We start from the raw sequence: 112,833 nt of genomic DNA, 5'->3' as shown, positions 1-112,833 counted from the left end.
TGATTATGTTCAATCAAGCTAATTTTATTTTGAACTCAACAAAATGAACGATTCTGATTATTGTTGTGGCATGTGGACCCAAGATGAGCCAACAAAGACCAAAACCGGACCAGACTGACTGGCCCATAATAAAACTGGACGGGAGATCGTCTCGAACGTGGAAGCGTAACGGGGACTTTGGCTTGATTTTACCGGTTCCTCACATCAACGGTGATGAGTCATTAGTTTTTCCTTTTTCGTGGTCAACAATTCAAGGAATGAAGGGAAGAAAGAAATCGGATCAAAAAAAAAAAAAAAAGGGAAGAAAGAAATCCTATTCCCCCCTTATTTTTTCCAAATAAAACCACCTTTTTTTTTTTGCACATATGTTATACTCGTTGAGTTCGACATTATGAAAGGCTCGGATCATTATTGTGAACTTGAGACGAGTCCCGCATAAAAAGTACAACTGAAACATCTCTTCCAACTATATGATTCAAAACGACAATAGACCTGGTCTTCAGTCAAAATTTTGTTGTTCCGGATCAAAGACACATGTGAATATATAAGGACAATGATACACCCACCACCACCCATCTACCGTACCAACCACCGCACGCTCGCCGGGTCCACTCCAGCCACCGGACGGCCGATCCGAACCGTTGAAAAACTCTATAAAAAAAACCGAGTGGGCCTACGCAAGAATCAACGGCATCCGACGTGTGTAAGTGCTCGAACCAATCTTTCTATTTTTTAATGGATCGGATCGTCTGATTTTTGGAAGTTCAGATCGAGCACTTACACACGTCGGATGCCGATGATTCTTGCGTAGGCCCACTTGGTTTTTTTTAAAAGAATTTTTGGACGGTTCGGATCAACCGTCCGGTGGCCGGAGTGGACCCGGCCAGCGTGCGGTGGGCGGTGCGGTGGATGAATGGCGGTGGGTGTATCATTGTCCGAATATATAAAAATTCTAAAAAGTATGAGATGTATATGATAGAATGGGAGTATAGTATTATTAATTTGATAGGGAAAAGATATCCTATGAATAATACTTATATCTCTTTACTATTGTTACTATTAAACAACGCTTTTTGTACGATTAATTCAGCTCCTCTCTTTACCCATTCGTCGTATCTGTCCAGAACTTTATTTGTAGGCTCTATTCGAATTCACAATAATGATCGGAATCTTTTTCGTACGACAAACATTGCAGAAAAGAAAAGGATGCATTTGTCACCTGTCGGAAGATCATATGAGATGCATTTTGCTTTCCAGAAAAGGAACAGGAATTCAATTCCTTACAAATGGTCCACTAGTTCGGTATCAAGTCACATTTGTCCCCAGATCACCATTTTAACCGTAAGATTACTAGCATGTTCCGCTGTGTATTTACCCATTTTCAAATTGTTAAGAGCATCTCCAGCCTTGATCCAAATTTTTATCCAATTTAGGGTTAAAATTTGGATAAAAACTCATTTTGGATCAGACTTACCTTGGAACTACCTCACCCCCACGCATAAACATATGAAACGGTTGCGGGAGGGGCTATAGAGATTAGTCTGAAGTACGTGCAAACTAGCTCGGGACGCCCTGCATTACCAAAATAATAATAATAGTAATAAAATAGAAATAATTACAAAAATTAAAAAATAGCAAAAAATACCAGACCAAATATTTAGGGAGAACAGTCGTTCCAGTAAATGATAGTTCAAAAAATATATAAAACAAATAAATAGTCCAACAGATAATTTCATTCCTTTAAATGGTATTCAGAAAAATATACTATAAAGTAGATAAATAGTCCACCATATAAATTTATCTCTATAAAGTGTCGCCAAAAAATATATTTATCTATTTCGGGATTTTTCTTCGTTGTTAGCAAACACGAAGCCAAAAAAAGCATCCCTTCGAAACAGGATTCTTTCTATTCGAAGACAGGAATTGAAGCATGAAAATCTTGAATCAAATCCATAATAGAGTCCAAGAACACAAAGAAAGATCTCAGATCCGTGAAGGGATTTATCCAAGGAAATTGAAGAGAAAATTCCTGCCACTTGTGGTAGAATCGAAGGAGAGAGAAAATTCCCGCCGAAATCACTATGTAACACATCAGTAGGGAAAAAGAGATTTGAGATTTGACCATTTGGTACCCTGCTCTTACAAACAAAATTTCAATTTACCTTGAACACGAGAGATTTCAGTGTCCCAAGCTCTTTTTCCACCACACATTGACGTATCGTCTATACACTAAGTCTTGGACCCCACATCTGCTAGAAAAGGAGCATATAGGGCTTTGAATAAATTTCGTTGAATACGTATAGATAAGGATCCATTACTACACCAAAAAAGAGTGCATTCAAATGCCACGAAACCCAGCTTTTGCCGGATAATCATGCTAAAACAAAACAAGATCCTACATCCCGAAACATTCATAAAGATCTCCACACTTCAAGTACTCCACTCTTCAACCAGATGCCTAATCGCCAATTCAGCTGCGTAAAGAGTACCTTAGCCACCATGCCATAAATCAGAGATGGTCAAAGAGGTGTAATTTCAAGTATTTGGCACGATCAAGAAGACATAAACCGGCTCATTGATTAGCCAGCTCCTGGGGTTCCAAGCTGCCGTTTCTTTGATTCATTTTCACCAAAAGCAGGTGGGTAGTTTCATTTGAAACTAGGAATTGAGCAATCAATCAGCTAGTAACTTGTTCGGTTTCTTGGTTGATCTCTTGGCTTTTTATCCTCGATGACTGAGAAAGCAGCAGCTCATGCACTCTAGCTTTAAGCTGTATAACGTATACATTTGCTCACATAAGATGCAAGAACAATCGGAATAACTTGAGAGAGAGAGAGAGAGAGAGAGAGAGAGAGAGAGAGAGAGAGAGAGAGAGAGTACATTTAACATTTAAAATCTGGAAGCCAATAATTTAGCAACCATGAACAAAGAGAACAATCAACATCCATTAATTTAGGAGAGACGTTCTACTTACTCAAAACTTAGGGAGGGGGAGGAGAATATTTTTAAAAAAATGAAAAAACCCGACTAATCTCTGCGCGCCGATTAATCGGCCTATGTACTAGGTGCCTGCTGCAGCCCGACTAGCACCTAGAGACTTTTAGAACATTGTCCACCGGTAAAATAATCAAGGAATGTCATCACTAAATGAGGCATAAGCTTGTCTGGAATTATAAAAGCAAAGACAAACTCATTGGATGGGGATGGGGATGGGGATGTGGATGGGGATGGGGATGGGGTCTTTATTTCCAATTCCATTAAACACTTTGTTGAGATGACTATATTGGTTTGATATAAATAGTTAGAAAGCTAACCCTATGGTTTATGTTCTGTCATTCGTCTCATCTTTCTCCCTTTTTACTTTAACATCATACCTTCAACACCATTAATGCATTTTCTTTTGTGTTCCTTCCACATTTACTATTGTTTGGCTTTTCAAAAAAGACACGTGGTTTAAGAATAGAACTTGAATGGCCCTTGATTTTTAGTGGTTTATTGGGCAATTGAAAGGACTAGCATCACACCAATGAGGGTCGGTTTAAAGGTTGGAAACTTGGACTCCGTTGCACAAGGCCCAAGTTTAAGTCCCATAGCCCTTGTTGGGGGTAAACATACTCCTAACACCTCCCACAAGAGATGGGACCTTAATTTCAATTCCCACATAGATGCGGTGGGGTCCCCTACAGAAAGTGGAGTGGTGTGGCAGGGCAATACTTCCTGCCAGAGGTAGCTTGGTACCATAACTGTACTTCCATTTTAAACATCAGCGAAAGGACTAGCATCACCTTTGGACACGCAATGTAATAGGTACCACCGTACCACACATTTGGAGTCTTGTACCAGAACCTGACTAGACAGGAAAGCAGAGCATATTCCCTTAGATTCGTGTCATTGTACATGACAGTTGAGCATTTCCCTCGTCCTTGTCAAGATGGAGCACCCACTAATTAGTGCCGCAAGAGCGATTAGTTGCATGATATCCTACATTTACCATTGGTTTTAGAATTCGTGTTTTGGTCTTACACTCACGGGAATGCTGAGAAAGGAAAAGTACAGGGGCACACGGAGGGATTTGTGAAGCTAGGTTTCTCTCTTGTCCCTCCATATACCCCTCCACAAACAAGATCCAAACACATCCAAATGGAAGAACCAGGCAAGAAAGGTTATATTTATGCAGGAGTAGAAAGTCATTCCAGTTCAGAGTAGAAAGGGTCATAGAATGGAAACCTCATTGAGCCCGGTTTCGCTATTTACTGACACATGGATGGCTCCATCAGGTCCCACTTTCCGGTACCTTGCCAGCTCAAGATGATCAGCATCACTATCTTCTGTAACGTAAAGAACAGGAGATTCTTGAAGCAGATCACATTTAGAGACCGCATCCAGCCAAAGATGATTACTGAACCTTTCTTTGATTTCCTTGTATATCACAAACTGCATTATCCATTATCAGAGACCAGGAAAATGTTAATTTAAACAAAAAATATCAATTTAGAATGAAAATTTCATGAGATGAGGAAAAAAAAAAATCTTCTTGCTATCAAGTAGAACCTCTAGAAGCGGGATGAGATTGACCAGCAATTCATTGATTTTTTTTACCAGATTGACTGAGAAACATGGAAACTTTAAGCAGCCATATCCCTGCCCAATTTGTTGGAAGATTCCAGGTCTTCATTTCTATTCATCCATCCTCGCACTCCATAAGGTACCCATAAACCCACTCATAGTTACCAAAAAATACTGAGTCCAACAGTTCACATTTGGAAATGTGCATGGTATTTTTACTTATGAGATATGATTAGTGATATGTTTCATATTCTTTACCCCTGTATAAAATTTTCACATATAGATTCCTTATATAATACATGGATGAAAGTGTATACTTTTTATCATGTCCAAGGCGTGGTGTGCATATTTCTAAAATTGCCACGTCAGTGTGTCTGCTTTGTTTCGTGTGTTTGTGGTTCTTAGCTTCATTGGCTTATCTCATGTCCATGGCTGCGCTACTTAGACATACGAGAATTACATAAAGTCATAAAAACTGCCAAATTGTATTTACTATATTCTATTGAACCACTATAGCACGAAGAAATACCTGATCAGAAGGTGAGGTGCCACATTCTCCAGAGAGGTCATGAACATAAAGTACGGCAGTTGGCAAATGTGAGAGAACAGCAAGAGTTAACTTTTCCAAATTGTTCCTGTCATCTATAGATTCAAAGAAGAAAGAGAGTACTACACGTTACTATAACAAAACGAGAAAAAAATGCAGAACAAGAAAATGAAACAGCCTAGTATAGTACTGCAACTCACATACAATCTAACAATTACATTTGTCACTCCATAATTTATATTTTTTAACATGAGAGTTCATAATTACACCCATTTTTAAGAACATAACTATCATCCAGAATGGAGCTAGCAGATAATGTTAAAATCTTGATACCGAGATAATATGGGATCATTCTAGGAACTCGTACATATGCACTAATTGCCTTATGATCTAGTCAATTATAACATTGGTTACTCTCAAAATAAATTACAAATTGCGGGACTCCGGTCATCATAAATGCCTAAGCTAAGAGACGAAATTCTTCCTTGTCCCTTGTATATTTTTCAAGTTTTTGATCTGCATAGAAGCTCTCCTTGCTAATGCTGTAATCTTCTTCACAGGACATCCAGACTACTTCAATCAACTTCCCTCTACCTCTTAACCAACTTCATTCATCAGGGGTTCTAGATTCTGAAATCGGGACACTAATAATGCAGCACAGCAGCAACACTAACATCTACATAGAACTCATAAGAAGGAACAGTTATTATACACGTGTCTGCGATTTTCAGATAGTGAGACCAACAAAAAGAGCCTGAAACCTTCATGGAAAGATGACCACAACTTGTTCATGCTGGTGTTATTACTACACTATTAGATAGCTTGATATAGATTGTCAGGCCCATTTAACAATGACAACGCTTTTAAGACGTTTGGTAACTTAAAATGGTATCAGAGCTTTGGTTCGTTAGAGGTCATGGTTTCACGTATGAATTCTGTTTCTCTCCTTTGCATTCTGTTTTGCTTTACATATGGATGTTGGCATCTCCACGTGCAAGACGGGGTTGCACATGAAAAAGGGTGTTAGATAACTTGATATGCATTGTTGAGGCTATTTCCTATCATGTTAAGCTTTTGGAAAAATTGGTCACTTATCATAAAGTATAAATTCTCTAATACATCACCCAAAGTATTTTGTTTCTTCTGTCAAGCCAAAATTTTACCAGAAGAAATGGAAAACAAGAAACAGGTAGAGAACTCCTGCAGGAACAAGAAGCGGACAGAATGAGGAATGAATATGACATTTCCAAAAAGTAGCTCAACAAGCTATAGATTGCAATCTGATATGCCTGTTGAGCTACAAATATCATAGCAGATCAAAAATCTAACCCACACTACATACATTAAATCAATCTCAGTCCCTACTATCTTCTGAATGGCCCTACTCCAGCCATCTCACCTACCATCATCCACATTAAGGTCCATCAAGTGACATGAAACTAATTCCTCTAAGTCACCCAAAACAAGTTCGTACTTAACTCACGAAGATTAAGCTGTAAAACATATAGTACACACAATTAAGAGAACCTGTATCCTCAAAAATATCCTACCATCACTTCTTACCTAAAATGCAAAGAGATGTTTCCTTTTACATAACTTCATTTTTTAGAATAACACAAAAGCATTGTATTTACAAAGATGAAACTAAGTCTCACAATTATCTTACCATCATGTCTCCTCAGTAAGCCAGGTGTGTCTGTCACCTGCAATCAATCAGTAAGTGTAAGCAAATCTAAGGAAAAAAAATGGATAGCAGAAAAATCCTCCAGACAGGACATGACTGACCTGGAAATTCTGGTAATTGAAAGCAATATGACCCATTAGAATTCCTCGAGTGGTGAAAGGGTAATTGCAGATCTATGTCAGGCCAAACCGAATCTCAATTAGAAGTAAAAATGGCTATATGACGGCAAAACAACAGTCATTTGTGTGTAAATCAATACAGCTTCATTCCTCAACCCTAAAATTAAGAGCCCTGCCAAACTCAACAGAAATGCTAATGCATAATACCAAGGCGACCATGTTCTCAAGACTTTCAGCCCAAGCTTCTAACTATCACCAAGCAGTAATACAACTTGAAATAACTTATGGCTAGAACCATAAAATAACAAAAAAGCATGTGAAGGCAAGTCCACCACTAGACTTGGTAAGTCTCAAGGTAGTAGTGGCAGAGGCTTGGGATTACCCAGCCTCCATGGGGATGGTGTATTATGGATGTAAATATATATTTCCATCAGTGTAACACTCTCTTTTTGGGTACTCCTAAAAAAAGGTAAATAAAACAATTGTTTATGATGTGCGCGTACCTCAGGCTTCCCCGTCGAAAGTATGCGGACCAAAGTTGACTTCCCCACATTAGGAGCTCCAACAAGGCAAAGTGTTGGTGATTCCAAATCTACAACTGGCATTGCCCTTAAAGTCTATATCCATGTTAACCAAAAGAAAAACACATAAGGGGAATGAAGGAGGGCAAGCAATCACGCAAAAGGAAAAGAAATCCAAACTTAATCTCACTCACAACTCTACTTTATTTTGGTAAATAAAATTTTATTGCCAAAAGCAAAGAAACTAAACAACAAAACACAGAACCACTAGGGCATCCCCCAGATCAGGTCGAAACCATTCAACACAACAGAAAACAAAGAAGACAACACCACAACCCAGACATGAAAAACAAAACAAACAATGCAACCCCTACTATAGCTACCACCTTTACAAATCAAAAACCAAAAGGAACTTTGTTTTTGATGTCATCTCACATGGAATGTCGAATTTAAGGTAAGAGGTCTAATAAAAAACTCCACTCTTCTCTTTTGCCCCTCATTTCAAGTTCATCCTTAACAGATACAATAGCGTTTCAGAAACATTTGTTCTTACGGAAAATGTCTATGCCCCGTAACAGAGCAACCAAAAGAAAAGGACTATTTAACTCGAACAAAAGTATCTTGGTATTTTGTTAATCCTTTTCAATCTCTCAGACCATATCATTTTTCTCATTTTAAATTCTACCCCAACTCTAATCTATTTCTCTTTTTTTCCTAATAATTATCACCCTGTGACTCCATTCCTCTCCCATATATAAGACAGTAACAACAAATGTGAATTCCCTCCAAATATGACCTCAGATATCTGCTATGAAAACTTTGACTACATAAGAATATGTTTATATCTTATGCATTGACATAGAAAAGACATTTGATCTGTCTAACAGCCAAGAAGGACATGGAGATAGAACCCGTGCCTTGGCAGACAATGATACAAATAATGTGAAAGCAGTTATTACTCAAGTAGGAAATATAGTTCGCTAAAGGAGTAGAAATGGTAAAAATAACCTAAAATAAGGCATATTTTGTAGCCATCTAAAAGCAAAATAAATTCTAAAACTGGACCATCAGTCTATAACTCATTCTGCTGGAATGGATATTACAGCTCAATACTTTGTAGCTGTCTAAAAGCAAAATGAATCGTAAAATTGGACTATCCATCTGTCCCTCGACCTAGAATCGTTGCATCTCCAATGGCAATTTACCTTGGCAATGTTTAACAAATTGTCAACAGCTTTTCCTTCTTGAATAAAAATCTTTTCAAGTTTCGCCATTCCCTGCAGATTATCATAATAAGCAAGTAAATAAACCGGCATCAAGGGCCTCAGATATGGGATTTGTTCACACTCAGCCGAGTCATCGTGAAACTGACCTCACTCAACCGCTCCTCTGCTTCTCGCTTCGATGTTGACTGCCAATTTTTATACTAGCATTAGATCTATACATACTGTACCAAGAACAATACTATGCTTACTGTTAATAACGACATAAAGTGTCCTTTGACTTCTGTTTGCTTCTTCAACAAAAAATTCATCAACCAACAAAAAGAAGATAATCAGAACAGTCAACGACAAAACAATACAGATGCCTTTACTAAGACACGTACACACACACATACACACACACACACACACACAGAGCGAGCGCTATCACCAAAAAAATTCAAAACCATTGCCTTCACAGAAAAGATTCAAAACCACTGCCTTCACCTTTAAAGAAAAGAGCCCTCTATTGAATGAACTGAGAATCTATGTCTCCAACAGCCCAAAGGGCTTGGTTTCGCTGCTTTCTTCTTTTGTGAGGTAAAACAGCATAGGGGCATGACTGAAGGGCACTAATTAACAACGCTCCCTGGGCTGAATAGGGGCGTGACTGAAGGGCACTAATTAACAACGCTCCCTGGGCTGAATTTCACTACTTAATTACAACTAATCAGCCACCTTCAACCAGGCTTGGGCCAGAGATCAAAAGTGGCAGCCTCCCAAAAACTTTCATCAATGAAACTGGTCACTGGAGAGTCTGCATCCATGGGAAACCTTAGATTGACTCAAACAACATTACCCATGGTCCCATAAACAACTTTACTAAGAAGTTAGTAGGACTTTTTTTCAGACGAATAAAGAACGTTAAAATAAACCTTTTTGTCAACCAAAAGTAGACTCCACAAACATTAAAATGAGAAAAAATCAACACTAGGAACCTGACAGGGTGGTCCCATACAGAGACCAAAACAACACCTAGTCACTCATCAGTTTCTTTTCCTTTCTTTTAAAATGGAAAGAAACCAAACAAAGGCCTAAACTTTCAGGGGCTCGCTTTCCCTTCCAATTTTCAGCCATGCATCAGGATTTACGAAATTTGTCTAATGGCTAGGTTCCCCTTCCCCACAGCATTTATGTTGTGGTAAAATCTAGGTGCATCTCCTTTGGGTGGCAAACTGGTCCCGGTGCAAAACCAGTTACAACATACCTTGCCAAATGGGCCTCAACAGCAGGATTCTGACAAGGGGGTCTGGGACCCACACTTTCTGCTGTAAGCAAAGGCGACTGCTGTAGCAAGATCAACTTTACGCAGCGATATGAGTGCATATCCACAGTGTGACACCAGAAGGCTTTCCATTCCCGCGATTGAGTCGAAAATATTTCTTCTTACGAACTCATTGTGAGGATAAGGTGAACTTTTCATGTGAAGACTCCACTAATAGCAAATGTGTAGAGCATCAAAGAGGAAAATTCACCAAAACATTTACAAGGCCCATGCACCATTCAACCTCTTAATTGAGCTGGTAGAATCTACCAATCCTAACCCACCCAAAAAAAGTAAAATAAAAAACTTCACAAATCCTCCAAAGTTTTAAAATTTTCATTGGAGCTCCACAGCTATAGCACTACTGTATTTAAACCAAACTCAGTACTCTCTGATGATCAGCATTGGCCCCTGACCCCATATGCTCAGAATAGTTATATGAGAAGATAAAGAAGATCCACTGACCAATTATTCAATGATCTTTCAAAGTGAATACAAACCCTATGATGGCAATTGAAAATCAAGTGAACAGTGTCATTTCTTCAAATGAAATGCATAAGCTATTGACCAGGAGACAAAGTGATACAAATCTGAATGCATGAGGAAATCAGGAGCAGAATCTTTTATCACCAACCATCGCAAGTGGAGCAAATATGTAGGATACCAAAACTTAGCAAGTTCAAAGGACTTTGGAAGACATTTAAGGTGCAAAACATTAAGAATTTTTTTTTCAAATCAAAGCCAGAATAACTTGGATAGCTTTCAGGATGCTTGAATCAAGTCAGATTTCATCAGATTGCTGGCAATGCATATTCGGGCAATATAATTGAAAAACATCATGCAGGTGATAAAAGTGTATAGAATTTTGGAACATACAAAATCCAACCTTGGCACAGAGCGCTGCATGTTCCTTTCCAACACCTGTCACCTTTTTCCTCAAAGCATCAACACGTCCCAAGACCTGTTAAAACATAAGAGAGTCCACAGTTGAGTTGGCTGAAAAATATGTCACATATGCAAGCATCTGAACATCACTTGCAACAGTCTACTACTTGTAATTAGTTGGAACATATCAACATACAAAACAGATAACTTCCAGTTCCAGTTCCAAGTTTCCGAAAGCAAATCCAACGGTCTAGCACACACTACGTTTAACAAATGCTATGGTGATGGTGAAGAAAGAGATACATAGTACTACCTTATTGTAGCACTGTTTCCAGGGAACACTTTTAGTTAAGACGGTCCAATAACTCATATTTATGGAAATCATACGTAATTTTACAAGCTTTGAACTGTCTAAAAGAGGAAAACAAATACTGGTACCACAAGATAACAATTGTCCAGGTCCCAAGGAAGCTACATAAATGAAAGAAAAACTACATAATTAATACCTCTTCATAATTTCCATCTCCAAGAGTCAACTCCACAAGAGACCGTTCGTAAGGGTGCAATTGTTTTCTGTTTGGGAAGTTCTCCTTGTACATCCTTAACGGAACAGCCAGTTCCTAAAGAACGAAACAGAAAGCTACGTCATCAGCTCTAAAAAATCGGACAAGAAAACTAAGAAAAAGGAATATCGACACGAGAAACCAACACAGCGAGATACACAACAATTCTTGGAAAATTATGACAAAGATACAGCTGGGACATGACTTTCAGATAAATAACGAATACAGGAAAACAATGAAAATTACTTCATTTGTAATGAGTCATGTGAATGATGTACAAGAGAAATGGGATAGTAGAAGCACCTCTCCTGGTTCTTTAAATAAAGGTTTTATTACATTGAAAAGACATAAAAGAAAAAGCACTTATTTTCATGTTGATATATGGGAAGATATCGTCCGAATATCCTTTAAGAAGCTATATCCCCAAACAAATCGGAAGTAATAGGTGTATTTCTAGTAAAAATCCTAAAGGAAAGGATGGGTAGTGATAATCCATATTCAATACTGGTCCCCGAAGTTATTTTCTTCAAACTTGTGCCGGAACTTGTATGACATGTGTTCTATACTCCATCTGTACCCAAGGTATAGATAAGTATACCTGTACGTCTGAATTGCATCCTCTTGTGTCCAATATTGTACCCAAAAAAAAGAAGTCATGACATATTGAGATGATTGTTCAGTAAAAGTAGAAACATGTTCAATAGTTGTCACTATCCAAAACGAATAGGGAATTTTTCTAACTACTAAATTGCCTAAAGGAAGGACGATGTAACATACTTAACATTTTCAATTCAATCATTCCCACCCCACCAAAGATAACTCCAAACTTGTCCCATGACCTATATGTCATCTGTTCCATCATCCATGTTTATCCAAGCTCTAGACATGGGTGTCCGGGTTTCCCCTGGACACTGAAGTGCAGCCCGATTTGTGGCCAATATTACAGAACACTATAAGGGAATATGAGATATCTAGACGTTTATCCGACAAGTATCGAGACATGTTCATTGGTTGTCAGTATCCGAATAGACAGCATACCTATCGTAGAAGAGATCGTACTTCTTAACAGAAAGTACGGAATTGAAGATACAGAGACAAATATTAGAACAAACAATTTACCTTCATTAGTGTGTCAAGTTGCTTTGCGCCTTTATTTCTCTCACGCTTCGCTGCGTTCGGAATGCCTATGGAAAGTCCAAACTGTCAACGTTATCCATTGGTTTCATAACCAAGTTCAAATCCAATTCACTCAAGAGCTACACAGATATTATGTTACCTTTCGTAGCTGAGACCTTTCTTGCCTTCCTTAGTGACGAATAAAGAATATCAACTGATGGCATCACCACCGGTAACTTTTGAAATGCTCCAACAGTTTCTTGGGTTCCTAATGCTTTATCCTGGAATAGGACAAAGGAACAACAATTAATCATTTAACATGCCTTACAATCAAGATAAATACGCATTTAGAATGGGGACACAACCAAAACGAATGGAAAATATCCCATCTTTTCACTAATTACGTGAACCATCCCTTCTCAGAAAGGTAAACCAAACATAAAGCATGCATGATTTCAAGTTAGTTAGTTTACAGAAGACATAATTTATTCTTTTCTTCACCAACAGAAACAGAAGAGAAACACACACACACCCCCAACACCCCCAACCAAAAGAAACACACACACACACACACAAACAGAAGAGAAAAGAAAGAAAAAGAGAAAGAAAGGAAGACAAAAGGAGTTACTAAATAGAACAGTATTTCTAGGCATTGGGTTCTGTAAAACTATAAAAGCCTTCAGCCTGGGGACCCCTTTCGCCATGCCATAAACCATTTTCTACTGTATTTTCTTTGATATCACCAGCATCCATATCACCCAAAATGTGTTTAAAGTTTAGGAAACAACCAATCAGGACACTAAACAAAGCCGTGAACTGATATACACATAGAAACAATTTTTAAAAAAATAACGAAAATCCTTGACTCAGCAGAAACAAACCCCAAGGTACACCGAACATTGTCCCAACAGGCAATTATGAGCTAAACTATGAAAGAAAGTTTCTGCGTACCACCCTACAAACGAGTAGCCATGAGCTAGCTGATGAGTACAAACGTAGATTTTGGGCTGCAAGTTTAAACACGTTTCTGAACTAAATAACCTCATCACTCTTTGAGGCTTTATAAAATTAGCTCTCTGGGGCTACATTTTCAAGCTTGACAGGTGAAACTTTATCTTAGACGTCAAGGGCATACATTACAATCCAAATTTTCTTGGCAGGGCTTAAGTAGTTGTACAAACTACAAGGGTCATTTTTTGAGCTTGATGACGTTGGTTTCTAGGTATAACCCCTTGTAGTTTTTGAATTAAAGTATCATGAGGCAATGATCATCCCCAGCAACTATAAAAGTACACATTAGCAATTCAACATTACTCAAACAAAATAAAGAGATGTTAAAACTTAAATCATTGCGGGCAAATTACAACACAAGTAAGTACCTTTACTTTGTTTGGTTTATTTTGGTCGTTCGGTACGTAGCTTCCGTTCACAATTTCATACGTGACAGTTTGCATATCCTTACTGAAGCATAGGGCTGGCACCATATACCGACCTGCAACTGAAGGCAGCATGTCAGTGGAGATTTGGGGTAAAAACATCACAAGACATAGGAAAATTGAAATCAAAGTGGACTTGAAACTAGTAATGTTACCATCACACGACAAAGGGAAATTGAAATCAAAATAGACTTGAAACTAGCAATGTTACTAAATAAAGTACGAAAACAATTAAAATCTATGTTTCGATGGAGGGGTTTCATGAGAAAAGAAATGAAAGGGACAAAGGGTTATGATTTCTCATCAAATCACTCATTTGGATTGAGCATTTTGGGGAGAAATGGAAAGGTAAGTACAAAAAATGAAATTTTTGCATTGGCCCTTCCCATTTCTCACCAAATCTCACCAAAAATGGTGAGATTTCGCAAGAAAGGACTCCCTTTCTTATCTCATCCTTTCTGACCATCCATAGGTCAATCAGAAAGGCAATTTTGAGAGTCCCATGAAATGGATATGTGAATTTCGAAACAAAAGAACATCCTAAGGGATTTTTCATTTAACATGCCAAAATGCATAGGTAAATTTGCATGAAGTGCATCTTGAAAGTTGGAACAAACCCATGTAAAACTTCGACATAAATGTGACGATAGCAACCCTAGAGAAGACATTGGTTGGTGCCTTGGTGGGAGAATAGTTTGAGGGGTTACTCAGTGGATAGCAAGCAAAGTGAGTTTATGCAAATGGATACAGAAACAAGTAAGTACCTTTGGAAAACTTGGAGCGAGCGAAAGATAGTTTGGTGGAAGGAATCTGCCATAATTGTATAAGGCTGGAGGTCCCGCTCATCCCCCTCTCTCTCTCTCTCTCTCTCTCTCTCTCTCTCTCACGAGTGTGGTCGACAGTTGCAGGGGTTTGGGGTTTTCTTTCCAAAACCAGAAACAAAATTCCTAAGGAATGGTTAGAGAGTATTTACAATAGTTATGGAGTAGACACAAAAGAAAGAAAAAGTTAAAAACTTTTGTTTACAATTATTTGTGTTGTTCTACATTAAATTAAAATTTTCAATTAACTCTTTAAATGGTGAAAAATATTTAAAATTTTAATTAAATTCCACGTAAGCTAACCTAAAAAGTGATGGAAAAATTACTCTTACACCCTACAATATTTTAAGGTTTTTTTTTATCAATCAAGCAAGATGCGATCAGGAGTTATAATTTCGGTGTCTCACCAAAATATAGGAAATCTAGACGTCAATCGCATGACTCAAATTTTAGATCTTTTCACCATCCAAACTACGTGGACGATGAATCGTTGTTTACTTCCTTTATTTTTTCCCTTGTGTTTGTATTTTGTAGCCTCAATTGCGAGTTTTAATTCCTTTTAACAGGTTCGAATTATCCGCGGTTTAAGTTCTGGATTGTACAGGAGAATCCAAATTTGGATTATACAGAATATTGATTATTATCCGGATTTGAACTGTCTCATGAATTTAGGGCCGTAAACAAGCCAAAAATTTAGGGCCGTAAACGAGTCGAGCTGAGTTTTGTCGAACTCAAGCTCGGCTCGTTTAGTGAAACGAAACAAGAACTAAAGCTTGAGTCTTCCCTTAACGAGTCGAACTTATTCATTTACTAAATGAGCCTCTTAAATTGAACCGAACTTTTTTAACGAACCGGACTTCAGTCGAACAAGCCGAACGGACAAACTGCTCGGTTGGTTTACCCGCCCACTCATGATCCAATTCCTTGCAAAAAAATCAAGCAGCAGGAAACGGTAAACTCTGGAAACGGACAAAGACAAACCCCATATGGCGAATATCCCGCTGGATTGGAGATACCAAAAGGCCAGCGAACACACCAGCACCTTTCAATTCACCACAGCTGATCTCCCTGACTCAGTGACTCGCTCCCCTGACATCCCGAGTCAATTCAGCCACCAAGCAAAACAAACCATGTCAGCTCTCGGTTCTCTCAATCTCTTCTCTGACTCGGTAACGATGAACGGAATCCACAAAATTAAACCATTTCCCAGAAATAATCTCTCTCATACTCCCCCCAATGTCGCTCCTCGGATTCCCATTGTCTCAAATTCTTGCCCACCACACAGGTGTTTTCCTTTTATTCTCTTCTTCTCTATCTTTCTCCCCTGCTTCATTCAAAAAGTCTACAAACACAACTCCGGATTGCGTCCGGAGTTGTTTGATGCATGTGGACCCATGTGCATCAAACGGGCTTCGGAAGCAGGTTGTGTGCGGAGTCGTGTTTTATTGTTGTATTGGTAGCACTGCTCTTCTTCGTTTCACGTTGATTTTTTTTTTTTTTCCCCTGGAATGGTGACTTGTATTAAGAAACCAAACCAAACATAGGAGTTCATTTTATGTGGATTTCTACCTTTATATTGGCAAATTCTTGATGTGTGCTGTAGCTATGCCTATTTGAAATCTTGATGATGCAAAAGCTCTCTGTGCCATTAATCTATTGTGTGATACATTGCAGTCGGGCATCTCCAATGATTCAGTAGCGAAAGCCCGAACGAAAAATTGATACGCTAGTGAAATGATTAGCTAGATTTATAGTGTTGAATGCATGGTGAAAAATTATCGTATACTGTTTCTTTTTTCTGTCAAGAGGTTGGAGAATTGCATTTAAAGGTTTCGATAACATGACAATACAACGATCATGTGAGGTTCACAACAATTGATGAATATACCATGTTTTCGCAATCAAGTACATTAGTGTTGTATTTGGGGGTAAAGTTCTTTCCCTCCGGCCTCCATAATGAGTTTGCTAAACATTAGGATAAGGTTGTCTTTCTTCACCATTTTTACCTCCAAAACTTGAGATTTCTGCATTAACATTACAGCTAGTCAGCTAGACAGTAACTAATTTGACAGCATATGATATTCCAGACTTTGAATTAGGGATTTGTAACATTCAGAAGCTCCAAAGTTTGACTTGCTAGAACATTTCATAACTTGTCTGGCAGTTTAAATCGAGGTAGGAAAGCGATGGTGCTCATAGGGAGTAGTCCAACACACATCTCTTCGATACCTAAGAAGATAGAATGATTAAAGCTGCAGAGGTTCAAATTTAAAGATTTTGAATTACTTCAACTTGGCTTAAACGTCTTATTGTATTGCCAAGATGAACTCTGTGAATACTGTCAACGCGTAGAGTCATACACTAGTGAAGCTATGTTTTGTTGTTTGTTTTGGTGGCAATAACAAATCGTTCATCCTTGGAAGCAGCAGTTCTTCACTCTCTTTCCTTGCTCCTGTGGAAGCAATACTATTTGATATTGATGGAACTTTATGTGATTCAGATCCTATCCATTACCATGCCTTCCGTGAAATGCTTCAAGAGGTACGTTACATAACATGCCTGTTTTAATGCATATGCGCACACGTACTTCCCTATCATATACTGTGACAGACCAATTGAGAAAGTGTCCCGACAGATTGGTTTCAATGGAGGAGCTCCCATAACTGAGGAATTCTTCATTCAAAGGATTAGTGGCAAACATAATGAGCAACTCTGTGAAGTCCTCTTGCCCGACTGGGATTTCCCTAGAGCCATGAAATTTATGTACAATAAGGAAGCATTCTTCCGTAGGTAACCTCATGCTCCTCCCTCCTTGATTTGAGGTGCCAGTTCACAAAATCTAATGTATTAAGTCATTAGACTATACAACTATTTTATGCCCCATTAGTACCATATGGCTCTTAAGTTTTAGACCTATCAAAAAGCTCATGACAATTGAGTCCCTTGTCTATGACCCGATTAAGGTCAGATTATGCCCTACTTACTCCTAAGGTACTCAACACTGTATCAGTTTAAGGATCTTTGATTGATCATACTACTTTTCCGTTCACATAGGTTCTACTACCAAGGTAGTGTTTCGATCTAGGTTTGTGGAGGGACAAGAAAAGTTGATGGCAAAGATACAAAGATAATAAATTCAAGAAGCTGAAATTATCTTTCAGACAGTGTTTTGGTCATGGATTTGTGTTAGAGAACAATTCCAGTTGTAAAAGGCTAAGTCCATCTTTTTCCTACCACGAAATAATCCTTGAAGCACCCTAGTAAACATCTATGACCATGTAATTGATCACAACTTATTAAATTTTTTGAATCTATATGATGGTTGTTTGTTTAAACTTTCCCATACCAACTTTTAGCATCTTTCTTTTTCGCTATCCATGTCAGCTCTTTTGGCATAGCTTCTGCTTTCACATATGGGGCAAAAACAATTGCTAAAAGCTGAAAATGTTGATCATTTGGAAGCTCCATTTTCATGCTTATAGCTGCTGCTTATACCATTGTCAACTTTTCCCGTATTTAAAGCTGCAACAACAACCACCACCATACAGGTTAGCAGCAGAAAACCTTCAACCTATGAACGGTCTCAACAAGTTATGCAAATGGATTGAAGATCGTGGCTTGAAACGAGCTGCAGTGACTAACGCTCCTAAACCAAATGCCGAGCTCTTGCTCTCAATGCTATGCCTTGAGGATTACTTCAAAACTCTTGTCCTTGCGGAGGAATGTGACAGAGTCAAACCGTTCCCAGATCCCTACTTGAAGGCTCTTGTTACACTTGGAGTATCCAATAAGCACACGTTCGTCTTTGAGGTTTGTTTATCAACCCTCTTATGGCCCTTTTGTTTCCACTGATTTGCATCTCATTCAACTTAAGATTTGAAATGTCATTCTTAAACAGTTGTACGTTGAAAATCTAAGGAGCTTCCACTATTCAGTTTTCAGCTTTAAAAAGCTCAAATAAGCTCAAAAGGCCAAGTTTTCAAAACTTGGGTTCCAGATGATCCTTTTTTAAGCTAAAACAAACCCTTTTTTACCGATGGAAATCAGTGTTCTAAAAGGCGGCCGATTAGTCCCCGCCTAGGCGCTAGGTGGTGGTTCGACGGCTAGATTTGACAACTGACTCGTTGAGCGCCTAGTCCTCGCCCAGGCGCCCCTTTTCTACGCGACTAATGCTTAGCGATTTTTAGAACATTGATGGAAATGTGCTTTGTGATGAACACATACTGGTAAACGTGGTTTGAAAACCTTTTTCTTGTTTTTGTTTTTGCTTCTTAATTTGTTTTTCTTTTTATTGCTTGGAAAGGACTCCGTTTCTGGAATAAAAGCTGGGGTAGGAGCTGGGATGCCTGTAGTCGGATTAGCTACGAGGAACCCTGAGGAATTACTGTTAGAAGCTGGTGCTATTTTCGTTATCAAGGATTTCGATGATCCTAAATTGTGGAGTGCTTTGGAAGAGTTGGAAAAATAAGGCAAAGATAACACCAGGTACCTCTTGAAGCAATAATAGCTTCACATTGCTGTATTTGACTATTTTCAGCTGTGATTTACTGATTATCCATTCCAAAGCCACAAATAGAAAGCCAATCCAAAAAATTTTAAGTTTGGAACCCTTTAAAACCAAGAAATTGATTTTTGCCAATATTGTATATATCAATGGGGGCTTTGCAGGGAACTGGTGTGTTAACCACTAAAGGGGTTCGATGTCTCTACATATATTCAAATTTCGGACCTTCTCCTTGCAAAGCAAGAGGTACAAACCAGATGAGCCAAGAGCCACATGTAACCGAGAAATTGATTACAGTACTTGCAGTGATGTAGCATCAGGGCATGTTTGGTTATTCTTTCTTATTTGATTTTTCTGTGTGCGAATTTAGTCTCAGAATATAACTAAATAATCAATGACAACCAAACAGGCCTTCTAATGCTGCCAAGCTTTATCACTTGATTTGCCGACATTACAAGATGACATTTTGTGAATCCACTAAAGTTCATGGCAATTCCAGTTGCATTCAAGTGCTGTGGGAAACTCAGCCTTGCAGTCTTTCGAGAAACCATAATATACCATGTTAAAAGTTGCTAATTCTTTAAGTCTGGTTGGCTATATGTTGAGAGAGAGAGAGAGAGAGAGGAAACTAGAATTAACTCGTATACAAGAACTCAAGAAGCAGTAGATATAAAAAAATTTACAAGGAATAGATATAAATGGAGTCGCTGCAGCAAATCACCAGTACCCAAAAACCCCACCCCAAATTCGCGGAAACAAAACAAAGAACCTAAGAATCACATCCTCCCAATAATTTCACCAATTAACATTGTCTGTAATTGTCTAGTAGTATATCATTATTATACAAAGCATCTCTAAATAACGGTCGGTCTCATCTGATCCAAGATACGGAATCAATCTCGTCCCTGGCAGACTTGTATAGTTCGAGCCGTTTCGCACATTGTTGCCTCCTCTCCATCAAAGCTGGGTCTTCATCCAACAACAGACCAAGCTGTGCACCCTGCACATGGAGAACACCACATTATAGAAAGTGTCAAACAATTCCCACAGCGTTCCGCTTAAGAAGATACCTTGTTAACGAAGTGACAACTGCTAACGAGTTAATTACTCGTTTTTTTAACAGCATTCCATCAAAATTGCATACTTTCGTTAATCTTTTACCGTTTGCAACTGTCACTCTCTGTTGTGTATTGCATATTACTGCTACAACTATAAAATACCAATAATCTATACAAGCTCATCGTTCATTCCATATCTTTGACAATACGTAAAGGTACTAGTACTACCTTAAGACTAACAAGTTGTGTGCTACAAGATTGAAAAGCTCTATTCCAACTTTTTTCCACACACATCAGAGATAATAACTCTTTCTAAGCATAGACACAGACACACAAGCACGAGAGAGAGAGAGAGAGAGAGAGAGAGAGAGAGAGAGAGAGAGAGAGTACCTCTTTCTTGCCAATTTGTGTGTAGAAGTAATTGAGCAAGTTCTGTTTGGCCTCCTTAACCTGACAATACACCACTGCCTTGGGAATGGTAATCCTGATTGTCTCCGACACCATCCCCACATAGGAAGATACATTCGATGCTATCCTCCTGAAGTGCCCCTCTGAGTAGCGATCGATTGCTGGGGCGGCAGCAGCAGCAGGGGGGCCACCTGGGCGGTTTCCCGCATTCTCTATTTCCTGGGGCAGTTTCCTGAAGAAATCAACTGTCAGGTATGAAGATTCCATGTCCACCAGTCTTACAACTGTCTTCTTACTCTCCTCCCTAAACCTTTCCAAGGCTTCACCAGCAGCAGCAGCTATTTCAGCTTGCAGAGTAGGAAACCGCCTCAACTCCTGTCCCCATTGGGAAACTCAAAAAGTTAATGACAGTCCCAGAACCAAATAACAAGGGCATTAGAAAATTTGCATTGGCTCTGCTGAAAGCCAAATTAGTGTCAGAAGATAGTCATTTTGTTACCTAATCCACAAATTGTTGCTACATTGTATCTTTTAGTGCCACTGTTAGATTGCAGAAGTTAGGATCATAGTCAGTGTCCTCATTAGAAGAAGCTAGCCTTGTATATATATGTAGAGAGAGAGAGAGAGAGAGAGAGAGAGAGAGAGAGAGGATTGAACATTTCTAAACTTTTGTCCACACGTACTCTTAACACATTCAATGAAGCACTCATTTACTACCTAAACAAACAAACCCATTACGAACAATATCAGGTTCCACTTTTATTGTTTTTCCTAATATAACACACGCTTTAATAAAAATAGAAGTATTCCAATGGAAATGTTGTCAGTGCTGCTTTTAACGAGTAAACCGTGAAATGAACTTTGGAAAGTGGTTCACCTTAGTTTCTCCAATTGACTTTCTAACAAGCTCCTTCAGGACAAAGTGAACCTACAATTTAAGAATTTCCTTTTTCAGAATCAAGTTTTGCACACTTGTGGATAAAGATCAAATGGATGAGTGTGGACCAAAACGTTGGAACACTACTACTTACAGCATCCACTGAAGCTTCAGCGGGGCCCCTAAAATAATTTAGTGACCCCTCAATAAGTCTTCGATAACCTTGCTCGGGTGCAATCAAGTGTGGTTGGTAACCATCTGCCTCCGAAACAATTTTCTTTACATTTTGCAGAGAAAGGTGCCGATCAAATGGAAGCTTCCTTAAAGCAGCAGGGAGCTGGTTGTCAAATACTCCATAAATTCGGTCACCTCCAGGTCGGCTGTATTTAAAAATTAAAATATGATGTATTTATAAAAAACATAAAGCTAGATTCAGAGAAACAGAATGAATGAATGATACAAAGACCATCAAGAACTCAGCAAAAAGCAGACAAATAGCTAAGGCTTTGATGATGTATTTGAGATACTGAATCTTTAGCTGTCTGTTTGTATAAAACAGCTTAGCCTAGAACAAGAACTATATGGCAATGAGCAGGACTTAGGCAACTAGGATTGATCGAAATCAAGACTTACCTGCTTCTTTGGGGGACAAGTTGAGACCATCTTATACCAATGGCAATATAGCAAATACATGAGATTTAGTTGCAAAGGGTATTATGCTTTTCGTTCAGACTGAAAAGTGATACAATTTTTATAGTTCACAACTTTATAATTCACAAACTTAACACATTGAGATTAGCCAAAAACTGGGCACTATATTTGCCCTACAGAAATTTTATGCTATTTGTTAAGTACGCAAATAGTGGTTGGCAGAGCATTTGAGGGCAAAATTCTTGTTTTCACCTTTTGGAAGGTAATTTAATGCGGACAAACCATTTCGATAACAAACAACCTTCTATTTACCATTTGCAGTTCATGACAACTAGTCTTCCCTTCAATGATGACTTTCAAACCATTAATTAGGAAACAATAACTGATGCCTTACAATGAACTCTGGTGATGGCTCTCATTCATGAGTGTTCCCTTAGGAAGATGGCTTGGTGTTCAAATACTTTGGGATGTCTACTATCTATGTTTCATGGATTAAAAATGTGAACCCATTTATGCCAACTTTTCTGGTTTCAGGTTTACATTCCTCAAATGTACCAAAGATATTGAGAACTTTCAATGCAAACAATATCCATGGCTAATGGTGTAAAGTAAGAGATCAACTTGTAGGTTGTCAGAAGCTCAAAGAACAAACTCTGCATCATGAGGGAGAAGAAGATCAAGTGCTTACCCTCCATCGAGATGCTCCTTAAATATACGGTCAAAGGCACGGCAAAGTTCCAAGATAGTATAAAGCTGAGCCTGGAAAAAACACATCATCTTGTTCATTAACCACACAATTGTCTCATTCAGGAGTATTGACGAGGTGACAACCGCTTACCCCTGCATCAACAGCAATAGGCCTACCAAGGTGGTCCATCTCGGATTCAAGCTCATCAATGCTTTTGTTAATCAGCGATGTGATACTTGGTATTCTTGCCCTAATTACAGACTCCAAGTGCTGAAAATAAAACACTAATAAAAAATGGTGCCAAGGATTGTCCATAATAATATTGAAAAACGTACAGGATATGGACACATACCTTGGAGAGAAGTTTCGCAAGATACTCTGAACCCATTTTACTCGCTAAGTGTCCATAGTCAGGACTTGTTGCGAAGTATTCGCGCTCCTTCCGCCTTGCACTAACCATATCTACATTTTTATTTATATCTGCTTGAGAACGGTTCACTATTCCAACCCAGGGAAGTTGTAGACGATAGGATCTCCCTTCAAGGACCTTTATGTAGGAAAACATAGAAACAATCCAACAAAAGTAAAGAACAGAAAGAAGTGGGAGAACCAGTGATAAGGACACATATTCACAATGCCCCATGTGCATCTAGAGAAATTAAAAGAGCAGGGAAAGAGTATTCAAAAAAGCAAATGCAAAAATCTTATTCGGCATCACCAATAATAGACTTAGATTCTTGAGATTATTTATATACTAATACATAAGGCGATAAATATCAAAACTAATTAAAGCCTCAACGACCTTTATGACATCAAAACTTCCTAAGATAATTGCGTCGGAGAGAGAGAGAGAGAGAGAGAGAGCCTACATCCAATGCATTAGTTCCTTTATCCATCAAGTCTAACTTTGTCAAAACACCAAATGTCCGATCACCTGATCCATTGGGAAAGGACATTCAGTAAGAAAAAACCAAGCAACTTCATAAAAGTTCAGCAAGAATTTCAGAATTTAGCGGTAATTAAAGAGTGGTCCGCACATACCAGTCGGATCCACCTCCCTTGCAATTTTGATAGCATCTGATGTTGCTATATCTTGATTGGCCGGAGATATTGCCAGTATGACGGAGTTAGGCTGCAGAAACAATACACTGATCAGTTAGCGCTCATAATATGCAACCTAGGAAATCTCAACTGAAACTGGTAATGCATGAGCACACGGATGCCTGTCCATGGCACAACAATATATAAAAATTGACAAAAAAATCACGTGATAAAGGCCTCCGTACTAGTTTTCAATAGATCGACTTATTGATAACCGCCCTAATAAGCAAAAAGTTATCTTGCTAAAGATGGCGTCAAACAACCTTGATGATACTATTGAACATACACAATCAACAATTGACTATTTGGCTGGTCTTATCCCATGGCAATCGTGAGACCTTCGTATAATCATTTCTTCACTATAGAAATTCAGAAATTGCAGCTAATTTGATTTTCCATTCATTCAGTTACTTCCATGTTCCTCTATCATAGCTCAGCTGGCAATCATTTCTTAAACCATAAGCGCAATCAGTCAACCACAAAAGATAAAACAATCCTAATGCTGTCTTTTTAAGAAGAAAAGATGGTCCATCATTACCTTTTCAATATAAGATCGCACCATATTTTCAATGTCTTGAACAATATTTTCAGATTGTCCCTCTGCAAAGAATAAACCTCTTTTGTGAGAAAGAAACCACAAAAAGATAGAATACCAAGTTCTAAAAGACTACAACCAAAAAGATATTATGTAAAACATACCAACAGCAACTTTTGTCAGACCCGGCAAATCAATTAAGGTCAAGTTGACAACTGCCACAGAGAAACCACGAAATGGTGTCAGTGAAGTAATAATGCGTGTACGTATGCATAAATATATACGTAGATGGATATATATTACTGAGAGAGAGAGAGAGAGAGGTTATTGACGAGTAGTGGTAGAAAACGTGAGAAAAAGGCAAGACAACATGCTGTCTACCCTTGAAAGAATTTCTACTTCAAGTTTTTCTCAGAAAACCTTCCACTTAGTTCACAAAAGTGAAATGGGTCATAGTTCCCACAAACCTTAAAACCGAAGTATCAAATTTAATAGTTATCATTTAACTTATCAACATACGTGTCCATGCATAGAGCTTATGTCAGATACAATAGCAAAGATGTAGGCATTTCAACAAAGTAAGGACTTCCAAATCTCGACCTTTCTTTGCCTATTTATCGACCACATTTGAAAAGGAAACCAATTCCTGAATTCTAGAAGATGGCATTGGAAGCCACGTTTGTGGAACTCTAAATGAAACTTAAGTTCAGAAAGTTCTAGATAAACTGGCAAAATAGCAATGTGGGTTGTGTGAAGACAACTTTGAGACGTGTCGAAGGGAGAACAAAAGGAAAATGTTTGCAACAATCCCGGAATTTTTATTTTTTCTACCAGGTCAACTAACAAATGCAAGGAGTAACGCACCATTAGGAGAGTATATACTAAGATGGATTGGAACAGGAGAAATCTGTTTCGACTTTCCAGTCAACCTATCCGTTTCATCCTCAATTTCCTTACGAACCATGGCTGCAAAAAAGAATCAGACGCAAAAGATGGGTTCCAGAGTCAGTATGAAGTCTACACAACCATATTTTCCAAAGAAACAAGAGAATGAGCAAAAATTACAGAAAATGTGGAAACAACAATCCCAAACATGGTACACTTATTTTCAAAGGTGGTGAATTACCAATCAGAAGCAATCCCAAAATGTCCTCTTGTGTAGTTTCTTAGATGACGAATGTAAAAATACTCCCTGACTCGTAATGCTCCCAGAACTGTGCTTTTACAGTATTAACAGTTGTCATTAAATACTCCTATAAGTTTAATTACTACAATAAATTTATCTTCACCAAAGTACAATAATATAGAATGGTACTAATCAGGTAGCACGATCCACATTCAAGAGCAAGTGGGGTTGCATGATCCTATTCCATTCATTGCACTAAAATAACATTCACAGTAACATAAAATTCACTCTGAATACTTCCAAGGATGTATGACCTTCATATTAATGAGCAATAATGTAATTTGCAACATAATATACACACCAAAATCACTGAATTTCCGTCGAGGCAGGTGTGAAAACTCCGCATACTCCTGTCCCTCATCTATCCTATACAGTTGCAATACCAAAGGCCGCCTCGTGACAATCCCTGAAAAACACTCAATGTGAAAATACAAGCTCAAAATACCAACCAAAAAACCAAAACACCAAGTACAAGATGTTATTACTACATGAGTAAGATTAAGAATAAAAATTTGCTAAGGAAGCAAAGTTAATGAAACCTTACCTGATCCTCGAGGAAGGAAATCTCTCCCAACTATGCTTTCTAATACTGAGGATTTTCCAGAACTCTGATCTCAGCTCGAAACAAAACAAAGCATCAGATAAAGGAAATATCTATACCGATTCCAAACCTTAATCAATTTTACAATAGAGGCAAAGATCAAACAATATCACATCAAGCAACAACAATGAAGAACCAATTAATCAACTAATCACTTGATCACTCATTAGTTATCAACTTAATCTTATAGCTCAAATTTCTCATTTCTATCTCCCTCTTTCTCCACTTACTTTATACTTCCCTCTACCACTGCTACAGATTTTCCATGTCTCTATTGCAGACTAGTCAATCGCTCCCTAAATCACCAATAACCTTTACTTTGATAGGAGTGGATATCAAAAGAAGGGATTCACGATAATTCCACAAGAGCAGCTTAAACTTGGACTTGAGAGCCCACATACGGATTTCAGCATGAGTTCGGCGCTTCATCAAGGAGTTTACATGTGGACGTGTGTACTTCAAGTACCTATTAGCGAGGGGTTATTTGAAAACATTCATCTCAATAATTGAAGGTGTACAAGGATCCCTATAAAATACAAATCTTCTACACCTCTAATCTATCTTCCACTCTAGTTTTACGAGTCACCTACAGCTGGTTAAACCTTTTGTTGTTGTCAACATTAGACATTAACAGCCCTTTCAGAAACTTAGAAGAGAAGATAAAAGCAAAGACATGTTTTCCTCCTTTTTGGAGAGGAGAGAAAATAGAGTGATTTCTCTCTCGGCTTGTTCGGATAAACTACATGGGAGAAAAAGAAAGGACGTATTTAACTTCTAATCTTATTTTTTGCAATTATCCCTTATATGTGTCATTACATTTTGTTTTATAACTTTTAGAGCATCTCCAGCCCTTACTCAAACGTGAGTAAAAATTTGAGCAGAAGCTTCATTTGGTAATAAGTACTCCAATGGAATGGACAAACCCAAATATAAGCACATATTTAAAAGCTTCATTAGAGCATCTCCAACCTCTACCCTCTTGTTTAGTAAAACTCAAAAAAAAAAATTGAGTAAAATCCCCCAAAAATCCACTCCACTCCTTCACTCAAAACTCTAACAAATTGAGTTGTACTCAAAATCAAGGGAGACTCAAATTTGCAAGGATATTTCTCCCCCGGACCTCCCAAATTACAATAATACCATTAATGAAGTTTAGATTTGTGCTTCAATTTGAGTTTGCCCATTGGAGTATTTCATACAATGAAGCTCTTACTCAAATTTGAGTGGTTGGAGATACTCGGCGTAGTTAAAATTTCTTTGAGTAGAAGTTTAAGTAGGGGTTGGAGATACTCGGCATAGTTAAAATTTTGAAGAAATAAGCAAGCCTTTAAAAATTTTGAGTCAAAATTCGAGTTTTTCTTGATTTGGAGAGAATTTTGTGTAAAACTCAATTTGGTAGGCGTTTGAGTCAAGGAATGGAGTAAGTATAGAGGATTTTACTCATAATTTGGTTCAAAGTCAATTAAAAGAGTGAGGGCCAGAGATGCTTACGAGGCCAATTTAGACAGGACGAAAACTGAGTATATAAGCCCGTTTCTTTTCTCTCCAACAATTGAGGAAGTACCAAAAACTGGGTATTCATGAAAAAAAAACCATCTATTTCTTTCATCTTTCTCTCCAAAACACCCAGATCCAAACAGACTCATTACCACCATAATCACAACTCAGAGGCTTGCTTCCAGCTCAATTTGAACCAAAATAATATGCTCTCTCTCTCTCTCTCTCTCTCTCTCTCTCTCTCTCTCTCTCTCATGTACATCTATCCACATGTAGGTATTTGTTCACAACAAGAAAAGCTGAAAAGGGAGGAGAAATAGGTATACCTGTCCGCCGACAACAGCGACGGAGGGGAGAGCGTCCCAGAGAGAAGAGAAGGCGGTGTCGCCGCCACCGTAGTCGCCGAGGGCAGTACAGGCCCTCTGGATCCGGTTAACCAGGCCGATCAAACTCTCCATGGTGGCCGCCATCTTCCAAAACCCTAGCAGAAGATATTTCAGCTGAAGAAAAACCCTAGATACTTGGACACGAAGAAAGTTGAAAAATGTTGAAGATGATAGAGAATTTAGTAAAAAGCGGAAATCCAGGAAGAGAGAGAGAGAGAGAGTTGAGACGTGTGGACTTGTAATAAACGCGACCGGTGAGTGAGGAATTGGTCGAGGAGGCGCAATGTCTGTCGTCGTTTTGAATCTCGTGATCGTGTGGCCCTTGCTTTTTCGTGCACCTTGTTATTTCAACGGTTTGAATTTTTGAATTTTGAATATGCTTGAGTAATCTAATGTCCTTTTCCCTAATTTTTTTTTATAAGATTCTTCCCTTTTTTTTATAACAATAATGCGAGAGATGATGTCTAGAACCACAAACACACGTGTGGGTGGGGGCGGATCCGGTCAATCTTCTCCCGACCAATTTTTTCATTTTTTTTTATAACAATAATGCGAGAGATAATGTCTAGAACCACAAACACACGGGTGGGCGGGGGCGGGGGCGGGGGCGGGGGCGGATCAGGTCAATCTTCTCCCGACCAGTTTTGTCTATTTTTTTTGGTGGGGGTCGGATCCGGTCAATTTTCCCCCACCAATTTTGTCCATTTTTTTATCCGGACCTTCCAAAAATATTTTGAACCACCCAGATTTGTTAGGAGTGTTTTGAAAAATTTTTGCTATAATAAAAATTTACCTACAACAAATCTGGGCCGTCCAAAATACTTTTGGACGGGCCGGATTCAAAAATTGGATGAAACTGGTCGGGAGGAGACTTGACCGGATCCGACCCTGTACTTAATGTGAGAGAGTTTGTGTGTTAGTTGGTCAAAAGTGTTTATAGTTATAACATTATTGTTGAAACAAGTAGGTGAAGAACTACTAGTATATAATATAAGGTAAAAAAAATTAAAAGTTCTAGAATCACATATATTTACACAATCAAACACACGTTTACACAAAACATATGGGTCGGACTCACACACTGCACGAGTGAGAACCCGACATATTTGGCCCTGTTCCAGAACGGGTTTTAAGTCCTTATTTTTTAAGAAGGCAATTTCAAGTAAAAAAATTATAGGCTTATTGAAATCTAAAAATATGCAATATGGATCTTGTTTGATAGATCTCATTGAGATCTTTAATACGATGCAAAAAAAATTGAAAAATTATTTTTCATTTACATTATTTTTGAGTTTAAAAATGTAAAATAAGTACTTATTTTTTAAGAAGGTGTTTTGGAACGGGGCCTTATGTCAGTTTTTGTGCATTTTAAGTTTGTATTTTGGGTGTCATCGTAGACCTGTTGGAAAGTTTTCTCCAAAAAGTTGGTAAATAGTAGCAGTACCCAATTTTATAAACTTTGAAGTTTGTGAAGCCAAATAAAGGTGGTATTTTAACAAGGTATTTCAAAAGTAGTTTTATTTTTTGTTCTTTCTGACCATGCCCTAAAAGTACTAGGATTAGGAGACTTATATCCATCTTTCGGAAGTAGTATGTGTTAATGAGGTGAGATTAAAATTTGGTACTAATGTGGTACTAAGAAAATGAATTTTGTAGGCTATCAGAGCATTTTCATTAAATTATAATTCTAGGTCTTAAATTACATACCAAGCAAGAGCGGGTTGAGGTCCTGAAAAGTGTGACCCAACTAAAAGATTATTCACAAACACTCAATTTTCCTTTGTAGGAGAGGCATGACACCCATTTCTGTGTGCTGAGTGGCTAACCACAATTAACAACCTTTCTAGCGCTGGGGTAAACCAAGTAGAGGCATGACACCCATTTCTGTGTGCTGAGTGGCTAACCACAATTAACAACCTTTCTAGCGCTGGGGTAAACCAAGTAGCACATGTATTTGAGCTACCAAAATTGTGAAGACATCCTGAAGTGGAAGACACATTAAGCTGCAAAATATCAGTCTGCCGGGAAGCGAACACCAATAAGCATGCCCATAAAGGAGCATAAAATTGATATAAACTCTGATCTTGTAACTTCGTAAAATTTCCCAAGGAAGGGGAAAAGAGAGATAAATAGTAATTATCTTTCAAGTTCAAATGTGAATTTGACAAATTCTACTATAAATGTTTGGTTCGGTTAAGAATGAGGTATATGATGACAAACTGATTCAATTGCAACTTTTGCCATAAAAACAATATAGGAACTTATTCATTGACCAAAGCAAACAGTGTCAAATCCAATGAGAAATTCCCAAGTAATTCAAATCGAGTCAACTGTACTGAGACCTTTTGATGTAGTAACCATCAGAAGGAGATGGATTTGATATATAACAAGATTTACAAAATCCTGTTTACGCCCTCTCAAGCACAATACAAACTGTAGGCACAAAACTATTAGGATACACAACGAATGATGGATAACTTACAAGCCTAAAACAAAGGCAATGCTACATTGTTCCCCCAACATAAAGATCAAGAAAAGCATCTGGACCCATAGATTATGTAGCCATACATGAGTTCCTCATAAATGGAGATACGCCAGGATATGAACTGCTCAATCCTTCTTGTACACTAACGTTGGGTACTCTGGACTCCACATGTTGTTCTGTACATATGTTTCAATTTCCTCCTGCATGCTCATGGACACACAAACTCAATATGTAATTTTGAGTTCTAGAATCTTAATTTGGTTATGTTTGAGGCTCTGAGCCACTATTCCATCAGTAAACCATTTGAATCAGAAATAGAACGGTTTCAAGGTCAATGCTTTTTAGAGGCAACATTTTCGCACTAAGAAAGGTGTATTTATGAAAGGTATCATATGCCAAAAGCAGAAGCCAAAGTGCCAAAGTGCCAAAGTGCCAAAATATGAAGATTAAAAAAAAAATTTATATTATGCAAGGTATTAATTATTTCATGCATTATAATGCGTCTAATTTATTTTTTTTCCCCACAGGTAAAAAGAATCAACCAAAAGAACCACTGGCAACATTTAACATATTGTTTTGACCTCAAGTAGGAATGGAAAAACATGCTATAAATCTTCAAATCTCTGAGCATTAGTTAACCCCATAGATAACAATCCTATATCCTCAAACACCCATTACTGAAATAGCTTTATTTGATTATTGTGCCCTACATGCATCTTGGGAGTCCAAAAATTTATCATCATCACCCAATATCTGTGGACATGACATTTGGGTCCAGCTGTGCCCACTTTGTTAGTGATCCTTTTGGGGCTTTGGCTTACCCACCTAAAAGCATAAGCCTATCAGTGGTCGATCCATCAACTTATAGCAAGACCAATCACTATATTCACCTCCCAATTGCGACTTCCCTTGTTCACATGCACAAATAACCCAACATTTGCAACTTAAGTGACAGCAAGGGAGTAAAAACCGGTTAATTGCCTCATATTGCTAGGTGTACTCAATAATTCAGCATAGGAAGAGAACTACCACATTTCTATTTGGTATGTTTTCAAGGCCAAATGAAAGTTGTCCCCTACACTAGGCGAGAGGTAATGTTTTAACTGCATGCTTTAATGGATTCTTAACCGGGACAGTATGTGCAAAAAGAAAAATAATACATTATCCATCAAATTGTGCTCATTTCAACCATGGTGTGCCATGGCTTCAAACAACGAAATAAAGGTTCCAAAAGAGGGAGAAGTTGTGAGCAGTTGAAACTCCAAGTGCATGGGTGCCTTACATGTCAACTGCTACTGATGGAAGGGATACTCAGATGTCCTTGTTATGCGGTTTTTTCCATTAATAATGTCGATAGCCTCACCTTAAGTCCAGGAGCTGGTTTGAGCCTTTCCAAAAACAAAGGAAAACCAAACGTTGGCACGACACTTGCCTTCAGCTTAGTTTACTCTCCTAAAAGCAAGTTAGCTGTGATGAAACTAGCCCAAACTAAGCCAAACAACCCAGGTTAACAAGCTACTTTCATTTAGAGGTGAACTCAACATGTTTTGTGCAGTACCCTGTCGGAGAAACTGGCCTATAAACATGAGGAAATATGCTAGGAGAGTCCAATGACTAGTGTTCTTTATCCAACTCTCCTGCCCTCGTCTTGCTCTAATTTGGCCCAACCATTGCAGTGGTATTGCCTCCTTTATTTTTAAGAGCCATCACCATAAATATAACATAGAAGTCAATGGGAAATTTGAATTAAAACAGAAAGTACCTGATTAAGTTTCTGGAGTTCTCGGGCATCCATCTCACGGTATCCTTCTGCCAGATCCTCTTCTATAGCCTCCTTGAGCACAGCTGCAGCTACCTCCTTCGTTATATCACGTATTCTGCATTCACCAAGAAGAGAAAGATACGGGCGCAACGCATGTCAACGGAAGCCATTTAAACCAATGAGAAATTCCTAAGATGAGTACCTGGATATTGGAGGAAATATAATCCCTTTAAGTACTTCCTCCTCTGTCATATATTCAGCCAGGCTGTAAAAATCAATCAATGTCACCAAAGTACAAAACCCAAAATTAGTAGGCAGAGGAAAAGAAGGATTCACTCAGGGCACGCTTGTTAGCTACACTTCCCATCTGACTTGTAAAGAACAAGAACAAGAACGGCCAGCAGTTACAAGACTAAGATGGAAAAAAAAAAAAATGAAAACGTATTTCTTCCAAGTTGCAACATTAGTACTATGAGTTCCACAATGGTGCGACTACAGTTGTATCGCACATATGCAATCATTTAGCATGTAAATCAGTTACCTTCATATCAGTATGTCAAAACTATTGTGAGGTGTGACGTGTATAATTTTCAGACTACCCAAATTGGTTAAGAACAAGAACATATGTTTCTGTTATGGTTCGAGATAACTCAAGTATACTGTATAATTGTAATGCTTATGTAGAAGAAAACACAATTAAAACCTTCCCCTACTCCTTTCCCTGCCTCTGAGATATATCCCCCTTATCTGTCCACGTCCTGCTCTACACTTCTATTCCCCTACCTCTCTCCATACACCTTTTTGCATACCCACTTTACTTGGAACACAATGCCTCTGCCCTTGCCATAACTCAAGGAGGTCAAGGGATCACGTCCTCTGAATTGGGTACCTTCTGGTAGGGTTCTTCTGAAGACGTTGCCGAGGGTGTCATTTGAGCAGTAATATTTTGATTTGGGGAAAGAAAAGACAATAAGGAATTGAGTCCACGGATTCAGGGAATGAACTTGCTTGGGATTTACCACGTCCATTGTTGCCAGAATATGTTGAGGTAAAGAAGAGAGACCCATGGGGGAAACATCAGCTGAGCTCTAGTGAAGTTGTTTGTGATTCATTGGACCAGTAGCGGTACTGTTATACTGTAGTAGGGTAGACTGAGATACAGGAATGGAGATCAAGGACATGGCAAGAACCATCTACCATCTGATGGGAAGAACCCATAGGAATTTGCTTTACGGTAAAAAAATGTGGAGACAAGAATACGATGGGGATGGTTAAGGTCAAGGGTAAGGGAGCACAGAAACCATATCATAAGCTTATATTTGAAGGAGAGGAATGGAGGAAAAGTCAGCTACCCATTTTGCCCAAATATAAAGCAAAACATACTTGCCCGATTAGCATACATATACGGAGCAACCAGCCCAACGCAGAGCAACAAATAAAAAACACTAAAAACAAGATAAAAGGACGGGTGAGGTCCTGTTCAATTTTTTGCACCGTGGCCTACCTGTGAGGCAGTTAGTTCAACAGGTTCCTGAATATGTAAAACATGTGCATGTGACCTTATTTATGTTAATCCATGTCAGTCTTCTAAGGTACACTGGATTACACAGTACCATCAGCTCCAGGTTTGTTCGTAACAATTCTCAAATAAAATGCGATAATAGGAGCCTAATAATTTGCGAATCGTAAAACTACTTTGGAATTGATTTCAAAAGAGTTCCAAATGAGTAGGATGGAAAAGTACCACTCAGCTGCTGCCTGTAACATGCCATCAGATATAATCCTAGAGCCAGAGAGCAGGGTACCAAGTCCAATCCTGCATGATCAGGCATGTGGAAGATTATAACATGGGAAAAGAGAAGAAACTTGAACCCCCCCCCCCCCCCCCCCCCCCCCCCCCCCCCCCCCCCCCCTTTTTTTTTTGTGAGAGATATGAAATATAAAACTAACCCAGGAAAGAGGTACATGTTGTTTCCCTGGTTGCAATGACCAATATGACCATTTCCTGTTGAATTTGAAGGTACAGTTAACATCCCTTAAAATTGAATATGATGATCTGGTGAGTTTCAGAAATTAACAAATCAATTATCAATGCACCACATTTTAAAAATTCCTTTGCATAAACATAAATACATTCAGAGAAACTACACTAAAAATGAAGCTAAATCTCACATTAGCCTAGAACAATGAAGCAACGTTAGGGTTTTTTACATCAATAAAGCAAAAGCTTCCAATAGAAAGAAGTCCATTTTCTTGTTAGAATGGGAAACAACTCCACTCATTTATGACGAACATTAGGTCTCAAGTCAAGAATGGCCAACAAAGATGTCGATTCAACAGTTACAATTGTGAGGAACTCAGGCAATTGTGCAGTTAGATGCAAGATCTGCAAATATCTATTGTCCCCACTCCCAGCATTTTAGGGACAAGGAAATTGATTCAGGTATGACAGTGCAGAGACGTATACTAAAACAAGAGTTACTACACATACCGAGATCGACGTCGTTAAATGGGCTTCCACTTGCAAATATTATGTTCTCACCCAAGACGGAGAACGCTTCCTCAGGGGTGCATTCAGCTGTTACAGTGATTTAAGAGAAGTAAGAATAGCAAGCTTTCAGACTTATGAAACAGTATGAATGAAACTACCATTTTTTGTGGGGTTTGACATTGCGAAGATTGCTGGTCGAGTCGAAGTTGAACATTTAAGCGCTTCTAACACCTGAATACATAAAGTAGTGGCCTCATTTTAGCAAGCATAAGAACAGGTAACATTTGAATCCAACTTTGGACTAAAATCAACATCGACAATTCCACAAAATCACCTATTTTCTTATCACGTCAGTGTGAGAGAGCCAGCAAGATGAAAAAGGTGTTATACTCAGATGTCAAAATCAAGCAGTTCATTATGCTTAGCATTTATATGGATCAGGAAAAGAAAAAAGCACAACACACCTAATCAGGGGCCTAACCGCATACCTAAGTTTCTCTTTCCTTACCACCACATCCTCATGAATAAAGCAAGATTCCAAAAGAATCACTACACCATTTTGGACGCTTTGAAACGGTGATCTGCTATTAGCGTACATGTGGAAATTCCAATATGAAGCATAAGCTAATGGAATAAAACCACAACCAGGTGCTCTTCTTATCAGAAGGTTTGATGAAAATACAACACATGGATGTCATGCGCTTGTCTGACTTGTCATGTCCCGACTTCTATGGAAATTGGAGGTAGAAGGGTTAATAGTTTGTTTAAAAATATTTAGAAAAAGGACAAATTTATGCTAGTCATTACTGATGACAAAGATTTCAATATTCAAGTTGGATTACAACCTTTTTCTTTTTTGAACACAAGTTGGACTATAATCAAAGATAAGTAAACTATAGTAATGGTATGTGCAAAGTCATCAAACCAATGTTTTAAAAACCGGACCGGACCGGCCGGTCCAACCGGTTGAACTGTCAACGGGTCCTTCCTCCGGTTCGGTTACACCTAGAAACCATCTTAATATGAAAACTGGCTTCAATTGAGAGAACCGTTCTGAACCAGCGGTTAAACCGCCGGACCGTTAAACCGGGAACGGGTCTGTCGACCTCAGACCGGAAATATTTTAACTAATTTATTAGCCAATTCAGGGCCATTACCCTCATGCATCAGCTGAGGAGCGTAGAAATTCAGTTGGGAGACATCTTCACGCTCCTCAAGTGCATAAAAGAAATACAAGGAACCTTTTTATACATGAAGGAGGTACCAAGAGGACTTAATCCCACCGATGTGGGACTGGGACAACTCAACAGGAGCGCAAAGGAGACCTTTAATACGTGAAGGATGTACCAAGAGGTCTAAATCCCACCGATGTGGGATTGGAACAAAAGCTTTATACGCATGTATATATTCATATACCCTTGTTTTAATTTGTTAAATATTTTTAATATATTTATGACATCCTGGTTCGATTCCGGTTCGACCGCTGTTGAACTAGTGACCCATCCGCCCAGTCCCTTTTCCAGTTCGCTCACCAGTCCGGTTTTCAAAACATTGCATCAAACAACATATACCATACAATGATACAACCATGTGTAACTGTGTAAGTCTGTATCGTGCTGAAAGTTTAAGATAAGTGGATGGTTTGGTTAGTTATTGGTGACTCAAACGGTACAACCATTAAGAAGAGCAATGGGAAATAAACAGAACTATACATATAAATTCATGGTTCAAATAGTTCTATACGGTTATCTTCATGGTGGAGACTGGAGAGAGTATTTCTTATGGTGGAGGCATAGTTGGCAAAACACCAGAATACTTTGATTGTAAAGGATTTGGTTCAACTGAGAAATGACAATACTCGTGACTCTTTGGAGATGTGAAGCGTCAGTAGATGATTACTATTACCACAACGATATATAGCCCAGTCCCTATACAGACTAGTTAAGGACATGCATCATTCACTGCAGGGTAACAATTCATTAACGGAATAAAACCACAAAACCTCTTTGCTATATTCCAAACAGTCAATACCTCTTTGGAGAACAGACCCCCAACTGCTGACAACCCAAGAAGTACATCAGGTTTCACCTGCCGCACCTGATTAGCAGAGAATGGAAAGTATGTGATCAGTAATGTACAGCAGTAGTTCACCATATAGTTTATACTGTCTACAATTCCAGATTAAGAAGCTTGCACCTTCCATCGATAAACAGAAAAGGAGAGGAATCTTTTCATGTCTATATTGACATGTAAACTACAACAGATGATACCTTTGGATGATGTCATTCAGGTTCCACGAGAAATAAATGTCATAACAAAATAGAGATTCCAAAAGAGAGGGGGGGGGAATAATAATATTAATAATGTGGATGATGATTGTAGACAGGCTCCATATTGTCAAACGTTAAGGACAACTGAAATACTACCTGACACAAAAATTGAGATGAACTCCTACTAGTACACACAAATGTGGCTCTGGCAAGCACTCCATGACCTCTAGTCAGCCCAACATATTTCTTCAAGGGTGAAATTTTGATTACTCTGACGGTTTCTAACAATATCAGGGGCTACCGTGTTTCAACTAAATACCAGATTTCAGACTCAGTTATAGACATCATAACAAAAGAACTTATATAACAGAATAGTTACTGACACTAATGAATGAAGCCCTTTTAGTATCATAGATTTTGGGAATCCCACTACCCCAGTACCCTGTTTCTCATTTCAAAAATGAACATGCTTTGATTGTGACTATAATGATAACACTGCTCCATTTATGAACAAATATCAACAAGTCCAAGAAGTGTCAAATGCATGTGAAGGAGTGCCGAGATGTGTGGCAGTAGACTATCTAGTTATAACTTGGATAAAGCACTAGAAATGATACAGACCACTTCCTCAAGGCTTGCCCCTTCCTTTAGTCCTTGACGACCAATCTCTTTAACCTTCCTTGCAAATGGCAAGGCATCTGGATCAATGTTTTCACGCTCCTCAGTTATAAGGCCCTGTCGCCAAAAAATGGGATAAACACCATGATAAATAAACATAGGAGTATTTTCCAATTCAATTGAAGGAGTAGGATTCTCATCCTACCGCTTTATGAAATTATGTTAGCTGATGAAATAGCTCACCTTAGCATCAACTACCCAAAATTGACTGCGTGCACTCTCAAAGGCATACTCATTATTTCCTAACATCCGTGCCATTGTTTTCCTAGCAGCATTAAGAACCCCTATTCCTGCACTGCAGTTGCACAAAATTAGGCAGCAAGTCTAACATGTAACACCAGTACCTGTTCTATGATGACACGATAAAAACATTTCCACATAGTTCTTCGCCAAAGCATGCTTTGTTAGAGATTTACATGTCTATACAAGCAATTAGTACAAAAAAAATTCATCCAAATGTACAAGGGTGACAAAAAGCACTTGCTACAAAATATTCAACTGTTTTTTCCTCTTTACTATGTAAGGATGCATAAATTTGCCTGGTTCATAATGAAATACAAGTAGCAAACCTTCCAGCTCCAGCAACCACAATCTTCATCTTTGGGAAGTCAATTAGTGGCTTTCCTTGTGCTCTCACAGCTCCTAAAAGACCAGCAATTGCAACTCCTGCTGTTCCCTGCAATAGAAATGGTCATAATCCAAGTTGCCAAATATAACTGTAAACCAAAATGTCATGCCAAGAAGAGAATGTATTCTTGAATTGCCTTTCAGTAAATGGATGATTCTTTAGTTGAAAAGCATCAAATAGCCAGATACAATCATAAAAGTTCGAAAATAAGGAAATAAAATGCATAGAAATAAGTGGCATGAATTTTAAGGAGCAACAATCCTATTTCATTGCTACAAGTATGGATTATTGAAAAGAATAACATGGATTTGGATATTTCCCTTCAACCCCGCAATATTACTTATTCGACATGAATAATTGAAGGAAATTCTACGAAGAGAAAATGGATTATGGGAGTGTCTGACTTGAACGATTGATTGGTCCGTGCAGATATATGCCTTTATCTATCTACCACATTGAAATTAACAATCAAATGTGTCTTTGTTCCAACCACCGTGCAAGCGCCATACAAAGGAAAACCGGATTACCAAATCAAAGAACCGAACCAAATACATATACAATACAGATAGTTAAAAGGATGAATCTGCGCACATCTACCCGCGAGGGAAAAGCGGAAGGAAAGAGAACGAGGCCCCAACCACGCATTCCCCACTATATTAGACAAGTTCGCAAGTTTTCTGCTGGTTGGCAGGTTTCGACAATGATCCTAAGTCCATTCCTACATTGAACTGACTGATAAACGTTTCATGTGTCACTGATCAACTTTTTTTACTTATCCAATAACAGAAGGAACAACTACTTAGAAATGCAGACTATTTGTGTCTGTAACCAATAGTTAAGCTTTATGAAATTTAAGGCAATTTTTCAATGGCACAAATGTACATTTATGACCATTAAGGTAGAATAAGTTAGAGAACAAAAGAAAGCTAATCAAATTCTATTTGATGGTTCAAGAACTATGCCAATTTCTTTATATCCAGGTAACAACGAAGAGATGTGATTGTTATCACTTATAATAAAGAAAGTTGTTTACCTGAACATCATCATTAAACATTCTGTAGATATTTCGGTAACGCTGCAATAACGTGAATGCCCACTTACTTTGGAAATCTTCAAACTGGGGCAAATCCAAGCTGTATAAGTTCGTATTTATGAAAGAGGAAAACATTAAAAAGGGTAAAGAGATAATTATATTCACTATACATATAACACCTGCACTATCACATTTGGCCAACGAGTGAACACAGCCTCCATGAATTCATCAACAACTTCAACATACTCCTCTCCATCAAGGCGGTGTTCTTGCAATCCCAAATCTACGACAGAGGACAATAAGTCAATGAATTTTCTACAGCAAGAGAATTAATTGCAACATGGATCGACAAAAATTTAACGAAATCAGGTTGGGACACAAGGCTCGGTTTGGTTTGGTTAGGTTGGGATTAAGTAGACATTTTGAGGAGCTACTATAACCAAGCCATGCCGACAATGTCCTAGATGTCGTCCCAACAGTTTCGCAAACAAATTAAAAAATACCAAGTTAAAAGAGGAAGACACCATGATGCAGATAGAGATGCTAGTAACTTAACAAGGGCTCAACCATGTCTTTAATAAAGGGAAGTATCGATTCTCGAGGAGAGAGGAAAAGTAAGGATGACATCAGCATTGTACCGTGATTATCTTTATTGCTGGCAACATAGAGTTCCTACAAGAAAAGTCCATTTGACCAATCTCCAAAAGATAAAAGAATAGCTCCGTTTTAATAAATGAGATGTCTTCAGTAACCCAAATTAACCGCTTTAAAGATTGGAAGACGAGCCAACATCTTATGAAGTCAAAATGAAAATTAACAGATTTCCCAGAAGAACTGGCAACACTAATTTCCAGGCTGATAACCTTCTGGGAAGTAAAATTCTTAAGAAAGATATTCTCTAAAACGGTATGGACACCTCTTCATAGTAAAACATAATTTAATGCAAACAATACATCAAAAGTAAATATTAAAATTTATACTCCATTCATCTTTAAGAAGTTCTGGATTGTACCAATTGACTGAGCTGATACAAAATGACAGGATGATAAGCGAACCTATCCATAGTCATTCATATAATAACCAACAAAAAGAGCGAAACAGTGAATGGTGTCCCCATTATGAAATTCTTACACAATGGGTCTTTGAGAAGCTTCTCATTGTTAGTTCCCACATCAATCATGACAGGAAGTACCTGTTGAAGGTGAAAAAAACAGTCTCATCTAGTAGTTAAAACTGAAATTTTTGAAGCACCCCATCTCATGTATTCATTTAACAGAAAAAGGTACAAAAAGACTAACAGAAGTAAAAGTAAGACTGTAGACCAATGTTAAACACAAGTATACTCGATCTGCCTTAGCTGCAAAGGCTGATTCAGTGTCCTTTGATTTCAAAATGATTGGATATTTCTAAGTTTGTCTAGCAAATGACTCAGACATGAACAGCCCCAATTCAGTTTGGTGAGCTAATGAGAATACACATATTTCGCCCAGCTAAAGGGACCAAGTTGGCAGAAAACAGAAATTAGAAAATACTATATGGCTTTCTTTAGCATCATTATGCAGTCTGATCCAAGCATTATCGAATGGTAGTCTCAGAAGGAAGCAACTTGATTGTTGATTCGATTTTCAAATAACAGATGATTATTTAATTTTTCTTCGCATACATGCAAGGAAGTACATTGTGTCATTGTGATACTTCATTTCTTTTTAACAGCATCTGACAACAAGCACCCCTGGGCCGAGCCCAAGTTGCTTAGCTTTATTCAGGCCCACGCCATGTACTTCTAAGATTGCGTAAGATGCTAGAGTAGATAGTCTCATAGATTACCCTGAAGCCCCGTATCCTGCAATCCCAGTGTTTACAGTTCATTTTGAACCGAGTCTGCCACATAAGGGTTCGGAAGATAGAATTTCCATTTGATAACACACAAAAGTGATGCAGCACCAGGTCCGCAGTTAGCTCTCCCCACAATATTCTCTAAACTGCGTCAAGTTTCAACCAGTCTTACAAGGCTAATCAAGTCCTCTCAAACTGCCCCATGGATGAAGAGAACCGACGAGCCGCTGGTTCTATACCTTGACAAAGGGGCCGCACTTGTCCAAACTACCATGGTAATGCTAACAAAATCCACTTTAATATTAGTAAGGATTAGCATACGAGTTCAATGGGTCGTACTATAGTGAACTCTTTCTATAAAAAAGCAATATGCCTATTGCAGTAATTAACAAGGGGAGTCAACACATTAGCACAACATTTAGTGTCCTCCATGTTCTGCCAAAAAAATCTAAACAATTTCAGCTCAAATATAGTTGAAGTGAATCATTTACATTTGTTTTGTTACTATAAGTTAAACAAAACATATGTGCAATAAATAAATGCAAAATACAAAGGTGCACAAAGAAAGAATTTACTCTCTGAGGGTTCATTCCAGCAGCAGCAACATATAAATCCAGCTTCCCAATTGCTATTCCAATGCCCTGAATTCCAAGGTCACCCAGACCCAATATTCTGCTTCCGTCTGTTACCACAATCATATCAACCTAAAACAAAAAATCTTTTATCAACACTCCAGAGCAAGAAACAAAAATCAAGTACATGAGCTGAAATGTCTGTAATAAAGTCAAAACCGCAAATTTCTTGCAAAGCATTCAGGAAACAAGGACTGCTGAAAGCAAAAGGTTCCATGCACTCATTAATTTCTTGTTCCCACTCAATATTACAAATTGAAAGTCAAGACGTGACATATGAACGTAAAGATGAAGACAGAAAAGCTAAAAACATGTTACATTTTTTAGAAACTTTGAGGGAAACTCTCGCCTGCCAAAACAGAATTAGACCGTCTGAATTTAATAATCGAGCCCCAATTGGCTTGAAAGCTTCCTAATAACAAGCATCAATCTAATTAAAGACCTAACAAACAGAGCCTTGCTTATAACAACAAGCAGTGTGTTTATCAGCAGTACTGCATACCTGATCAGCTGGCCAATTATAAACCATTGACATCATTTCGCCACGATCAGCAGCACTGAAATACATCCCCCTGGGCCTTCTGAACAATCCACTATAGTTTTGGCAGACAAGACCAACAGTAGGAGTATAGACTATAGGTGCATATTCCGCAATTTTGGCAATTAAAACCTGTAAAAAAGAAAAAATTAAAGCGATGTTGCGCAGTCAGTAAAAGTCAACAACAAACCTTACCTTTTAGACAGTTTTAACAGCATCCATAAAATGGAGTGATCAAGATAATGATAAGAATAGCCGTATTAAATGCTTCAACTGTCACTACCAGCGGGCAGGGAAATCAACAAACAAGGAATATAGAACGGCAGCTAGACAGACTGACAGGCATCAGACCTCACTAGAACAGAATGGATTGCAGTTCTTGATCTAGACTTTCATAAAATAGCGCAGTCTGAACATATCATATTCGTCATGCAAAATAGGATACCTTGGTTGCCACCAATTCAATTAGAATTAAACCGCTGTTGTGGTGGCTCGGTTCAGCAATGAGGCTCTACTCAATTGGGCGAACTAAGTTATGGAAAATCAATCAGAAGTATCTACATCATTTTATTTCTGCCTTAATTAGTATCAAGCTATCTTTTATAGCCTTATGATGTGGGCATGTCCACACTCACTTTAGCCATCTTACATCTGGCATATGCCTACCCAAGTCACTTGACATGAGCCCCTATAAGGTATACCCAGAAGCCCCTCATAAGGTATTTTCACATAAGCACACTTGGGAAGAGTCCTACTGTTTCCATTAGATAGTTATACTTAGTGTAGGACCCAAATCCTAATATTTCAACTTTTGGATGATTGATGGTCTAACTCGTGGACGTATATTGTTGGGCCATTCATAGTAACTTAAGCGAATAAGACATAGTATTAGAGCTTTGGTTCTGGGAGGTTGTGGGTTAAGTCTGTTTGGTTTTATTTATTCATTGTTTGTATTATGCTTCTCCCCTTTGCATTTTGTTTCGCTCTATGTTCATATTATATCTGCATCCCCACATGCAAGACGGGGTTGCACATGGGGAAAGCGTGTAGAAACTTAATAGCTTAAGCTTTGGATTTAACACTGACATGGTATAGAGGTCTGATGCCAAGAGATACAAGGTTTGAATCTTGTAAGATGCAAATGCTCTTCAGTTAGAGTACTTTGTCTAGTGTGTACTGTATGCACCACGTCAATTCCCTTCGTTTATTATTTCGCTTGTCTCCCCAAATAAAGACAAGCTTGCACTACATAGGGAGGCGTAAAACACTATGGTGTGCGGCATGCACTACTGGATCATTTCCATACAGCTTAACAATTGAACAAACCGGTTGCACGTAAAATAAGATTAAGGGCTCAAAAATTGATCTGCAGCCAAAGACACGGAACTAGATAAGGTAAACAAATGGACAAAGTATTGAACTCACCTTGTAGTACATAGTCTCATTTCTATCATGCAATCTGTTCAGTATACGCCACATGGCTAAAGAATTTGGGTCGGATGGGCCATCCCTAGCATTAACTTCAAGCCTCTTCAGGTCCACCACTGTATGTTTGACAGAATGTTTAATGCACGATAAATTATGAGAAGACTACTTACAAGAATAACCTAAAAAACGATTAAAACCATTCATTTTATAATATGAATAGTATTTGTGAACAAAGAGTTGCCATTTAAAATTCTATAGATAACCACAGGCGGTGAGCTTGAATGCTATCTCTACCCAGCTCAACAGAACAAGTTTCAGTATCACCATCGGGACATTGGTTTGTGCGTAGGACTTGCGAAAGTAATTGGGAACTAAATTTTCAGCTTCCCTTATTCCTCCCCATTTTTATGTTCGTACCAAACCTCAACATGTAATAGAGATGTACCAAAACATAGAAAGGAGTGGTAGGTAAAAAGACCAGCCCAGTTCTGTGAGAGAAATTTATTACATTGGTAAACAATTGTGGTCACGGTCCTTGCTAAGGCAACAGATGAAATTATGAATGCCTCAATCCAGCTAGTGGAAAGGCCCGGGAAGCCTTAGTATAACAAGATCATTTCCATAGAAGAAGAAAAAAAATCCCAACTTTTTTCTCAGCAATAGTGATTGCTACAGGTAAGTCGTTATTTCAACCCAACTTGGAAAATGAAACATGGTAATGCTTATCATATTGAGGTACTATTCAACAAGAACCATATGTATTGAAATATCAGAGACAGACACAGAGAGAGAACTTACTGAAGCGTTCAATTTGTTGTTCGGAAGACATAACATTCGGAGGCAGAAGACCGCGAAGATCAAGACGATCTCGTTCTGTCATGGAGAATGCTGTTCCCTGGTGGTCTTACAGAAAAAGGTCAAAATTAGTTTTATGACTCTTCAACCTGTTGAAATGAAGGCATCTTTAATAATTCCAGTAGGCCTCCATGCTAATTCTCTAGTGTACGTTTTAACTAAAACAAAAAGGAAAAAGAACCTCATATCTGTATTAATCAGTAAATCAAAGGTGAACTACAGAAGAAATCAAGGGCGAAATCAAATATGGCACACAAATATGGCACACGACATGTTACTGCCAAATATGACCAGTGACTGGTTCTTAACCCAACATGAAACAGATAAGCAAAACTACACCACGATTGGAACAATAAAATCGACATCAAAACGTCTAAAGTTCGCAAACAGAATCTACCTAAGTGAAATCATGCTAGGTTTCAAAAAAAGCAGACTTCTGATGTTTGGGTGGCAAACGACTCCATGCATTTGAGCCTAAAAGACTAGACGGGATTTCAATCTTTGGCTGCCTCCCAAAAACCCTACTCCTAGAGCAAAGAAAGAGTCTAATGACGCCAAATTACAAAAGCTGACAGGAGAATCTGGCCACAACCTGTGCATCCTAATGGAAGTTGAGCTCAGGAACTCAACCCGAAAAGCCTAAACCCATGAACCTGATGCCTTTGAAGTTATTGAACAACATGGGTGTTGTCTAAACTGCGTCTTGTGCAATACAGTGAATCTAGTCAAATATAAATCATCCAACCAAATGGAAATTGGACCCGAATCCAATGTTCTCATAGCTAACAGATAGAGTTTCAGATACCACTACAATTCCATCTTTCTTTTGTGCGTGTGGTTATAATTACCACCAAAATTCAAGTACCAACCAAATCAAAATTACACAAGCGTGAAACTATGAAAAACAATAACGTAACACAAAATTTGGAATTTCTTCATTTGATTCCGTCCAATCTTGAAACTCATACAATGTAAGTTAACCAAACTCACTAACCATCGAAACTTCCTGTTATTTTGTTTCCCATAAAGGTTAATTATGACATTCAAAACTAGTATCCTGGGCGGCCCCACTACTCATTGCCTATTACTTTGGTTTCAAAGTTTTGGATGCTTTAGCGTGGTATCAGAGTAGGCTTTGGATCTTCGGATGATTTCGTGCAAGACTCCCTATCTCTTTAGTAATTGATTCTCCATTATTTGTGCCAAAAGTGCACCTTGTTTACAATAATACGTGGCACTGCATGATTGGAAATGGGAGAATAACCACTTTACAGCTACTTCGCAACCACAATCATGCAGTGCCACGTAGGTGGATGTGGTTGGTGTTGTGGCCCTAGCATTATTGACACTTTTTTTTTATCAGCAAAAAAAAAATTTCATTAACTCATAACACGAAGTACAGAGATAATAGGGACTTGGGTTGGGTACACCGGCCTGACCACCCAAGACCCTTTTCTCCTAACCACACAAAGGAAACTGATTTAGGCCCAACAGGCTGAGACCAAACCAGGAGGAAAAATCCTAAGAACCCAAAGGTCGGTAAGAAACCAACCCAACCCAACCCAACCCAAAACAAACCCAAAAAGAAACCCTAAATCCTATGCCCAACACCCACACCACAGAGAACCAACACCCTAAATCAGCCCACCACCTGATTGCCGCTGCAACGGATCCACCACTGCCGCCGCTGCTGCCACATCCCCAAAGATCCACCCCTCCACCATCAGTCACCTGCAAAAAAACCCGAACCCTTGACGATAACTCCGCCATTCCAAACCGCCATCAACACCACCTCAACATCCACAGAAACTGCAATACACCCAACAAACGACCACCATCACAACCCAGCCAACACCAACCAAAAGCCCAGGCGAGCACAACCCACCACCACCAAAGCTGAAACAGCGATGCACGCTTGCGCCCAACCACCAAACAGGCAAACATAACAGAGCATTATTGCCACTTTGCAACCACTAATCATGCAATGCCATGTAGGCGGGTGTGGTTGGTGTTGTGGCTCCAGCATTATTGCCACTCTGCAACCACCAATCATGCAGTGCCCCATATGCGAGGGCGGTTGGTATTGTGGCCCGTTGTTGTGTCCCTAACATTATTGCCTTATTTAATTGGGATACTAACGAGACAGATCTACTGTTTATCACTGCATATGCGGGGGAGTGTTAGAGCTTGACCCACCTCAATTAAATGTAAGCCTCTCATTACAAATTGATATTGATTCCGATGTTTTGACAGTTTCAATTGCAGAACGATCCAATACACACAAACGACATTGATAACAATAATTCAAAGAAAGCAAAAAAACATAATCGCAGTACAAATCAAACCACGGAATTACCTTGTTGAACCAAGGATCATGAAGAATGTCGAGACCTTGCTTGTGAACGATAGCGGGGCGATGTCCTTCGGTGGTGGTGAAAGATCTTTCACCCGCAGCAGCAGCAGTTGCCCGATGCTGCAAGCGCTTAATGAGAGACGACGATAGCTTCAATTGGCGAGAGAAGCTCGACATGATTGCAGAGCAGAGGAGAGAGAGGAAGAAGCCCAAGATTTCAGAACTAATTAGTAGTGAGAGAAAGAGAGGAAGAGAAGTCTCTCATCCGGAGATGGTGTGCTTGACGAGTTCGACGGTGGATCTGCACATTCTCCTTTTTTTTTTTCGCTTTTTTTTTTATTTTGGGGGGGGGGGGGGGGGATCTGTGGATTCGTAGCCGTGGGAAGCTTGGTCAGTGAGTCAACCAGTTCAGACTGATGTTGGGGAGACTTTTCGGGTCAATATTGTGCCGTGTTGACTGACCCAATAATGAAAGCAAGTAACGGTATATATATTCTTCTTCGTCTCACAATGCAGCGGCCAGCAGGGGACCATCGTAGTCGGAACCATTGCATTGAGAGACGCAAGATATACTATACACGTTGTATAAAATGCCATGCAGCGGGATCATCGTCTAACTTGTTGGATATTTGATTACGATGTAGGAACCATTGCATTGAGAGAGGTGGAGATATATACACATTGCACTAAATACACCTGGATATCAGGTCTAGGTTGCTGGGCATAGGATTAGGATGCGGATAGACCCGGGACCAATTTCTCTGGTCCACTAGAGTATATGAACTTTCACTACTTACAATAAAAAGTATTCACTCATTTTCCGTATCCGGATCAACTAGCGGATAAGTTTTCAAGGACTAATCTCGTGGTCTATTGGAGGGAACTCAATTGATTGTTCCGTATGGACTGCAAGAATCGATCGTATGTGAAAGGTTTCGAACCTAAATACAGAAGTTCACCGCCAAACTAACCTTCGAGAATGCTCATGGTCTCACGGCCCTCACTCATATTAAGAGAAACGCCTAACTAAGAACATAAATGGGTTCAATAACAAACTACTCCATAGCAGTAACGAATCTCGACACAAACTATACAGTATCAAACGCTACCATTCATCGTATCATTCTGATTACAAAGAATTCGTGACTCATTGTCGGTGCTTACGAACTTCTTGACGTCCATCTTTCAATCTGCAATGATCACTCAACACAGAGATGACGCAACGCTATCTATGTGCTCACAAACCAAAACCAGTATCTGAAATCTCTCTGATTTCATGCAAGTGCAGGCTCTGGGAATGAAAAATGTAAGTGGAGAAGAAAGGCGCAGAAACGCAACAATTTAGAACAGTCAGAAAGCAACACTCGCGTACGTCTTTCTACCGGCCACCTATGCTTCTGCTTACTACTCCGATGCTTTAGATATATCACAGAACAGGGCCAACAGGCTTTACGATTAACAAGAAGGCAAACAATCGTTTGAGTAAAAAATTCCGAGAAGAATACGCAAAAATTCTCAAAACAAGCGCGGGAATCACAGTGGTTCAAAGTTGACCGAAAGCCTTCATTAAACCAAAATACTTCCAGGGTACAAAGGAGTCCTCATGCATCTGGAAACAAATTTCACCAGAAACATTATGTAAAACTACAAAATCTCTAACTGGAGAGAGACCTTTCTTAGCTTCGATATATCAGCACTTATATTATCTTCGCGGTACATGTGCCCATCATCACAGAGTTACCCATTACAGCCCATGTGGTTTTGCTTAGTGGGTATGATTTCCCTCCATGAAGTTGCATGTTTGATTCCGACGAAGGTCAATCATTTTAAACCTTGCAGTACTGGATGGTTTGTCGGGTCATTAACTTCAGGGCCCCAGATTCAGTCAAGGTGCTTGCAAACTGGCCCGAACATCTGGTCATAGAAAAAAACCACATTACTTAACAAGAGCATAACAAGGGACATGTGTAGTGTTGCTTAGAAGTTTAGGGCGCTCTTTTTCTTGGTTTTCAAGTATTGGTTACCTATTTCCTCCGCATTTTCTTAGAACAAGAGCAATTTCTTGATCATGATCATGAAACTATGGCAGGGCTTTGTGTGTACACTTTGAAAATTAAACTAACCACTGCCAATTCATCATCCTTTTATCAATAACTAAAAATGGGTTGTCACCATGGCAGATTCAAGAATTTGGTTTAGGAACCCCCCGTTTCATAATAACCTTCAGAAAAATATTTCCACAATCAAAGCATGCATCATGATTTTGTGAAAATAAAAAACGCTTACCAGCTAGATATATGTAAAACAGTCGGACAAATTAAAATCGAAATATATTTTCCTTAATGAAGAAAATCGAAAGTCCGAACCATTTTAAAAATCCTAATTTTTTGCCTATCAAAAAAAAATTTAAAAATCCTAATTTTAGCTTATAATCAGTAGATTCAACTACCAATGGAGCATTAAGAACCTAATGTGAAATCAAAAGCTCTAACCCATATAAAAGAGCCCTAATTTTTAGCTTATAATCAGAATACATTAAAATAGAAATTGAGCATCAAAGACCAAATGCCATATTAAATTCGGAAAAGAAAAAAAAAAAAAAAACCTTTAAAGTTCGTAGGAGTTAGTAGGGCTAGCCTGTTAAGTTTGCTAACATGGTTTTTTGAAGGGATAACTACTTAAATATAAGGTAAATTTATTGGGACGTAATACTCGTTATCAACAATTCAAGGGGAGTACGGACTCCAGCCCCTTGTTAAATCCCCTATTAGATCCCGTTCCGCTAACTTAAATAAATACTACTGTAGTACTTATTAATTATTTTTCAAATGAGTACTCATTTTTGAAATTGAAGGTGATGTATTAATTGTAAGAGAATGGCATGTCACGTGAATTCGTCAAGTCTACGACTTCCAAATAGAAATACAGGTTCAAACCGTTCAATTTAAAGTCTGTATATATCTGTGAGGCCATGTTTCCGCTAGCAAAAAAACAAAAAAACAATCGTTCACACTAATTAACAAGTTTCAACATATCTACAACTTATTCACTACCGAAAACAACTTGACATTACCCACTATCGAAAACACTTAATAACTTGATTGCTACAAAATTTGTTCCTAAACTTATTCATTAGCGGAAATGCCCATAGTCTAAAACATGATTAAGGCCGGTATTTCCTGATATATATCGGATAGATGACTGTATGTACCAAGAAAATAGTCAAGGCGAAAACTCTGCACACTTTCTTTAGAAAAAGAAAATGATGAGCCCCGTACGAGAGAGAGAGAGAGAGAGACTTGGACTTTCTCAGCCAAGTCTATAGCTTTGCTAGATTGTTAGTTTTAAATTTCCACCCTTCATTAACTTGTTCAAATCCCATCACATTCTGTCAAAACATCTATTTCCCTTTCTTAATTAAGCCATTTTTAGAAACGTAACAAGAAAAAGTCTCCTCCACTGGAAACCTCAGGGCCACGGGAATTTTACCCGATCGCTAATTTTAGAATCCTAGAATTAATTGAGATGCGCACAAATTGAGCCGAACATCCGACTGTTAAGAAAAATAAGTCTCCCCTACTAAACTCATGGGGCTAATACTACAAGTTGGTGTTGCTTGTTTTGTGTAGCTGACCGTTTTGGATTTTTTTCTTTTTCTTTAATCCAAGGATAAATGACAACTTGCCGTTCAATAAATTAAATACAAAAAAAGTGATTGACAACTCTCTTCTTTAATATGGTTAACCGATAACATCTACCCTATTTTAAGAACTAGTCTAATATTTTGAATGAGTTCTTCCAATAAGAAGCATCGGCCGAAGAAAAGGGAATGATTCTTTCAAGTTTCTTGGAATAAACCAGATCACAAGCAATTTTGAACTATATAATTGCAAATTTAAAATGCCAAAATTAGCCGACGCAAGTGATTAGCCGCTGATCCATGTGATTTTCTATCTCTCACCAGTATATCGGACTCTAACAGTATCGGAAAGCACAAAGTCGTTCAGATAGACTGATATTTAAAGCCTTTGTTAAGAACTCATTCAAGGTCGGTCTCTTACATACCCAAGCAAAGCTTGAATCGATGCTAGTTGAGTTTTTGTACGAATACGATTGGTCTGCGGTCCATTTTTGGATTACAGAACACTTTACGTAATCGTAATCGTCCAAAAGTAATTTTTATGATCCAAATTTGCTGCAATCATTAAATATCAAGATGAACGACCAATATTATACTGCACCACCGGCTTCTCTGCAGTTCAACTACTGAGAAAGCCGGATCCTTTTCATATTTCTTACTTTTTTTTCTTGGTTATATTTGCTAATGTATGTTTGTACACACAAAAAATGTGAACGCATTCACTTTTGGGAGAACTGTATGGACAAGACTTTGTGGCCAATGGCCATGTTACGTCCACCTCCCAATATCTACCAGTCTGCACAAGGAGCAGAGAAGCAACGTGGAGAGAGAATCTGGTACTATGGGGAAATTTTAGAGCACTGAATTAGGTCGTCTTCAATACATAGACTAGGCCCCTGTTCCAAATTCATCTAATCACTCACTATCAATTACTGGGACGCGGGGGGCTGCTGTCCCGTCCCCGAGGGGACAGCAGCGTGCTGCTGTCCCAATTTTGGGGCCCACCCAGGTTTCGCTCCGATAATTTGAATCGTTCACTTTGTAGAGTTCATCGAGTAGAACAACTATGCAAAAAATCAGCTTAATTGGATATCATTAAGTACCTGATCGGAGTCCATATAACTCTCAGTCCATGGGTTACAGTTGATTTGATCCAGTGTTTCGGATCCATTCTTTTTAAGATATAAAGGTTCCGATCAGGTACTTAATGATATCCAATTAAGCTAATTTTTTGCATAGTTGTTCTACTCGACGAGCTCTACAAAGTGAACGATTCAGATTATCGGAGCAAAACCGGGGTGGGCCCCAAAATGAGGTGCAGCAGCCCCCCTCCCTCCCAATTACTGTACTAGATGAGGAGAACAACAACTAGAATCAAACTCAAACATCACATTTAACAAGGTAGAAACGCCTCATCCACCAGACTAAAAACACTTCAATTCAACCTATGAAGATAAAAGGTTTTGGAAAAATAAGATTTTCTTCCTTGACGACCAACGCGGGTTGGCCGAGTGAGTGTGTGAGAGGAGTGTTCGGAGAGTGGTCGGGACCTTAATACCTCTCCTCCAATGTACTCTTGACTAGGGGTAATCCGTTCGGTCAGCTCGGTTATTCAACATTCCGATGGTTCGGTTTTTCACTTCTTTTGAATCGACATTGACCAACCAAATCCCCAAAACCGACTGGTGCTGTTTGGATTGGTTTTTCGGTTTAGGCGTGCACTCCATTTCGGCCTAACAGCCCCTTTGGCTATTTTGGTGAGAAATGAAAAGAAAGAGATGTGGTTTCTCTTAATGATGTGAAAAGAAAATAAAGAAGTTTGTTTTCTCACCATTTCATTTGATAGGCCTTCTCCTTTCTCTTCTCACTAAATCCCATAACTTTTGGTGAGAAACAAAAATGGTTTCATATATAAGGGATTCTTGATTCTCACTTTTTCTTACCCTTTCTCAATTCTTTAACCATCCAAACAAGGGAGGGACAACTCTTCTCCTTCATTTCTTTTCTTCTCTCTGAAAATGCCCCATCCAAAAAGGGGCTGTGTAAGAGACTTAACCACAAGATGATTGAGAATCTCGAACCAGACAATTATCAGAATACAATCATGCAATTAGGAGTGAAATAAGAAATTGAGGATGGCCAAATATTTAAGCAGTTAAATAAATCCCTAGCTCCCATTATTTAATACCCCCACACCTAAGATTAAATTAACAAAACAAAAAAATGAGGACCCCACAGACCTCTGTTTTGCTAGATGTGCCCATGAACTATTGGCGCACTCGATCGGTAGTGGAAGGTTCCATTCCAATGGAGTGCACTATATATGATGGGGATCTCCTCTCCTAAAAAAGGCAAGGCTAATGCTCTGTGTTATTCTGCAGGCCGAATGGCATCTACAGAGGTCCCTTTCTTTTGGATACAGCTCCAAAAATGGTGTCTAGCTTTATGGGGCTGAAAAGGACTTGGAAAAAAGGTCAACGTATGCCACATGTTATACTACTTTACTTCGTTGGTGCAGTATGCTACCGGGACAGCGGCATTTAGACAAGGTATATAAAAGTGGAAAATATATACGGAGTAGCAAAAAAAAAAAACCTGCATGACCAGGATTCGATTATTGGGCTGGCTGTATAAGAAAGTAGTTTCTCGAAAATCCCCTAATGTCAGCATAGATAGTTTGCCTTTGATTGAATCGGGAAAGAGATTAGTCAAGGTTTGAAACCCAAACACTCCTGAACGTAAAATAAATAAATAAATAAATGGCATGGTGGTTTACATTCTTGTGATTGCTATTGTGACAAGGTCATGTGTGCATAGGCCTGTAAATGAACTCAGCCGCACGCAAGCTTGGCACAACTCGGCTCATTTAGTAAACGAGCCAAGCCTAGTTCGGCTCGTTCGACAAAAGCTCGGCTCGTTAAAGATGACTCGGCTCGATTAAAAAGATTCGTTTAGTAAATGATTCAACTCGGCTCGTTACAGTCCTGCAACATATAACCCCAGAGCATATAAAAATCTAGACGGTGATCACTTTACATTTTTAGGTGCTACACATGATTGGGAACTGGTGCGTTGAGTTCCAAGGGTTTTAAGTTGCTTATCAAAAGAAAATAGGTTAGTTGCACATGGAAGATCATAGAAAAACTCCCAAGACTAGCTCACATACAATAAAGAGGGCATCAAAAAATACTTAAATCAGATCACCAATTAATGATGACAACATGATTGCATCAATCAAGCATCAAGATATACCAATTAATATCGGTAATGCTAAAGTAACCAACGGGAGCCATCGACGGCTATGCAGGGCCCACTCTAGGCCACGCACGGATGATCCGAGCCGTTCAAAAAATATTTAAAAAATTTCCAAGTGGGGCGTGTAAGAACTCAGCTCCATCCGATGTGTATAGGTGCTCGATCCAAATATTCCATTTTTCTGTGCTCATTCTAATTTTTGAAAAATGAGATGATTGAATCGAGCACCTACACACATCGGATTGAGCTGAGCTATAATGGGCCCACTCATAATTTTTTAAAAATTCTTTGAACGGCTCGGATAATCCGCGTGGGGCCCAGAATGGGCCCCACGTGGCCGTCAATGGATCCCGTCTGGTTCCGTAGTAGAGTTCAATTTGGTTCCGTAGTAGAGTTCAATTAATATGCAACTACAAACACTTGCACACATAATCACACAAACTACTCGCATAAAAATTGGGACACAAATTACTCACATAAAAATTGGGACCCAGCCCATTTTTTATGTGAATAAGTTTGTATGATTGTGTGTCTAGTTGTAGCGTGATTGCAAGATATACTCTCAAACTTTAAAACAACAACCTGTAGTCAAGACTTTCGAGGATTATAAACAAAAAGCCCATTATCATTGGGAAGGCGTTTTACCAAAATGTCAAAGTCTATAGAAGGATTATTTTGGCCAAAATCGGTGTCGTCCAACGTTATGGCTTTCACAGATTTTATTTGTCATTTATTTCATACTTTGTAAATAAAAAGGATTGGCTTGGGGATAAATCACTCTCCCATGATAATTTTCAAGTCTCACCACTAGGGTGCCAATCTATTTTTTTTTTTTAAACGTAGGTTTTTCGTAAACCTATTAATTGATATTAGATCAACGTAGCTTTTCAATGAATAGAACAAGTTCTATGCAATGAATAATTAATTCTGATCATTCAATTGAACCTGGGACAGATCCGCTCACACGCTCTTATCCTTTTTGAGACCGGAGAGGAGCCGATCCCTTTTCAGAAGAGACAATTGGTGGCGTCCACCGCCCCCAATTCTATAAAACCCTCCGCCTCTAGTAGTATCTTCTTATTTATAGCCAATTTATGTAAGACCGCCTGTTTTTAATACGGAAAATTAATAGAGTAACCCTTTCCATTAGGAAATCTTGATCTACTATTAAAGAAAGATATTTCAAACTTGGTCATTCTGTGAAACTGAAATCATTATTATCCCTGTGGATAAGATATTTGTTGGGCTAACTATCTTATGGCTACGGTATTTTGATATTTATACACCACCCAATCTTCAGGGTCAATATTTTTGTTAGGGGTCGTATACTAACCTTTGGATGTCCTAGAATTTTATTTTATTTTATTTTTGTAACGGAGAAACAACCCTACAGCCAGGCCAATATATGGACTCGACTTTGCAATCCAAACCTCCAGGGGAGCTAGCGCGGCCACACCAGTCTCTATCCCCCACTTACTTCAAGATACTCACCCGGGGGGAAATCGAACTCCAGACTAAGGGTCATCATCGGGCCGGGCCGGGCCAGGTCGTCAATGTACTACCCAAGCCCGCCCACGGGCCGGGCTCCCTACTATAAATTGAAGCCCAAGCCCGGCCCGCGGGCTAGCGGGTCAAAAACCGGGCGGGCTTAAATTTCCTTGGGAAAGGGAAAAAAGAAAGGATTTTGTGGGATTTGGGGCTAGTGGGCGGGCTTTTGGCCGGGTACCACGGGCGGGCTCACGGGCCGGGCCTACGGGTGGGCCGAGTAAAAATTTATAGGCCCGAGCCCGCCCATTACAAACTATGGCCCCGGCCGGGCCGCCTGTTTCACGGGCTCGGGCCGGGTAAAAGCCTGATGGGTCGGGCGGGCTTAGGGCGGGCCGTGGGCCTTCGGGCCAAATGATGACCCTTACTACAGACTTGAGGAGTACTCCCGAAGCCTGGGCATCCGCTCAAACCACTGGGGCAACCCCTGAGTGTGTGATGTCCTAGAATTTTAGGCTCAAATAAAAAATAAGGTTCAATTGAATGATCAAAATTGTTCACCCAAAAGTGTATCTGTTGTCAGCTTCTGTAGACTATTGATTGTCAAGATAAACGACTATGATTGAAATGCATTGGCTCTCTTCAGTTGACTGCAGAAGCTGACTCATTCCCAATAGGCTGGATTTTTATCTCCGTAATACGTTGGAAAGTAAAAATTCTTCTGAAACAATCCCCACACACCCCAAAAAAACTTTAAAAAAGGGAAGCAAATTGGTGTTGCTCTTAATCAATTTCATTGGACATCGGTAATGATGCATTTCACTTGTGCCAAAAATATTGATCCAAGCTTTTACAATTAGACGTCAGTAATTTAGCACAAGTGAAATTGACGCAATGTGCATTTTCACTTGTGACCAAAATATTCAACCAAGCTTATAACAATTGATTCTTCTCATAGGCACATGCAATACACCAAAACTTACTACATAAACGGTTTGAATCATAAATTAAGATCGTAATAAGTCGGTTTTGCGTCGCATGAAAAATCACAGAAGGAGCATCACAAGAGACGATGGATGTGTTAGTCATCCACGATTCCCCAGTAGGTTAAAAATCTTACATCACAATAATTTGTTTGGAGCTTTTCGTTGTTCGAAAGTAGTCCTCCGGTAAAATACTTGTAAAACTAACCGCAGTTCCACACACAGAAACAAGGAAGTAATAAACGCGTTAGAGCCCCCTCAAGAAACCGAGATTTCTTTGTTTGTAGGCCAACGGCCACCTATACCCTTTTTAACCGCCCCAGCCTCAGCTTCTCCTCCTCCTCCTCCCTTGTCATCCCTCTCCCACTCTCTCTCTCTCTCTCTCTAAAGAATCAGCAAGAAATCCGCATATCTCCATCTCCGATTTCTTCCTTAGATCTTTACAATTCATTACCAAAATCCCACCCACAAATCTTCCCAGCAAAGAATTCAAAGAACAACAACAACAATAATCACCCAACACAGTGAACACACCTCTCAAATCTGATCACAAACCAAATACACAGTTGCACATACAAATGAGGTGCAAGAAGCACCTCACCGATTACACCAGCAGCGTCGGCGTCTGCGCCACCTGTCTCACCGAACGCCTTTCAGCTCTCATCGAGGCCCAAACCCTAGCCGAAGCCCGATTTGCCCGATCGCAAGAGGCCCAAGAAGATCGCCGGAAATCAGACGCCGCCGCACCGCCCCCTCTCGCCTTCCCGCGCTCCGTCTCCCCGTACATCTCTCACCGGAAATCCGATTACTCCCGCCCTAATTATAACACTAACCTTAACCCTAACCGCCGCCACCACACTCTGTCCGATCAGCTCTTTTATTCCACTCCGCAGATAGGCCCCACCGTAGAATTCGCCGAGGAACGGGACACGTGCGCGAAGCGGAGGAGTAGGAATTCCTGTTTGTTGTACAGGTTGTTCAGATTCAGATCGCGCGAGGCGCCGTCGTCGTCTCCGAACCGGCCGTCGTGGTTGTCCAACATGCTCTCCTCCCCGAGCCGCCAGAAGAAGGACGAGATGAATCGGTCCTCCGTCGACGGCGGCTGGAGACCGTCGAGGCTTCGCCGCTGCGATCGGGGGATGTCGCCGGCGAGAGTTTCGGACTGCGGCGGCGACGAGGAGGATTACTGCGATTACTCGCCGGAGGAGTGGAGGCAGACGCCGCAGAGGGCGACGCCGCAGGTCCGGCGCGGCGGGCACTCGCGCAACGTGTCCGGGTTGAAGTTCTGCTTGAGCCCGTTGGTGCGAGCGAGCCCTACCCGGCAGTGGAACCAGAAGGGGACAATAATGCCGCCGGAGGTGGCGGTTCACGGCGATGTTAGGGTTCCGGCGGTGGGGCCGCGGCTGTCGACGGGGGCGCTGAACAGGTCGAGGAAGATCGCCGATTTCGGCCGGTGCAACTACGGCCACCGATAGCAGCTCGCGACGGCAACTGGCGTGAGACGGTTGTTACAGCCAAAGTACGGTTTTACCCTTGGTGGTTTTTCCTTTTCTACGTTTGAGTCCTCGGTGGACTTTCCCCCTTTGGGACAGGAGTAGTACGTGAGATTGATTTCTCGTTGTAATTACGAATGTGACTCTTGATTTTGATGTTTGAAATTACACAAACCACCCCCATTTTATTTTTTATTTTATTTTGGGTCAAAGATCGGAGGGATGCTGTAGTTCTCATGAGCATGGTGGATGATGCTCGTGACCAAAGAAAATGGTGGAGTTTAAAGAATAAACGTGTTGACTTGGAGCGATTATTAGGGGCTCTAGGTATTGCTCAAAGCTAATGAGAGCCACATGATCATTTGCATGAAGCGCTCATGCCGCCCTCATAGCTGATTAAGATCAGAGTTCAGAAGAGTCTTGTGGTCTTGTCCGATGATCGGTTCTCTTTGTTTTGATTCTTCTTCTCTTGTTCCTAATTTTACTTTGGAAAAAAAAAAAAAAAAAAAGGGAGCTTAGAAGTTGGGGTTAAGGGTGGCCATGGGCCCAAATTGTTATAGTTATAGTATTGATAGAAATTGCATTTTTTTCTTTTCGTTATAGAGAGTGGCTTTTAAATTTTGGAATTCTACTTGTTATCTCTACTATTTTATTGTTTTCGCAAAATTATGGCATGCCTCCTCTTATTCTTGTGTTGCTCAACTATTTCATAGTTGCGTGGTGATAAAGAGTGGTGCGTAATACTCGAATACTAGTAGCACATAACAACTTTTCTCTACCTCAACATGCATACCAAGAGGGGGTACTCCAACATTCTAAGCCAAATGCAAAGTCACGAGTAATTATTCGATGTTTGAATCTCGTTTAATTATTCAGTGTCCCTAATCACTACCCAACGATTTTTGAATCTCGTTTGATTTGACGGTGATAGGGGGATGGAGACCGTGACTTGGCCACGCACCAAGGGCACCCAACAATTGTCAATTTGTCATTATGTTTTAGTTACCGTCCAACAAAGGAGTTGTGTGTGTGTGTGTTGATTTGGGTGTTGAGACTGTTTGAAGAGTAATGAAACTGACGACTTTGGGGGTCGACCTAAACCTGAGTCCTGAGGTCCTGAGATGTCATTTATGCGGATGGGGTCGGGCACGCACAATCCTGTGGTGCTGCTTTCTAGGAATTGAAAGGGGACCAGTACAGTACAGTTAATTCGTGTGCTCGGACGAACGTTGAACTTGGCTAATTTTTTTTTTTTAAAAACGAGATAGGAGAAATCATTAAATCGTGTATGAAATAATACAAAATACAAGTTACGGGACACTGTATCAATTATGTAAGAGTCCACGAGATAATTAAGCTCTAACAACTCAACCACTATAAACCCAACCAAACTACAAGCCCCCATTAGTAGGAGAAATACTCCGAATGGAAGAACTTCTCACCTAGCAGTAAGACTCGAACTTCTATTATCCCAGGAAGAATTGCAAAAGTTTTGGCTAACTGAGTTTAGCTCAGTTGGTTTACTTGTCTAAGTTGAAGTGGCTATTTTCTTATTATTTATTTTTGGGAGTGTTTTTCACACTCCCCTTTTTGATATCCACATTCTTTTTTCTTTTCTTTTTTGAAGTGTTGAGAGTATATGTATTCTTTTGCTAAAAGAAAAAAAAAAGAGTGTGACTATAAATAAAAAAAAAAAAAGGAGTGAAAATTATTTCCCTTTATTTTTAGCAACATAATTTTAAAACTCCTTTTTTTAATACATTTTGGCACATCATTTTTATCTTTAATTTCACTTGAAAATATCAAAATTTCTCTTCGTATGAAAAACAGAAAAGTGATTCATGGAGGTAATGGTAGTTAATAAATTTCAATGCAAACAAAGGCAAAAAGAGAGTGCAAAGATAAAAGCGGAGTGTGAAAATCATTTCTCTATTTTTTAGAAATAATCCGTACACCCCATCTTCTTATTTTTATGTATAGGTTAACCCGCCCAATTCTGGATCAGTACTTCTAATATAAGGTTCAATTTTCACCCTTTATTTAGCTAACTTGAGATTTTGACTCGTTAATTACCTACTAATAAATATGTAACAGGAAACTCGGAATGAATAAGTCAAGCTTGACTGACTAAATCTTGATTGCTTTTTTTCAAATTGGGCTCAAAAACTCAACTACGCGGCTTTGGCTTATTTGCTTTTTTTCAAGTTACATCATTGTAGATCCATTTTGTTGACAACCATTTCCCTATTTAAGTTCGTAATTTGGATTAAAAAATGGAAGAATGTTAGAGGGGATCACCTGATGAAAGTTTTTTTGAATATATAGTTGCTCGTAGTTACTGAAATCCAAATCAAATCAAATCAAAACAAAACAAAATAAAAAGGGAGAAAATTAATTGTTAAGAAGAAAATAAAGCGAAGAAAAAACTTTTGATCCTTTTATTGCATCCCTACAAAATAATATGGAACTTGGATATTAATAATTAGATGTTTCTCGAACTCGGAGACCCTGCTGTCCCCGTAAAGGACAACGCGAGTATTGGCCCCATCCGAGCCGTCCACGCCTATTATTGGATGTTTCCCGAACTCAGAGACCCTGCTGTTCCGTAAAGGACAACGTGAGCGTTGGCCATGGACGACTTAGATTTCACCTCGGCTGGACGACTGAAATCTGTTCGGCCAAAATGAAATCTGAACCGTCCATTGCCGAGCATGGACGGTCCAGATGGGGCCAACACCCATCTGTCCCTTGGCTGTTGGGGTAATTATAAGGGCAAATAGCTGCAGTAATTATATACGTGACAGTGGAAGGTGATTTTGCAATGAAGATATCATAATATCCCCATGTTCTCTTTTGCTAAACTAAATTTAATGCCTACCAACTCCTATTAATGAAGAAGATGAAGATTTTGATCACTAAATTTATAATCCCTGAATAACCGAAAGGGAAAAGCAAAATATTAGTACAAGAAGTTGGTGGACAAGGACATATCATCTGCAACCATTAGCCCTAAGAATGGGAAATCTTTTAGATCCCTTTTATAGCTTTAAGATCTACTCCTACTTTAGGGTTTTGAGATTCAACTTGTAGCTAGTCTAATTAGGTGTCTTGTCATGAGATTATGAGGTGAGTGAATATCTCTTTCTTTTTTTCCTGCACTAACTCTATTCCAGTTTTCTTGAAAAAATACTTTTTAAAAAAGAAGATAATTTCAAGCTTAAAAATCATGTTTTTATGTAAATAATTTTTCTATCAATATGAATCTTGTTTGATAAATTTCATTGAGATCTTTTAGACGGTGCAAAAAATTTAAAAAATTATTTTTTATTTTTATTATATTTAAATTTAAAATTACCTTCTTTGTAAAAAAAAAAAAGATTTAAAAAAGACACTGAAACGACCCCTAACCCACGCTGAGAGGCGCACAAGATTGCCCCCACGTGAGCTGCCCCCCGTCTGCGGAGCACTGCTGTTTCCATATTCCATGAGCCTTGAGATTGCAAATAAGTTACTCCAGTTACCAGACACTGTGTGTCATATATATAGCACGCACTGATGATCACTGATCTTGTGATTTCCCTTAACGAGAAATGATATTGGCACTTCAAAAATTGATACAAACACTCCAAACTTTTAAAATGAGCCTGTATCAATTTTTGGAGTGCCAATATCATTTATCTTAATTCTATGGTCTCTAACTACGCATACAAACTGTGAGTTGGTTTTTCCACTTTAATTCGCTCGATCTTCATTTGGTAACGCGATCCTCTAATTGAAGTGGGTTAGCAAATTGTAATACCAATATGTTTGGTGGTTAAGAAGCTAATTAATGAATTGTAGTATCAATATGTTTCTTAACCAGAAAAAGAAAGATAATACCAATCATTTTTTAACTTCAAAAGTGCAATCCTCATGAATCCACTAAATTTTCTACAAAATAGCAAGGCTAGCTAACTACATCGTGGTCCATTCCTTTAGTAGTACATCTCTTCAATGGGACAAACAATGATCTTCCATCTTCTCCTAACCCTCCTTTAAACTTATACAAGTCCTGGTGATCATAGTGCTTCTTTGAGGACCACAATTTGTGTTCTCACCCTATAATCATTGTCATGCCACAATGATCTATTCATATTTATCAAGTACTCAGCAGCTTTTTAGATTGACTTGTCCCAAAATCATGCACTTCTACTCAAAGAAAAGTGGCAATAGAACTATCTAGGATCTACCAACTAAATATTCTGTAGGGCATGTTTGTTGGATGGATTAGATATTGGATCGGGATTACTAATTTCATGAATACTGTGTATCTAGAATTGGAGCGTAACGATCAAGGATTTTCTTTTCTAAGCAAAAGAATTTTATTAATTTTTGAAGAATGAAAACCAAAGATTAAAGGGACTAAGGCACACAGCCGGAAAACGCCACACAAGACCCGAACAAACCATGAAGGCAAAACGCCAACCCCCGAAAAGGAAAAAAAAAGGCCGAAACCTAAGCCCAAGAAAACCACAACACCGAACCCAAAACCAAAACCACTCAATCCAAACTGCTACCTAAACCTGCCAAGCCATGCTCAAAACAAAACCCAAAAAGCCTCTAAAAATAGTCAATATAAGCTGTTATCCGATTCTAATGTGGTGTTGGCCTGTTGGGCACTGACTTCTCCATGATTATTCTTTAAATGGGTGGGTGATTATTGATGATTAAAACTTTGTGAAGAAACTGCCATGAAAGCAGTCACATCAAAGCTACAAGCATGCTATTTCGGGCCAAATTGATTTGGGACAATTCTCTTGGAAAATTTGATTTCTGTGGTGGCTTCGGTACCAAGCTAGGTGATGGTGCAAAAAACTGTTAACCGAGGTTCCGTGAGGGTCCGACCCGTAGGTCAGTACAAGTGGATTGTGATGTATTGGTTCGGTTAAACGTTCGGTAAAGATCCTTCAGTGCCAACCTCGGTAAACTGCCAGCAACATGCAATACAATTGCATAAACGTTCACACGGAGCTCACGCAAGGAGAGTTTGTTACGCCAGAAGGAATCAAAAGAAGATACGTGGCAGACATGATCATTGTGGTCAGATCTGATCATACGCTCCGTAACCGTTTCCACTCCTGTCGTCACATATGACGTCACCCGAGGCGGTTACCCGGATGTATATTCCACGCGCTAGCTTGGAGGGCAAGCAAACCTAGGTCTATAAATACAAAGGGATACTGGCCTTTTAAAGGTATGCCACTCTACCCTAACCCTAGATCTATATTCTCCCCTGAGATCTGACTTGATCATCGGAGGGTCACAGGGCTCCTCCAGCCCTAGTGACTTATTGCAGGTCCAGGGACGGAAACGAACCAGCGGAAGGAGAACCCAAACCCAGGCCAAGGTCCTGTCAACTCGAACCCCTTCAATTTCATTTTCGTATAGGTATAGCACGGATATTCTACTATGTTTTTAAAAGCCGTAAATTAGAGCATTTGTCCGACTAGCCTTTTAACACTCCTTTCTGACTTATTCGAGTTTCGATTAATGTTGTTCAACAAATGATGCCTACCGTTTGTTAGCCTTTTCCGACCTCCGATCCATACGTAGTTAGAAATACATGCCGTTCGGATTCCCGCTATGTATAAATTCTGCGTCCCATTCACATCTACAATTCGAATGTAACAACTAGTGGAGCAATTACATAAACATTCTTCAGCCAACCGGTCGCAGAAAACATATAGGAGTAAAAGATTAATACCTTGGGGGAGTATATATATATGCTATTGATAAATCTTCACTACTATTACTCCAGTGGAGTTACTACTCATTCTATAAAATCATAGATAGATTCTCGTCAACCCAAATTAATCTCCATATGTGTACAATTCTTATTAGCTACCCGCTACAAATGGTCGACATAAGTTATCCCAACTAGTAGTGGTACTTGGCACTAAACTTCCGAGCCATCCAAAGACTCCAAACGTGTTTTGGATAATTCAGATCCGAGCACTCTCTTTCCTACTTAGCCGACCACTCTCCCTCTCCTCTTTCTCAACCTCTAAATCCTGGCTGTTCAAAACACGTTTGGACGACTCGAATGCGCGCTCAGATACCACGTGGACTATACCCTTTGCACCCAAAAATTTCTCCAACTTGTGAATGAAAAATGCCATAACAGCAGTCACATCAAAGCTACAAGCATGCTATTTCGAGCCAACTTGGGACAATTCTCTTGGAAAATTTGATTTCATATGGGTATCCGTAATCCGTATACCATGGATACTCTATCTTTTTAAAAGTTGTAAATTAGAGCTTATGCTAGACTAGACAATGACACTAGCTAGTAGCCTTTTTTTGCAATAGAAAAAGATTTTATTAATCTTTATCAACGATTACAAAGATTAAACGGAATAAGAGCACACTGTCATAAGTTACCCTAGACTATCGAAAAAGAACAACAAAGAAGGCAAGACGCCAACCGAATACCAAAAACCCAAAGAAAACCGACCTGAAAACAAGCAAACACCAAGCAAGCCTCAAGCCTGAAACAAAACAAAAAAACAGATCCTACAATATCAACATCGCAGAAACCTTAAAAAACAAAAAAAAACACTCAACACTTAACACTCATTTCTGACTCATTCGAGTTATTTTTTTTTTATAACTCAGGTGTCCGGACAAGCCCACTTGCAAGGGTCTTAATTGAAGACAGAGCAAAACTCTAACACCAAAGGAGTTGATAGTTAATACTTGATAGCATCCAATTGAAGGGACTTAGCACACCGCCGGAAAACGCCACACAAGACCCGAACAAATCATAAGACAAGACGCCAACCCCCGAAAAGGAAAAGAAAGTGCCCAAACCTAAGCCCAAGAAAACCACAACACCGAACCCAAACCAAAACCACTCAATCCAAACTGCTACCCTCTTCAGTTTATTACTCCTAGGCCTATGGGTTCTAGGGTAGAGAGAATTCCTATTGACTGTCTTTCCCTTGGGGGAACTTCCTTAGGCCCCGTTTCAGAACATTTTTTTTAAAAATAAATATTTATTTCATATTTTTAAACTAAAAAATAATGTAAATAAAAAATAAATTTTTCATTTTTTTCACCGTATTAAAGATCTCAGTGAGATCTATCAAACATGATCCATATTGATAGGAAAATTATTTGCGTAAGCACATAATTTTTAAGCTTGAAATTATCTTCTTGAAAAATAAGTACTCATTTGTCATTCTGGAACAGGGCTAATCCCAGAAGTGACGGAACTTTCTTTCACGTGGTGAGGACTTACGACTTTGATTAGAACTTGACTTGTCAAGCCATGCTCAAAACAAAACCCAAAAAGCCTCTAAAAATAGTTTCATTTTTATTAAAAAAAATTGAATTTCGATCATAATTTTTTACTTTTTAAATTTCTCTCGTTACAACGATGTAATAATCTTCAAAAAATTGACGAAAAACTAACAAATACAAAAAAAAAATTGAAAAAAAAAAATTCAATTAACTTATTTAGCCGAACGGAGCCTCAATATAATCTGTTATCCAATCTAAAGTGGTGTTGGGCACTGACTTCTCCGTGATTATTCTTTAAATGGGTGGGTGATCGTTGATGATTAACTTTGTAAGAAACTGCCATGAAAGCAGTCACATCAAAGCTATAAGATGCTATTTCAGACCACATTGATTTGACACTTCTCCTGGAAAATTTGGTTTGACACTCTCTATGTTTTTAGAAGTCGTAAATTAGAGCTTATGTCGGATCAAAAAATAAAATAAAATTAGAGCTTATGTTAAACTGGCCTTTTCCATCGCTCATTATTCGAGTTTTGATTGATGCTTTCAACAAATGAGGCCTACCGTTTGTTAGACGTTTTGGATCTCCAAAATTAGAAATACAAGTTGTTCAGATCCCCGTTCCGTATAACTTCTGAGTGCCATTTATGCTCAAATTGATGGAAATGCATATAATTAGAGGGCTTGAGGATATCATAGTAATCTATATAATAAAACAGAGTTGTGTTTGAATCCAAAAGACAACCAACGCTCCAGATTTATCTCTTCCTCCTACATAAATCTCTACCCTCCATTCTACAAAACGGCATGTCCGTAAATTGATAACTTTTTTTTGACCATTTTCTAATTACACATTCCCCTTCTATTTTCTATTTTGGAAGAGAATTAGGGAGTAAACGTAGGGGGTGTTCCAGATAACCTTCCTTTTTTAAAACTTCTTTTTTTTCAATTTTCAAACTCAAATATAATGAAAATGAAAAATATTTTTTTGATTTTTCTTGCACCGTATAAAAGATCTCAATGAAATCTATCAAACAAGATCCATATTGGTAGAAAAATTATTTGCGTATACAGATAATTTTTGGGCTTGAAATTATCTTCCTTTTTCTAAAACCTTCCTTTTGTTTAGTTGGAACACCACCGTAATTGCTTAATTAGTGGCAAAAGCTAATTGGCCAAGACAATTGCTTAATTACAGTAGATTTTTGTTAAATCTTTCAACGAATGCTTTTAGTTATTAAATCTTTGATTTGGTGGGTAAATATTTCATCCCTTGAATCCGTATATTTTGGACCATTAGATTGGTACATATTTTTTAAACGGAATTAGTTTTTGAATTCGTATATACGGGTAGCATAGCCAGCGACATATTTGAAAAGAATTAATGAAATGAAACCTAAAATACTCCTTCCGATTAAAAAGAAAACATTTGGCCCTTCTAATTAAATTTCAATTTGTATGTATCTCCAAACATTTGAAATCCCATGATTTATGAGATCGATTATAAACTGAAAAGGAGAATACGTACATATATGGAATTGATTTAGTCTATTTTAAATCCATAGATCGATAATTGAAAAGGAATTCATAGGTAATTGATTTAGTCTTTTTAAAAGGAGAATTACATACATATCACTTGGGATATAGACAAAACTGTATATAAGGAGTCATTTCCGCCTCCTATTTAGGCATTAGGTAAAATATATAAGAAGTCTACAAGCTAAAAGGAATATACCTTCTATTTAGGAATGTGTGAGTGATTGGTTCCCTGTGATTTCCTTATCACATAAGATTTAAATTTTAGAAGATTTAAACTTATCACTACGTTTTAGAAGTCCCCGTTTCTTAGAAAACCAACCTACTGTGTGCAATTGATACCTTCTATTTAGAAGTCCACATTTTTTGGGTTTGTTTGTCACATGCATAGATTTTTCATGTCCTCCAACTTCTGAACGACCATTACCTATAGTGAGGTAAGTTTGATTTTTTTTAGTACTCACTAAAGTTCGATTTCTTTCTTGAACGATTTTTAATCATATTGGGTTTCTTTTGCCAAAAACAACTTCCTGAACGACCATTACCGATACTGATATAAGTTTGATTTTTTCAGTTCTCATGCAAGTTTGATTTTTTTCATGGACGAGTTTTACTCATATTGGGTTTTTTTTGCCGTAAATTATGAGTTTCTTGACTAATTTTTTTTAGTTTTATTGCAAGGGATTCAAACATCAAAGGATTTTTTTCATTTCTCATGCAAGTTCAATTTTCATATTGGGTTTCTTTTGCTGAAAATTGGAAGGAAAAATATGAGTGTGCGAGAAATTTTTTTTTTTTGACAACCTTGCATGGGTCTTTTGCGTTAATCCTAACTTTGTTGTTTATTCTACCATCTTCTTACTTTCTTTTGTTGTTTATTCTACCATCTTCTTACTTTCTATTATTTTACTACAGAAAAGATCACAAGAAATATATTTAGAGAATTCTTGCGTTGAGCTTAAATTCAAGGTACTGCAATTTTTTTAGTCTTTACCTATATGGAGATTAGTATTTTTTGTTTGATTAGTTGTTCTAAAAAAATCGTGCTTATCTAGGTTTGCAAAAGATGAAAATGCACAAAAGTCAGTAACATAGAACCGCACACATAGATTTTCGCTCCCACAGGCATTAATAATTTCAAATGCCAAGAGAATTCGAATAAACCAATTTGCGTTTCGAACCAATGTAAGATTTTTCCCTACATGATTTCATGGTTAATATTTGGGCATGCATCATTATATAACTACACTTGAAGTTTTATTGTAGGTAAACTATTATCGCGTTATTGGCCGCATTGAAAAAATATATGTTGAACATCTATGGATTGATTTATGCAATACATGCTATAACCAAGTTGACAATCAGTACGGCTGGTTTATGTGTAAACATTGTGGTAGAGAAGATGTGTAGACTGTAACCAGGTAATCAATCCACACATCTTTAATGAGTAATACAACTTATACGTAACACATACAACTTATTTGCATTTATTGTAGGTATAATGCAAAGATGGTTGTAAAAGACTCCACTGGCTCAATGGAACTCTTGGTAAAGGACACGAAGGCATAATTCATCTTACAATGTGTCCCTTCATATCTGAAGAAATTAATGTTAAAAGTAAATACTAAAAAAACTATATATATAAATTACACTGTATATAGAATTAAAATAATATATTAATACATTTATTTGTGATGTTCTGTCAGGATAATGGGGCGCAAATGCTCAAAGACTACATTTCTCAATTTAATGAATGTCCATACGTGTTTATTATTCCTGCTCCAAAGTTTGGATGCGTTGACCATTGTGCTCCCGTGGTGACTTTTGTATTAAAAGTTGATTGGTCAGAAGAGTGTTGGCATATTTTCAAAGGTAATAAAACGATTTAAATTATTGTAGGGGTGATAAGTTGTCATTTTCATTTAATTTCCAGTTCATATTTATTTGCGATGAATTTAATAATTCTTAATCTTATTTATGTAGGGAAATCGAGAACTGGCAAAGAGACATTGGATTCATCGTGATAAGAGCTTTTTTAAGACATTGAAAATTTGATAATGACATTTTATTTGTTAGGTTAAGTTTTACAAGAATATATTTGGTTTGACGTAGTTAATTTTTATTACGTGTGTTGGGTGATTTATTGATTTTGAAAATTTGTGTCAAACTTGAATATTATTTGCATCTCGAATTGTCCTGCACATATTCCAAAGTTTAATTTGTTCCTACCCATTTTTTTAACATGCCCTCCTTTTGCTCATTGTTCCACAAATATCTTTAGTTGTATTCCAAATATGTTGCGCCGTGCCTTCAGGCACGGGCATTCGCTAGTACTAATTAAATTGTAACAATTCTATTTTTTCTTCACCTCCCAAAATCACTTTTCAAAAACAATGCAGAAATTGAAGTGTTATTAATACAACCTCAAGAATTTCAACTAATTGCTCTTTTTTATACACACTCATTCCTCACATGAACATAGTTAGAATTTGACCACACTTTGAGCATATTATAACTAACAGAGTTGGTATGGAGTTGTATTGCCTGAAATCCAAAAATTTTCTCTACACATTTACTTCCGCAATTTCTTCCCCCAAAAAGTGTAATGACCCAAATTCTCAAATACCACAAAATAAAAATATCAACAACTACGTGATCTCTCACCCAATCTTATCAAGTAAATTAACAAAAACCTTCCTCAATTATCAACACATTGTTTTAGGTTTTCTTTTCCCCCATGTAGTCTCCCCTTTTTGTTTGTTTTTTTCTTCTTTTAAAGGAACTGATTACTCACCAACATGGTATTAGACAATGGGTGGAGATTCGAAAAATGAAGCTACGATCGAGAGAGAGATTGTAGGTGCAAACTTATAAGGAGGAGATACGCGGCGGGCGGAAAACGCTGTTGTAATGGAGAATGAGTTGAGTTTACGATGGCGGTGGGAATGATTTCGAGAAGCATGGGGATGCGCAGAATAGAGAGAGAGAGAGGAGACACCCAAAAGACAGTGCTGTTTTTTTTTTTGATCCAAACAACAAAAGTTGATGACCAGTGGGTGAAAAGAACTAATGGTATTTTTGTAAAATATTTGACAGAGTGTGGACACTTTCTTAAGAGAGTTAGAAAGCACGTACTCCTCATCTCTTTAATCAAATCAATCTCAGCCCTTCTTTTAATTTGTATTTGTGTGGACCCTACACCATTATGTTTTATTAGGCAGAAGATATATGCTAGCTATTGATTAGTCTTCTTCACTATTACTCCAGTGGAGTTACTACTCATTCTATAAAATCATAGATAGATTCTCGTCAACCCAAATTAATCTCTCCATATGTGTACAATTCGTATTAGCTACCCGCTACAAATGGTCGACATAAGTTATCCCAACTACTAGTGGTATTTGCCGGCACTAATTAACTTCCCCCATTATTGTTATGGAAATTGATATTGCCACTCTCCCTTTTTGTTAATGTCATTTATCTTCTCTCATAAAATAAATCATCTAATCAAGACACAAATAGGAGTGACATTAACAAAAAGAGAGTGGTAAAATCACTCCCCGTTGTTATTTGTAAATATAAAATATATAGGTGATTTTGTAGCTAGATTGCGTTTGGTTGGTGTTCAGAAAGTCTACGCTCGCCGCTCAAAATTCACCTCCTCCCCTACCGTTTTCAATCTTTTTGATAGTCCGGATTTAAAAAATAAATAAATAATCCGCCGACACGGATGGTGTGAGGTTGAGCGGTGAACGTAGTACCGTTGATCAACTTGTGAATGAAAAATGCCATAACAGCAGTCACATCAAAGCTACAAGCATGCTATTTCAAGCCGACTTGGAGAATTCTCTTGGAAAATTTGATTTCATATTGGTATCCGTGTACCATGGATACTCTATCTTTTTAAAAGTGTAAATTTAGAGCTTATGCTAGACTAGACAGTGACACTAGTTACCTAGTTACCAGCCTTTTTACTCATTTCTGACTCATTTGAGTTTTTTTCTTTTATAACTCAAGTGTCCGGACAGAGCCACCTGAAGGGTTCTAAGGCTCTGTTTCAGAAATAGAATAAGAACTTATTTTTTGTTCAATAATACGGCTTGTTCCACAAAAATAAGGAGGAGATGCTTATTTCTGAAGAATTTATATAAGTACCAATAGGCGCCGGGGAGGGAAATCGTACCGACGGACGTGCCGGGCCGTCCAAAAATTCTATAAAAAAAATCCGAGGGGGCCGACGCGGGAATCAACGGCATCCAAGATGTGTAGGGTGTTTGATCCGAGCACCCCTTTTCCGTGTATATATGACCGTGTATATATGATCATCATATATACACGAAAAAGGGGTGCTCGAATTAAGCACCCTACACACATCGGATGCCTTTGATTCCCGCGTAGGACCCCTCGGTTTTTTTAAAAAAAAATTTTGGACGGCTCGGATCGGCCGTCCGGTGGCCGGAGATGGCCCGGCGCGGCCGTCCGTACGATTTCCCTCTACCGGCGCCCATTATCATAACAACAGCCTTATTTTTTGTATAAGGCAACTTCAAGCTCAAAAATCATGTGTTTACGCAAATAATTTTTCTATCACTATGGATCTTGTTTGATAGATCTCATTAAGATCTTTAATACGGTGCAAAAAAAATTGAATTTTTTTTTCATTTACATTATTTTTGAGTTTGAAAATGTAAAAGGAACTTTTTATTTGGGTTTTGTGGAATGACCCTTTTTATTATTTTTGAATGAGAAGTGGCAAAATAAATACTTATTTTTTAAGAAGGTTTCCGAAACGGAGCCTAAATTGAAGACAGAGCATCAAATGAGTTATAGTTGATACTTGACAACATCTGAGAAATTTTGAACCTGAAACTTTGAGATGAACAAACTTCTTAAGTCATTTGCCTTAACAACTTCTCCAACCCCGAAGTTTGACTTCTTTGAGTTTTGATTTAATGGTGTTCAACAAATGATGCCTACGCGTTTGTTAGACTTTTTCCGTGTCCATAAATCGCTCAATAACGATACTCACACAACAGAAATGCACAGAATCTGTGCACAGATTTTTGTGTGGAGCCCATTACAGATTTCATACAAATGATCCAAATCATACATTAAATATAAATTATTTTTTCAAGGGCCTCTGCGAAAATTTTGCTCAATCCAATACTTGTAGTTACTCGATCCAATCATATAACTTTTCATTATCCTAGAATCGAAATGAAAACTTAAATTATTGGATCGAGTATCTATATGTATGGAATTAAGCTGATTTTTTACAAGGACCCTTGAAAGAATATTTTACATTTAATAAATGGTTTAGATCTGTAATAGACTCCACGGCGAATTTGTGTACAAAATCTATGCGTAACTGCTGTGTGAGTAGCAGCGTTGTAAAAAAATGAGCATGTTCAAGTGGTTTCTTTTTTTTTCCGTAAAAAATGAGAAGATTATATTGATAAATATCTAGCGGCACTTACAAAATAGAGATAATTACAAAAAATTTGGACAAAGCCAAACTAATCGTCTAACAAATATAAAACGAGTAAATTATAAGGCAATCAATGTCTTTTATCATTACTCAGGCATGACGCAACAACAACGACACTTCTAAACTGTCCAACATCTAATTAGGAGTCTCAAACGAGAAAAAGTGCAAAGTTAAGGACAAAAGACACCAAATACCCAGACGATTAGATGCACTCCAACTAAGTACGAATGCACTAATGAACTCCCAAGAACTACAGATCTGCCACGAGTTGCCCCACCAAAGACATCGTATAGGGATAGAACGCTGAAGCACATATATCATTGTGAAATAACCTCAATTGAGAGAACCCGATCTATAGACAAAATTCATCCAAAGACGAAACTAATAACTCTCGTAAAACGAGAGACAAAACTCTCACAGATCAAACAACAAGTCGTTGATCTAGAGAGACAGAAGAAAACAAGGAAAAAACAAAGAAAGATAGTGGAATAGTACTATAGTTTTCCCCTCCCGCCGCCGTACACGGATATGGAACCCACCAAGGGGGAGGGGAGGGAAGGGGAAAGGAAAAGAGGAGTTGTGATGGTTGGGGTTAATTTTGTTTCTTTCAACAATAGGAAAAACCACTCAAATAAATAAAATGAAAAAAGAAAAAAGAAGAAGAGACATTAATGTTCTTACGAATAGCTAGCCAAAAGAAAAAAAAAAAAAGACGAGACATTAAATTGTTCTTACGAAGAGCTAGCCAAGCAAAAGGAATTGCGATGGCATCTTCATAGTTACATTATTTTTTTTTTTCCATTATCAGTCGGAAACAGGTCATTCTCTCATAATACATCATCTTTAGTTCAAAAAATACTTAACCAGTTGTTAAGTAAAGGCCTTGACTTAGGAGTGTAATATGCTTCCGAGTGATTCGATAAGTGAAACTAACAACATACGGATTACAATTTTGTGAGTGTGATATGCTTTTAAATCCTACTTTGTACTACGAAGGATTCGAATCAAGTTAGGGTTTGAGTAGACAAACTGAACGATCTAGCCCAACCCAATTACGACCCAATTTTTTTAGTGTACTGGCATGCATGGAAATGGACAAAGGGAGAAACTTATTCACGGAGCCTCTGTGAGCCGCTCAATTTCGCCCATCCGTTTTAGTTTTGAACGGTCAAAATTCTAATGAAATTTTTTCGGAAAAGAGTTGATAGCCGAGATCGCGCTCTGTAAAAACTTAATCACGGGTGTCTCGAAAGAAGGTGGAGATGCCAATCATTAACGTCGGCAAAGTTCTAGTTTAATAGTACTACTAAACCAAAACCAAAAAGGAGACGAGAAAGACGAGAAATTCCACCTGAAAGGCAAGAAGAAACAAAGGTGATCAATATTGAAAGGGAAATGAACAATGTTAATACTCACATTGAGTTTGATCTCTGGAGAAACATTACTATTAAATGAAAATGTTAATCTTGTGGGAGGAAAAAAAAAGTAGTAAACTAATTAACGGGCAATCTTATTTTCAATAACCAGATGTTCGAATCAGCTTACACGCACCTCGTCAGGGTCCTGAAATTGACGACCAGGCAAACCTCTGCTAATTAACAAGCCATCTTGTTGACAAACATTCAGCCCACCAGCAGAGCATGTGCAGTGTATCTTGCAAACAGATTATCTTGTCTTCTTAGTTTAAAAGCACAAGCAAGAAATTAATTGTTAATCCCTTAAACTAATTCAAAACCAGATAATCTGTCAAAATTAGGTACAGATTCGATGAATTCTTTAAAGGTGAGCTGGAAATTTGTCACATGGCTAGGCTATTAAGATGGGAAATCAATAAAATAATTGGATCCACAATGGTTAGAGGTTAAAACATGGTCTGCATTTCTTGTCCTTCTGCAAAATTTAAGGTTGACAATGTCACGTATTATCAAGAAAGTCAAACTAGTTGGTGTAGATTTTACTTCTTTTTTTTTGTTGGTTGTAGTTTACACTTTTGGTGGATACGTACAAGGTATGTCCATGGATACATGATCAAATTAATCAAAATTCCATTTGTTTTTTCGAATTGAATTTATATTCTGAATGTTTGATGGGGGCATTTTTTTAGAGAAATCTCCCCCAAGAAAATCTTTAGAAAATTAGTCTTCCGTTCCACTATAGATGTTTGGACCAAGGCACAATCCACTAACATTTTTTAGCAATGCAGAATGTCTCAGACCAACTTGTGTTGACACCTCGTATTGATCCTTATAGCTCCTTCTCATAGCCGTTTCACACTCTTGTGTAGAAGTGAGGTGGCCTCAAGAGTTGATGGCAAATAAATCATTAAATTTGATTTTAAGCAAACCCATAAATCTCGGGTCTTCACCACCTGGTGAATCCCAAGTTTTTATATATTTATTTATCCACGAGGCAATAACTTCATAAAAAAATGTCTTCCGACGTCTACAAAATTTCCATCCAAATACAGAGATAAAGGAAAAAGCCAAACCGGGAAAAATAAAGATAAACATTGAGCACAAAGCAGCAAAACAAGGGATTAAAGTGTCCTAAAACGAGCACATAGCTCTCTTTGTGTTACTGCACTGATCCAAGGCCGACGTAGAGAAGATAGGATACAAGGCACAAAGATGCCTCCGGATGGCGAAGTCTGAATCTGAGGCAGCGACCAAAACGCCTTGTAAATCAGACAGGCAGTCAAGCAAGAAGGCGAAGAAATCGATCCCTTGGACTGCTATCCAATAAGCCCGCCCACCCGCCGGCTGGCTTCGGACAAGGAAACAGGGCACCGTCGACTGAGGGGGGTAGCGATTCCTCGAACCAAAAGCAAAGGAGAAGACTCCGAGACAAGCCCCCGTTGCCATGGCAGGCTCCGGGCGCAAAGACCGGAAAGGAAAACCGAAATGGCTTCATAACTTGAAAAATTTTCCAACTCAAAAAATATTCATTATTCGTACTTCTAATTATTACTCTCATTATCTTTAATCATTACTCTTATTTCTCTCCCTATATCTCTCCACTCATTACCTCTATCTCCAATTACTACCCTACTTTCTCTCTCCATCATTACCCCAAAAATTCTTTTCAAATTTTTCAAAGTTGTCATCCAAACATAGCATAAGACCCCAATTCCACGACCATGACGGCTGGTGATTGAAACCCACCCCTCCGCCATCCTTACAAATCCGTTATTACGATATTCTACTGAGGGATAATCAGTTGAGCAGATAAAATAAAAAACCATGCTTTGAAAACAAGATGATTCATAATTGGCCGATATCAAACTTCAATATCAGTGAAAAGTGGGGAAATATTTGGTTTTGTTTCTGTTCTTTTGGCTGCAATATAGAGGAATCCAATCATATGAGCTGGACTTTAGGTTTCTAAATCAGATCACAGTGATTAACCTTTCTATTGATGTTGCCTTTTCAAATAGAAATATCATTGTAATGTTTTTAGTAACATTCGAGAGGGTTTTTTTTTTTTTTGGGGTACGTAACATTCGAGAGGTTGTTTCTCCTATAAATACTATGGTGAGACCATGTTTTAGATACCATGTGAGTTGTTTTTCATGTACGGATAGAATGGGCCCCATCTGCCATGTTTCTTACCAATGCAGGAATAACAACTCACGTGATATCTAACATGTGGTCACCTTAACATTGATGTTCTCCTAGATACATGTCCGTATTCCTTTTGCCTTTTTTTTTCTTTTTTTTTTTTCAACTCAAGACCAACTCACTAAACTGGTGTTGGTTTCTTGATAAATCAAAATGTATCTAATCAATGAATTTGTTTGGCATGGTCAATAAGTTCTGAAAAATCAACGGTTTGAATCATCAAAGTAGATCTACGAAGCGGATAAAAAAAAAAAAAGTAGATCTACGAAAGACCCACTAACAAGATTGGACCATCATAGACTAGAGAGAATCCGTTCCTTCTTTCTTCCCCAAATTTGCTTGACCTTTTTCCCATATATAGAAGTCAAACGCTGCTTCGTGAGCTCTAACCCTGAACCTCCCAGCAACCAAGTGCAAGTACAAGGCCATTAGGCTAGAAGCCCAGGTCTCCATTTGCATGATCCTTCATCTTTGCGAACATATTGGTAATCTGTTTTTTTGTTTTCTTTGATGGGAGACATCAGACATTGGCATTCTTAGCTTACATATCTTTTTTCTTTTGTTTTCGATCGGCCAAAAAAAAGGGTGGGGGAGAGAGCAACCGGCTTAGCTACCTTCCCTGTATGTGACCATAACCCATAGAGACTATATGGCGGATCTCAAAAAGGATCAGCCGCCCACAGGTTTTTACTCCCACTCCAAGGCACTATAGCCTACTAGAGTAGTAATAAACATCTCCAGCATGGCATTTAGTATACATGACTACTACCGCAAGCGGGTTCAAAGTTGTGACAGCGTAGAAAAGTGCGAACATCGAAATTGAGCTGCAAGTTGCGACCACTTAGAAAAGAGCGAACATCGAAATTAAGCTGCTTTGACTACTCGTCGCACATCCCAGTACTTAAAGAGAGATGATAGTAAGCAAGATAAATGTTGGAGCAGAAGCTCCAGTTAAATGCAAATGAAGACAAAAGGGGCCTAATTCAAACACCAGAGACACGACACATGAAAATACTTCATAACCGAAAAAAAAAACCAGATCCCCATAATAGACATGGATAGTTTTCCACAGAAATACGTATCATGAACAAATCTCCTCTATAATTTATTAAGTGACAAAGATAATGAAAGCCCTATGATACACAAAAGCTATTACTAAATGATAAAAAATGGCGTATGTTACAAATTGAGAGAGAGAGAGAGTAACAATTCTAACCAATCAAGTTCTCAGCATTTTCTCGAAGCCGCCAACAAAAAATCAACAGTTTGAATTGCTGGAGGCCTCATTGACCTCTTTTTCTGTTTTCTTTGCCTTAAGATCATCAAGATAGTTCTGATAGATATAAGAGGCAAAACCCCAAAGAGCTAGAAGCAAAGCAATAATCTTTACACCATTCATCTTGTCATGAAAGACTATCACAGCAGCAATGGGAGTAATAGCCAAAGATAAAGTGCTGATGACATTTGAAAACAGAGAAGAGACGACGAAAATCAAACCCACGACACCAATTCCGCAAATTTGCCAAGCCACAGCTGTCCACACCAAAGTCATCACATAAGCAACTCTCCCCTTACCAAATCCATCCATTTCTCCGTGTAAAGTTTTCCACTCACCACTTGCGAAAAGGCCAACCATACAAACACAAGTGGCAACGAGTGACGTGAAAATTTGCATTTCCAACACCACGGAAAACGTTTCCTTTTTCAAAACCTTCTGGAATGAAAGCTGTATAAGGGAAAGGAGAAGAGAGTATAGTGCAGAAGCTCCAACAGTAGCTAAAAATCCAAGGATGTATTTTGATCGAGAGACTCCGGATGGCGCATCAGATTCATCGTTTACAGCAAGGAGAGAGGCGGATAGCGAAAGGACAACCACAGAGTTCATAATTAGTGCAGTGAACTTCTGATTATTGATAAAGAAAGAGAAGACTGCATTAAAAGCCAATTGAGTAGCACAAATGAGGGAATAAGTAGAGGCGGCTAGGTATAATAGTCCAATGGAATAAAGCATGTTATCACCCGCAATAACTACTCCAAGAACAAAGTAAAGTAAGAAAATAGTCTTCAGTGGAGGAGAAGGAGAAGCAGACAGAGGGCCTTTAGAGGAATGGAGAAAAAAATATGGGATGAGGACAATTGGGAAAGCAGCAGTTTGGACAAGGGTAGCCATCCATTTGCTATTTCCACCCTGATCATAGTAAAATCTTCCAAGAATGACAGCAGCAGCTTGACCAGCGACAATAAAAAGTACATTAAGAACGACCAAAAACCACCATTGCCAGTGCTTAAGCTTGAAGAATAGCGGTGGGAGAGTTGAAGTTCCATCTTCTATCAATATTGGCTCTTGATAATCTGCGAGTGGTTAAGAAACGGGGGAACGCATTATAATCCCTAAACAAAGGCAGCTCATACATTATCATTTCGCACAGAAACACAGATCAAGGCTGTAATTGGAATCAGAGAGAACAACAGGAACAACAAACTTTATTCACAGCTACAACAATAAGGAAATGCAGATAACTTCTGTCGTATATTGAGTTGCTTGGAACACCAATCTGCATTGAATATACAGAAGTTGTAAATGGGCATTGCTTTCACAAGGTAGAAAAGTAGTTGCCCATGCCTAGGAAGATTTAACACAATAGGATCTCTGCTAGTACTCAGTATCTTTGATTGAATTCTTCAAAATCTTAAAATACTTAACAGGTTATCATTAGCGGCTCTATACACACCCCTCCACGAATACATCACCATATGCAATTGCAAAATATGTTAAGACCTACAGGCCACCTACCAAAATAAGAATAGCTTAGTCTAGATCTATAATTCTTACAAAGGAACAATCATTCCAAAGGGTCTAACTATAAATGTTGCATGATCTTTCAACGCCAAAATCACCCTCAACTTCTTTCAACGACTTACACGTTTGTGAAAAAAGCATTACTCCAGTCACATTAATTGCGTGTTTCCAGAGGCCAGCGCTTAAGAAACCAAAAAACAAGATGATTGCTAATAGAAGTCCCCACCAATAAATTGTAAGATCCTACAGTCATACCAACACCTACAAAAACCAACTGCCCTGGTAAGTAACTAATGAATTCCTGAATGACCTAACAAACCCTGTATGCGCTAACAAATCCTAGATGCAGATTGCACCATAGCCTTTATATTGTAATATCGACAATCCTTTTACCATGGAGTCTGCAATAACGTGCTGAACACTTGTATGCTCAAGCCTCAAGGGGCGCCTTACATTCGTTGAGTTCCATCTCATAATGAGGTAGTCTATGCCAACATACTATGGGGGCTTTCATCTTTCTCATTCTTATAGAAGAAAACTGTAGTCTGTAGCTAAATTTTACTCAATGTCTTAATAATGATCGACAACAACCTTGATACCCGCAATCTTTCTGTTAATTAACATGCATGTCAGTCAACTAATAGTTCTTCGTTTCTTCTAAGTACCTCACAAACATGGTTTGCGGCTTTTCAATACTTGACACCAGGGTTGTCCCCCTTCACAATGAGAGCTACTGCATATGCAAAACCATGCTTTTTCAAACACAAAACAATATTCCTGATGAAGCAAATCCCTATCCACATTTGCAAGTAGTTTACTCCAAGCAACCTAAACATATATACATGTTCCATAACTTGCAAATCAAGTGACTGTCTAGCTGATAACTCTTTATAGCCAAATTCTTACTAATCATTGTTAGCATACTAATGGATGTCAGATAAGCAAATTGTTCGAATTCCTGCCCCTGTACTTCCAACAAGAGCTTTGAGGTAGGCGTCATGTACTCCCATGCATTTGACTAGAGTTCAAACCTTGCAAACTACAACTAACGGCACTGACTTTCTCAGAGCAAAAGAAAAAACAAGCGCTTTGAGGTAGTAAATCACTAAGTGGGAATCTGTCATCAGAGATTCCATTGGTGTTAAAGTATGCTGTTATTGGACTGAACATAATCAGGATTTTAACTTGCCCCTTTCGCTGCACACATGGGGAAAAAAAGAAAAAGAAAAAAACAAGATACAGAATTCAATGGAACACCACTTCTAAAAACTCCTGAATCCGAATAACATGTGACCAAAGTAGTCATGCAGATTAGAAACAAGATGCAGGTGCATAGCATTGAGAGAAATCTAATCATAGGTACAACCCAAACACCGAATAGTGACAGAAGTCATTATATACCGATACCCATCAATCATTTGAGTCTTCCCCGGCGGAAGAGAGAGAGAGAGAGAGAGAGAGAGAGAGAGAGAGAGAGACCTGGCATGTTTTGAAGCGAAGAAAGATAGGTACGAGAGAGCCCTCGAAAGAGAAGAACAGGAGATTTGGTTGATACTACTCCGTAATAATTGGGAGTTGAGACCCTCAACGGCGGTGGGGTGCGAATTGGAATCCTACGAGGACGAGAGGAATGAGAAAAGGAGAGAGAAGTTGTGGGCCTTTTATTATCTACGGAGTATCTAATAATCTGCCGCATTAAAATTAACTATCGAATATGTCTGTGAACAAGAAGAAAGTAAGTAAGCATGATTAGGATAGAAATTAGGAAAATTTTAACGCTAATTTGCAACTACTCCACTCAATAATACTCCATTCATAGTGCTTCACAGATACCCTTAAAATCACATTCTGATCACATTGCGGCTCGAATCATTAAAATTTGATCGAAAACTATAAGGTGTTTTTTTAGGTGTCTAATTAGTTGTCCCTGAAACCGCTCCCGATATATATATATATATATATATGCATGTAACTTACTTGGCATATTTTGCATATTCCTCACGGAATATTGTTATTAACATCATACAACCATATGTACGAGATTTCGCTTCACTTTAATTGAGATAAAAAAATTAACGTACTATCGAGTGTTATGAACGCTAAAGTTTATAGTTAGCCGCTCTACGCGACCACGAAAACTTCAACCAAACATTATGTGAGAAACTCCAATTATTTACCCAATAAACTGATCACTCATTAGTAGTCAAAGCGGCTTGTGTTTGCATGCCCAAAGTCAGCTTTGGATGACAAAAAAAGTGGCCCCATGAATTGCTTCTTTCTTTCTTTGCTTAGAAAAAAAGAAAAGAAAAAGATATAATGCTTTTTTATTTGGGCACATGGAAAAATTTCAGGATATACTTTGTTTCGCTTCATTTGACTTGTATTTGAGACGTTTAATTATTTAAAAATGCGCAATCCCTTTGTACAGTGGAATTCGTTCACATTTGCAATAGCAAAAAAACCTCGATCCGTTTGGATTGATTCGTTCGCATTTTGCTCCTTTGGCATGTACTTCTACCGGCTTAATTACGTTACAACCAAATTGCAAATCATACGCAAGCTGAGACGTTGATCGGAAACAAGTCATACGTCAGACGTTTTGTGGTCTTTATGCACATGGCATCAACTCAATTGAGAAGCGACAACTAATAGCTCGATATAACGGATCGATCCCATATGATACAGATGAGATCAAATTCTCATATCCGTCTCAATCGTGCGACAAATCGAACCCAAAATTTCATTAATAAAGCTGAACGGAATCCGGACAGGTGCTTAACATGAAACCTCGACAAAATAATAGTCATTCGCTCATTCTCACTAATCATCCCACGAGAATCACACTGACAACACTTGACAAAGGTTCGGACCGGTTTGACTGCAATCATAACTACCTGTTCGAGTTGAACTTCAAAAAAACAACAAAACCCAAAATTTATAATGTTATCACGAGAAGAGCTTTACAGATAATGACACAACAATCCTCAACAGGCACATCCTCCGGACTGTTGTTGAGACACAGATGCATTAGGGTTGCTGGACTTGAGATTTACATCAACCATGTCTTCTTGCTTTGTTGAAGATAGTGTTTCCATTCCAGGTAGGGCTGCAGCAATCTTCCGAAATAATGCCTGGGAAAAGGGTGTGTTCTTGTTAATTGACAATTAGCCAACAAAATGATGATCTCCGATACACCATACCCAATAGTGAATGAAACAAGAACATATGACTCAGAAGTCAGAAACGCTTGCAAATGAGAAGAAATAATGCTCGTTTCGATAGACATGGATTTCAAATGAAGGTATTCCACATTCTTACACAATGAGATGAGAATAGCTCAATTTTCATTTGATAGCTTCCCTCTGGATTCCAACATTAAATTTGAGAGCTCTATGATGATGGATTTGAAAGAACTAAATAAGAAGAGTGATTTGAAATCCTTCATGTTAAGGATTGTAGTTATACAAGGAACCAAACAAAACACATCTCTAATCCATTTTCCACTCTAGTTTCACAAGCACAAGCTCTTTTGTTTTTACTGAAAATGATCAGAAAATCCTGAATTTAGAATCCACATCCATCAAACGTACCGTAAGCTTTATTCAATATGCCTTCTAGTGTCTACCATTGAATGTGAAGTAGTATGTTCAAATATTTTCCTGACTCAAAACCAACAGAGATGGTGATGATCATGGCAATCTTAAAAGAATAAAGTTTGGGGCTACAAATACCAAATAGCAGCATGATTAGAATGCAAGTAAGCATTACGTTGAAGTACTAAAAGAAGCAGACAGAGGATAGGGCATTAACATTGACACACATACTTGCATTTCATTAATCTAGCCAACAGCATTTGTACGAAATAATAACATCCTAATAGCATACCTTTATGTTGAAGCCAGCCTTCGCACTGGTTTCTATGAACATAACATTCATGTCACGAGCTTTGGCTTCTGCTTCCTCTATCGAGACTTGTCTATGGATCAATCACAAGATGACAAACGTGAGCAACAAATTATAGGATCTGGGCGAAAAGAAAAGATGACAAGATGGGCTGTTGCAGAAGCAATCAGTATATTATTGCTCGTATATATTGATGACTACTTGCGGAAATGGGAGTGCTCTGGCATATAGACTAATGTCATCTGCGTCCCTTCTATACCTTGGGGCAAAATTGGATTAAGCTTCTCCTCTGAACATTGGCGGGATTCAAGTAATAAAGCTCTACAGCTGAAAACATAATGGGAAAAGACGGGGCAGATGACACTATGTGTTATGCAACTGTAAACCTCAGGGGGCAGGGTGGAATTTTATGCACATGAGGGAGTCAATACATTCGTTAGAAATCTCAAGGGGTGTATATCTAAGTTTCTCCATTCTGTCCTAGGAATACATACTTGAAGTCAAAATCACTAAGTAGAGAAACCACTAGGAAAGTAGATAACCGACTAGTTCAGGAATCAGGATAATCTAAAACAAGGACTGTCAATCATTACCTTTTGTCAACAAGGTCAGTTTTATTGCCCACAAGGACAATTATAACATCACTCCCTCGCTCAGTGCGAACCTCCTCAATCCATTTTGCGGTGTTTAAGAATGATTGCCTGCCTAAGAAAAAGCACAAAAAACACATATAAATAAACTTATTTATACATGTGGATCACACTTGCAAAGATAGGGGGGAAATGCATACTTGCAACATCATACACAATAACTGCAACAGAGGAGTCCCTAATATAACTTGGAATAAGACTCCTAAACCTTTCTTGACCAGCAGTATCCCTGTAAACAAACAGCATACAAAGTGAAACAAATTTCAGAAACTAATCATGTCTGAGTTCAATGTACCATTTTTTTCATTATCAACATTAGCGATCACACCATAAAAAGGCAACATGAGTTAATATCAAATGCTAGCCTATCAATGGCTATTCTACCAAAGCAACAGAAGAAATCTATTACTACCAGGCAACCTCTGGGGCAGAGTTTCAACTATCTTCTAATTGCAAAGAGCCAAATAAGAAAAGCAGCAGTGTTATATTGCTAGAAATTGGTACTAAAAAGTGGGCATCAAGCCCATCAGAATGTCAAAAACACAACAAAGTGGAAAACCTAGCAGGATAAGCATTGAACAATAAATCAACTAACCGGTAACAACTACTAGGAAAAGTTGTTAATCACTGTATCATAGAACCTCACAAAAAACATGCTTCAACAAAGCAATAATCTGTCAAGCAACGAATACATGCAAATTGCTAATTACCATCTCCTGGCACTTGACAATTCTACCCCTAATGCATGCTGTCCGAATTTTTTAAACACATTGCTGGTTGAACATCCTGATCTTGCCTTGAATAAGTTGATGTCTCAAACACACCTTGAGATTCATTATGTTAAGCTTTTAGCTAGCTACTTGTGCACATCAAATATAGGTTCAGAAGAACTGATAAAAAACACATCCTTCTGAAGTGTTAAAAGACAATATTAACATGGTTCACATAAACTAGGAATCTAGGATGTATCTGACCACCTGTTTAATCACATTAACATCATGAAGCCATGACAGAGCACGTATCTAATAACATAATATACAGTAGTACAAGCTACACAAGTAGGAGTCCCGGCGATACACTCCAATAGAGAAAGAAGATTGGAATAGAAAAAGCTGTCCGAAGTTTTTATCTGAATTTAGTGATGTCATATCAACCTTTGCACCGCCATCTCAAGTCGCTTAGAATTTCTATCAACACAAACAGAAAAAGAAAAGAAAAAGAACATGGCCCGGGCAATCAGCTCATTTCATCTAAATTCATCCTCTCCTCCCGAGAGCGAGTGTAAAAGGTCAATCTAAATCCCAATAATATCTATTGCACCACACAACACTGTCTAATTGCAAGTTCAATTAAACTCATATATCTGCTCTTGTGCAAGCAAACATACTCTAGCAAATACAAATAGAAGGAACTGCATCGCTTACCAGAGCTGTAATCGTACTGTACGATCTTCCAGATACATGGTCTTTGATAGAAAGTCGATGCCAATAGTAGCCTGAATCAAAATTTTATGGTGGATAAGTGCAAATGAGAAAAAGGAAAAAAGACATACCAGTAAAAACATATTTTAGTGTTACTAACACCTAACAAGATATACACAAGGAGACTTACTAATTCCGCTCACAAAATATCCAATGTCAATTTGTGATTATGGAAGAAAAATGCTAGAGTTGCTACATTAACTCTTAACCAAATCAGATAAAACAAATTAGAGAAAGAACCGACTACAGTAAGATATAATGAATCCTTTCCAATTTCAATTGTAAAAATAAATAAGGGTAATTGCATTTTTACGCCCGTGAGGTTTGGCACATGCAGGGGAATGTCGTCAGAGACTTGTCTTCCATCTCACTCTCTAAGCCAACAAAGAGTTTGTTCTATGTAATCTATAGGATATCCCAACTAATGCCAATTGGTTCAACTTTGTATAGTTTATTCTGGGTAAAACTCTCCAAATATTTGGCTCCCCTTTTGTTTTTGTCACCAGTGGACTTTGTTCCATAGTGATCCCTATGTTTTGAATCCTGAGTTTATCTCCCCACATGCAAGCATTTTAATTATTTGTTGGCTAGCTTGATACAGATTGTCAAGCTCATTCTACAAACTACTTAAACTTTTGGGTTGCAAAGAAAACTAGAAAAGGTTCGTTCACCAGGTCTTAGGTGGTCGCAAGGACCAAGCGTCCATCCTGATTTTGTTGCTCTCTATTGAAACTATACATGCGCCCAAGCAGCATATGTAGATAAAAAATCAAAGATGATACGGAAACAAATGAATAAGCACAGATTCGGACACGCAGATGTGTCTAAAACCATCTGATGTGTGTGGGCTTCACATCAATTGTGTTGGATCCACATGCATTGACCATTCCGGACACATCTAAATGCGGATACGTGCACATCCATATGCGTCCATAGCATTGCTCATAGAAAAAAATGCATCCCACTTGGCCGTAGATTACCTAAGACCAAATCTTGTGAAAATTCCTAAGAGTATATTAAAGATCTTGTCAGAACTATAGAGCCGTCTTTTCAAAAACAAGCAAGCTTAACAACGTGGAAATCTGCATTAACAATCATAAAAGATAATTTTCAGCATAATTAAACTCATAAGTTTCCCGGGTTTTTTCTCGTATCTTCCCATTAACCAACCGAGAATTCATAAGTACACAACAAAACGCCAATAATTGGCAATCGAAGATCAAGAATCAGCTAAAGGCTGATAAAGAAACCAAATCGCTCAAGCTCGTGTTCGCTCGTTTGAGATCAGTTTGTTTAGGTAGCAAACCAAGCTTGAATATGTTTTTGAAGCTATCAAGCTCGAACAAGCTACCAGCACGGCTTGTTCTACTTATGATGTTTGAAAAACTGAAGCAACTCGAGTTCAGTCCATGATCGACCCGATTAAAGCTCATGGCGAAGTAGCTTGTTAGGTTTTCAAACCCAACTCGAGCACGTTTGGTTAGTTTTATCATCCCTAACCTAAACTCGAGCGAATACAATGCTGAACCAAACAGATCCATACTGACACACGCAAGCAAGAACTAAATAATTCTCGTTCAACATATATAACGAATACGTTTGTATTCATATACCTGGTACGTGTTATCGAACTTGTCGTACATGAATCGGGTGATGATGCTGGTTTTTCCGACGGATTGATCGCCCAGGAACACGAGCTTGTACTTGGCGAGGGCTGAAACCGGAGCCATCACTTGGATCTACCCGAATAATGAGGCGGATCGGGTTGTGTAGCGCCGAGATCTCGCCGGGAAATTCGATGTGCTTGGGGTGGGCTTCGGAATGGTTGTGATCCGCCGTCGTACACAGACGGATCCTTAGAGAGAGAGAGATTGGTTTTGCGCGTAAAGGGAATGAAGAGGTTTCGAAGGAGGGAGGAACGCCGACGGAAACAAAACGGCTTTGTGCTTTGTTGCACGTGACGTGACGTCTGTAAATAATTAAGTTGCGAGGCTTCTTTTTTTTCGTCTTTATTCAAGTTTTTCTTATATTTATTAGTTTTGTGTTTAATTTTTTTAAATTATTGATTTATCTCTTCAAAATTTATGAATTTTATTTTAGATATTTTAAAAAATATTTGAGTAAGAGTTATAATTTTTTTATTTTTCCAATCTAGCGAATCAATAATTCAGAAAAATTAAACGTAAAACCAACGAACACGAAAAAAAAATAATGACAAAACGTAAAAATTCCAAAAATTCTACAAAAATAGCGGAACTTATGTTTGTCTAGACAGAATGCTATGTTTGGATTGGTGTTTGAAAAAATAATTGAAAAAATAGTAGAGATAATAAGTGAAGAGAGATAGATGGAGAAATATTGAAAGTAAAAAAAATATAGAAAAACAATTTTGAAAAATATTTTTGAATTGTAAAAAAAACAAGGAAGAAAATTCTTCCCTTGTAAGTCTGTAACAAAACTAATTAATTTCCAAAGATGAAAATTCTTCCCTGTAACAGAATTGCTTCAATTGCAATTCCCCATAAAACAAAAAAAAAAGGACAACTGAGAAAAGATCGATATGGTTTAAATCAAGGAAAACGTCTACTTCACCACATTATGGTTTGGGGTCGGGCGGATTATCTCCCAAACTTTTGAACAACCACACGCAACCAATGTTCTGAATATCGTACCAGCCAGGGTACCGGTATTTTTACTGGTACGGTATGTATCGGTACCTGTCAGATACTGGGTACCGTTTCAAATTTATCGCAACTACAATATATATAATAATTATATATAATCATAATTCAAAAAAATCCCTTATACTATGCAATTTCATTATAAAATACCTATGTGTTTGCATCTTATCCCACATTACCTAGTTACAAAACTCTTTTCCATCTTAAATGACTTTGCATACTAATGGACTTGTAAATGAGGACCCAATGAGAGACCTCGCGCGCTCGGAAAAATGGGTTGTCCGGTACGCCGGTACCGGCTGGTATTTGGTCCGGAACGGTGAAGTTAGGGGTACCGGTTTCTCATAAATTAACTACATGCACCTATTTCTGAGATGGGGTGCGCATGTCGGAAAATTATGGTATTACTTTTACATGTCTTTCTAATTACCAAACATACTAGTATCATCTTCTTATTTTCTCTATCTCCCACCACGGCCCAAAGTAAGCCATCCCTTTGCCTCACCTCCTCATTTTCCACAACAGACTACTCTCTTCTTTTCTCAATCTTGTTGCTATCTGATGGAAGTAGAGTTGCAATTGAATCTCAAAACTCTGTATTGAGTTCAGAGACAAATTTTAAGCAATCAATATGCAATGCAAGTATACGTGTGTATGTGTGGAGAGAGAGAGAGGGACATGTAGAGTTATGGAAATAAGTTAATTTGTCGATATAATCAATAAAGAAAATGGATATACATTCCTAATAATCAAAGTATTCATATAACCAATTTTATGAGTGGAATGGAAGTTTGTATTATACTTACACAGAGCGATGGTCCAATGGAGTATGAAATCGACCGATTAAAACAACAGGGCATAACCCTTTAAAAGAAAAAGGGGGGAAAAGAAGGGACATTATAGACTTTTTATGTTCCTTGTGACGGAGTTGCATGTGCGAATGACTCCAGAAATTGGTGGAGTTTTTGACACGGTCAGGTTTGGGTGTTCGTTGATGGTGGTGGTTTGGTTACTTGGGGGGATTGGTCGACAGCAGGGGGCGGAGGTGACTGTAGTTTTGGGCCTTTTGGATGGGCTTGGCTCATACTTTGTATGGATTTGGCTAGTTTGGGCTTATTTTTCATATCTGGGCATTGTTCGGCCTTTTTTTTGAGCTATATGTGATTGATCTGGGCACATTTAAACCCTTAGAAGTTCAGGCATTTCGCCCTTAGATTGTAGGGCTTTGCTCTATTAGGTGTTTGTCCAATCTTTGGTTGGATCTCCCTCCCCTCCCCCACTTGATGTACCCTATCACGTCTTCTAATAAACTTTTTGCCATTTAAAAAAAAAACAAAAAAACAAAGAGGGGTTTGTGGTTATGTTCAAAAGTCAGGCTGGTGGTCCGTACAAGCCCCAAACTATGAGGGGGTAAAGTGGACTTTTCCCTTAAAATCAACTTCTTCTACTTTTTCTTCTTTTTAAAATTTTTTTTTTTTACCGTGAGTTGCGCCACATGTCCAAAAAAACAACTCCAGGTCCAGCGCTAAACAAGCTCATGGCTTTACAAGCTGGCATCCTTTGTCTTAATCCACAGTAATATACTCTACTTTAATTGTGTTAATCCACTGTTCCTGTGGATGAATCTTTGCAACATGACAAGATTCTGCTATGTGCTCTAGTCTGTCATTTTATCTGTCCAATATGCATCTATTAATGTAAGTACAAGTTTTGTGCAGTGATTAAATCAGAATTTGAGTTCGGATATAACTGGAGGCAGGATCTTTTGTACCGTTGGATTAAATCATACTGTATAAAAATTTAACACAATCTAGAGGCCAAAAAATCTTTCAACTTAGATGTTTATTTTCGGGACAGAGGAGATCGGACCCGTATATATAACAGAGCCTTGAGACTTAAAATATAGTAAAAGCTAATGCTGCCACAAATACCTTGAAAGTTCATTCTAGGGCACTATTGCCTCCAACGTAGCATGTGCATGTGCAATTGTGGTTTTTTTTTTTTAAGGGTCAACAGTCAATAAGGTAGGTGAGATATATATATATATATATATATAATTATTTATAGATATATGTGCGTATATAATTGATTTTCCAGAAGTAATTTATTGTCTCTTTGATACCAAAGTTGGTTTTAACTCTTAGGCCCCGTTTGACAACCCTCCAAGGGGTTGGGATTGGATTGGTGGAGTTGGGATATTATCAATACCTTGTTGGTTTCCCAAAAAAGGTCGGGACTATCAATCCCATGGGATTGCTAGTACCCCAATTTGGGGTATTGCTAATACCATCTCATTCTCTTCTCATTATCAATATCTTTTTATTATCAATCTCTTCTCATTATCAATCTCTTCTATTAATCCAATCTCATCATCTAATCTCATCTCAAACAAACATAATATTAATAATTCCATCATCGAATTTCATCCCAAACAAATATACTCATTATCAATCCCTTCTTATTACCAATCCTTTTTCATTACCAATCCCAATCTTAATCCCATCTCCTTACGAATCTCATTCATCTATCACCGTAATCAAACGGGGCCTTAAGTCGTAACCAGTGTCATATCTTGCAATGGATTTGCTTTTCTAAACTAGAAGCTTATGCTGATAGAGACCAACAATTACTATACGATTACAATTACACAAACTCACTCAGAATAAATATGGGCCCAATTATCAAATACTCAAAAGTTACTGATTATGATTTGGTATGAGTTAAATGAAACAGGAAGAATTTCCCATTGACCGGGGAAAAATATGGGAAAATTCGATCATTTCAATTTCTACCTACATCCATTGATGGAGGGAGAGAGAATTTATTTTTCTTCCCCAACTAAAATGAAATTTACTACTGTAGAAAGGGCCACATCGAATTTCACTTCGATAACTAAATTCCTTCATTATGTGGAGCTCAATTTTCAAGCATTCTCGTCAATAGCAAACTCAATTAGATATATGTATATAAGGACGTACTTATTGTATTATTCAATATCTTATGTCTAAATTCTGAACTAAAAAACTACTTCCTCCTCTGTTATTTTTTGTTCTTTTTTAGAGATTTCAACTTGTTATAGAAATATCATCATTGCACTTGTCAATTTTTTAATTTTTCCTTTTTACCCTTCAAAATACCATCGTTGTATGTATTTACTTTTAAAAATTGAGGATGAAAGAGTAAACTCACCATTTTTTAACCGTTACTTTTCAACTGGAACAATCTCTTCAGGACACTAAGAAGTGCTAACGGGAACAAAAAGAAATTCAGGACGGATATATAGAGTAGGAATCAAGACAGTTAATCAACCACACACTTGTACTACCGAAATTGAGCTGTTTTTTAGTACGGAAAATAACGACCTACTAAACGAACAGCTATGTTGAATTTGGATAATGTTGATCCACTTGTCCAATAATTCTGCGTTCCCGAATTGCCCCCACCGTTGAACCAAATTTACAGAGTCATACCCCTGATATCCACCGGAAAAACTCGCTAATGTCTTCACCGATCCTATTGGACTCCAAGTCGACGGCGCCAACTACATCATCACTCCGACGACTGCTGCATCCGCTAAACCAACGAGAGCTCCGAAATGACACCGTGCGAGTGGAAATCGACGCAAGGTGGTCCACGTAATCTCTCAACCAGCTTCTCCGCGATACTTCGCCGGCTAAAGTCTCCAACGAAATTGCAATGGACTCCTTGTCAACGGAGCTCCCTCGCCGGTGTGTGGTGGACCCCACGGAAACCTCGTAATCTCCGTCGACAATGTAGTCGAAGGAGCCGATCGAGTACGACCTCCGATTATAGCCGGAATGGATCTCCGATCCCTGCCGCCAACTAATGCTTCCGATTTCGACTCTGAAACTGGTTGGTCTTTCTTCGGACGGCAGGATTTTATCTAGTGCATCGGACTCGGTCGGGTGTACCGTGGACCTGCAGAGCGGACATGTTTGGTTGGACGAGAGCCAGGCGTCGATGCACTCGGCGTGGAACGCGTGGCAACACAGTGGAAGCAGCCGGAGCCGATCACTGGCCTCGAACTTCGACAAACATACGGCGCAGTCTCCGCCGTTAGCAAGGTTTCCGGTGACGGAATTGAAGGTGAAGAGAGGAAGGGAGTTGACGGAACAGTGATCTCGCCGTGAATCCCGGTGGTTGTTGATAGAAGAGGGGAAGACGTTGTCTTCTACGGCGGCGAATGTGCGGCTGCGGTGGCGGTGGCGAGCGAGGCAGCGGAGGAGGAGGTAGAGAGACGAGGAGAGGATGAGAGCGGAAGCGATGATGAGTATAGCGATAATAGCGGAAGAAAACGGTGATGAAGGCCGCTGGTTTTCGCCGCCTTCGTAGATGAGATGTGGCATTGTTGTCGCCGCCGTGGCGAGGAGTGGCGGCGGCGGCGGCGGCGCATCCAACCGAGAGAGTATACGAGGCATCAAGATATTCAAGACAGAGAAAAACCTCGATGAGTATTGTCAGGTGGAGAGAGAGAGAGAGAGAGAGAGAGAGTGAGTGAGTGTGTGTGTGCTTGGACCAGCAACACGGGACTAGTCTGTCACTGTCTGTGAGACCAGAGTTGAGAGCACTAGGGACCCCTCTGATTTGGGCTTCGGCTTAAATTCTGTACAAAAAAATTGAGATGAATAAAAAAAAAATTTCATTTCAAATTAAGAGTCCATTATTCTATTTTAAATTGTTCTAAAATGATGGTTTTTTTCCAAAAATAAAAAGAAAATTTTGGTGATTTCTGCCCCTCACAAGTAAATATAAGTGTTATAAAATAGGTAGAATATAAGAGTAATGGTGAAAATGATAGGCAATATAGGTGTAATCATTACATGTCTCCTAAAATAATTGAAATTCCCAAAAAGAGCTCTCAATTTGGATCGGAGAGAATAATATAATTGGAAACTTAAATTTCTTATATTTTTTTATTGTACAAAACTGTTTCGATTATGTACATATCGATGTCTAATCAAATTAATTTTTTTACGTGAATAACAAACTCGACGATGAGTAATTATTCAATAGTTCGGGAGCATCATCACGTGTTACTCCTGAACAATTTATAACCACACATTGCTCTACAAAAATAAACAATTGAAGGGTGTGTTTCGACGGATTTTAGATTACAAATTTTAGTAGAAGCTGATAAACTTGTTTGTTACGTATATTTCTTGTGATTTTGCAATAAATGACATCCGCATGTATTGGTGTATTCAACATCATTACAGGAGACATTGAATTGTTGTGCTATGGATAAAGAAAGCACAGTGAATCTGAACCGTTCATGTACACTTTAAGGGTCTTTTCTTTGTCATTTTTTTTGCACTTAGCATTTCTCCATTGAATTGGAAAGCTCCCAGAATCAATAGTCAATACAATCATGACACGTCTAGTACGAGGCTTAAATTTTCTGTCTAATGTTTTTCGAAAATGATATTGGCACTCTAAAAATTGATGCAGACACTAAAAAATCAGTGTAATTCCAAAGACACTTTCCTTTTTTTTGGAGTGCATATATCAATTTTCGGAGTGCTAATATTATTTTTCATTTTTTGGGGTAATTTTAAATTTTTGTAACTTTTTGTTGTTAAGCGTTTTATCGTAATTTTTGAGATTAATTATTCGTTTCGATGAAAGAAATCAGAAAAGTATAAACATGTGAGACTGATGTTGAATTTTTTTTTATATAAGACGACATTTTAAACAAAAAAGACAATTGTTTGGTATTTTTTCGTCTTTGGTAATAAAAAAATTTTTGTGCTTTTAATTATACTTTTGTACTTTTTAGGCTCATCCCGTTGAAATGAATAATTAATTAAAAAAATATAACAGCAATGGGACATAACTCCTGACAGGTTTAAAAAACTCCTCAACCGTTTTCTTGGTCCGTAAGGGATGGGTTGCACCAAGGCCCAACAACATAGTCCACTAGCCTGACATTTGACCTAGCCCAATGGTTTGGTACCAACACTTATGTGTTGTGAGGATCTGGGTCCAAGGACCAAGGCCCATTCGGTCTGGTCCAATTTGCGCTATTGTGGTCCAAGGCAGCCTTGCAATAATTTGGACTGTTCATTTTATAAAGCATGCCAAATACATTATTCGCGTAACAAGTAGTTTCACCGAACATCGATTGGTATATGAGTAAAACAGAATTCTGCAAGTAGTCTAAGCTCCAAATTTTTTTGTTCGTTTTTTTTTGCACAACTATCTGTTTGTTTACTGAGTTAAGAAAATCAATACACTGATGATACATTACGTGTTACTTAAAATACGGTCATTAAATGCAACTACCGTAACATTGTTTTAACAAAAGAATAAACTAAGAATGAGTTTATGATATTGACTAAACGGTATTTTTGGTATTTTGAATCTGAAGACAAAAAATAATAATTAGCATAAACTCACATAATTAGTGGACGAAACACAACAACAATCTAATCTCATCAGAGCATCTTCACTCCTTACTCAAATCTTGACTCAAACTCAAATTTTGAATAAAAATCACCCAAAACCCTCCTCCACTCCTTACCCAAACCTACACCAAATTGACTCAAATTTTGTTAGGCTCAAATACTTACTCAAATTTTAAAAGGTAAATTTCACAACTTTAAATTTACAATATTGTCACTAATGAAGTTTTTACTCAAATTTGTGCATAGGTTTGAGTTTACTCATTGGAACACATAATACCAAATTAAGTTTTTACCCAAATATTTACTCAAATTTTGGTAAAAATCTGAGTAAGGAGTGGAGATGCTCTCAGTCATCCCGGAAGAAAAAAAAAATCAATCATGAGAAAATAAAAAAGGAATAGTGGCTTTTAAATTTTAATAGTAGTGGCAAATGAAGGCAAATTTATGGGACTTCGAGTTGGTGCTCTGCAGTGAATTATACAGTATTATATTGCGCACTTTCAAATCGATAGATGTACGATCCGAGGCTTAGCCCACTGCACAACACCAATCCCAATTCAAATTTACTTTAGAAAATACTTCTACCTCGTCACTAGCCAGTACCCAGAGGGAAGGTGCCCTGTTGGCCGTTGCTGGCCAAACCCAATAACCCCCCTCTCACCTCTCTTTACATTTATCCTCCAATCCCGCTCCACTCTTGAGAGAGAAACCAAAATCAGGAGAGAGAGAGTATCACACAACCCCGCGACCCAATTCCACAACCCGCCCACCTCTCCGACCTTGCGAGCCGAGCGAATCCACCCCCCACAACCACCATGTTCCGCCAAGCAGCCAGTCGCGTTCTCTCCCGATCCTCCGCCGCCGCCAGGGCTCGGCCGTTCTCCACCGATCTTGCGGCAGCTGCGTCGCCCGACGAGACCTTCGTGGAGGCGTGGAAGAAAGTGATCCCCAACATCGAACCTCCCAAGACTCCTTTGTCCTTCATGACCCCCCGCCCTGCGACGCCGTCTTCGATCCCTTCCAAGCTCACCGTCAATTTCGTACTTCCTTATGCCTCTGAGCTTTCCACCAAAGAGGCAAGTCATACAGAGCTTTCAATTTTGTCAAGTTTTTGTTCTTTAATTTGATTTGAAGTGGGTTTAGTTGGATTTTCTTCTATTGCTGGTATTCTGATTGATCCCTTTTGCAATTTAATAAATAATTGGCTCCCAAACCCACACATGTAAAGTTTCGATCGCTTTGTTGATTCTTACTCTGGTATATTAAGTCAGCCCAACATTTCGAACCTTGATTACTTCTTCACTTGTGGGATTTTTAGAGAATTATGCTGCAGATAGGATGTAAGAAATGGAATTAACAGCAGCCACAACTGCGATTGGGGGGGGGGGGGGGGGGGGGGGGAGGTGCGAAATTGAGTTTAACTAAAATGTTCTCCTAAATTGGAGAAAGCATTTGACAACTTCGGGGAGAAACAAACTGGTTCGAGTACTCTCCTAGATAGGTGGTCAAGTGATAAGTTTTGAGGACTTATCTGTCAATGAGAGAAACTTTTGTATATCCCAGGCATAGGAGGGGTCTTGGTATCCCCTTCAGTCCGTTTTTAATTTTTCAGCCATTTTTTGAGCACACTTTGATGATTATCTTCGTTCATTTTGTAGAGCTCGGCGAGAACATTAATCTTGAAAAAAATCATGGTCATAGGACTTTAGTAGATACATGATCAACACACGCGAAAATTGAAGAAAAACAAAAATTGGATCAAAAAACACACTGAATTAGATCCCAATTTTTGTTTTCTTGCATTTTTCACGTGTGCCGATCATGTATCTACGAAAGCCTGATGATCATAATTTTTGGCAAGATTATTGTTCTCTCCGAGTTCTACAAAATGAATGAAGCCGATTATCAAAGTATGCTCGGGTAATGGCCGAAAAATTGAAAACGGACCGGAGGGGTATACGAAGACCCCTCCTATACCTGGGATATATAAAAGTTTCTCTTGTGATTGAAAGATTGGTTTATATAATGATTGGTGAAGGAAATAGTTTATTTTGCCCGGAAATTTCAAGTCAATATGGAGAAAGATAGTGGTTCAAGAAAAACAGAGCCAAATGAAGGCTCATGGTTCCTAGTAGGTATACAGACTACTAGCCAAAAGTAGTGGGAAGTTTATGGTTCCTGGTAGATGTACGAAATACTGGCCATGTGGATGATAATAGGTAGCTCCTTTTGGGCATGAGACTGGCCACATACACGATTAGAAGGACCAACATTAATCAAGACCACAATACAATTCATATAAACTTTGAGTTTCAGAGTTTTCATAACCCAAGAAAAGTTGTGCAGGCATGTAAAATGCTACTGAGCACTAATGATAGTTATTCCTAGTAGTACGTCTTCAGATTACCATGGATGGAAAGTATCAAACACCATTAGACTGAGTTTATATGATGGGTCTAAGGTACATACTGCATTGTACAAGGGAAGGGAATGAAGATAGTTGTCTCCTATTTTCCGGAATTTCAAAAAACCTAACGATTATTCCAACATCTCTCTCTCTCTCTCTCTCTCTCTCTCTCTCTCTCTCTCTCTCTCTCTTCGTATTTGCAACCCTCTGCCAAAACATAAACAGGTTTATTCACATCTACAGGGCAAGGAAAAGAAGTTCAATGTAGGACAAAGAATATGACCTTGCTTCCTTATCTGGAGCTTCAACTCTACTGGATCAAAATTTATTTTCGTAACCCCTGCACTTAAAAGTGTATTTAAGGTGGGTCAATACTGGAAACTGTCTTTAGTCTATTGCAGACGTTCTGATCAACTTTCCTGCCTCCAAGCTTACACTAGTCTTTTCAGCAAACCCTTCAACTATGCTCAGTTCGTCATCTTGTTCATTGTTATTTGTTACTCTTCTTGATCACACTGGTTTTAGGCAAGAATTCACCAACTTCAGTTTATTAATTGTCCTTGATGAACATGTAGATTGTAGTTCAACGAGGTTAGTTCTTGCCTCATATTTGTAGCTAGGGAAAAAGTACACATCGTTCATTTCACTCAAGAGTCATAAACTCCTCAAGACTAAAGTGTGCTACTTCCCGAATGGTTAGTTATTGTCTTGTTGTAGCAAGTAAGGGTGGCCTGCTTATTGAGTTCCTCGTCTGTGGAGTGCTTAGTCTTCCACTCCATAAAATCTCTCTGACTAATGAGGGCAAACTGTAAGGCAAACATTTTCATTAACAACATTGGCTCCGTTTCAAATATCCATGGATCAAGGTGGTTAAATGTATCACCTGACGGGGGTGTCAAAGTGATTCCTAGTTGATGCTGATGGGTCCCATGATTTGTTTTGTTAACTTCTTATTTGCTTGCAGCATAAGATGCTTTAATAAACCTTGCAAAAAGAAAAATCATAGCATTCTAAAGATTCTTGGTTATATACTTATTTTCCTGAAAGGATAACAGATATAACTCCACGTGATTAGACTTGATTATTGTGAATGTTATATCTACTGGTTACATATGGCATTGAATATAGGATGCAATGTGTTTTGTGATATAGTTTCTTCCTTACTCCAACCGCAATTCATATAGGGGAGAGAGCTTCTGTCAAAGAGACTACCCCGAGAATCGCATTTTTATAGCGCCGCATATCGAACCCCTCAATCAACTTCCAAAGTTTAATATTGTGAACTGTTCCTTTTAGGTTACAAGGTATTTGAAGCTATAGTTGGGATACTATAGAGAGAAGATTTTCTTGTTAGAGTGGAGCTGAATTTTGTATGAAATAATGGTTTGACTTTGAAGACGGGTGGGGAATGGTTGGAAGACATATTTATTCTTTTTGCCATCAATAACTAACCGAGAATAGAACCTTTGTTCTACTGCCCAGAATATATGAAATTTTGTTCAGATGGTATGTTTTATGGAGGCAGTGACATGCTCTGGAATTTTGTTAGCCTGTAATTGGATCAAGATTTGGGTATGGAAAAGGAACTGAAAATGGAGAATTTAAAGAGATCTGACCTTTGTGAGCCATTAGATTATTTTGCTTTTTTTCCTTTCCCATACCCATATCCTCGATCCACATAACAGTCTTGACATGGTGCTAAATGGACTTTTCGTCTCCTATATGGCACTTGGGGATTAATTGTATGGTTGTCATCTCACTTTTAGATGTGTTCTTGCAGGTTGACATGGTCATAATCCCAGCTTCAACCGGACAGATGGGTGTCCTTCCGGGGCACGTGGCAACAATCGCTGAGCTGAAACCTGGGGTTATGTCCGTGCACGAAGGGGACAAAGTGGTCAAGTATTTTGTCAGCAGCGGTTTTGCATTTGTTCATTCAAACTCTTATGCAGATATAATTGCTGTTGAGGCAGTGCCAATTGACCAAATTGACCCTGCCCTCGTCCAAAAGGGTCTTGCGGACTTCACCCAGAAACTGAGCTCGGCCTCTACCGATTTGGAAAAAGCCGAAGCCCAAATCGGAGTGGATGTGCATAGTGCTCTCAACTCTGCTCTCACAGGCTAGTGTTGCTGGTCCCTAATGTCTCTTGATTCAAGAATTGTCTCACCCATTTTTGCTTTTTTTGACATATGCCTTAATTAAACATTTGAAGTCTGTTCTTGTGACAGAAACTGGTTCGAGTTATTTTGTTTATGTACTTGCTGTGTTGGATGTGGTGGTTGATACACCATCTTTGAATGGATTTAATCTAAGTAGAAACAAAACCTCCTCCCTTGTCTTTTTCGCAATGCCAGTCCTCTCTTTGAAGGTGTATTCTCTTTGCTAGGCCAAGGCCCTCTGTTCCAAAATTTATCATGCTGTTTAAAAAAGGTGGGAAACTCTCAAGACATGATTCCGATTTCTGTGGTGGAAAATAACTGGGTTATGGTTATACGCAATTTTCGGTACATTTTGTTTCATTTCATGCTCTGTTGTGAAATGAAATTAAGAGAAGGAAAATCTAAACCACCACCCCACTTTGCTCCCCTGTGGCAATCCCCCTGGAATTTTTCGATGTGGGAAATTGGATAGGGGTGTTGAGATTCCATATTCTGAATTTTTTGAGACTAGGAGAAGCACACTTTGGTCCTATTGTCTTTGGTTATGCTGTAGGATCTCTGTTAATAGCAAAATGAGACGAGTTCTAGACAATGCGGTCAATTGACTGTATAGGAATTATTGCAACTGAATTTTGATTGAAATGTGGTAATTTAAGTGTAACGACGAGCAGATTTGCACATTGTTGAGTTCCATTCCTACCATCTAACAGTTCAATATGTTGATGGAAGTGGTAAATGGTGGTGGATGTTGCTGCTGTCGGGTGGTAGGGTTCTTAGAATGAACAGTGTGCTTTTTACCCCTTTGAGATTAAAAACCTTCGTTTGCCGGGCAAAAAAAAAAAAGTGTGCTTTTTATGCCGAAAGATGACCAACTGTTACTTGACCCAGTGTTGTGGAGTCATCGATCAGTGGCTCCTTGGGGACCAGGCCTAAATGGTTAAGGTATAGTTGAGTAGTTATGGCCTACTCCACTCTATTCCACTTCGTCAGAACCGATCATGTTATAGGATCCCCTGAGCATGCCATATCACCATTGTCTAATTGCACATCATTCTTAACTTCGTTTTATCATTTAGTTTTGATCATTTGAGGCTGCTAAATTCCCTTTTTCTTCGTCCTATGCTTAGCTTAGCTCTTTTTGTTTTTTGGTCTCCCTATAACACGAGCCCAAACTGGAAGGATTTTCACATTTGCCTACTCGGGCATTTATTGAGGGGGTAGAAGCAAGGAAATTTGCATGATTAGGTCTCTTTTGTGAGGTTTGATTACGTTCATATGAGGTTGTTACTGTCTCAGCCTGTATAATTGCAAATAGTTCGTTAGCCACAAAATGCTCTGAGACCCATATCAAACACACCCATGACTAATCCACTGCTTAGAGAGTTTGATGTGTTTCTCTTTTAAGTTTAGTTACAAAAACTGGGAAAATTATGAAGCATTGTTCCTGATCAATTGACCCCTCGTTCTGAGCTATGTCGAAGGGTGAGGGTGTGTACCCTCAGCTTTTGAGGTTTCTCACGAACGCACGCGTGCACACAAATACACATAGTTGTTTCGATTGATTCCGGAGACATCCTCATTAGTCAGAAAGCTCGTCTTATGTGTCTCGCAATGGTGTAAGAAATTAGAACAAGTGTTTGAGTGAAATGTTGGTTTTGAGGCCATGTAAGGTGGATGCATCATGAGAAAATTCTAGGTAGAGAGATTTGGTTTCAGGAGAAAGAAGAAAAACGAAAGAATGACAGACAGTGGGTTTATTTATGAGGCCATTTTTCTTTCACAGTGAGGAAAGTATGAAGTATATTGATTAGTGAGTTAGTGACATCTCTCATGATTTTATATATATATATCTAGCTTGGCATTTGGCAAGACGCATTCTTATATCTGTCCCTGTCCTCCTGTTATTCGGTAAGGTAATAACAAACGAAATAGGTGTTTTGTCCCCTTGGGCTTTGCCGAATTGTTAACTTCAAGGTCCTGAGATTGGTCGAAGTGCGTGTAAAACTGTAAGTTGGCTCGGACATCTTGCTATTAAGAGGAAAAAAAAATAAAGGTAACAAACGACACACCTTGTGTAACTATGAACTCATCACATTCGAGTTGGGCAGGGGCACTGTTAATGACGTGAGGACAATCAACTACTCCTTAAAATGGGATTGCTTTTCATTTGACTAATGGTGAAGTATAAGCTTTAATAATACTAAAAGATAGTAAACAGCTAGCTAAATAATTAGTGAAAGTCCTTCTCAGTGATCACCATCAGCTCCAGTTGGTACTGCCCTTTATAATGGCAATATGCGGTGCGCAATCATCTAATGGACATCTATCCCTACGGGCCCATTTATAGCACTTTAACAAGTTTCGAACGTATAAAACTAACATGAAAGAGTAAGCAAACCTCTGATTCTAAGTTCTGCTAATGGCTTTTGAGAATTTTTGGACTTTTTTTTTGTTTTTATATAATTTTTTTTTTACATTTGTTAATTTTCTGGATTATTGATTTTTCTTGTCAATACGAATTGAAAAAGTAAAAAATTATAATTTTTGTTTTTTTTTTTTAAATATCAAGATAAAGCCCAAAAGTGTCATCGTAACGGAACTTAGCTTAAGCTAGACCGCTAACCCGTTCAAGTACCTGTTGATTGCTTGACAAAGATGCCCCACCTTAAAGGACGCGTGCCATCAAGGGAGAAGAAAAAGGAATGAGAAATAAAAAGATGGAAGTGGAGCTGTCTTTTGCTTGATTGAGCTCTGAAAACGGAGTCTGGCCTAATTTGGCATTATAAGCTAAATGACTTGTTTTTTTTGTCTTTAATCAGTTTTTCTTTCATAGTTGTTAGTTTTTTGTCGATTTTTTTGAAGATTATTGTTTTGTCATGACGAAAGAAATTTAAAAGGTAAAAAATTATGATCGAAAATCGGAATTTGTTATACTGCAAATAAATAATAATGCAAAAGCCAATAAATTATTATTCACAAATTTTAATGAAAATGGGATTTGTCATGGTCGTCATATGTCCGCACATTTCTCAAAAGGGCTATAATAATGTCAAAATTTTGATGAGTAGGAGTAAGAAATTGTACCAACACATGGTATAAGTCTTTTAAGCACTATACAAGTATGGACATTGAGAAAATCAGTATCAAATCTGTTCGCAAAACGAGCACAATATTAAGATGTCAACATGGGTAGTTGGGTGATGTCTCCACAAAATTATTAGCTAGAGGCTTAAATTTATAAAAGATGCTGATTTTGTCATTTCTTTTTTTGTTAACACTTGCAAAAATACACTTACAAAAAAGTGAAGTTAACAAAAAAAGGGAGTGGGAAAATAATTTCTCTTTATAAATTCAGAAATGATATAGGTACCGACGGTCGGGGTGGGATTTCGTACCGACTGACCGGACGGCTGATCCGAACTGTCCAAAAATTCTATAAAAAAAATCGAGGGGTCCTACGCGGGAATCAACGGCATCCAAGATGTGTAGGGTGCTTGATCCGAGCACCCCTTTTTCGTGTATACACGTATATACACAACAAAAGGGTACTCGGATCAAACACCATACACACCTCGGATGCCGTTGATTCCCACATAAGGCCCCTCGGTTTTTTTTTTAAGAATTTTTGGACAGCTCGGATCGGCCATCCGGTGGCCGGAGACTGTCCGGCACGGCCGGTCAGTACGAAATCCCTTCCAACCGGCCGATACTTATAGCACAACTCTTATAAATTCACTAAATGGGACGATTTTTGTTTAAGGGTTCACGTGCTCAACCCTTCTTTCGATATCCCACGGCCAAACAATCCCACCTGTGAGGATACAAGCGGTACTTCATTTTATTAACTTATGCCAATATTCGCTCGATCACCCCCCATTGATTAATTGACCCTCGGGAATTGAGCTACGGAGTACAGTAATAAACAAGCCAAACCATTCGAGTCCGAATTCGTGCTCCCTGTTGAGAGCTCGTTTGAGATTAGTTTTCACATAAACAAACTAAGGTCGAACGTCCTTTTTAAAGCTCGTTAAGTTTTCGAACGAGCTCGAACAAATTATTGTTGGGCTCGTTCAACTATTGATGTCAGAAGAGTCCAAGCTACTCAAGATCTGTTCTGACTGTTCGTTGTTCGACCATCTTTACAAGCTTGTTTAAAACATCGGTTCGTCTCGTAAACAAGCCCAAATCGAAAAGTATTTCCGAAACAAAGCTTGAACAAAGAGCCATTCAGCTCGTTTATCAGCGCTACTCATGAATCGTGAGAAATTTTTGGGTGCCGGTAGGGTACCACATACATCGTATCTTGTCTGCAATTCGGAACGTCCAAACGGCCTAGATTTATCCTCTCTCCCTCCTCTCACCCCGCTACTCTCTCTCCTTTTTTCTCTCTCCAAAATTTAGACCGTTCAAAACACGTTTGAACAGTCCGAATCGCCGGCGAGCATTGCCACGTGGTACCCCTCAGGACCCAAAAACTTCTCTGTCAATCGTGCCATCTGGCCCATCTCCGAGGGACGAACGAGGGAGCAGCGATCTCCACCGTCAATTTTGTTGACTCCCTCGGGAGTTGGTTTCATCTCCGAGAACGTAGAACGAGAAAGCAGTGGATTATAATAATTTCATTCGAGACCACGTAGCCGTTGGAGTAATAATTAGGTGCTTCGCTGTATAGGCGACGAGGACTGCACGTGTAAAGGATTCTGCCCCATGTTCACGGGGCAGGGGTCGCGGGCAGAGGGGACAATGACCTCGAATACAGTGCCCGAACCAATGCATTGTACTGAAAAAACGTCTCAGATGGGTCCCACGTTTGGAGAGAAAACTGCACGCCTTGCAGTTGGTCTTTTCTTGGCCAGATGATGGTTCGATTCGACCATCGAAATTATTCATTTCGTAAAGGTTGTCTAGAAACTCAGCCACGCTAAAGATCGGGTTTTATCCCGTGTGCTAAGTCTATTTTTTTTCATAAAATTAAAATGTAATCCGGTTAGTTATTGATTGAAACCCGATCAACAAGAATTTTAGTAGTATGATTAATTTTTTTAAATGAGCTCTAATGTTTTGAATGAGATCTACAAGAAGAATGATTTCGATTGTTAAATTAGAACCATCATCGAACCAAAAAACACCCAATTGCACAATGTTTGATTACCTTATGAAATTCCTGATGGCAAAATTATTGATTGGTTCTGGGGCACAGTCACATGTCGCCAAACTTTTTTTCCACCACATATTCATGTATGAACTTTGCGTAAATTTTTGACGACGAAAAGTGTTGGGACACTATATGACGGTGCTTTAAGACGACTAAATAATTGGTGATGGGTTGTGGGTCCAACGTCGAATCATTGCCAATGTGGGGATGACAGAGAAGAGACAAAGGTGGGCCCGGTCTCTAGAGAAGACGTGAAGCTTACAGTGACGGGGTTTGGTTTTGTGCGTGCAGTTACAGAAATACCCTTGTTTGAATAAGCTCGGAAGTTCAGAACGACAAAACCAAGGGTGTGCACGTAGTTTCGAAGGTCAGTGGTAGGTTGTCTTTCTCTTCCCCCTTTAAATCCCAAAGTTGCTGGAAATACTGTATTTGCCCCAATATTATTCGGGTGTCATGCAACTAAAGGATTGTTTGGAAAGGAAAAGGAATGAAAACTTCGAGGAAAGTGTAGAGAAACATTTAGCGTGCATGTTTGATTCTTTGTTCGTTAATTTCTTCCCAAACCAAACGAGGAAATTTTATCTTTTAATAATGTGAGAGGGGAAAAAGTAAATGAATAACTAAAATGTAATGATTTTAGCACTCTACCGTTTTATAAATGCACTCCAAAATTTATCATTTAGTGATTAAAATTATACATAGCTTAACTTTCGAAGCACATAAGAAGACAAGCTTTGGAGTTGCCTATATCATTTAAAATGGTGAACAACCTTTAAAACAAACAAATCAATGAGATTAACACTCTTTATTCAACTCCAGTTAATATTCAATAAGTATATTTTAGAGGCATTAATTTACGTAGATTTCATATATAATTTCACTTAACGTCCACTTTAATGTGACTGAGCTATATATACCTCTGTACGCAAGTAATATTTTTCTATAAGCACTTTATTTTCATTAATCTTATAGATCTTTAATTGCTAGAGACCCTCAGTAGAGTCATATCGATTTAATGAATGAATGCATAACACAATGTAGTTAAGAGTCCAACAATGTCAGACCTTACAAATATGAATTCAAACTACTTGAAATAAATCTAAAGAACAGTGCAAATTAAGCAAAGAAAACCTAAATAATGTCCTTTCATAGTGTGAAGAGTATGAAAGTTCATGCACACAAACACAATTTTACTTGACACAAGGGACCAAATGGCAAAATGTGCCTCAAAACCGACGGAAGCATTGATGATGGCCATTGGATGCATGAACCGCCAGCCCACTGGATTCATGCCCTGGATTCTCTTTCCAAAGTTTCAGCTGCTCAATGGACCACATTCAGTGGTCTAACGGTACCGTCACGTAGTTGCTCGTCATTCTTTTTCATTGATCACACATTCTTGTGAATCCAAACACTAATTAATATTGAGTCCGACCAAAATATGTGGTGAAAAATGGTGTTAGATCGAGTCAAGCACCACGTGGCGGAACCAAGACCATGAAATTTCCCCCCCTCCCCTCACTCCCCCAAAAGATAGGTGTTCTCTAGAGTCTAGGGTCCCAAGTACTAACCAATGAAATAAATGACTTTCTTAGAGCAAAATAAAACGTTCAGAAACTCAATATGTGGTTGGTGAGGAGTACCAAGGTTCCCTGAACCATGGACTACCTGATTTTTTTACCTCACTACTACAGTCTACAGTCTGGCCCTTTGGTCTGTCTATCAACTGTTATAAAACCAGTGCCACCCCTTTTCCCCTCAGTACAACCACCTCTCTCTCTCTCTCTGTTGTAGGCTTGTAGCAACCTCCGCTTCTCAAGATCACGGACAAGATGAGGTCAGCAGCTCTATCTAACGCCGGGTATAGAGAGTGCAACCAGGGATCCCATTTTCTTGAATCCTGTTTTCTGTGCAGAAAACCACTTGGTCAGAACAATGACATATTCATGTACAGGTTAGCTAAACATTCCCTAACAGAAAGTCTTTGCACGCCTCCTTAAAACACAACTATGGGCATGGCTGTGTCCGGCCGTTCGATCTATGTAGACTCATATGTATCGAACAATTCCCGATAAAGTTGAGTTCAGAGTTGTGTTTTAATGGTTCCCTAACAGAAAGTCTATGCAAGCCTCTTTAAAACACAATTTGGGGCGCATGTTGTGCGTAGCCGTTCGATCTATATGGACCTATATGCATCGAACTGTTCTGAATAAAGTTGAGTTCGGAGTTGTGTTTTAATGGTGCGTGTGTATCGTTGCTCTTTCCCTAATCCATCTTTCCTCACTAGTATTTCTTAAAGAAATCCCTTTGGATGAATTTGATGGAGATTTGGGTTCTGATGGGTATTTTGGTATTTTTGCAGAGGGAACACACCATTTTGCAGCCAAGAATGCAGGCAAGAACAGATGGAAACAGATGAGGCAGATGAGGCTAAAGAGAAGAGATGGAAAGTCCCATCTTCCAAAAAAGCCCTCAGACAAACAACTGCTGCTGAACCCACCAAGAAACCATCTAGTTTTGTTGCAGTGGCTTAGATGTATAAACACTACCCTACAAAGCCTCAAATATTCAACCGGAGAAAATAACAGCTAAATTCCTATGACTTCTGCAGAAAAAGTTACGTACGAATGAGGAAATTGTAAAATGGTAATAGCTTGTGGTTGAGTCCTGTAAAGGCAACGGAGGGCATATCATGAGGGGAGGGGTTCGCCGGATCCTCTTCGCTCTAAAGAGGATCCGAACCCTTTTGACCAGTTCAAAACTTGGGATGGAGAGGATCCGAATCCTTTTGACACCCTTGCTTTTCTTTTTTGGTTGGATTTGTTTTGATGGAAAGGTGAGCCCCCTTGAATTGATGGGGATGTAACAGGATGACGGTAATCCTAAATCTTCGTAATGATATTTGGTTCAAACCAAAGATGTGAATGACTACTTGATGTTTCCAAATAAGTAGGATATGAATTGGTGAGTTGATTTGCTCAAACCAAAATCCACCGAAAGAGATTGGATTTCGGTTTAGGCGACTTGATGATTTGATCTGTTTATTTTGTACGCCTCAATGTGTTTATTGTTCATGCATAAACTTAGATAATCAAACTTCAATATCGATATCTACCTGAACGGAACATAATTGTCACGATGGAAGATCTGATCGAGCTCATGGAGAGGTGGAGGAAACAATAAATAAGGCTGGGCCAGCTGGTTATTCATTAGTACTTATTTGTTTTTGTCTTTTTGGTGTAGGCCTTGTCAAGATTTCCAACAAGTTTTTTTTTTCACAGCTTTCGCTTTCTAACGTTGATGTTTGCTGCTAATGAACTAGCTCTAAAAAATCCAGGCTGTGTTTGGATTTGTAGAGGAAAACTAAAGCTAGGAGAAAAGGAAAAGAAAAGTTCCATAATTCTTTTCATTTCTTTACATACAATCTACAAACTATGAACCGTAAATCATTCGCTCTCCGTTCTTGTTTTACGTTCTCGTTTGTGTTGATTTTTGTGGCTCCAACCCACGCTTGCATTTACTCAGCAGACAAGGAGCCTCGCAAATCTTCATCTGATATCCTCCGGTATCCTTCAGCCTCCTTTAGAGTAAATGAAGGGAGACTACCATGGCAAAAGTGTGAGTAATGAACAGGGTCTCCTCTGGCTATAAAAGTAGACTCCTAGTTCTTATCTTTGTATCAGAAATCAGAGAGAGGAGAGTGATACACGAGTGGATTGTGAGGCAATACTGTGTGAGTTTGAGTGATTGTTGTAATCCTCCTCCAGTAAATATAGTGAATCCACTGCCCTTCCGTGGACGTACCCGATTATTGGGGAACCACGTAAACCCTTGTGTTTCTCTGTGTTGTGTGTTTGTGTTTGCTTGGTTTAACTCTGATTTAGCACTACAATTGGTATCAGAGCAGTGTAGTGGCAACCAAGAACACAAAACACCATTGTTGTCTCTGTTTCAAGGTCTCTGTCCGAAAATCACAGACACGGATTTCTGATCCTCCACTCAGTTTGAGCACTGAGTCTCGTGCATCTCATCGAGACGATTCCAACGCACCAAGGCCCGTCGACAACGGAGGTCCACTGTAGCCACACGGTCCGTTCGACGGAGTTGCGTGTACAACGAGTTCTGTCCAGAAAACGCAGAACTGGAAAGTGATCGAAAAATAGATCTGATCATTAAGTCTTGTGCACCTCGGCGAGACGATCTCGGAACAGCCATCGCCGTCGTCGTTCGTCGTCGGAGCAAGCTGCACCTGCGGTTTGAAGTTGGAGCCAGAACAGTTCGTGCTTAAAGGAAAAGAATAAGAACAGTGGGTCTTATCTTTTGTTTTTCCTTTATATCTGAAGAAGATGGTTCTGTGAACGTGGGGTCAATTTTCTTGGGAAAAGGAAATTATCCCCTGCTTCTCAAAAGGAAAAGGTCCAGCCAACTTTTAGTTTCCTTGTTGACTTGGTTCACGTTTGACTAAGTCAAACAGAGGATTTTTTGGTTGCACCAGAAGCTTTGTGGTCCATTTTCAGTTCGGTTCAGCCCACACCCAGTCCAGCTCAGAGCGGTTTTCACACCGTCTCGTCGATCTGGATCCAACGCTGCACTCTGTTTTCCGCAACTCAGCTCCGACATTGGTGTTTTGTCTGTTGGTTTGCTAAAAAGCGCGTTTTTTTGTTTTTTTTGTGCACCAAATATTCACGTGGGTGGAGTTTAAAGAGTTCTAATGGCGGAAGAAGAGTTTAAGGAGACCTCGGAAGTTTCTTCATCTGCAGAGAAGAATACCGAGCATCCCAAGGGCACTTCGAACAATTATGGGCAAAGGAATACAGTTTCCAATGCTAAGTTCGAGGTGGAGAAATTTGATGGAACGAGTAACTTCGGCATGTGGCAATGCGAAGTTTTGGATGTTCTGTATCAACAGGAGTTGGATATTACATTAGAGGAGAGGCCGGACGACATTTCAGACAAGGATTGGATAAAGCTTAATCGCCAAGCTTGTGGCACCATCAGACTTTGTCTCACGAAGGATCAGAAATACTTCGTGATGAAGGAAACGTTAGCTAAAGAGCTATGGGAGAAATTGGAAAACAAGTACATGACGAAGAGTATTGAGAATCGGTTGTATCTCAAGAAGAAGCTCTACGGGTTCCAGTACGTGCAAGGTACGACTATGAACCAACACTTGAACAATTTCAATAAGATTTTGGCGGATTTGCAAAATCTAGACGTTTCCATAGAAGATGAGGATAAAGCTTTACTGTTGTTAAATTCCTTGCCTGATACTTATGATCATTTGACTACTACTTTATTGTACGGTAAAGAAGAAATCAAGTTTAATGACGTTTCAAATGCTTTGATGAATAACGAGGTACGGAAGAGGGATCAGCAAGCTCACCGTGACCCGTCAGCATCAGCTTTGACAACAAGAGGCAGGACCGACACCAGGAGGACTGGAGGTGGAGGGCGAAGGAGGTCTCGCTTAAAATCAAGGGGGAAGTCTGTAGAGAGAAGATTGGGAAAAGACGAGTGTGCCCTTTGTCGTCAAAAGGGGCACTGGAAGAAAGACTGTCCAAACAAACAACCAGCTGCAAATGTTGCAGAGGAGACAGAGGATGATATAGAGTCAGCACTATTAGTTTCATCATCACCAAACCATTCAGATGAGTGGATACTAGATTCGGGATGTTCCTACCACATGTGTCCCAACAGGGACTGGTTCTCGAGTTTTCAAGATCTCGATGGAGGAGTTGTTTTGCTAGGCGATAACACCGCCTGCAAAGTCCAAGGGATAGGTTCAATCCGTTTGAAGTTGCATGATGGGACGATCAGGGTGCTTACAGACGTTCGGTATGTTCCGGACTTGAAGAAGAATCTCATTTCGCTTGGAGCCTTTGATGTGAAAGGCTACAAGATTACGATGATGGGTGGAGTGCTAAAGATAGTTCGAGGGGCGCTCATTGTCTTAAAAGGTAGCCGAAAAGGAAACTTGTATTTCCTAGACGGTTGCGTAGTCACAGGGAGAGCGGTCATTTCTACTAGCTCAAATGAAGACGATGCATCCAAGCTATGGCACATGCGCCTAGGGCATGCTGGCGAGAAGGCCTTACAGGGTTTAGTAAGGCAAGGCTTGTTGAAAGGGGCCAAGACAGGGAAAGTTGGCTTCTGTGAGCATTGTATTTTGGGCAAACAGACTCGAGTCAAGTTTGGCACTGGAATTCACCGCACAGAGGGGATTCTTGACTATGTTCATTCAGATGTTTGGGGGCCGACCAAAAATGTAACTTTGGGAGGCAAACGATGGTTCGTGACATTCATTGATGATTTCTCCAGACGTGTTTGGGTTTATACCATGAGGCACAAGTATGAGGTCCTTCCAATCTTCCTTCAGTGGAAGAAAATGATGGAGACGCAGACAGGAAGGAAAATCAAGAAGCTGAGGTTAGATAACGGTGGCGAGTACAAGTCAGATCCTTTTCTCCAAGTTTGTCGGGAGGAGGGGATAGTCAGACACTTCACAGTTGCGGGGACGCCGCAGCAGAATGGAGTAGCAGAGCGCATGAATCGTACTTTGGTGGAGAAAGTTCGGTGCATGTTGTCAAATGCCGGACTTAGCAAGGCGTTCTGGGGCGAGGCTCTCAAATATGCCTCCCACCTTGTCAATCGTTTACCGTCAGCATCAATCGGAGGGAAGACTCCGATAGAGGTATGGTTTGGGAAACCAGTTACAGATTATGATTCGTTACATGTTTGGGGTTGTTCTGCTTACTATCATGTAACTGAGTCCAAGTTAGATCCACGAGCCAAGAAAGCTGTTTTCTTGGGTTTCACTTCAGGCGTTAAGGGATATAGGCTCTGGTGTCCCGAGTCCAGGAAGGTGATTCTAAGCAGGGATGTTACTTTTGACGAATCTGCTATGTTACAGCAGGTTCCTTCCAAGGAAAATGTGGAGCCGAATGCACAGCAGCAGGTGGAGCATTCAGAACAGGCGGAGGTTGAGACTCCCCTTGTTCCAGCCAAAACTGTTCAGACAGTCAGCCGTCCTGAGGATCAACCCGTTGATCAGGATGTCATTACCGAAGAGGAGGCTCCATTGCAAGAAATACCACAGCAACCAGAATCCATTGCAACCAGCAGACCGAGGCGGGAAATCCGAAAACCTGCTCGATATGCTGATACAGTAGCTTATGCACTTCCAGTGATAGACGATGATGTCCCCTCCACTTACCGGGAGGCAGTGCAGTGTACAGATAGTAACAAGTGGAAAGAGGCGATGGATGAGGAGATGGGTTCACTCTCCAAGAATCAGACTTGGGATTTGGTTCAACTTCCCAAGGGCAAGAAATCTATTGGCTGCAAGTGGGTTTATGCGAAGAAGGAAAGTACAGGATCTGGGAAAGTCAGGTTCAAAGCAAGATTGGTAGCCAAGGGTTACGCACAGACGGAGGGGATCGACTACAACGAGGTGTTCTCCCCTGTCGTCAAACATTCGTCGATCAGGATCTTGCTTGCATTGGTAGCACAATTTGACCTTGAGTTAGCCCAACTCAATGTCAAGACCGCTTTTCTACACGGAGATTTGGATGAGGAGATCTATATGGCTCAACCAGATGGTTACAGAATTGCAGGAAAGGAGAATTGGGCTTGTAAACTGAAGAAGTCGCTATACGGGTTAAAACAGTCGCCGAGACAGTGGTACAAGCGCTTCGATCGGTTTATGATGGAGCAGGGGTACACAAGAAGTCACTTTGACCATTGTGTTTACTTCTGCAAACTCCGAGATGGATCATTTGTCTATTTGCTCTTATATGTAGATGACATGTTGATAAGGGCAAGGTGGAGATTGACAGACTGAAGGCTCAACTCAGTAAGGAGTTTGACATGAAGGATCTCAGGGAGGCAAAGAAAATACTCGGCATGGAAATTCAGCGGGACAAGGCGAAAGGCACAGTTTGTTTGACTCAGACGCAGTATCTGAAGCGAGTGTTGCAGAGATTTGGGATTGACAGGAAAGCCAAACCTGTCAGTACACCTTTGGCCGCTCATTTTTAAACTTAGTGCATCGATGTCGCCGCAGAAGGAAGACGAACGGAAGCAAATGGCTCAGGTTCCTTATGCCAATGCTGTGGGAGCTTTGATGTATGCTATGGTTTGTACGAGGCCGGACATTTCACACGCAGTTAGCATGGTCAGTCGATACATGCACAATCCAGGGAAAGAGCACTGGCAGGCTGTGAAATGGATTCTGCGGTATCTTCAGGGTACTGAGGATGTTGGATTGAAGTATGAGAGAAACAGAAAACTTGGTCAGCATTTGGTTGGTTACGTGGATTCCGATTATGCTGGTGACCTAGATAAGCGACGGTCGACTACAGGGTATGTGTTTACACTTGCTGGAGGGCCAATCAGTTGGAGGTCAACGTTATAGTCAACGGTGGCTTTGTCTACTACAGAGGCAGAGTATATGGCAGTGACAGAGGCTTTCAAGGAAGCTATTTGGGTACATGGTTTGATTGAGGACTTGGGAATTGCTTAGAAAAACGTGGAGGTTTTTTGTGACAGTTAGAGTGCCATTTGTTTGGCGAAAAACCAGGTTCACCATTCCCGCACCAAGCATATTGATGTTCGGTTTCATTTCATCAGGGAGATTGTAGAGGAAGGGGATGTTCTTCTTCAGAAGATTCCGACTGCAGATAACCCTGCGGATATGCTCACCAAAGTGGTTACAGGGATCAAGTTCCAACATTGCTTGGACTTGATCAACATCTCTCGAGCAGTGCGCGCCTAAAGGCGCAGAGGGGCAGTGTTGATTCAATGATTGTCGCCAAGGTGGAGATTGTTGACTTTTGTGGCTCCAACCCACGCTTGCATTTACTCAGCAGACAAGGAGCCTCCCAAATCTTCATCTGATATCCTCCAGTATCCTTCAGCCTCCTTTAGAGTAAATGAAGGGAGACTACCATGGCAAAAGTGTGAGTAATGAACAGGGTCTCCTCTGGCTATAAAAGTAGACTCCTAGTTCTTATCTTTGTATCAGAAATCAGAGAGAGGAGAGTGATACACGAGTGGATTGTGAGGCAATACTGTGTGAGTTTGAGTGATTGTTGTAATCCTCCTCCAGTAAATATAGTGAATCCGCTGCC

General features: G+C 39.0%; 10 protein-coding genes and 1 long non-coding RNA gene across 20 annotated transcripts; 5 read left to right on the top strand and 6 right to left on the bottom strand.

The window, feature by feature from the left end:
* Positions 1-2,095: 2,095 nt before the first annotated feature.
* On the bottom strand, positions 2,096-14,945 carry LOC131333260 (nucleolar GTP-binding protein 1). Of its 6 annotated transcripts, none has more exons than XM_058367700.1 (14): positions 14,728-14,945; positions 13,907-14,025; positions 12,688-12,808; positions 12,531-12,595; positions 11,355-11,468; positions 10,850-10,924; positions 8,810-8,848; positions 8,643-8,714; positions 7,420-7,533; positions 6,899-6,970; positions 6,780-6,816; positions 5,096-5,208; positions 4,228-4,434; positions 2,096-2,770 (listed from the first exon to the last, which is right to left on the bottom strand). In XM_058367700.1, exons 1-14 carry the CDS (start codon positions 14,807-14,809, stop codon positions 2,678-2,680), a joined length of 1,323 nt encoding a protein of 440 aa, XP_058223683.1. In that variant the 5' UTR covers positions 14,810-14,945; the 3' UTR covers positions 2,096-2,677. The 6 variants fall into 6 exon arrangements, with proteins under 6 accessions (XP_058223683.1, XP_058223685.1, XP_058223686.1 ...); XM_058367702.1 differs by having other exon boundaries at positions 13,907-14,019; positions 14,728-14,912; XM_058367703.1 differs by having other exon boundaries at positions 13,913-14,019; positions 14,728-14,912.
* Positions 14,946-15,723: 778 nt separating this feature from the next.
* On the top strand, positions 15,724-20,056 carry LOC131332321 (haloacid dehalogenase-like hydrolase domain-containing protein Sgpp). 2 transcript variants are annotated; one of them, XM_058366481.1, is made up of 5 exons: positions 15,724-16,069; positions 17,214-17,325; positions 17,420-17,574; positions 18,333-18,594; positions 19,088-20,056. In XM_058366481.1, exons 1-5 carry the CDS (start codon positions 15,771-15,773, stop codon positions 19,250-19,252), a joined length of 993 nt encoding a protein of 330 aa, XP_058222464.1. In that variant the 5' UTR covers positions 15,724-15,770; the 3' UTR covers positions 19,253-20,056. The 2 variants fall into 2 exon arrangements, with proteins under 2 accessions (XP_058222464.1, XP_058222463.1); XM_058366480.1 differs by having other exon boundaries at positions 15,726-16,069; positions 17,211-17,325.
* Positions 19,908-28,546, bottom strand: LOC131332320 (phragmoplastin DRP1E-like). The gene is made up of 15 exons (XM_058366478.1): positions 28,217-28,546; positions 26,337-26,400; positions 26,094-26,198; positions 25,471-25,572; positions 24,771-24,821; positions 24,610-24,671; positions 24,012-24,102; positions 23,840-23,904; positions 23,323-23,517; positions 23,121-23,240; positions 22,971-23,041; positions 21,786-22,011; positions 21,632-21,682; positions 20,737-21,129; positions 19,908-20,288 (listed from the first exon to the last, which is right to left on the bottom strand). Exons 1-15 carry the CDS (start codon positions 28,358-28,360, stop codon positions 20,160-20,162), a joined length of 1,869 nt encoding a protein of 622 aa, XP_058222461.1. The 5' UTR covers positions 28,361-28,546; the 3' UTR covers positions 19,908-20,159.
* A 1,965-nt stretch (positions 28,547-30,511) lies between these two features.
* On the bottom strand, positions 30,512-47,948 carry LOC131332264 (NAD-dependent malic enzyme 62 kDa isoform, mitochondrial). Of its 2 annotated transcripts, none has more exons than XM_058366390.1 (19): positions 47,269-47,948; positions 44,856-44,952; positions 44,055-44,173; positions 42,594-42,761; positions 42,035-42,163; positions 40,755-40,815; positions 39,803-39,906; positions 39,624-39,707; positions 38,532-38,638; positions 38,146-38,257; positions 37,906-38,019; positions 37,046-37,111; positions 35,173-35,245; positions 35,015-35,101; positions 34,474-34,528; positions 34,268-34,339; positions 32,726-32,788; positions 32,524-32,638; positions 30,512-30,961 (listed from the first exon to the last, which is right to left on the bottom strand). In XM_058366390.1, exons 1-19 carry the CDS (start codon positions 47,440-47,442, stop codon positions 30,887-30,889), a joined length of 1,875 nt encoding a protein of 624 aa, XP_058222373.1. In that variant the 5' UTR covers positions 47,443-47,948; the 3' UTR covers positions 30,512-30,886. The 2 variants fall into 2 exon arrangements, with proteins under 2 accessions (XP_058222373.1, XP_058222374.1); XM_058366391.1 differs by having other exon boundaries at positions 44,856-44,960; positions 47,269-47,416.
* A 9,258-nt stretch (positions 47,949-57,206) lies between these two features.
* Positions 57,207-58,103, top strand: LOC131332543 (uncharacterized). The gene has a single exon (XM_058366849.1). The coding sequence runs from the start codon at positions 57,207-57,209 to the stop codon at positions 58,101-58,103; it is 897 nt and encodes a 298-aa protein (XP_058222832.1).
* Positions 58,104-68,210: 10,107 nt separating this feature from the next.
* LOC131334099 (uncharacterized) lies at positions 68,211-69,069 on the top strand. The gene is made up of 4 exons (XR_009202049.1): positions 68,211-68,359; positions 68,435-68,555; positions 68,645-68,810; positions 68,922-69,069. It is a non-coding gene; the product is annotated as an uncharacterized LOC131334099 (long non-coding RNA).
* Positions 69,070-77,044: 7,975 nt separating this feature from the next.
* Positions 77,045-80,527, bottom strand: LOC131333596 (probable purine permease 11). 3 transcript variants are annotated; one of them, XM_058368199.1, is made up of 2 exons: positions 80,323-80,527; positions 77,045-78,395 (listed from the first exon to the last, which is right to left on the bottom strand). In XM_058368199.1, exons 1-2 carry the CDS (start codon positions 80,327-80,329, stop codon positions 77,302-77,304), a joined length of 1,101 nt encoding a protein of 366 aa, XP_058224182.1. In that variant the 5' UTR covers positions 80,330-80,527; the 3' UTR covers positions 77,045-77,301. The 3 variants fall into 3 exon arrangements, with proteins under 3 accessions (XP_058224182.1, XP_058224183.1, XP_058224184.1); XM_058368200.1 differs by having other exon boundaries at positions 80,245-80,339; XM_058368201.1 differs by lacking the exon at positions 80,323-80,527 and adding an exon at positions 80,251-80,273.
* Positions 80,528-81,560: 1,033 nt separating this feature from the next.
* LOC131331960 (ras-related protein RABH1b) lies at positions 81,561-86,825 on the bottom strand. The gene is made up of 6 exons (XM_058365941.1): positions 86,491-86,825; positions 84,821-84,891; positions 83,537-83,625; positions 83,340-83,451; positions 82,729-82,819; positions 81,561-81,974 (listed from the first exon to the last, which is right to left on the bottom strand). The coding sequence occupies exons 1-6, from the start codon at positions 86,605-86,607 to the stop codon at positions 81,828-81,830; spliced, it is 627 nt and encodes a 208-aa protein (XP_058221924.1). The 5' UTR covers positions 86,608-86,825; the 3' UTR covers positions 81,561-81,827.
* Positions 86,826-90,969: 4,144 nt separating this feature from the next.
* On the bottom strand, positions 90,970-92,071 carry LOC131331959 (E3 ubiquitin-protein ligase ATL4-like). Its single transcript, XM_058365940.1, has one exon. The coding sequence runs from the start codon at positions 91,995-91,997 to the stop codon at positions 91,023-91,025; it is 975 nt and encodes a 324-aa protein (XP_058221923.1). The 5' UTR covers positions 91,998-92,071; the 3' UTR covers positions 90,970-91,022.
* Positions 92,072-94,590: 2,519 nt separating this feature from the next.
* On the top strand, positions 94,591-98,715 carry LOC131331961 (ATP synthase subunit delta', mitochondrial-like). The gene is made up of 2 exons (XM_058365943.1): positions 94,591-95,059; positions 98,171-98,715. The coding sequence occupies exons 1-2, from the start codon at positions 94,799-94,801 to the stop codon at positions 98,513-98,515; spliced, it is 606 nt and encodes a 201-aa protein (XP_058221926.1). The 5' UTR covers positions 94,591-94,798; the 3' UTR covers positions 98,516-98,715.
* A 6,623-nt stretch (positions 98,716-105,338) lies between these two features.
* LOC131333662 (FCS-Like Zinc finger 1-like) lies at positions 105,339-106,622 on the top strand. Its single transcript, XM_058368297.1, has 2 exons — positions 105,339-105,659; positions 106,068-106,622. The coding sequence occupies exons 1-2, from the start codon at positions 105,538-105,540 to the stop codon at positions 106,237-106,239; spliced, it is 294 nt and encodes a 97-aa protein (XP_058224280.1). The 5' UTR covers positions 105,339-105,537; the 3' UTR covers positions 106,240-106,622.
* Positions 106,623-112,833: the final 6,211 nt, after the last annotated feature.

The sequence above is a fragment of the Rhododendron vialii genome, chromosome 7a (assembly GCF_030253575.1).
Source record: "Rhododendron vialii isolate Sample 1 chromosome 7a, ASM3025357v1".
Taxonomy (NCBI): domain Eukaryota; kingdom Viridiplantae; phylum Streptophyta; class Magnoliopsida; order Ericales; family Ericaceae; genus Rhododendron; species Rhododendron vialii.
The sequence above is the reverse complement of the archived record's forward strand: the minus strand, read 5'-3'. Positions and strand labels throughout refer to the sequence as shown.

Excerpts from the sequence above, each read along its gene's own strand:
- LOC131333260 (XM_058367700.1), bottom strand. The coding sequence starts at position 14,809 with ATGAGCGGGACCTCCAGCCTTATACAATTATGGCAGATTCCTTCCACC. Across the intron at positions 12,809-13,906 it reads ATAAACCAAACAAAGTAAAG|GATAAAGCATTAGGAACCCA; the intron begins GTACTTACTTGT and ends GTCCTATTCCAG. Across the intron at positions 5,209-6,779 it reads CTTACTGAGGAGACATGATG|ATGACAGGAACAATTTGGAA; the intron begins GTAAGATAATTG and ends TTGAATCTATAG.
- LOC131332321 (XM_058366480.1), top strand. The coding sequence starts at position 15,771 with ATGGCGAATATCCCGCTGGATTGGAGATACCAAAAGGCCAGCGAACAC. Across the intron at positions 17,326-17,419 it reads TCCGTGAAATGCTTCAAGAG|ATTGGTTTCAATGGAGGAGC; the intron begins GTACGTTACATA and ends GTGTCCCGACAG. Across the intron at positions 18,595-19,087 it reads AGCACACGTTCGTCTTTGAG|GACTCCGTTTCTGGAATAAA; the intron begins GTTTGTTTATCA and ends TTGCTTGGAAAG.
- LOC131332320 (XM_058366478.1), bottom strand. The coding sequence starts at position 28,360 with ATGGCGGCCACCATGGAGAGTTTGATCGGCCTGGTTAACCGGATCCAG. Across the intron at positions 26,401-28,216 it reads TCGCTGTTGTCGGCGGACAG|AGTTCTGGAAAATCCTCAGT; the intron begins GTATACCTATTT and ends AGCTGAGATCAG. Across the intron at positions 24,822-25,470 it reads TAGTATATACTCTCCTAATG|TTGTCAACTTGACCTTAATT; the intron begins GTGCGTTACTCC and ends TCTCTGTGGCAG.
- LOC131332264 (XM_058366390.1), bottom strand. The coding sequence starts at position 47,442 with ATGTCGAGCTTCTCTCGCCAATTGAAGCTATCGTCGTCTCTCATTAAG. Across the intron at positions 42,164-42,593 it reads ATAATTGGCCAGCTGATCAG|GTTGATATGATTGTGGTAAC; the intron begins GTATGCAGTACT and ends TTTTTGTTTTAG. Across the intron at positions 38,639-39,623 it reads TGTTTAATGATGATGTTCAG|GGAACAGCAGGAGTTGCAAT; the intron begins GTAAACAACTTT and ends TTTCTATTGCAG.
- LOC131332543 (XM_058366849.1), top strand. The coding sequence starts at position 57,207 with ATGAGGTGCAAGAAGCACCTCACCGATTACACCAGCAGCGTCGGCGTC.
- LOC131331960 (XM_058365941.1), bottom strand. The coding sequence starts at position 86,607 with ATGGCTCCGGTTTCAGCCCTCGCCAAGTACAAGCTCGTGTTCCTGGGC. Across the intron at positions 83,452-83,536 it reads TATTGTGTATGATGTTGCAA|GCAGGCAATCATTCTTAAAC; the intron begins GTATGCATTTCC and ends GCTTTTTCTTAG. Across the intron at positions 82,820-83,339 it reads ACTGACCTTGTTGACAAAAG|ACAAGTCTCGATAGAGGAAG; the intron begins GTAATGATTGAC and ends ATTGATCCATAG.
- LOC131331959 (XM_058365940.1), bottom strand. The coding sequence starts at position 91,997 with ATGCCTCGTATACTCTCTCGGTTGGATGCGCCGCCGCCGCCGCCGCCA.
- LOC131331961 (XM_058365943.1), top strand. The coding sequence starts at position 94,799 with ATGTTCCGCCAAGCAGCCAGTCGCGTTCTCTCCCGATCCTCCGCCGCC. Across the intron at positions 95,060-98,170 it reads CTGAGCTTTCCACCAAAGAG|GTTGACATGGTCATAATCCC; the intron begins GCAAGTCATACA and ends GTGTTCTTGCAG.
- LOC131333662 (XM_058368297.1), top strand. The coding sequence starts at position 105,538 with ATGAGGTCAGCAGCTCTATCTAACGCCGGGTATAGAGAGTGCAACCAG. Across the intron at positions 105,660-106,067 it reads AATGACATATTCATGTACAG|AGGGAACACACCATTTTGCA; the intron begins GTTAGCTAAACA and ends GTATTTTTGCAG.